At 40.6% G+C, this 144,179-nt stretch overlaps 3 protein-coding genes across 4 annotated transcripts in view; 2 read left to right on the top strand and 1 right to left on the bottom strand.

Moving 5' to 3' along the window:
- Window positions 1–43,872: 43,872 nt before the first annotated feature.
- vegfc (vascular endothelial growth factor c) lies at window positions 43,873–94,718 on the bottom strand. The gene is made up of 7 exons (XM_083979830.1): window positions 94,425–94,718; window positions 70,179–70,419; window positions 69,666–69,856; window positions 60,412–60,551; window positions 53,656–53,798; window positions 46,362–46,686; window positions 43,873–44,487 (listed from the first exon to the last, which is right to left on the bottom strand). Exons 1-7 carry the CDS (start codon window positions 94,539–94,541, stop codon window positions 44,379–44,381), a joined length of 1,266 nt encoding a protein of 421 aa, XP_083835956.1. The 5' UTR covers window positions 94,542–94,718; the 3' UTR covers window positions 43,873–44,378.
- Window positions 94,719–108,079: 13,361 nt separating this feature from the next.
- On the top strand, window positions 108,080–112,846 carry LOC310991910 (uncharacterized protein). The gene is made up of 9 exons (XM_083979839.1): window positions 108,080–108,152; window positions 108,712–108,956; window positions 109,102–109,246; window positions 109,704–109,797; window positions 109,881–109,963; window positions 110,056–110,216; window positions 110,302–110,353; window positions 110,806–110,893; window positions 111,039–112,846. Exons 2-9 carry the CDS (start codon window positions 108,712–108,714, stop codon window positions 111,413–111,415), a joined length of 1,245 nt encoding a protein of 414 aa, XP_083835965.1. The 5' UTR covers window positions 108,080–108,152; the 3' UTR covers window positions 111,416–112,846.
- A 9,585-nt stretch (window positions 112,847–122,431) lies between these two features.
- The window catches only part of LOC310991847 (uncharacterized protein), a 25,715-nt gene continuing 3,967 nt past the window's right edge, over window positions 122,432–144,179 (top strand). The window contains exons 1-14 of one of the 2 annotated variants that reach the window (XM_083979777.1): window positions 122,432–122,699; window positions 136,015–137,764; window positions 139,405–139,466; window positions 139,930–139,959; window positions 140,083–140,276; window positions 140,687–140,797; window positions 141,254–141,426; window positions 141,812–142,027; window positions 142,387–142,485; window positions 142,648–142,685; window positions 142,772–142,818; window positions 143,338–143,369; window positions 143,514–143,633; window positions 143,889–144,020. In XM_083979777.1, the coding sequence (XP_083835903.1) occupies window positions 122,632–122,699; window positions 136,015–137,764; window positions 139,405–139,466; window positions 139,930–139,959; window positions 140,083–140,276; window positions 140,687–140,797; window positions 141,254–141,426; window positions 141,812–142,027; window positions 142,387–142,485; window positions 142,648–142,685; window positions 142,772–142,818; window positions 143,338–143,369; window positions 143,514–143,633; window positions 143,889–144,020 (3,072 nt within the window). In that variant the 5' untranslated portion in view covers window positions 122,432–122,631. Of the gene's footprint in view, window positions 122,700–132,666; window positions 132,765–136,014; window positions 137,765–139,404; window positions 139,467–139,929; window positions 139,960–140,082; window positions 140,277–140,686; window positions 140,798–141,253; window positions 141,427–141,811; window positions 142,028–142,386; window positions 142,486–142,647; window positions 142,686–142,771; window positions 142,819–143,337; window positions 143,370–143,513; window positions 143,634–143,888; window positions 144,021–144,179 lie in introns of those variants that run through there. The other variant, XM_083979778.1, reaches the window with a different exon arrangement.

The raw sequence follows: 144,179 nt of genomic DNA, 5'->3' as shown, positions 1-144,179 counted from the left end.
AAAACCTCCCGAGTCACTCGTCAACCATTTTTCTCTCCCAATCGTGTCACTGACCAGTTGAAAGATTATTTGCACATTTTTGTGGGACAGCTGACGTTACGAACCTTCAAAACAACGTGCTTTGTTTTTTTCATTTGCAAAATGTATAACCTATTTACTTCGGGACTAATTTTGAACAATTGCCACTCACTTCCCACTGGAGACGCGAACCGCTCACACTCCTCACCCACCTCATCTAACTTTCAATGAAAAATAAATATTTGGGATGTGCATTATATTCTCTGTGGAGCTCCATGCTGTATATATAGACTGTCTAGGCACATGAAAGGAAGCCCAACATGTTTATGATTATTTAATGCAGAGGGGTGTCATTTTTTCACAACAATGGCACATGGGGAAAAAAAAGAAGTATTTACAAACTTTGCCTATTAGGTGCTCTACAGTGCAACAGCTCATGTTGAGTGAAAGTAAGTGAATATATTTTACTTTCATACATTTAATATTTCATAGCTTATATTTCTTACTTTACCAATTAAGATCGCCCTGGGGGAAGTAGGACTCTGGCTCCCCATCTCTCTCTCTTCCCCTCTCCCTCTTTGACTCCCTCTGCCCCTCTCATTCCCTCCTCCTATGGCAGAGTGTCAATTAAAATGACATCTGGTGTCACTGTCACTGTCGATGAAATGACAAGTTTCTCCTGAAAGCCCTAATAGGATCGCCTCTCCACCACTCAACCCAAATCTCTGCTATAATTGTTTCACATTCAGTCATCAGCCAGTGTTTGAAACTTTGCCCCTGTTTTTTTTTTTTACCCCACTCTCTACACTTCTCATTTTCTCCAAGGCTTCCTCACTTTCCCCCTATGTCATTGTATCCTGCTTTTCATGCCCTATAATCATTTTACTTTAATTTTATTTCATTTTAATTTCATCAGACTCTACAGAAAGCAGTTTCGCATCGCTGTCAGCGGCTACTAAAAATGAACAGATGCCCACAAAAGATAATGACAACACGACCTGCGGAGCCAGCAGATGCTTACTGGTGATGTGTGAGAACCAGTCATGGTTCATTAATGGTTGGGGGAAAAAAAAAAATCAATCAATCAGTCAACCCCACAAATCAAATAACACTTGAAAGCATATCACAAAATGTGTTTTAATAAGATGTGTATATTAGCAAATGACAAAATATTTTAAAAATACTACACTCACTGTTAGGGTTAGTCCCACTTTCACATTCACAGAATCACGAATGACAAGGAGGATTATCATGTTTTGAGACATGGCAGAACTCAGAACTGTTAACTCTGTTATCATCACACACACGCATACAGTGTCGGTGCGCATGCGATACACACACACACACGCTCACACAAGCACGCACAGGCTGATGACACACACGGACCGATATTCCACTGATGATGCCAAAGAGAAGTATTCAATTAAACAGGAACAAAAATACTGGAGGAGGATTGAGGACGTTGATAGCAACTGCGTGCTGTGAAATTACTTAAATTGTTTTAGTAATTGCTTTTAAAGGAGCAACAAGCAGATACTTTCTACTTTGTCACAGTCAATTTCTGGAATGGAGTGAAGAGGAACAGAGCCAGAACGGTCCCCTGTTGGGGCCCCAGTGCTGCTCATCACTGCCCCTGAGACACAGTTTCTCAGCCTGACATACTCTGGTCATGAGAAGCAGGGATCCACCCCCATTACTGTGAGTTTGTCTTTGATAATGGAGGGTGTTAAATTCACTTTAGAAATCAAAGAATGTAATTCTCTTGTTACCTGCTGGAGAGGCAACTGCTACAGATAGAGACTTCATGATCACCACCTTCAGGGTCACCAGTCTGTAGTTATTACACCTGGTCGTGCTACTTCAGCTAGGTAGAAGTTGCAGCTGCAGTTTCGGGTTGTAAAGGAGATTCCATCTGAGGCAGTGGGAGAAAGAACAGGTGAGGCTGTGAGCATGAATTCACAGAATCCAAATATATAGCGAAGCAGTATACACGTCTTTTCAATTGAACATTTTTAATACTTATTTTACATGTCTCATAAAGTGCCCAACCAAGGAGACACAAATCAATGCTAAATATAAAGATATTTTTCATAGAATCGGAAAGAATTGCCAAGTAGGAATAGGAGGAATACAAGGACTGCAATTTTGCATTGCTCTTTGTACTTAATATAAAAACACATACAGAACAAGGACAACAACAACAACTGAACAATAAATGAAAGAATACAAAAATAGTAAAAAAAAAAAAAAAAAAAAAAGTGGTCAATGGCTGGATTGTACTGTAAGTTGTACAAATAGGCAATGGGGCAGTGCCATGAAATAAATAATAAATACTGGATAAATACAGTATGTGTATGAATAAACTGTAAGTATGCAGTATAAATGATATGTGCATTGTATGGTTTGCATGTCTATATATATTGTTTACAGCAGCCTACTGTACATAGCCTGTACAGTAGTCTTCTCTTGTTCAATTGTGTGATTTATGTAAAGGAAGTTTAATAAAAGCCTGACCTTTTTATAGTGAAAACGTTAAGATAAAGTTTATGTAACTGTCTTTAAAGTTTACCTTGTGTGTTGTATTCATGGGATTTTGCTTATAAGACTACAGCACAGTTTTCAGTCCTCTGGGTCCTTCAGACAGCTGGCCTGGCAGGACTTACTTCCTTCCCCAACTTTTTTTCAAGCAACTGCCCAACACAACACCGCTGTCCACCGCTTGTTTGAACGTCTGCCCACAGCCTTTTACCTGGAGTGATGGCTACATTGTTGGACTAGTCAAAAACAATGTTTTAACAGGGTGTTTACAGCTCCCTTAGCATCTCAGTTTAAAAAAAATGCTTTTGAATATATGTTGTTTGAGCACTGCAATGATCGAAACTTGGGTTGTTGTTAAATTTATGGACTTTTCCTTCTTTCTGTAACATGTCAAACTGGAAATTTTGCACCATGGACAGACAATACAGAAAACTTGAATTACACCATGTGTGGAAATTGTCTCAAGGTGATTTAAAGATCTTGTTTAAACAGGCTCTGGCTCTTTCCAGCCGGAGGCACAAAACAAGGGAAAAAGAAAAGTTCTACTCAAATCTTAGGAAGGAATTCAGGTGATTTTTTTTATTGTATTGAATTATGTGACAACTGTTATTTCTAATGTTGATATAACAATCTGATGATTGGCAGTTGTACAGTCTAGTTCAACGTTGTGCAGAAATAAGAGAGCACATCACGATATGGACAAATTTGTTGGCAACATTAAAAAAAGACGGGGCTAAATATTTTCTTGAAGCAGGGTAAAGACAGAGACAATGACAAAAAAAGTTCCAAAGAAGAAAACACACACACACACACACACACACACACACACACACACACACACACACACACACACACACACACACACACACACACACACACACACACACACACACACACACACACACACACACACACACACACACACTGTCAGATCTACTGTCAGTGTTGACAGGTGGCTGTTGCAGTGGTGCAGCTTCTCCTGGAATAACAGTGGGGACGTCTAAGTATGATAAACATAAAGATGTGTATTTGTGAATTGTGTATTTGTCCAATGGGGGAAAATACATTAAAATAGCATCACTCTCACGTCTTTAAACAACCTAATACAAAATAGAGTTAGGAGATTTGCTCTGTCTGTGTTTACAAAAACACAAGAGGTGAGTGAACATTACAGTAAATCCCAAAGTCTCATCCAAAGATTTGAATAATGAATGAAGGAGTCTGAGCTGAGCCAGCAGAGAGTGAAGTGAGCTGGACTTTGGAGAGGTGTGAATGTGAGTTCTCTCTCTGAGGAAGAAAAACAAGCGAACATCATCCACTGACTGATGGAGGGAGTTTCTGTCTCCGCATCCATTACATTATTTAGCAAGTCTTTCGCCCTCACTGTCCAGCAGCAGCTCTGAGCCTGAATTCAATTATGGGTCATGTCAGGTCTGTCTTACAGTAATGAGACAAGTCTCGTCTGAATGCGGGTAACATAAGAGAATTTGTATATTCTGCGTATCTGTGCGGGGTGAGGACAGGGTACAAACTGGACACGTCAGGTACACACACTCACACTTACATTTAACTCCTACAGTATGAGAAGTTTCGAGTCACCAATCCACCAACTGCACATTATCCTGGACTGTTGGAGGAAGCTGGAGAGCATGAGCAGAACACACAGAAAGGGGGCAGGCCTGAGAAATTGATTTTGATTGATTTATTTTATGTAGCACAAGTTAAAAAAAAACAGTGCAAGGAGGGAACAAAGCCTGGAAGGCTTGTACAAAGTTCCACTCCCATCAGGGAGGCCTGAGAAATTGAACCCAGAACCTTCTTGCTGTGAAGCAACATAGTAAATGCTACAATTTATAATTAAGTAAAATGTATTTTGTACTCTTTTGTTTTCAGAATTTTGACACTGCATTTGGTAATTATTAAATCTATATAATATTTTTGTAATTATAAAATCCATCCAATTTTGAGTCTGTGGGTCTATGAGTAACAGACTGGTTCAGGTTAAGCGTTGCTGATCTAATGCAGGCACAGGTTTATAAACTGGACCTGTTTTGGATATTTAAAAAATAACCTTATTCCACAATGGATCGTTTTGTGGTATTACTGATGAATTTTATATGCCGATATACAGTAATCATAGTTTTCAGAAGAAAGGAAATATTTTGGCTCTGACCTTTGACCTCCAACAGATGGACAGACAGATAACCCAAAAACATTACTGTACGCCTCTGGCTCTGACTTTATGTGTGATTGTTGATTGATGAGGCCAGAAACATTTGACAGGACAGTTTGTTAAGATCATTCAAACATGTCAGGTCTGTTTTCTGTGTGCAACACATAGCAATGATAGATGTGAATATGCTAAAATGCTATTTATGGTAAGATATAATAAGAATTCAATGAATGCACTGCAAAACCAGTAAACAGAGTCCCCCTCCTTTTAAAATATAGCACATTTTGACTGATTAACTCTGAGAACATTTTTACACTGTGATTTTACTTACACTGTGGTAAAAATATATTTTCTGTTACAATGGTGATCAACTGCTCATGAACTGACATTGGTGTATTGCCTCATCTCTAGTCAGCTCTGTTACTGGTACAGTTTACTGCTGCTTTGTCTTATCACGATTAATGTTGCTGTTTTCTTCATCACAGTGACTAACTACGTTACCTGCTGTTTAAACTTCCACTAGTTCTGCTCCAGCAGATTGAGCAGTTGTTTAAATGCTGTTTGGATCTCCTAGTTACGTACTTTAGTACATCAGTTAGCGGTGGCTCCTCTCTCTCTCTCTCTCTCTCTCTCTCTCTCTGTGCGTGTGTGTGTGTGCGTGTGTGTATGTGAGGATGTGGATGTGATTGTGATGTTTATCACCATGATGCACAGCTTTGCTCACTCGCCAAAGATGCTCTATTATGGAGAGGGCAGAGAAATACCTGCAGCTGGTAATGGTACACTAAACCGTATGCTATGGTATCAAAAACAGCACTAACAAGACATCTTCTTAATCCTATTCAGTTAGAAGGTCATTTGTAACTTTCAGCAGAGTCATGATGCATCTAAATTGTGACTGGAATTCCTAAAATAAACTTTTGTTTAGTAGAAAGTCACATAACTGATGGATGTCTGCCTCCTTGAGGGTCTCAAAAAGAAAGGGAAGGTTAGATACAAAGCAAAAGAACCTGGATCAAGAGCAGGCTCTTTGAGAAGGGGTTTACTTTAATTACAGCTACTTTTACTGTGAGGTGTGTGGTACAGTACATGTGCTGTTACAGTAAGAGGATCAATCATATCAGTGTTCATTGAGGGTAAAAGGTCGGACAGAACAAGATGTTGATATTAGCTGGTGGCAGGCACGTAGGCAGGAGTGGGCCTGGCCGGGCCAGTGCTGCCCACACGAATCACTGGCTCGCCCGTCCACGTTTCATAAGAAGAAAATATTAATTGATTAAATTAAATTAACTGCAGTTAATCGATCGTTTTCAATGGGAGTTGTTCTGTGAAATATAAACAAACAAAGCCGACAGACATGTAGCGGATCTCTGTTTAAAACGTTGGTGCAGCCAGCAAGGGAGAGAGGAGGTGAAAAGAGACAACGTTACCTGTTGTAGCCTATACTGGACTCAGCCATGTAGCACGGTCGCTAAAACACAGAGACCAGTGAGTAATGAGTCAAAAAGCTGCAGACACTGGGGCGTCGCATGGCGTAGTGGTTAGAGCGGGCCATGTATAGAGGCACAGTCCTCGCTGCAGTCGGCCCTGGTTCGAGTCCCGCGTCGGGCGCCATTTGCTGCATGTCATTCCCCCTCTCTCTGCCTCCCCGTTTCCTGTCTGTCTCAACTGTACTATCTATAAAGGCATAAATGCCCAAAAATGGGGTGGCGTTTAGCTCACTGGGTGAGCCCATCCAATTTTGTACTGGCCCACCCAAAATTAAAATTCTGCCTACGCCACTGGCTGGTGGAGGTTGATTGGAGAGAAACTGTCTGATTATCAGGATCTACAACCATATTCATGGTTTCTTTGCCTGACAGTGAGGGTTGCGGGAAGGTGGTGGTGAACTTTGTCTCTAATAGAGTTGTATTATGAAGCCATTATGACCGAGAGCTGTAGGAACCGATACAACAATATTCCCACGACTCTGTCAGCCTGGCTAGGAAGCTGAAAGGAAACCTAGAGATGAGAGGCAAAGAGGACTTAATGAGAGTTTGTCCTCTGATTGGCTCGCCAACATGTTGTTATTAGAGACATGAGATGTAAAACTGCACTGAAAGGTTTTTTTGTTTCTTAAAACCACAAATATACTACAAATCAAAAACACAAATAAAACACAAAAACAGCAGTCCAATATGAGACTTTTATGGTAAAAAGAAGTTGCCTGTGTCACTGAAATGACAAATAAATTGATCAATAAAGAAAATCACAGTGTCTAATAATTTAATTTAATTTATCTGATAAATAATGAGTGCATGCATTTTAGTTAATTTGATCAGATGAACTTATACATTACATTTGCAGTCTGAATTACACATGATTACAGAAAAGGAGAGAGATAAATCTTACCATGTCTTATGTATTAGCTTGAGGCGCTTTTTGGTGGGAAACAAAATCATCTAAGTCGAAACACCAGTTACCTCCAGGATAAAAAACAGAAAGAAAACTGACCAGCAGTTTCATCTCAGCTTTGTGCTTTGCCAGCACAAAGTGTGGCACATCAAAGAAGAGAGAGAGGCAGAAAGACACAGGCTGGATGGAGGTGGATATAGAAGATGCAACTGGGCAACTATCAATATCCCACAGGCTGGCCAGCAGACTGCTGCTCCATTTACAGCAAAACTATCCTATCTGAGACACAGTAGAAGTTGTGTACGGTGTGTGTGTGTGTGTGTGTGTGTGTGTTTGTGTGTGTGTGTGTGTGTGTGTGTGTGTGTGTGTGTGTGTGTGTGTGTGTGTGTGTGTGTGTGTGTGTGTGTGTGTGTGTGTGTGTGTGTGTGTGTGTGTGTGTGTTTGTGTGTGGATTGTAGGGCCTTGATTGCTTTGTGCTGACTTGTTCAGACTGATTTCTGATGCTTGTGACTTTGTTTACTAAGCAGCTGCTTGTTTAATGACGTGGCAAAGCATGTGCAGACATCTCCACTTTGTTTTGTCTTTAAGATGCTAGATGTCATCTGCCAAAGTAGTTAAGTATTTCTGATGAACAGTAGATTCAAGGTTCTCAGCACATTCTGGAAATAAGCCACAGCAAAGGCCCAAGAGCTTACAAAATATTATCAAATTATAGATTTCATGAAGATTTCATATTTCATAAAGATTTCATAGTAAGTATCCTGGTGAGCACTGAGATTGAGTTTCATTCGGCTGTATTACAACCAGTAGCAATAACAGTATTATTAATAGGATCATAACCAGCTCTACTGGCAGGAGAAAAGTGGCACAAAGACATATCTATATTTTGTAAATGTGAGAGGTATCTTATCATCAATTTTGTAATTTAATAAAATCTACCTCATATTTTAGATTTTTACTGAGAAATTCAGATACTTAATTTGGTAATAATAAAAATAAAAATAAATAATAATGGATAATAATGGAATCCATATTTTGTATTTATAAGATAAGATGACTGAGTTTTGTAACTTGTAATTCTTGTGTTTATGCAGTTACAAAATTTCAATTTCTGTGATCTGTGTGCTGCACTTACAAAATCTATACTTTCTTACTTGATATCCATCCTTTGTAATTATTCTGATTTTTTAGTCAAATCAATCTAACGTTTGCATTGTGTAGTATAAGAGTGTTGTTTTTATGATAATAACAATGTTATTTACTTAATAGTTAAATAAAATAGTTTTAAACCTGCAGATATGTAATATAAAAAGTGAGACAAGGTCAGAAAGTTGGTTCAGTGTAGGCCATTCACACATTTGGCCAAAATTAAGTTAGTATAAGGTTCACACCATTTTTTCCCCCTTTTGGTTAAATTCACATCATTATGACCTTAACTGTCAATAATGCCTTGAGGAAATATGTCCATCACACTACACTCACACACACTCACACAGTCCAAACTGAGGTCTAGGTGTGACTTTTTTCTCTGCCCCTGAGGATTTCTGCCAATCATACAAGCACCAGACCAAAAGACAATAGACAATGTGTTATATTATTTTTATTTATTTTCAATTTCACCAAGAAATAACTGTCCACTGCCCCTAAGAATGTGTCAGAGGGATCAAGAAATGTCAAAACTGGCACTGTCTCACATTTAGACAACATTAAGATACACACACCTGAGTCTGCACACACATTACCACTCACTCATGGATACCATGGTCTTTGGCCAGAGAGAGTCTGACAGCTCCCTGGGAATTGACTTTAGGGATCTAGGTGTGTGTGTGGACCATTAAGGGCCCATGGGAGGAATGTCAGTCAGTGACAAGGGACTGGTCCATTCCCCAAAGGGGACAGCAGGAAAGGGGTAATAATGGTAGTGATTGGTGAGCCCCACTGTCTTTTTTTACTCTCTCTCTCTCTCTCTCTCTCTCTCTCTCTCTCTCTCTCTCTCTCTCTCTCTCTCTCTCTCTCTCTCTCTCTCTCTCTCTCTCTCTCTCTCTCTCTCTCTGTGTGTGTGTGTGTGTGTGCTCACATACCTTCTTGCCTACAGGCCTTGGCTTGCCCTTGTCGAAATATTAGGAATGATCTACAGTGGTGTTGATGTTAATACTAATGATGATCTTAATGTCAATGATACTGATGATGGGTGGATAGAACAGCAGAAGGAAACTTAGATGAATGGCATTGGTCTTGGTATTAATGTATCGATGAAAGAAAAATAAGAAGGGAGATATGAGGATGAACGTCGTGTGCCATATTTGGGAACAGCTTTTGGTGGCTGCAATTGTTTAAAAGCTCAAAACACAGTGAAACAGGTGTTGGGGTTATCCCAACTATAAGTAAGGTTTATTAAGAATTATTATTAAGAGGGTTATTGGCTATCAAATTAGTAAAACATCAATACCAAAATATTAATAATTACTATAAAAAATATTAATGGGATTTAATTTTATTAAATCCACCTCGGGGCACCAGACAGCCAATGTACCAAAGTCAGTCTCATAAGGGTGTGCTAACTATTACAGTAATATAGAACCTTGTTTAATGATTAAGTTAATAATTATAAACAAAATAACATTATCAATAGCTGCAAAGTTAAAGGATTTAGAAGTTAGAAGTAGAGGTTGGCATACTCACTATTGTACAACATTAACAGACGAGTAAAGTTTCAAGGAAGTTTTTTGGACACATCTAGAAAATGGGATAACAAAACATGAAACTACGACAAGCTACATACACTATGTACACGTGTGTGTGTGTGTGTGTGTGTGTGTGTGTGTGTGTGTGTGTGTGTGTGTGTGTGTGTGTGTGTGTGTGTGTGTGTGTGTGTGTGTGTTGGTGAGAGTGTATGGCTATGTGTCGGTGACCATGTGTCTGTGAGGTGTGAAGTGTGACCTCAGACAATGGAAAAGATGGAGGGTGGCCTTTTGTCCTGAGACTTCTAAGGCCAACCGCATGTGATGTGGGGGAGGTGAGCAAAGGTGTCCCTTTGTTCAACGCTCAAGTCACAAACTAAAGCCCCGTCCAGACGAATTCGTTTTTTTCGAATCCGGATAAATACTTTATCGGATTGGCCTCGCGTCCACATGGATCCGGCGTTTTCAGGGGGTGAAAACGGTATTTTTTGAAAACGGGTCCCAGAGTGGGAAAATTTGAAAACGCCGCCCCAGCGTATCCGTGTGGACGGCCAATACGGACTTTTTCAGAAACGATGATGTCATGCCCCCCGCCGCTCTACCTGTAACCTGAGACACACACACACACTGACACACACACCGCTGCAGCAGCTGCTGCACACTGACAGTCTATGCACGTAACAACAACGGCCGACTAACGTCGCGTCGCTCAGACGCTGCGGCTGAATCGCGCCTGTTTAATCATCACTGATCGTCATATTTACTCTGACACGACTCCCTGTCAACATTTAATCCCATCAGAGAATTTCTAATATTGACTATATAATAGTCTAATATATATAATATTGATAGACTGGCTCTGATCCCATGTTTGAGTTTGAATACAGCGGGGGACTTCTTCTATTGAATTACAGCGGGGACTTCCCGTCTTCTTCTCTGTCTTAAGTGTTTATGTGTGGCAGGCAGCGCTGCAGCGACACACACACGCCAGCAGTATGCAGGTACTACAGCGTTTTGGGTCGTTTTCACTGGATCAGTGTGGACGCAGATATTTCTGAAAACGATGCCGTGTTTACGGAGATTTTTTTCAAAACGATTAAGAAAAAGATCGGATTCAGTGAAGCCGCGTTTTCGTGTGGATGGGGCCTAAGGCTAGCCTGGCTCTCGCCAGACCCTTGTAGTTCCGCAAAGCTCCACCAGAGGCGCTACGCTCAGCTTCACACAAGGGTCTGGACTCGAGGCCAATGCAAACTTCTTCCCCGGAGCAAAAAATAATGAACCAATCAGGATCGCCGGGCGGGACTTTCTGAGGTGTGACGTAGCGCTGAAGCGACTGTTTGAGTCAAACAACAATGGCGGCTCGCAGTGAGGAGTCGTGCGTTGGCATTGATTCTGCTATTTCAACTGTTTTGTCGAATCTATCGAATATTAATTCTTTTAAAGATGAACAGAGAACGGTTTTGAAGGCATTTATTGGTGGCAAGGATGTTTTCAAGATAACGGACAAGTGGTTTATCCAATCACATACAAGATTTTTTTACAAGGCCCCGCCTTCTGAAATGAATCGCCTATGGAGCAGTCCCAGACCCTTGTGTGGAGCTCAGCGTAGCTTTGCGGAACTACAAGGGTCTGGCGAGAGTCAGGCTAGCCTAAGGCCCCGTCCAGACGAATACGCGGCTTCACCGAATCCGATCTTTTTCTTAATCGTTTTGAAAAAAATCTCCGTAAACACGGCATCGTTTTCAGAAATATCTGCGTCCACACGATCACCTGAAAACGACCCAAAACGCTGTAGTACCTACATACTGCAGGCGTGTGTGTGGAGCGTGTGTGGCGCTGCAGCGCTGCCACACATAAACACTTAAGACAGCTGAAGAAGACGGGAAGTCCCCGCTGTAATTCAATAGAAGAAGTCCCCGCTGTCTTCAAACTCAAACATGGGATTAAATGTTGACAGGGAGTCGTGTCAGAGTAAATATTACGATCAGTGATGATTAAATAGGCGCGATTCAGCCGCAGAGTCTGAGCGACGCGACGTAGTCGGCCGTTGTTGTTGTTACGTCCAGACTGTCAGTGTGCAGCAGCTGCTGCAGCGGTGTGTGTGTGTGTGTGTGTGTGTGTGTTTGTGTGCGTGTGTGTGTGTGTGTGTCTCAGGTTACAGGTAGAGCAGCGGGGGGCATGACATCATCGTTTCAGAAAAAATCCGTATTGGCCGTCCAGACGGATACGCTGGGGCGGCGTTTTCAAATTTTCCCACTCTGGGACCCGTTTTCAAAAAATACCGTTTTCACCCCCTGAAAACGCCGGATTCGTCTGGACGCAAGGCCAATCCGATAAAGTATTTATCCGGATTCGAAAAAAACGGATTCGTCTGGACGGGGCCTAAGGATACAGCTTACGTGAAGATCAGGCTCTAACTGACAACAACAACAACAACAACAAAGCTCAAGTATTTTAACTGATTTCAATCAATACATACATTGGCAAGGTTGAGGTATTCTATGCTTAGTCAAGGTGCAAGGTAGTCCTAACTAGGCCCAGTTATGTTACCAAGTCACGTGAGGGTGAGAAGTCCCGGTGCTGGCGGGGATTCCTGCGGTTGCAGGTTTTGCTGGTCCTGTTGTGGAAGTTAAGTCCAGTGATTGTGTCCTTGTCCGATGGACTACAGCCGTCCTGGCTGTGTAGTTTGAGTTCCGTTGAGGAGAGTCCTTGGTTGCTTGCTTTGTTTTGTGGCTCCGTAGCTCAACTAGCAGAGCTCGCGTCGTGCTAGCTGGTTCCTTTTCTTTAATCCGTTGGTAGGCACTCGCGGCGCTACCAGTGGAGGCGTCTGCCTTGTGCAGGCCTCATGGAGATTGGAGAGCTGTAGCAGTAGCTCCAGGTGAGGAGCTGAGAGGAGCGGCAGCTCCTTCTGAGAATCACCAAGAAGAGAGAGAGAAGAGAGAGAGGAGAAGGGAACTTCTCCTTTTTATATGGCCTGTGACCTCACAGGTCCTGACCAATGGGGGGTCAGTAGTGGAGGTTTCACACCTAGGTGCGAAGAGGTGAAGGATTGAGTTCAATGGTTTTCCTTTGTCTGAGAGACAAAGAAGCCATGCGGCCTTGTCCTCCATTTTGACTGGGCTGAGTCCCAACACAGGTTTTTGCAAGATTGAAACAAAATTTTGAAGAATATTTTGAGAGTCAGATGTCTTTTTAAATATCTGCAAAATTCTAGGCAGGAGCATGTGCTCTTAACGTATTGTTAGAGCTCTGCTGATGCACAGTCCAATTATATGTCATATTTTGTGGCTTTGGCGGGATTGACAGACTTCTCCACCAATGACTGGCATGCACAGGATATGCGAACAGGAGTCTTTGCTGTTCATATGGATTGGTGGAAAATAAATTCTGCAGGTAATAAATATTGAATTTTGTAAACTAATTTATCTGTGTCCCTGGCATAAAGCAGAAGTAAACTTCCAATTCAGTGCTTTAGATTCAACAGTTCAAGAAAACATATGTTCCCTGCAGTTCCTATGGTTGCTGAGGGTGTCAGACATTTTAAAGTATATTTTTTGGCTTTTTTGCCTTTATTTGATACACATAGTGAGATAGACAGGAAAGGGGGGGGCAGAGAGAGGGGGAATGACACGCAGGAAAGGTCTGCCCGACGCGGGACCCGAACCGGGGCCGCCTTAACCACTGCGCCACGCACCGGCCCAGTATCAGACATTTTAGGTAAAGAATCAACGCTGTTTGAATCCCAGTGTTTGTGAAGCCTTTATTCTGATTGTGAGAATGCAAAAAGTAAAGATTTCACTGCATCTGCACCACAATGGTCCAGGTCCAGATAAAAAACCACTGTAGCTAGACTCGTCAAATCTTTTTGACCTTTGGCCTTATCCTTCCTTCACCCACCTTTGAAGTCTGTGAACTTGTGCCAGAATGTTTTCTGTTTTTTTTTTGTTTCTCAGTATCCAATTTCTAATAATTAATCAATTAATTTATCTTTTCTTATTCTTATTGTTTGAAAAAAAAAAAGACCGCCAAGTATGAAGACTGGCCACACACACACATCAAACAACCAGTACGTTCCTGACCTGAGGCCCTGCAAGACGCAGTAAAACCCACTGATGATACTCAAAAAGAAGAGACCTAACACTGGTGACCAGGAAATCACTCTCATCACCTCAGTTGTGGGTTTGGACCAATAACCTCCAACTCACCAACATGCTTCCATAAGTTCCAGGCTAACAGCATCTGCTTAAAGCTGGAAAGGGAGTGAATATCATCAGGGGACTCACAAATATCCTGTAACAATACCAAGTCTGCATGTGAGCTTGTCTGTCTTTGTGTGTGCATGTGTATGTGTTTGTGTGTGTGTGTGTCTGTTGTCCCAAACCAGTGATTGATCATTAATATTTTATTTCTTCGGGCCTGCTGGAGCCCCTTAGGAGAAAAATACATTGTTATTATTCACGCACATTCACCTGTCTCTCTCCCACACACACACACACACACACACACACACACACACACACACACACACACAAATACACACACACACACACACACACACACACACACACACACACACACACACACACACACACACACACACACACACACACACACACACACACACACACACACGCACAGTCCCATTTATCTTTTGGATGGTTGAGTTGTTTTGGACAAGGAGTCTTGAGGAATGTATCCATGCATGTGTTTGGTTTTGTGGTCGATATATTTTTGTGTGTGTTTGCATCACTGATGACCAAAAACAAGACCAAAAGACAATGAATAGAGAGAATGTTACAACCTTTGTGTGAATGAGTGAATCTCTTTGTATACGTAGTGAATTCAAATTCTCTTTTTTGAAATTGTTTAATTTTGATCTCAGAGTAACACAATAAAAACACACATCCAGCACCATCAGTTATTCTGGAATTGCACATATTCTTATTTACTAGTCATTTGCTTGCATATAAAGAAATGAAATGCTGAGAAGAATACATTTCTGGACCTCCTCTCCATACTTTCCAGGCACATTTTTGCTGCAGTGACTGTAGGGAATAGGGAGCATTCGCCAGGAACAGCATCATGTTCATGCTAATCCTGTTCCATAATATCACAAGTCACAGCTCCCTTATTCTCTTCTCTCTTTTATTCTTTTTACTTATTTTGCAGCAAATCTCGAGCATGCGCAGATGAAATCACTTTTTTCCAAACAACTTTTTCATGTTGCGGCTTCAGGACACTTGGGTCAGTACGGACGAGCAGTATGGACGTATTCCGATGTTTCATAGTGTGTGTTTTGGACGATTCAAAAGTGAGCACTATCTAAAATGCTGCTTCGATTAATGCGCAATCGCATTTTAATCATACATCTTTTACTATCATACGTCTTTTACTGACTTATTCTCTCTCTTTTTCGGCCATGTAGACGCTTTTTTATTAATGCTGGGTTTTAAAAATGCCGCTTATTTCGGGGCTTTCTCTTGCATCACATAAGCCAAGCATTATACAGCAGACACAAAAAGTTCACAATTCCTAACTAGTGGACCACTTTACAGCTAAAGAACTAAATATTTTAGCTCTGAAACAGAGCTCCTGCCACAGAAGAGAAATGTGCTACTGCTGTTTTGTGTCTGGTATATGTGTAAAAAGACACATTGTAAACATGTTAGCCAAAATGAGGTGATAATGTGTTTGTGTTGTGTGTTCAGCCTGTTTACACTGCCCCCAGAGGCCAGCAAAACATTTACTTCTGATTAATGGCAACTCCCAGAGTAAGGACTGATGTTTTATCTTGTGTTTTACCCTCAGGGTCACTGGGAACATAAGACCACAACCTCTAAGAGTCTATTGAGACCTGCACTTAACGCTGGTGTCCACTGCATGAGGCTGTGTTATAATCTGGTTACACTGTTGCCTCAGGACTTGAAAACAGTCAGTGCTCAGTGTTGACCTGTGTCAAGCACCTGGTCTGTTTGCAAACAGGCCTCATCTGGAGGGAGTCTATAAAAATGCCTGTATTTATTCACTACTGACATACAATTAACTACAGTTTTAAGTAAATGCAATAGAAATACGTGAAATTAAAATGTTATCTCATTACAGTTTTACAAAATCAAAATTAAGCAAACATCATCTTGATTGTGCGCACAGACTGCCTCCATGTGGTGTTCCTCGTCCTGTGTCTGCATCCAAATGACTGGATTTTATCACACCTGCAGATTTAACGGCCAGGGAGGTCTTTTCCAGTTCCACAATTCAGCAGTCGCAATCAGACTTTCTGTGGACAACAACAGTAATAAAATGATAATAATATGTAGCTAGCAGGTTTAAGAATTTTTATTTTTACATACTTCACTACCTTTAATGTTCTAACTGCATGCTTCTAATATACTGATCTGTCTGTCTGATGTACTGATCTGTCTGATGTACTGATCTGTCTGTCTCTATTGTACTGACCTGTTTTAACATATATTAGTACTATATCAGTACATGTGTTGTAATATTGTATGTGCCTATGTTATTTTCTATTTAAAATGTATTTAACTTTTTTGTATTGTATTGTAACACCACCTGCTTAGAGGACTCCAGATGGAAATTAGCCCACGGGCTACAATCTGGCACATTTGCACGTACTACGGTACATGTTTTTATTAATGTGCACTGTCCTGACTTCTAAATAAAAAAAATAAAATAAAAAAAACATACATTGCATAAGTTAGTACGGTTTCATTCTGCTCATATAGAATTTCCAATATACAGTTGGATTTTTTATCTATTATGTGAATATCCTGAATTTAGGGCTTATTTTATAATACTATGGCAGCTTAAAGGAATAATCGTACTGTGCATTCTGACCAGATCTGCCATAGCTACAATGTAAAGCAACAGCTGCTCATATTTTACGCAAGTTTCAGCAATCGACACAAACATATACCATTCAGGGTCAGTAATTTTTATTCATCTCCACAGAAACACAGGATATCTGTAAGTCACATCATGATGACCATAAAGATATTGCACTGTGCATTTGACAGGTGTTCATGAGGGCAAATAAAAAATGCTGCATATATCATTGTTACAGTGAGTAGTGTATGTGTGTGGTGACAGTATGACAGGGGTTAATGTGGTCTTTGTGTGTATTATGCGACTAGATTGTGCTGACACCACTGGATCCACAGTCAATTATTGGGGATCATTTTATTGTACAGTATATGGCAGAGCACATAATTCCACAGATTTCAGAACTGTCCTCACACTTCTGCTGCTGCAGATGATATCCTGGTGTAAGTTTTTGACACAGCTCAGAGATCACGGTCAGTATACCTCTTTAACATCTTTAAATGTGACTTTAATTATCTGATCTATAAAATATCATCATGTAAATGTCTTTAAATGCCACTTGCCAGCCTGTGTCTCACATTAAACTGTGAATCACACAGAAGGAAATTAAAAGACCACTAAGTCCACCACAAAAGGTTATGCATTCCCAATACAGTGAGTACACACTGTTGAAAAGTGGGACTTTTTGCGTTGATGGCTTATTCATGTTGGCATTTATAAATAACATTTAACACCTATAACCTGAGAGAATTCATGTGTTCGGCTCATTTTCTCACCCAGGATGATGATGACGTGCACGAAAAAACACGAAAAAACAAGCACATTGCACCGAATTTCCCTCTTTAAATTAAATTTAATATAGACCGATCGGTTCATTGCAAAACATTAATTTATTGATCTATAGCTGGTGATTTCTTTACATACAGAGCCCCAAGGCAGCGGTGCTCTTACATGAAGCTTCACTTTTCATTCAAACAAAGTAATCAACAACTAAACAAATATACAACAACTAATCCATGAGACCAGCATTTATCTCCTAAAAAAATTAAACCAGCCAGCGGTAAACCTCTAAAAACCTGCGGGTAAATTAATCAGCTCATTTTCTCCCTCAGGATGACGACGCAGGTTGACCGGTGGATCACCTCAGGAGATGGGACGACCGGCTGCTCCCAGTGGCTACTCCCACAGGTGGAGCTTCACTTCTCCCAGGTGTCAAGTGGATAAACTGACCACATATTGGGATCTAAACGGTTACTTTCTCACATTAAAAATATTAAAACTTAAAGCAGAACTATGCAAGTCGGCCGAAAAAAAAAAAAAAAAAAACTCGCCAGTGGGGCGGGGGGGGGGGGGGGGGGGGGGGGGGGGGCCTAGACCCCATTCACCTCATAATAGGTCACTCAACCATCACAGTGTCTCTGAGCCACAATAATTACAGCCGAAATCCTGCATAGTTCTGCTTTAATAAAGTGACGTATTAACAGCTCTCCCCAGCCGCCATCAGAAGTAAACAAAATGACATTAACTGCGTTAATTCTTTTTAACGTGTTCAATGTTCAATGAATCGCCAATTAACGCATTAACTTTGACAGCACTAATTGCAACACAATAAATAATAGTGTTATTAATTTCCAAAATTACTTTGTATGAGTGTTAATTTTACACAGTCATGGTATAGGCATATATATTTAATTTAATGCACTGCAACATGAATGTTTACTTTTGGCACACGACCCTCCACCCCGATTCATTTTTGGCCCTTCACCAAGAAGAATTTGGGCACCCCTGCTCTATACTGTAGATTGGCTACAGAAAACAAGCAAAAGAAACAGAAAAAAAACATGTCTTTAGGAAATGCAAAACAAGCTGCTTCTCTCCCCAGCTGTGAAACGAAGGAAAGAGACGCACTAGAACCGGTCCAGAGAGTTACTAAACAGTACTACAATAAAAGCTGAAATTGTGAACGTCATGATGACAGAAACTAGTGAAATAGGTTTCTTACTAAGAAATGCAGATCCTTCTGAGTACTCAGCTGTATGTTGCTGAAATGAATGTGCCATCTTCTCCTGATCTATTATTATGAAATGAAGGCACTTGTATTGTGATGTATTGTATTGTGTAATTGCCATCTGTTTGACAATGTATCTCTCCTATGGCATGTTTCTCTTTGTCAAAACATCTGGGTTCTAATTGATTCCTACTTAGACTGTGCGTGTGTGCTCATGTCATCAAAGGTAAAGTCATACAATTTATGCACATTGAGCATTTTTCCATTAATTGCTAATTGTACTGGTTCGACTGTGAGCCCCATCCTATTGTTCCGCATCCTGCCTCTGAGGGGCGCTGCTCATTGTTTAAACATCTGGCTTCCTATTGCCTCTGAGTGTTCAACAACTTGGCAGCATCTCTCTCTCTGTGCGTGCTATATGTGTGTGTGTGTGTGTGTGTGTGTGTGTGTGTGTGTGTGTGTGTGTGTGTGTGTGTGTGTGTGTGTGTGTGTGTGTGTGTGTGTCTGTGTGTCTGTGTGTGTGTATGTGTGTGTGTGAGAGAGAGAGAGAGAGAGAGAGAGAGAGAGAGAGAGAGAGAGAGAGAGTAAAGTTGGCTAAATGAAAAGAGTGCTGACTGTGTGTTGTTTAATGAGTCTGGGGATGTGCATGTGATTGTTTCAATTCAGGAGCAAAGTAATGTGTTATTTAATATTTGAACCATATCCTATTTAATATTGTGTATACTGTCCAGTTTTCATACATTTGAATGTCCTGTACATATAGTAGAATTGACAATAAAGCTGACTTTGACTCTGTTGTGTATTGCGTTTTATTGAATTTCTACTCTGTGCTTTTTAAAATGCCCCCGCGGGACAAATAAGGTTTATTAAATTGACTAGAATTGGGTTTTCTGTCTGTTTGCTCTTTCAAGGAGCCATTACATTAAGATATCCACTGCTTTCCCTTAGAGAGGGAGAAAAGAGTTTGCCACAGGAATCAGTGGGATATGCCACTGACTATAGGCTACAAGTTATTAGAGGGTCATGATATCAACCACCATTGTTGAGAACTGTTGTGGAAAATAATTTTCCCAAGCTGCAAATCTTTGCCGCTAGAACATGATCTTCAATAATTAAAGATGACACATTCAACTTTATATTTGATACGAAAGTTAATGAATTTCAATATCTTGTGCTTGTGAACTGTTTGTGGGGTTTGGCTGCAGGAAGGGAGGTCAGTCAGTCCAAACCTCTCTTGAGTCTCGTCAGGATAAAACAACTCATGCTGCTAAAACACAGATGGAGGAGGTGAGAGACAACCAGCATGAACCACCAAGAATCTGCCTGTGCCTGATTGGACACTGGGAAACCATGCCAACCAGAAATGATACCACACTTGATAAAGGAACCCTATCCTGTCAGTGACTATAGCTCTACTCCAGATTGTTTAGTATCTTGGTAGAGACTTTGTCAGGCTGTGTAGTGGAGTAATGCTTCTATACATGTAGGTACAACCAACAATGATTGATTAACAATAATAAATTATTTAACAGAAAATAAGGTTTTATCTCACCTATTAACTCTTCTGGTGTGCAGAGACATCTGAAGTTTTCTAGCATCTTCTAAAATAAAACCACTCCGTGCCTGAACATAGAAAAGAACGCCCCCTACAGAAACACAAATATCATCCAACAGACACCAAAAAGATAATTTGGTATGTATGCATTTAAGAGTGTGTGTGTGTGTGTGTATGTGCGTGTGTGCGTGTGTGCGTGTGTGTGTGTGTGTGTGTGTGTGTGTGTGTGTGTGTGTGTGTGTGTGTGTGTGTGAGAGTGTATGCATTTATGTGTGAGAAGCCCTGCATGCATTGTGTGTGTGAGTCCCTGTGTGTGGCCTACTTCTTATTCAAAGTGACATTTTAAGCCGTTTAGCTGTCACTCAGCAGCGCAGCGGCACAGTGTTGATGACCACCACCACCCCCACCCATGAGGGTTTTGGTACGACCCACTGGAGCTTTGCCTGTTAATAAGGGTCCTGCCATGTCCAGTGGATAGGGGGGGTTGACAGGATAAGTGGCTATCCTAGCAGGAGCGACACAGCTGAATAAGTACGGAGTCACTGATGTGATGTCTAATAAGATTTTAAAGGAGTGAAAAAAGGAGCAGTGTGGAAGCAGAGGGCCAGTTAACGGCAAGTCATTTGAAGCTCTTTTTGAAGTTTCCAGCAGTGACAGAGAATCAATCACTCTTCTGAACTCGAAACACATGAAAACATACCGACACTACTGTTGTCTGCTGTGCAGAGACCCAGCAGAGCAGATGCCATCCAGGATCTCAGCTGAAGGTTCAACATGAAAAGCGATTTCAAGCCTGAGGACACTAACTGGCTAAATTCACTTTTATTGTGCATTTGTTTTCCATATCATTGCTCAGCTGTAGCAGACTGGTTGCACCTTACTGTCCGGTTTCCCTAAAATGTGTTTTCCATCTCTGTGTCACAGATATGACAGAAAAATACAACCAAACAAATCTTAAGCATCATAAAGCAGGAAGGTAATCCATAATGTGTGGTCATTTATATATCAATTATCGGGGGACTCATGGTGCACCTGCATGAAATTGGCTGCAGTTTACCTCCTGATATCTTTGGTTAGATGACTTAAATAGGGTCGGCCGTTAAAAGGGTGACCAGATCCCCAAAAAACAAATGTGGGACAAAGACAATTTTTATGTTGGACAATGTGGGACCACCAAAGAGAGGTAGCCTAGTCTAAAGTGCTCATAAATTCTAAGTTTAAAAAACAACAATGACTCAGTAGTCTCACATCGGACAGACAGAGCTAATCAGACAGACACGTCATCATCTCTCTCTCTGAACACTGACATGAAGGAGCTGTCAACCTGTCTATGGGAATTTCAGGGCCTGTATATTGCCTGGGTCAACAAGATCTACAAAAGAAGAGCTTGCTTTCTTATAATGAGTACAGTAGATGTGAAAAGTATATGCTGTAATCAGTAGCAGAACATTTCACTTTTATGACTGGCCTGTTCTGTATTACAGATTTGAAGCAAGGCAAAGTGACCCGAACAGACAAAACACGATTGTAAAAGAAAAGGCTACAGAGGGACAGGGACTGGCCATTCAGTACAGTAAAAGTTTAATGTAAGATAATAATATGGATGGAGGGTGCAATACATGCAGCTGGATAGGTCAGTGACCCCGGGTTCTCCCCATTACCAGTCTAAAGAGACAGCGACCAAGCGGGCAGATGGGAAGCTTGCCGCAATCTCCTGTCTCTGAAGGAGATAATGGCGAAGGGCTCAACACATCCAGCTGGATAGCTCAGTGGTTAATGCCAGTGACTTTGGATTGGTAGGTAGGGGGTATAATTCCCAATCAACTATGTTCTGAATGTGAACCAAGAAGAAGAAATGATTATTCCCTCCCTCAGAGAGCTGGAGACAATGTGGCCTTGGACTCGGCCACAGGCCAAGTTAAATGTGGAAATGGGGAGAGAGAATGGGACAACAGACACACGATAGCCTAAATGATCGTCCTGTCTTTGACAGTAAATGTGTTACAAATAAGGTTGAAGCTAGAAGATTGTTTAATGCTTTAGACCAGTGAGATTGACTGGCATAAATAAACAATAAATTAAACATCAGTATTTAATAAAGAACAAAATAATACATGCACAATACTTTAACTGAAATGGTGCTTTTCAGTATGTGAAATGACAGATTCACACTTCCCAGGTTGAACTGCAAATATTTTGATGGTGTAAAACAACAAAGATTGTTGCATGTGTGTGTTTACTGACATTATCACACAAATCATATACCCTTTGTGGCCGTGGCCTCGGCCCACGTAGAACAAATCAGTTTGTAAAGCACTCAAGGTTTTACTGACTGGAAAGCATCCATGTATTCATGTGGGTATATCATATCTAAAATTGTGGTAGTGGACAGCAGAGCAGTTCATTACTTCTGCTCCATGGGAATATGTGTGTCTTGTAAGGACTAACACTTCCATCTATGTGTTGACAGGACTGTGTATGTGGCTGGACGGACAGTTGGTTTCATGCCTGACGAGCTGTTTGGATGTCTGTCTGTGTGCATGGCTGGATGGCTCAGTTGCCTGCTGGACCACGCTGAAAAATCAGTCTGTGACTTTAATCCTCTGCAAACTTCAAATGTGCCCTGTATCAGGAGTCAGGACAGTTTAGACTCTGCACAGACATTTGCATGACTTAGAGGGTGACAAGGCTGAAATGTGTAAAGACGCAAAGTGACAGTCAGTGTTTTTTGGTCAAGTAAAACACTTAATGCCACACTATGGTGATCCAGATAGATAGAAAAAAGTTGATCTTTAAAAAGTAGATTTAAAGCAGATATCAGCTTCACGGCCGTTTCGGCTAATGCTGCGTTCAAGGCAGGCTTTTGAAACCGTAAGTTACAGCTTCAAGTCACAACTACGACTTGGTAGCGTTCCAGGTAACCCGTAGCTCGTGTTTTTACCATCCTGTTGTCTGTGAAAGTTCCCTATAACGGCCACTCGTAACTTCCGACCCGTGAACTCGTACCAGATCGAACTGGTATGACTTCACAGGAAGGAAAAACACAAAGTACGAGTTTCTTTGAACGCACCATGAGTTAGCAGCCCCCGCCCTTGTCAGGCATCAATTGGTCCTCGTGCTACGTCACCACATTCACGCGCATCCCTTGGCTGCACACACAGCCCTTCATGCCGTTCTCTCTCCTCATTGGATAACACTTGTATCCCACAAGGAAAATTTTCTCCTCGGGTTACAGCAGAGCAGAGTGACGGAGAGACTCGTGTTTAGGCTGAAATACTTCATGTAAGTGATTGCTGACGGAAAATAGGACTATTTAGGACTTATATTAACAAAAACATTCCACTGATATCTGCTTTAAGTGCTTTAATATGAAAAAGAAACCAAAGAGTGTCTCTTTGCAGCTGTTTGCTTTGCTTTTGTCTAGAGAATGAGAGACAATCGGACTCACACAGACACACACATTCAGCGTTAATGTCTCTTTACTCTAAGCCGCTGTTTTAGCTGCCATTTGTTTGGCTGCTCTTGGGATTCTTCCATGCCTTCACAAGAGCATTCACTAATTAGCACTCAGTCAATTAGTGACTTAACTGGCACACAGCCAATTAGCAAATTGAACTATAAAAAGAAGAAAGGAAGTGGAGGTGTGGCAGAGCATATTTGGTGATGTCACAAGAGTGATTTCAGTTTGGGTCTGAGCCTTCGAATCTTTTTCCAGAAAATTCATATTAAAAACCGACGGATTGAAGGAACGGTCTATGAAAGGTGCCATTGTTAGTTATTGCATTATGGGAACTTAGGGATCCAGCATTTTTGCAGCTGTTAGTGCTAACACATAATCATTCACATTTACCTATCTACTCTGAACTGTCTTTGTTTGGTTATTTGCACTTAGTTGTGCTATTGTTGTCTCTTTTTAGACAGTCTATATGGTTTTGGGTTGAATGTCTTTTTCTGTTTTTGGTAATAACAGTTTAATTACCTTATATACATCTAAAAGCCCATAGTGACAGGAATAATAAGCAGAAGTTGAAAGTTTTTGACTTGCTTTAATACAAATAATAGCCCATAGCTGGTTGTGCACATATTTGATAAAAATATGAGTGTCTGTGCACAAGATAAGGGAATAAAATATGTGTATGTGCTCTGCTTGTCCTGATACCTTTGCCAGATGAAAATACTAATATTCATGGTGTAATTTTATGTGTTTTATGTCAATTATAGAGAGAAAGAGAAAAAGAAAAAGGCAGCCTCAGGCAGACTGAGGATGTGTAGCCGAAACTTTTCTGTTCAATTGTTTTTTGTTTCTTTTGTTTTTTCACACTACACTATGGTAGCACTTGGTATATTTTTGTATATATTTTTGATGGACCATTAAATATGGAACATTTACATCCATCAACCTTTGTAGTGGAGATTCCATTTGTAGCTTATCAGTGTGCAAGCTTTACCTGCTTTCTCTTTATGTCATTTACTGTATAGGAAATAATTTTGAAATAATGATGGCTAAAAAGATTAAATAAAACTTGTTTATTAAGCTGCCTCTATGGACAGGATTTAAAATGCCTGTCAGATGTGTCTCCTTTCTTATGTAAGTTTCAAATATGGTCCGAGCTTTTCCACTGCTGCTTGGTGAGCTGGAGACGTCTTACATCAACACGCCGTCATGTTTTCAAAGCGTAATCAGGAGGACCGTGATGAAACCAAAAAAAAAAGAAAGAAAGAAAACTGCTTGTGTTTCTGTCAAAACCCACAAACATTTATCACATGAGAGAAGACAGATACAAAGACGACTGAACGATTGTCTGTGTGTGCGAATCTCTTTGTGTGTCTGTGGGTGGTTGGTAATGTGGGGGAACTAAATATTCTTGTGGTTATTCTCCCGTAGGGAAAAGGCAAGTCTATGAAGTGTGTAAGCTGCTCAGAGTATGCGTGCATGTATGTGTCTGTGTGTGTGTGTCTGTGGTGGCTGTGATTGACAGGCCGTGACGAGGTGCCTCTCATTCCCATCTGCACGCTGAGCTTCCGATCCGACAGTGCTCCGGATCAATCAAAAACTTCCGGGATGGGAATGTTGAGGAAGCAGGAAAACACGACTCGCTTCCCTGGTTTTACACAAACTCAGACAGACAGCGAGATCGATCCACGGCCTCGTCTCCACTACTGCTCTAAAACCACAGCAGACAACTACTCAATGCTGAATCTTAAACAGTCTCCAAATTAACTGGAACTTTGCAATAACTTCAGTTTGTTGCATTAACAGTAGTTTAAACATCAATTTTGAAACTGTTTGTCTGCAAAAAAGATGTTACAATAAAATTTGGAAATGTGAATTCAGAACAGTGTTTGTTATAGTACATGTGAACAATGTTGGGAATAAATATTTTTGCATCTCTGCCAAGAGTAGACAAGAAGAATTATTTACACCACTCCCATGTGCTATCAGCAAATTTTCTTAGTATTAAAATGGAAATGGAAACAGCTGACTCACTGTCATTGTAGATGAAAACTTCATGTTGTTTTGTTGCCTTGCAATCAATGTAACTCTCAGCCAAGAACTTTATTAGGAGCACCACACGAACACTGGGGGATTCCTCCTTTGCTCTCAGACAGCCTCAGTTGTTCATGTCATGGACGTAGACACATTTCTCTTTGACTGCTTCATGTTGACATGACTGCATCACATCATTTCTGCTGATCTGCCAGCTGCACATCCAACCTGCCAATCTGTTCAGTTCCACACCCTACACACTGAATCTTACATTCAACATTCATCCAGAATTCATATACAACATACATGCTTTAACTGATAGGGTTGGTGAGCTTACATCAACTGCACCCTTGGGTTTCTGTTCCTGGCTGAGAGGTGTGGAACCTGATAGGGTCAATGACAAGTATCCAGACATTTAACTCAGTCCTTCGCTGCCTAAATAAATTAATTGTCTCCATCTACAAAGGCAAGGTGTGAGGGCATCGGTCTGATCAGTGTAAACACGGAAATTCCATATAGACAACCATGCGTAATTCTGCACAATGATGCTCTGTTGAAACTTTTAGGAAATGACATTTAAATGCATCAGCATTTATGAGGTGTTTTCCATTGACAACTCCAGGTTGAAAATGAATGTGAATTGAAAGTGAATAAAGGGTGGGATATATTTATAAATCAGTTTTCTTATTTGAATACGCTTTTTTCAGCTTCTGTGCGCATAGTACAGTTGCACACACTTTTTCAAATGAGGCACCAGATCCATGGAAAGTGGCTGTGATGGCAGTGAAAGTTTCTTTATCTGAACAAATGATCTCTGGAGCTCAGTCACAGTAATAGAGAAACAGAAGAACCTAAACTGAAGTGTCACACTAAAGTGTCTGAATGCCGTCAATTCAGTTTTTACTTTATTTAATTATTATTTAAATGTATTTAATTTATGGGCACAGATGAAAGGCATAAGGCACCAACATAACAAAAAAGATTTTGTAAATGCTTTGTAGTGGAGTTTGCGTCTTAAGCAGCGGTCAGGTTCTTGGGTTTAAAGGATTATCCTCCACAGTCACTGCATGAGTTCATGAGAGCAAGTCAAGCAATGAGACACCACAGTGAGAGGAGGAGTGAGAAGGAGGGAGTGGATATGGATGAGATTGGATATTCTTAATGATTCTGATGATATTCCAGTTTTTCTGGTGATCTTTTTTCCTCAGTGGAATGTGAGGCATCTTACCAATGAGCATGTTAAATCAGACGTTTAACGTGACTGGAAACATGGTTAAAATCTAACGACACTTTTTATTCTCAGATGCGCATGTCTACGCAAAGATCAACCTGATAGGCCAGGTGATGGCGCATCCATCAAAACAGAAATTAGGCCTCATGTGAGAGTGAGCTATCTTTTAAATGCTTATATGCTTTAAGTATGGAGTCGTCAGGGTAAACAATACTTTCTCTTTCGGGTTGGAGTTAGGGCTAAATAGGAATATGTACTGTATGTTCAATAAGTCCATGAGAGAATCATCTGAACTAAATTTCACTCAAATGGACTTGATCTGCAATTTAAAACAGTTTTCCTTCATATGATTTATTCTATATTGTGCAATATCATACTGTCTGTCACAGTCCCACGCATGCCACTCTTTCCCTCCTATAGTGTTTGTGTCCTTGTTTCCCCCCCTCTCCCTGTGTATAACCTGTGAACCTCAGTCTGTCTTTCTTTCAAAGCCATCCCTGTGATCTCCAGTCAGCTGTTCGGGCCGTCCCCACCTGCCCTATTCCATCTTATCTTTAGTCCCTTCACAATAAAATCACTTACCCACCCCTGCTTGTGGAGTCTGCTTTCAGGTCCCAGATCAACCTTCCCATAACACACTTTGTTTAATTTCCATTTAAGTCAAATGCATATTACAGTCACTCCATTCTACTTTTATGTGCTTAGTTTTCATCATAAGATTCAACAATGAAAATATCACAAGTGAAATGAGCCACAAACTGTTTGGTCTTGCATACCCATGGTCTGATCAGATGCAGTCAAGATTAAAATCTGTTCAGTTTTAGTTAAAGGTTGAGTTGGTGAGTTTCAATAAAACTGAAACGCACAGTAGTGATTCCAGTTTTAAACCAGTTCATTGTCTTTTGAAGGTGTAGTGTTGACATCTTGCTGTCCGAGGCAAAATAATGGTAACAGACTGGTGAATTCCACTGAGGTAATGATATTTTGTTAATTATCAAAATTATTTAAGAGTTGGAAGACATACTAAAGACTCTCTGAAAGTTTTAAACCCCTTAAACGCCCCTGAAAGTCTGCTGACCCTAACCCTAACCCTTTTTGGCTCTACAGAATGTGTGAGCTTGTGTTGGAATCGAAAATAAATGTTCAACAATAAAGAGCTACCACGCAAGTTTCAAAATAGATTCAGGTTTTGAATTTCTTGTTGCCATACAATATGTTTTGAATTTGGAGAGATTTGTAATTGTCCCACGTCCTCCCACACAACAGATGTCCTTATTAATTTAAAAAAGTGCTTTATGTAATCTTGATGCCAAAATAATAAAGTTCCTAAAACTAGATTCTGACACAGCTCATTATCAACTGAAAAGAGCTTATTACCCAGACATCCTGTTTTTATGGCACATTAAAAAGTGCTTTGTCAGAGAAATGCAGGAGTTGGTTTCTGGGGATCTGGGCTAAACATATAATGATGTTTGCATTTATAGTCTGCAGTGTTTGGAACTTTAGTTCTTGTCACAAACTCAAATGGGTGTGACAAGCAACCACAGGTGCTGATGTAAACCTAGTGCAACCAGGGACAGTAACAATATTCAATATGGAAGAATTCATGAAAAGGGAGAGAATGAATCTGTGCTTCAGTAATGACCAATTACATTAGCTCCTCTTGATGGCAGTAGAGGGAGAGAGGCTGAAAGAGATTAAAAAAAACAGCACCTCAAGTTCTGATAAAAAGTACACACACAAAAGAACTGAAAATTGCCTGAACTATTTTTTGTGGTTTTATGATGAATAGACGTGTTAATGCTGCTACACAGAAAAGAGCCAGCATTTTTCAAGTTGTTGTGAGCAGCTCACTCATCACAAACAACATAACCATCAGATTGCACTTGTGGTAATTGTTAAAAATCTCTCTCGGTCTCATTAAAAGTCTTTGGTGCTTATATCAATCTGCAGTAGCAAATGAAAGAAGGCAATATGAGACATCATTAAAAGGTGTTTCATGCCAAGTTTAGTCGTAAAAATTGTCCCATATTTGTGCCACAGTGAACATTAACGCCACACTGCACCAGCTTGTAAGCATACACTGATGTAAACATGCCCCATTTGGCATCAGGGATCAGACTGAAACCTCGGGAAAATTGCAAAAAATGTTGTTTCCCCTGGTACTGGAATTTCACCTGCAGAAAAAAAAACAAGCTCAATATGAGTGGTGTCACTTAAAGCGACAAACTCATTGTCACCAGATGCTGCATTTCTCCTCAGCCCTATGCAGTGTTTTCCTTTTTAATTTCAGACATTAGAGACATTTAAAGTTAAAAGCTGGGGGTCCAGCAAATATTTTTAATTACTGAGTTACCTGGTGACGTGCTTTTCATTCCACCCTTTAAGCTTTGATTTTGCACCAAGGATCACAAGACTCTACCCAAAATCAGTAGAACAGCACAAAGCATGCTCTGATTTAGCTTGCATTTCTTCTTTGTGGATGCTGTGCAGTTGTAATGAAGGACAAGTATGAAAAAAGATTTTAAGGTTGCAAAGGTTCAATTTCTTGTTTCCACTACTGGAAGAAACATCTGAGGCTTTTTTGCTGTTCAGATTTTTTTTTTCTTCAGTGCTGAGGTGGTGATGTAAGATCAGCATACTATGACCTGACCATCCATTTCAGTAACACCCACCATTACTGTAAACCGTCCCTCAGCAAAACACTCAGTCACCTTCAAAACAGTGAAGCATTTTGAGTGACCCTGTTGTCAAGGCTCTGATCTTTCTGCTTCATGTAACATATGGGGGGAACAGGCTTTTCAGACCATTCCAGAAAAGTGTTTGACACTTACTTCAGTGCTTCTGTGTGACAGCCAGTGTGGCCAACATGATCTGAATTTAGCTGCTCCAGTAAACCCCTCTCATGTGGCACTTACTCCCCGTGGCTAAAAACAAACACTGAAAAATTATTTGCAGCTGCTAATTAACCCGGTAGGTCAAATGAAAAAAATGTTTGCTAAAGAAGTGAATGCCTGGATACCACCTGCTGCTTAACAGCAAACACGGTCCCAGGAGGCCAGGCCCTCCCACAGCGTATTAACTTTCATCAATCTACCATAGAAGAGGTTAATAATGAGGGTTAGACATCCCGCACAATGGTCTGAATAAAAAAGCTGTTAGTCAGATCAGTCGGTTTTACAGAGCTGATATGGGTGGCAGGTCTTTGTGTCAGTGTGTCAGAAAATTGTATTTGGAGCAACAGAATTTTATGAATGTAGCAAGACAAGCAGTGTGTTGCCAACCAGGCAAAGCAGGTACCTGACATTTAGTTTGTCTCCATGGCTACTTATTTTGGAGGAATTTGATTAATTTTATTTAGTGGTGGGTCACCAGGTTTGTGGGCAACGCCACAAATGGAGCTTAGGTATGAAACATGGAATGTTATATTACCTTCTTTCACGATCCATTCAAAGAATGTGATAATGAATTGCTTTTTTTCCCCTTCATCTAAGCCTTTTGTGGTTGAAATCAGATGTTATCAAATAAATGAACGAATGAATAATATTAAAACATATCAAAGAGAAGCAATTGAGTAAAGTAGTAAGTTGAAGTGAACCAAACATAACTATTAAACAAATAAAAACAATTCATAAAATGCAAACAAATACGATCCAAATAACAACAACAACAAAAGAAAAATGCTGAGGTGTACAAACCATGTTTAAAAAAAAAGGCACAAGAAAAAGAAAATATTAAAAACTAAGATAATCATCTTGTGATGCTACTACCTCCTTTACACAAAATGAAACAAGGGCCGCCTCACGTCGCCTCACTGCTTACTAGAGTTGAGACAACAGAAAGAAAAAAGAGCTAAATACAGTATATTTACGTCCATTCCTAATGGGGGTGCACACTCAACTGAACTAAAAACAAAAGCACCACCCAATGTCATCACCTTGCATGACAACACCGCATTAAAGGGACATTACCCATTTCGACTGTTACACCATCGGTCCTATTGGAATAAAGGCGAAATAATATATTTTCTTCAATCACGACACTACAGTAATTAGTCAAAGGACAGAACAAGAGAGGAAACCAACATAGCCTATAAGAGTATGAACAAAAGTAAAAGATTCAGATTATCAGAGTAATGAGTTGTTTATCTGGTGAGAAACTTTGCAGCTCCCTATGACATAATGGTGTCATGTGGTGAAAGGTAACAGTAGGACCACTGCGTGCTTGCAGGTTGTCTCCAACAGCCCAGACAGGGGTCCATCATGTGGGTCAGGTGGCAGCATGAAAGACCAGTGGGGTTTAGTAGACTGCAGACAGCAGACTGTCCAGGCAGGTGAAGCAGATTGTTTGGTAAACACAAGTGTCCTCTGAGGTAACATGACAGGTTACAGTATGTCCATCTTGCATCTCAAGTTCTAGTGGTGTGGGCTGAGGTGAAGAGGAGCAAAAGTCTAACAGAGGCCTGAGAGCACAAAAGCAAGAGAGTGGAAGAAGAGCACCTGAACCACTGGGTTACTACAAAGAAAAGCTGACCTTGTCTTGGCGTGAACAATGAAGTTACACTTCTATTAAGAAAAGTTCCTACAGTCAGATTCCAACATACAATTAACACCAAACCTTGATGATATCAACATGTGCACGACTGCACCGCACAAGCTTGTGATATTTATCTTGGACATAATTGGTTTTCAGTTGTCAGTGTCAGTGTTTGGGGAGATTTTATTGGGTAACAGTCAGATTGAGTCTGAAGCCTTAGAATGCTTTGAAGCAAAGAATTATTAAAGAAAGGGATAATCCAAGAAGAGGTTGGTGTGTGTTATTTGATGCTGCCCTTTCTTCGCACACAGCACCTTCCTTTGGCTCACTCTCAGTGCCCAGCTTGGCAAAGATGAAGAGGTTAAAGGCCAGTTTTTTGGGGGGGGAGATCGGAGAAGCAAGCCATATGCTTACAAAGGTCAAAGTCTAGTGTCAATGCCTTTAGTATTTCAGGTTGATATTGTGCTGCATTCTTAAACATTTCACAAACAAGCTGATACACAGCGAACCTGGTAATTTTGCAAAACAGAAATTGAAATATTTAAATGTGTTGGGGCTTCAACGTGAGCTCACAGCCCCTTGGCACATTATTGCAATATTGGTTGCTTCACAATGTTAATCAAATCATCATGGACCTTCACATCAGGTGTGCAAAACTTAAATACATGATTGTAGACGAGTTATGATCATAAGAATTAACAGTAGCAATGTCTGAAAACTTTTTTTTAAGGATGGATAAATCAATAAAAAAATATCATCATTCATAATTTTCCATCCTGAATTGATTTTCAATCATTTTACAGTAAATTCCACAATCATTATTATATTCGGTCATGTAGTTAATGCTAAACATTGCCACTAGATAGCAGCATTTAGCTGCTTTGAACAGAGAGATGTTTTTCTGCATTTGTTGGCAGTAGTACAGCAACAGGCTGCTGGATCTGTCTCTCTCTTTTTTTTTCTTTTTCTTTTTAACTTTGATTCAATATCATTGTTTTTGTACCCACATTTAAATAGGGACCATTACCTCCTAGTGTAGATGTTAAATATCTGATATTACTTATTCAAACCAACATGTGGCAATGTTCAGTCACATTTGGCAGAATGTCAAACATCAAGGGTCATTGACAGCTGCTCTTTTCTATAGAACAACATCCATGGCACACAGAAGAAAAAAGTTTACTTCAACTTTTGACTCATTACCTTCTCACTGGGTCCATGAAGGCTCACATTCTTTGGAAGAACCAGTCAAATTCTGTTGGCCACAGTTTTGTATGAGTAAGAGTTGTGACATTGAGGTGTCTGGAAGCACTTTAGGCTTTGAGTAGTTCAGTCTTTTGTTTCCTGGAGCTGATGTCTTGTTGCTATGTGCTGTAAGCTACAATTCAGCTTGCTGGCTGGTACAGTACGTGTCGATCTGGAACCGTGAACTGATGGAGCAACCCCTCGGGAGACACAGTGGCCTCGGGCTATTCACATAACACAGACAAACTGGACACTGGTCAACAAGAACATATTATTTTGGGATATGACAGCAGTTGTCGTGACACTTTTTCCCTTTTTCCCCAAGAAGAAAAACAATGGTGAATAATGACAGTCGAACAGAATTACAACCAATGAGGAATTTGCATCTTGGATACTTGAGAGGGTTACCATTCACAGTGTGCTGTTATTTCAACAGATCCTGTTGTGAGTGAGTTTGAGTGGTAGACAAAAATATTTCAGCCACCCTTAGCCTCTTCAATGAGCTCATGCAGTAGAACTGAAAAAATATGGTTAAGGGTCTTTTACATATCTTGAAAGGTCTTTGGGCAAACTGGCCCCAAGAAAAGCAGTGGAATCAAAGCTGAAGTAGGTCCCATGTTCAGATTCCCATGTGTTGGCCAGATCAAATGACAGCCTGGGTTTTATATGTACAGTTTTGGACTTAATTGATAATATTTTAACACTGCTCTCACATATTGAGGCTTACACACGACCTAAATAACAAATTCAAATATCATTCTAAAAGACAAAATTGAAACAGCAGACAAGACTATAATAGACTATGATGCAATGCAAAGCAATTCATAGGAAATTATTATCAAACTCACCCATTTATAACTCACTCAATTCATAAAAAACAGTGATAAACATTACAGTAATGTTTTCATTCTTTAAAGGTGTACAGAAATGGCCGTTTGTCCTGTTTGTCGCGCCGAGTTGTCACGAGCTGCAACACGAGTTTACCCGAGTGAGGAAAACAAATTTGATTGGTCGTTATCGAGCGGGCGGGATATTCAAAGCTTGGGGCGAGCCCGAGCTCCGTGTGTGTGTGCGTGTCTCAGACGTTTGAATGACGGATGACGGATCCAATATCAGTGGCTGGTGAATCGTGTACAGGCTGACGTATAATCCGTGCGCCTGCATTATCCAATGCGAAAAAAAAAATACACACTTTCATCCCGGATTTACTCAAAAATAGAATTTTGCACAAAGTTTGGCCTACATCGTCTGATAGATGAGTTATTACACTAATGTTAGGACCCACAGTGGGCTCAAATTCAATTTTCTTTTCTGTACACCTTTAAAAGAATTTAAAAGAATAGAGATTTCCCTTGTGTCATCAGTCCATGCTGCTGATTGATTTCTTGATTCACTTTGGGCCAATGGTCTGATTGTCTCAGTCTATTTATGTTGTTTACCAAGTTTATGCCTTAAGCCACTTTGGGCATGACAATGCTCCATGTCACAAAGCTAAGTCGTCTCAGAAAAAAAAGAAGTGATAAAGTCATGTCAATGTGGAGCACTTGTTTCTAACATGAAGAACTGAGGCTGTTTGAGTGCAAAGGAGTAGGGGAGACCGGGGATGGTTGTAACAAAGGGATGGTTGTAACAGCATCACTTTTACCAACAAGGGATAACATTAGAGTGATTTGATCAATATCATGTGTTATCACTCCCTCACTGATATTGCATATGAATTTGAATGGCTCTATGAAGAAGGGTGTAGGTTTTACAAGTTCAAGTTCCAAGTTCTGACTATCGATACCGTTGGCGTTTGAATTAGGTAACTTGTATAAGATGAAAGAGCAGGTTCTTAGGTAAAATTTGAGTCATTTCAGCAATGTTTATTTCAAACCACCATGCTGGTACAGCTGGTCAAACAATGACTGACAGGGGTGGAGATGGTTGTAACACCTTTTATCTTTGTTGTTGTATTAAGTGTCACCATCTTTCCTGGAATTTTACCCAGATTATTAGCTGCTTCTGACCTCCTGCTGAAGGTTTCCATTCATACATACACACCCTTCATTAGTATTATCAGAATATGTTCTTTAATACAGCTTTCTAATGTTAGGATCCACACCACTATCACTGCTTATTTAGCCGTCAGTGATGGGTTTTTTTTTGTTCATACTGAACCACAAGAAGGTGCTTTAGTGTTGGAACATGCACAATAAACTTACATAGATCCATATTTTTTGGTTTGGTCTCAGTTTTTAGTTTTTAATCTCATTGTTACAACCTACCCCAGGTATTTCTTTTCTTTTGTACAAATTCAAATTCATTTGTAAGGCATAGTGTTGCCAGGGGGTGTTACACAAAACCATCAAAGAGCTTTAGAAAATGATAGAGCAAAAGACACATGAAAGGGGCTAAAATGAGTGTTCTCCATATGGCATTTGGGCTCAACCTAAAAGATGGGCTGAAGACTTTTGTCATCCTGAGGGAGCCCAGGTTCAGAGTCGCTGCACCTTTATGTCAAAATGAGCCAGTAATAGTGGTTCAGTCATCTGGTTTGAATGCCCCCTGGGCAACTTCCACTGGCAATTTTCCAGACATGTCCAACTGGGAGAAGACCCTGGAGTAGACCAAGAACACACTGAAGAGATTATATGATTATATATCTCATCTAGACAGGGAATGCCTCTGAATCCCCCAGGAAGAGCTGGAAAATGATGCTGAGGAGAGGGACGTCAAGTCTACTTTGGTTGACCTGCTGCCGCCTCGACCTGATCTCAGATCAGTGGAAGAAAATTGATGGATGAATACAGCGTCGGACATTTCGTCATTGTCTTGTTCGACGTGTTTGCTTAGGTACATTTTCCCGACTTGTTGAAAGCTAAAAAGCCACACTAAACGCACCACATAATAATTCATTGAATCAAGATGTCATGGATTTGATATGACAACCTCCCTGAACCTGAACATCCCCCTGGAGTCCAGCAGACAGAACCCACTGAAAACATTTCCCTTACAAAGTGAGAGGTGATCTGACATAAATAAAGGTTCGTGTTCATTCATTTCTTTATGTCCCATGTGATTGAGTATTTCATTCCTGTGTTTCCAAGTCAGAATAAATGACCTTATATAGAATAATGTGTGTTTTTCAGAGATTTAATATTAGCTAGACCAAGTGTCTGCCAGTGCTGGCAGTCACTGTGTTTTCATAACCAGAGGAGAGGAGTACTAACTCTGCCTCTCTGTTTCTGTCTCCCTCTCTCACGCGCACGCACACACGCACACACACACACACACACACACACACACACACACACACACACACACACACACACACACACACACACACACACACACACACACACACACACACACACACACACACACACACACACACACACACACACACACCACTGCAGCCAATGAGTGCTTCAAATATGTCACATAAAAAACATAATCTGGTTGATAGACATCCCATTTGACAGGCATGTTCAGGGTTAGCAGGAGGTCAGACAGTGGAGACTTTGCAGGGGTTCATGTTGTAACAAGGTTAGATTCATCACATACTGTCCTTTACTCAAACTCATGTTAACTAAACATGCTCATTCAGCCCTCTTTAATTTTGTCCACAATCTATGTTGTTGCAGCTGGAAGATCGTATTCTTTGCTATAAGATTTGTTTTGTTTTGTCCTGCAGAGAAGATTGTTAATCCATCTTTACATTCAAGCTTTTGTTGTTGTTGTTTTTTCAAACTCTTCTTGGATTTTTAATTGATAAACAACTGTGTGCCAGCCCTTGCATTTATTTGCATGAACAAACACCAGAGCATCCAATCCTAGCTGATCCACCCAGCTGCCAACATCTAGGGACTGACAACTTCAGACAAAAACATTCACACAGACAGACAACATAGAGTCATCAATCAACCCAGCATGCATGTCTTTGGACAGTGGCAGAAAGCCAGAGAACCTAGAGAAGTCCACGTGAGGACAGGGAGAACATGCAAACTCCACCCAGAAAGACCCAAGGGATTGAACCCAGAACCTTCTTGCTGAGAAGCTATGTTTCTTCCACCTCTGCTTATGCATTATGTGCAGTTTCTTATGCTCTTTATTAGAAGGGAACTTCAATGTTTTCTAAGGACACTTGATGTCTTTTATTGGTTGTGGAGGTTCTTAACGCACCTTCACATTTTTTTCGACTGAATGGGTGCACTTAAAAAATCCATTCCATATGGTCATAAATGGTTTCCTGTTCTCATTCCCAACAGGCATCAAGCACAACTTATATTTGCAGTTACATCTTTTAAATGTTAAAATTTCCCACAATTAATTAGGTGACTATGTGTAGCATTGTGACCCATGTACAACCATTACAGTAAGCAACAGTGGATCCAGACAGTCCTTGAATGCACTTGCCCCTGTGTGTTGAGATTATTACAACAGAGCCCATGGAGACAATTAAAGATTTATCTAACTAAGACCGAAATTTTGTAGGTTTTCTCCATTGTGCAGGCACCATAGAGGGCAATTTATTACCACATATAATTTCATAAGCTTTCTATTTTCTTTAAAACATCTGCAATATTTTCAGAACCTTGAATGTTTACTACTTTTTGGCTCAAAACTGTTCTCAGTTAAAGACATTCAGCATGAAAAACAAAAACTGTTTTCAAGACCCGGGTTTACAAACTTGTGATTGTGACTCAATACAGTATGTGGCTCTTTGTTTCAGCATTGCCCATCATGAGTTATTCTTGTATCTAAAGTAGGAGTCACAGTCTCTGCTCAGGCCGGGTCCAAACAGGATCTCCCTGCATCGCCATAGAGGCCCTTTTCATATGAGCCCCTATACAATATGGGCTCCAGTACAGTTGCGCTGTCTGCATTTGTCTATACCTACATTAGTGCAAACAACTCAGAATTGTAGGTATCTCTTACCTCAAGTCATGTCTGCCTCTTTAGGACAGCTCATTACATGTTTGTCACGATTCGGGCTGAGATACAATGTTGTCACAGGTCACTTTTGGGGACATTACACAGACTTGCATTTATTTCCCTGGAGACTTATCCTGATCCTGTCTGGAGACAGAGCTTTTGTCCCCTGTTGGACAAGCTATTGCCAATTAACTGGTCTTTGCCCACACACACATCTTTGCCTGTACATACAAACACACACACACACACACACACACACACACACACACACACACACACACACACACACACACACACACACACACACACACACACACAAAGATTCCAAGCAGGTGTTTTTAATTCCTGCTGCTTTTGTTCACAATTATTCACAGCTAGTAGACCGTTTGAATATTACTGACCCACGGGAGACACACACTAATATAAGTCAAATAAAAACCTCATGTGTGTTAGTGTGCACACAGGCTCAACCTGCCCTTTTAAATTTGACTTGAATGCAAAATGTGACAGTAAACCAGAGGGAATCACAGCCATGGTGAGTTTGACCAGCAGCTCGCTCCACTGCAGCTGTTCTGAGACAAAATCTCTGCTCAGGCATTTTTACATTACAATGAGAATAAGACCAATAACATTTTCAACTTGTTTTTACATGAGCTCAGGTTACACCATGTAAAAATCATTAACTGATTCCTGAGCAGAAGTAGCTCTCTGTGTTTGTCACTGTGTGAGCAACAACTTTAGCATTATAATAGTCAGTTAATCAATACATAAGTCAACAACACAACGCAATACAACAACAAAAACAAAAAAATAGATGGGAAACAAAAAAACAAACTGTAATGTGCTTTTACCAGGATCCTGTGTCTGTGCTGTGTCAGATCAGATTAAATAATGAACTGACTGCTGATGGGGTCCCATGAAGGCAGGGCCCCAGGTGGGACTCCTCCACAGACACTCGGCCGTCTCTCCACAAGAATACCAAATTTTCTCGACTGTACATATTTGGCTCTGGACCAAAGCGTTAGACAGACAGAACAACCAGCAGATGTCGTCATCCCTGCTGCTATCCGGACGAAACCACAATCACTCACCCTAAGTGGCTGTCTGTTTTGATTTCAAAGCCAGTGTCTGACTCATGGTAGTTATTAAAAGTCTTCAGTCTGCCAGAGAGAAATGTAAGCACGTCTGTCACCTGCATTTTGTATTGTATTTGGTACAAAATACTACTTTCAGTGCCACACATTTTTGTTTTAGTTTACTGTGTCACAGTGTCATCTCAGATTGAATTTGGTTGTGATTTTATATTAAAGTTATCATATAGAAAGAAATAGAATGGTTGAATTGTTTTCACACATCCCATATTTGATTCTTATATCCCACATGGGGTGTAGTAGTAAATAACTATTTTGCAAAAATTGAGTGCAGATTGTGACATGACTGCTGCCAGCATGAAATTCACATACTGTCCACAAAAACAAAAGCCCTGAGATTGTCCATTGGTTTCTAATTGACATCTAGTAATTCTGACAGGAGCAAAGGCAAAAGTGCAGGGGTGTAATACAAAGACATCACGTTGTGGTGGATAGATGAAAATAGAAAGAACGAATGATACACGGATTCCGGACCACTAAGTCACTTCTCAATTTAAAACAAATTTTATAACTAACTTTGTGCCTGTGTTTTTCCAATTACATCTAATAATATAAAAAAATGTATAATTATATCTGTCTGTATCTTGTATTATTAGATCAACTGCACCATCTACTGGATGAAAATAGAACCCCCCCCCCCGAAACCACCTCGTGAGGCGTTCATGCACGTGTACTGGTGTGCGTGATGCACATAAACTTATTCGCGTAGTATCAGAAAATGTGAGGTGTGTGTGAACGCTTAACAACATTTGTCAAACAGCGATGGAGGGACGTGCACACGCTGTTGTAAGTACAGTACGCAGCTTCTTGTTACGTGTGACGTAGTTTGCGGACGTCATTTTTGCATGTGCGTGACAAAAATGTTCAATTATCTTCATGTGTGTGTTTATGCTTGCGTTCGCAAAAAATACGCATAAATGTCACTCTGTCAAATGTCACACCATGCACTGCTACACTTTGATAGTTGCGCACAAATTTAGAGACGTATTGACCATCATACACACACACACTCACACAAAAAACCCTTCTTTATATCTGTGTCATATGAAGCTGATACCCCCCCCACCCACTTTTTACCTAATTGTAATGTTGTGCTCTCTCTCTCTCTCTCTCTCTCTCTCTCTCTCTCTCTCTCTCTCTCTCTTCCACACAATTCCACACACATGGACACACATACACAGGTCATAAGTCAAATAGGATTTGAATGGCAGGAAGGGAGTAGGTTTGTTAATACTGGACTTTACTGTAATATATGGTGTGAACTGCTCCCTGTGAACTGAGCTCTATCTTCACATCTATCCCTCTCTCTCTCTCTTTCCCCCTCTCTCTCTCTTTCTCGCTCTCCCTCTCTCTCTTGGTCAAGATAATTATTTCTTACATTTGTTTTTGGTATTTAATTACATACAGAAGTGTGTCATAAGTTTGGTGAATGCCTAACTCCTGCTGCTTCATTGTCATTAATCTCTGTGTAGTTTGACATACCAAATCTAATTTCTGTATCATGGGGGCTTACTGCATTTAACTGTTCTCAGATTACTGCTTAAACAGCCTATAAGGCTGAGCTTTAGGGTGCTGGGGAGGGAGTGGTCCCTGCTCCTCTGTGACTGCCTCCACTCTGGCTGAGGGCCGCATGTAGCCTAAGACTGGAGGGGCAGCGTTGTCCTGTCCTGCTGGGATGGGGCTGTGTCCATATGTGCTTGAGGATCCTGTCTTGTTGCCACCACCCTGAGGAGCTTCTCCTCCAGATGAACCAGTGGAGCTCAGTCTAAGACCCATGTTATGGCAATTTTTTGTTGAGTAGCCTATCTATATGTAGCTGTGGATGTATTTGTTGCCAGTCATTTTAAGGTCATTATATTGCTCCTCTTGAGCAGAGGGCACGGCGTCTTTCACCTGGCCTTTTAAAGCTTGCACTGAGTGTCTGGGTGGTCTCTCAGCAGCTCACTTCTGTAGGTCTTCCTTCCTGCCTCACTGGTCATGTCCTCTGGGTGGTGGATTACTAGACGATCCAGACTCCATCTAACGGAAAGAAAGCACTTTTCTGTTCTCCACTACAGCTACTGTACATATGTACAAGTTTAATTTTCAAATGAAAATTGTTTTAATGAGAATGTTCTGTAGGCTTCATACTCATGTCTCTGACCTTAGACTTGTTCACTTTCCCCCATATTCGTTAAGGGTATTTTATTTCATAACTTGATTTTGTTGCTGCTCACTCACTCACTCACTTGCTCGCTCACTCACTCCCTCACTCACTCACTTGTAACACACAGTTAAACACATGTGTGCCAACATTTTATCTTCTCATCGGTAGACTTGGGTAGCTCCATTTACTTCCTTCCCTTTTTTATGGAGGAACTTAAGGTGTGTTTATACGTGTGTGTGGCTGTGTGTGTTATGCTTGTTTGGTGGAGCTTCTACAGTTGTCCCACCTTTACTTCCTGGAGACAGAAACAAAAACAAACCAAGTTAGACAGGCATTTAGAAAGCACAGGCCTCTTCTGTGGCCAATGTCAAAGGCACAACAGACTTCAGGAAAAAAAATTGATTAATGATCTTGAATTGATCCAAATTTACTTTTGGTGCATTTACGTTTGGTGCAAATCAAGGGCGCAACCTACTTTTTGCATAACCCTGATGACAAACAAGCTGACACACACATTTTACAGTAACACTGCAGCACCAGTTCATACATGGCTTATTGAACTGGACTGGGAGAGGGAGAGAGAGAGAGAGAGAGAGAGAGAGAGAGAGAGAGAGAGAGAGAGAGAGAGAGAGAGAGAGAGAGAGAGAGAGAGAGAGAGAGAGAGAGAGAGAGAGAGAGAGAAACACATTGACCACTTTATCAGCAACACCACAAGCTCTCCTTTGCTCTCACACAGCCTCAGTTCTTCTTGTCATGGATCCACCAGATGTTGGAAATTTTCCTCTGTGATTTCATGTTGACATGAATCCATCACATCATGTCTGCTGGTCTGTCAGCTGTACATTCACGCTGCCAATCTCCTGTTCTACCACATCCTGAAGGTGATCTAGAGATTTCTGTTCTTGGTTACATGTGGAACCTGATAGTGACCATAGCCTTTCTGTCAGCTCTGACCAGTCTCGTTTCCCTGCAGCTCACACACATAACAATTGTCTCCTTAATTCTTGTCTTTATTTCAAGATAATACACCTATCTCTTTGTAAACGAACATAGTTGTTGATTGTCTCCCAAAAGGGAGACAAACAACAAAGTACTGATGCTGATATTAACACATGATCAGAGTTATGACATGTAGCTTACTGTCCATTGGGGACTCACAACATTAAACCCAGACTCTACCTGACAGAATTTAGATCCAGTCTCTGTCAGGTCCCATTTGCAGCTGTGACAGATGGTTCTTGGAGACAGTTATGTTTCTTAAATCAACTGATCTTCCACTGGCTTTGTGTATTTCGGCTGATGCAGATGATGCATTGGCCAAAGAATAAAACATATCTTCAGGTGAGATGCATAATTTATAACCTAATTTCTCAAAGACACAATTTGTAAATCTTGCCATTGCTACATAGCTCGGCGGCTGCTCAGGAGGTGAGCGGGCCGTCCACCAACCGGAAGGTCGGTGTGTCGATTCCTGGCTCCCCCAGTCCGCATGTTGAAGTGTCCTTGGACCTTTTTGCAAGTCCAAATAAAAATTTGTTCTTAATTACTTGCCTGGGTAAATAAAGGTTAAATAAAATAAATAAATAAATAAAATAATGTCTCATGAACACAATGATGGCTGAAGAGCTTGACAGGGCAGGTACAGCTGTACATGCTACTTCTCACTATGTAACAAAAACTTACAAGTTCCCCATTTAACAGACACAAAATTAATTTAAAACTAAAGTTAAGAAAAAATATGGATATAGAAAAGTGTCTCGTTTCTGCTGATGTCTCTGCGTGACCTACAACAGCAAATGAGGCCATCGGTGTGCAGATTGGCTATTTCTATTAGCTATTAAAGCAGAAGTAAGCGGAATATTTGTGTTAATATGAGTCTTAAATAGTTATCTTCTGACAGCAATCACTTATATAGAGTGTTTGGTCTGAAACACAGGTCTGTCAGTCACTCTGCTCTGCTGTAAGCCGAGGAGAAAACCTTCCTTGTATCCTACAACCTTTATCCAATGAGGAGAGAGAACGGCATAAAGGGGCGGTCCTCTCTGTGTGTGCAGCCAAGGGATGCGCGTGAATGTGGTGACGTAGGGACGAGGACCAATAGATCCATGACGAGGGCGGGGGCCGCTAACTCCATCGGCTGACAAGAAGTTAGCCAAAACGACCGGATCGCTTACTTCTACTTGAACTGTGAAACCAGGAGGCAGTGGCCGGGTCGGTCTACGGACGAAACGATTTTCGGCACTCAGACCTGGAGATAGCACGCGCAGCAGGGCTCAAGATTGTCCTGTTCTCCCGGGGACGTAAAAGTATGTATTTAGGATGATAATTAATAACTCCCGGGGCAGAGTCGGGACGAAAGACAGATTTTCAGAAAAATGCGCATACACAAACGGCCGCAACTTCTTGCAGCAGGAGACTCCTGCAGACTACCGTGTCGTGCCACAGCTACAGCCACGGAGTGAGAAGCTCCTCCACCGGAGACAGCCGAGGCAGGCGGGGCAGCTCAGCAGTCCTGGTGTGCCACAGACCAAGACACTCAGTCTATATGGCTGATCGGTGTGGCCGATTATCTGTTCTCCTCCTTGGCCCCAAGTTGTGAAAGCCAGGCGGCTGGTTTATGCCCCGGCCGGCCGAGTCTCTTCACTCCTCTCACCCACACCAAAGCAATGTGCCTAGAAAAGTTAGTCTGAAGCCCTGAGGAGCTTATAGGAAATGTAGTCAAATGCAGTCTTCATTCTGGCAAAAATACTACCGCTTTGGACCACAGGGGGCGCCAAAATCAACAAAAAAAGAAGAAAGTTCCTTGTAGGGGCTTTAAGGTCCAGACCTGGTTATTCAGCTGAGTTTTTATTTCTGACGATTGAAGAACACAAAAACCTCAGTACAACAAGCACCAGAACAGATTTGATAACAAACTAAGTTAACAATATTCAACATCCAGTATAGTTTATTTTACACGTATACTTTACATGATACAAAAATACTGATCACAGTGTAGTTTCTTGGAAAAGATTGAAATTGCAATAAACAGAGGTTGAAAAATAACATTTAATAAATTATATAATTAATATAAAGAATACAGAGACATAATTAATACAAAACCCCCCAAATATTTTAAAACAAATTATTTTGACAATATTTTAAAACAAGTGTCGAGTGTTGACTCTCTCTCTCTCAGTCCTTTCTTTCATTCCTGGGCTCCAATCAGTCGTGCTCTTATTAAAATGTCCTCATAGCCAAGTCAGTGCATTTCCCACCTTCAAATCACCACAGTTTCCCATATCTGCACTCAAATCACTAAGGTTCCCACATTCATCAGGGTCCGCACACTTAGCTGCCTTCAGAGCTGATGGGGATACTCGTGACCCGCAAGTCTACAGGGGATGGGTGATGAATTCTACCTTATAAGTTTATTATCTGCTCGTTAGCGTTTCATTAGCATCTCATCAGGTAGAGGTTAGTCCACCCGCCTCCAGTGCGAGGGTACGCAACGGCACACCTCCTCGCTGAAGGAAAAACCTGGTTCACACCTTCGTCTCCTGACCTCACAGGGAGGCCTGAGACAACTGCAATGAAGAAGGAAACAATAATTAGCTCCAAGACTGAAAGGGAGAAGTATTGTGAAGGATTGTGGTTGCCATGATTTGTGACCTGTTTTTGCACAAAGAAATGCCAGAAATTTGGTCACTTCTAGTTTAACTCTGAGACTTTATGATGTGGTCTGCAGGTTTTCAGGAATGATTGAGAACCTCATACAATGATTGAGAACCTCTACTTCCTCATGAACATACTTGGGTTCCCAAGGTTAAAGGTAAGAACTATGGTTTAGATTTCATAGCAGTAAAAACTACAGCCTTCAGAACTACTTTGTGATTTACAGCCCATGTCTGAACCACCAAAGTTTTCATCAGAGCAGTTTATCAAACCCGAAGAAATACGTATATACTTCACTTCTTTTTGTATCCTGAGACAGTGTGGTCTAAATCCTGTTTCAGGGATTTTTTTAAACAGTGAAAATAATTTCCTAGACAGTAGTATCGACTTTTGAAAGCTCACACCACAGTCAAGGCTCCACTCTTCAACATGGACCAGATCCATGAAATTCCCAAGAAAACATGAAGCGTTGGGGGGTGTGAGCCCCGTTTTATGAAGCACTTAGGCACCTCGTCAACAAAGAATGCGCAACTTGGATGTAATTGCCACTGCTAGGGGTTACATGGTGGATGACAGTTGAATATCTATGAACCCATGACGAAATGCACATAGCCAGAGTCAAACAGACACGTGGTCTCTTTTAAATGTACACACTAACACGAGTGCCAGATCCCAGACACTAGATTCCTACTGCTATGTTAAACTCATAAATCACCCTCAAACAGGGTCACAAAGGGTCAAGACTGGATAGGATGGATGGATGTGTGTGTATGTGTGTGTGTGTTTCCTCTTGTGCAGGGGAAAGGAAATAGTTAAGTGACAGCTGGGAGAAGTCATTAGCACACTAAGGTCTTGTATTACACACCAGGTTCACTTGAACAACCACTTACTACTGATGGACCAGTGCTTTTCACTGACTACACACCACCACTAACATTACAAGTGAGTATGCATGCGTGTGAGCCGAGTGTGTTAGTGGGGGATGACTACCACAGGATGATGCAACCAGTGAACCACTGAAATACAAGTTGAATGTAAGCTGCCAAATTCCTCCACATAACAGTGACACAGAAATCATTTTTTATTTGATCATTTCATTATACTAACTGGTGCATAAATAAAACAATAACTCAATGTCTCACTTGGCCTCACATAATCCTTGACATGTGATAGTAAACTACAACAATAAGACTACAACAATAAGAAAGCATCTGTGTGTGTGGTGAAATTGTTTGATTTTCATGAGATGTTGATATTGTTTGAATTGTTGTCAAACATTATAAATCTACCAAGTGTGTTTCTGTCACAGTGTTGAGGGTATTACAGTTCAAGCTATTGTTACAAATTGAAATACTAATTTATTTAGGCCAGGTTTAATTAAAACAATTATGTTTCTATTAAATATTCAAAATTAGAACGCATTTGCATCTCTGCTGTTTTTAACTGAATTACAATCTGAATTGCTCTATTTTATGATTTTTAAACTGTAAAGTGTCTTTGAGCATTTGTAAAAGCGCTTATAAATAAAATGTATTATTATATTATTATTTCCCATTACTCCAGAATTGGATGCTGTGTTAAAAAATGGATAGATTGGATGGATGGATGGATGGGTGGATGGATGGATGGATGGATGGATGGATGGATGGATGGATGGATGGATGGATGGATGGATGGATGGATGGATGGATGGATGGATGGATGGATGGATGTCTTTAGGTGCTTGAAGTTTTGTTACAGCCACCAAACATTGCATAGTATCAAAATGCTCTACATCCCTCCTTACCTGCATGAAGCTTGATGGAACCTCCGTCCTTTTAGAAAACACTTATTGGGCGACTCGTTGCATTCACAGGAACACTTTGTTTTGTTGAGGGGCTGGTGCCTCGGACATGTCTTAACACATGTGCACTGACAGGTCTCTTTGCTGAAGACATGGTTGAGCGGACAGGAAGGAGCAGGCGGGATGTTGCAAACACACTGGCAGGTATTACGGTCGAAATGTCGGTTTTGGCCACAGTCTTGTGTTTGAGTCCTCCGTCGACAGACACACTGACAGGTTTCCACATCCAGTTCCTTATCTGGACCACACACATCTGCTGAAAATATGCCTATAGAGATGAAAAGAGATAGACACACATAGATGCCATTTGTTATTTAAAGGAGACTGGACTGGAGGCCTTGGCTGGAGATGGAGAGAGAAAAAATTGCACATGCTATTGATTGATGCTGCACTCTCCTCATTCTTTTCTGGCACTTCTGGAGTCAGAGTTCCCCAGTATGAGTCAGTTTCTTATAAATCAAGTTTACTATGACAATGACATGATAAATCCTAGGTTTCTACATCACCTCTACAGGTCTCTCCATCACCTCTACAGCTCTGTTTCAAAAAGGATATTATCCTATTTGATAAATATGGATAAATTACCGGTATATGTGGTTATATAAAAACAAACAGACACATATTTACAGCACATTTACACGTAAGTACAGTATGTCATAGGAAGAGCAGATAAATGAGTGAAATATGAGACTTTCTGCTGCAAAAAACAAACTGATATCCTATGCGAAACACAGTTGTAAATGTTGGCTATCACTGAAAATGTTACACAACAACATATAAAAACAGTGTGCGTGCCAGTTGTTTGAGATCACTGATAAACTAGGAAACTGAGACATTCCTGGAATGGAGCAGCGTTCTCTGTTTCCTCAGGGATAGCACAGATGGTTCTCTTTCAATACTGGCAAATGATCTGCTAGCTAAAACACAAAGGGCGAGAGATGGAGAGAGCAACAGAATGTCCAGCAAATAGATGTTCAGACTGTTGTGTTTGTGTTTCTACAGATGAATAAACACAGATAACAAATACAAAATTCTGGTGTCTTCTCCACTGTAGCAGCATGTGCTTACACAGACTTTACAACCTACATCAGTCTAGTGGAACTTTATTTTCCCTGACAAATGAGACAAGTCTCAGAGGTGCACATTTGATAAATGTCTCCCTCAACAATTGGCCATGAATGAAACATAATTCACTGCCTGAAATTATTTGATATTTTAAATTGTTTATTTCTGTGCTGGGTTATATCTGCAACACTAGTGGTTTAGGGAATGACACACATAACAACATTGTTTGATTTGACTGCTTGAAGTAGATCCACATGTCCAAAACCAGATGAATACAACAGTGGATCCAAACAAGAGACAAGGATGAGTGTAAAAGAGAGTGACCATTAATGTATGTTATTTCTGCATCCAGTGTTAACCCAGTGTTGTTATTCAATATGAAAGCCAGTAACTTGTGGACCTGCTAATTGCATTAGACTTACTGCACTACATATTGCTAAAATGACAAACATCACTACACTTACAACAAACTGAGCCCACTATCCACAGTTTATATCAATATCAATTAAAAAGAAGTATATAAATGAGACAACAAATGAAATACTTTGAAGTTACTGTCCAGACATTTTTTAAGCTCTCGGCATAGTTAGCATTTTGTTTATGTTGTTTGTGAGCTTGTAACTTGGCTGATACAGTGTTTGTGGTGCTCTCTGTAGTGACTGACACGGTTTCAGATGTATTACAGTAAACCCCGTCCTCTGTCCCTCAAGTTGAATTAAGGGTATTATTATGCAGATGGATTGTGGATTGCTTATATTCAAGAACTTGAATGCCACCTAACCCTGTCATGTTTTATACAACCATGTTCTAAATAAAAACAAGGTCCATAATTATGTAGGGTCACAAAGTGCTGATGCATTGTGGGTTAGCTGACACTTATGTTTGTGATTCAGTTTGACAGTCACTGGCAGAGGTCACAGCTTTACAGACATACACACGCGCACGCACGCACACACGCAAAGTCACACAAATGTAAGTTTACTACTGAGGTGAGAAATATTCCCTCAGTGGAACCAAGCAACAGATCTGTGGTTACTCCTCTCTGAGTTACTCCATACCAGGGTATTATATGGAAGCCATGTTTAGAAAAATTGGTGTTGTTTTTGGGAAGCACCCATTCATTGTTTTTGATTGTTTGCAGAAAAATTGTTAGTTAATGTCTGAAGGTTATTGAGCAAAACATATAATAAAAACCGCAAAATAATTCTCTCTCATTGTTTCTCTGGATGCACAGACTCAATGGCTTCCAGTAAAGAGCTAACACATATACATTGATTTACACCGAGGTCATTCTTTTATTAGCCTATTGTTTTCATCACCATAACAATAACCAAAAACATTTTTGAGTTTTGTGGTGTCTTTGAATTTGTTCAAAATGAAATGTCACAAGAGAATTCAAACTGTCTACATTGACGCCTGTATTATTTCCTGGATTATGGGGATATTTATTCTGGAAACGCATGCTGCCGATGAGTTCCTAAGAGTCAGTCACTACCTGTACACTGTAATATGATATAGTAGTATTTTTGGGTCTCCTGGTAAATGTCACCAGTGGGCATAGTAATGCAGTAACCCGACATAAGGTGGTTTTGGTTTAGCTTTACCATGGACAGTGCCAAATAGTGCACTGCTTCTCAAGAAATCCCTGACTAGATGAGACCTATTAGGGGAAAAAATGGTAACAGTCAAAAAAAGGTAAAACCCACAAACAAAGTGACATGACATGCAGGTGAAATCCTCCAATCTTTAGTTCTCACCATCATTAGCAAAGCCCTCTCTCTGGACCCAAGCTATGTAGCTACCAATCTGTCTTTATCACTGTCTTATCCTCCTCTTCCCCTGCTTGTCATCTCTTTTTAACACTTCGTCCACTTTAATCAAAATAGTCCATGTCTCAGCACAGTTTGGGACATCTCTCTTTCCTAACAACACTCCCCCCCAACCTTATACACTCACATTTACACCTACAGGCAATTCAGACTTTCCAGTTGACCCTGTGTGAATGTCTTTGAACTGTGGGATGACTTGTAGCACAGTGAGTACATGCAAACGCCACACAAAAAGGAGATTGAACCCAGAAGCCTCTTGCTGTGAGGCGACAGAGATAACCACTGGACCATCCTGTTGCTCTGCTCCTGGATATGTTTTCTTTATATAAGTGCACTCGACCTAATGCACTCAGCTAAATTGTCACACTACCAGCTGTGCAACACTGTGAAAATGTTTCTGTAATTTGGAGATAACTCTGGTTCCTTAAAGCACTGTAGAGCAACGGGCTTGGTGCAATCTGTGGACAGACAGTCGGGGGGCAAAGATCTTTGTTTCTGACTGGACCTCCCACAGCCTTGATTTACCTTCTGGCTTGGCTTGTTGAGCTTGTTCTGTAAAGTTTCATGTGTGTAACACATGACCTTACATCCATTCATCTTCATTTCTACCTCCCTATTGCTTAGTCAAATATCACCATGTCATGCTCCCTTTTTGTGACAGGGTAATTTATAGCATTTTGGGGAATATCAGCACATGTTTTGGGGAAGCTCTGCCACACATAATTATTTGTGTAATATTTCCTAATATTAAGGTATTTTATACTGGCCTGCTGCCATGGGCTGTCAAACTTTCTTGCCAAATTTCTATTTAATGCCCTAATGTTTGAAGGTTGACTCCAGGGTCTCTCTCTGCCACAAGAAGTATGTGCTGTTGCAATTACAGCACAATGTAATCAGACTACAGGTCATTCACGTAACACATTGAATAAGATATCCTTGCACAGCACCATCCAACCTACAACATAACTGCCAGTGTGCAAGATTTCTGTCAATGTCAATTATTTGCTTTTCAAAATAAAATGAGTGCGAGAGTGAATTTTTCCCACAGTGAATGAAGTAGAAAAGACTGTAGAACTTGGAGGGACACATATATTTTTACAGAGCAGAGAGTTAAAAAATCATGTTTATGAGTCTTGGAACTTGGAAACATAATATTTTGTCCATTTAGATTAGGTGATGTGTCAGCATATTGCTGATTTTCCCTTTACTTTTAAAATGACAATAGCCTCAACCTTACCTTGGCTCATCACTTTGTTGTTCTCCCTGGAAACAGTGGACATGGGTATTCACAGTGTGTGTTGTCAAATTAATGAAGATACTTTTTTATTTTTTATCCCAAGTCCACTATTAGAAATGGAAAAGTACATCATAAAATGCTGTGATGTAATCTAAAGTTGGGTGACATAATATTAGAGTAGCCATCATGTAGGCTACTGTACAGGAAGAGTTGGTGGCTACTAGCTTGTGTATCCAATAAGGAAGTGGTTAATCCTGAACATAAATGTAAAACCTGACCATTAGAGTTTGTATAGCTGGAGATTAAAGCCTACAGTAACAGTGACATTGAAAGAAAGGTTAGAAGGCCACCAAACTATTAGGAACCATCTTTCTCTGATGTATGCAAACACAACCATTACCTATACAACATTTCAATTTCCTCATGGCCAGTTCAATTTTACTTGACCGCTATTACCTTAGCTTGTAAATATAGATAAAATCCACTGGTAAAAACTTACCCCCATTATCTTTTGCTAATAATATTTTTTCAAGCTGTTCATTCATACTGTGTATGAGTGTTTTGTGTGCGTGGGCATCAGTGAAATCTGCTACTCAAGGGTCTCCACATTCTTCTGCTTCTCGTTTGTTTACACTGAGTCCAGAGTGTTATCATTGCCAAACACACACACACACACACACACACACACACACACACACACACACACACACACACACACACACACACACACACACACACACACACACACACACACACACACACACACACACACATACTGACTCTCAACAAACACACTGCAGTCGTAAATACTCGTCTCAGAGCACATGAACCTTCTTCTGTCACAAACATCAACACAGAGAGAGATGGGCTCCACTAACAGTGTGTGCTTTTTTCTGTGTTTTGGTATGCGTGTGCTCACTGCAGGCCTCGGGAACACGTCATCATTCAGCACTGATCAGCTGTATTTCCAGGCAGATATTTGTTTGTGCAGGTTGATCTGCAGTATTGGCTTTCATGGTGTTAGAGGAGCCACACTTAAGTGTGACAGTTGGGACCAGAGACGACAGGTGGCTAGCTGTTCCTCTCAGGTGTACTCCAGGTATGCAGAGCAGGGTTACTTTAGCTTCTCCATATATAATTCAAATTTGTTGATATGCACACATGTTGTAGGATTCTCTCCATTTTGGTCAGATTGGTCTGATTCTCAATTTATAGGAATAGTTTGGGTTATATGACATGGGATTGAGTTAAGTACTTACTGTAACTTTACTGAGTGTGTTACCGCCAGCGGATTCAGATCAGTGCTCTGCCAAAAGCAGTAGCGACATCAGGACGGAAGCTGAGTCATGAGCTGCTGTGGGTGATGCCATCCCCAAAAATCCATTTTAGCCACAGAAGAATGTGTTTTCGAACAGTAAGTTTCTTAGGAACTACTCTGTTTATCTACCATTGAACCACTGCATTCTTATGTATACTGTACAGTGCGTGCACAGACGCTTTGCCATAAACAACACATCTGTGGTGTAATATGGTGCTCTGCATGGTTGCTTTTGTGCATAAATAGGATTAAAGAAAAGGAATGTTTGAGATAGATAAAGTAGTGAAAATAAGTGACACTCAACTGATATCAGCTTTTTTTGTGGAAGTTTTTTTTTTCTTTTTTTTTTTCTAAAACACATTTTCATTATTCAGACCCTAGGTGCTCCTGCAGCCACTTTAAACTGGGACCTCATCCAAATTTACTGCAGGTAATCACACATTCCCACCTCAAATAACCCAAACTATTACCATAAGATGAAATCAAAGACCTCTTAAAACCCCTTTTGAACACAGGAAATAACCAGGGTTTAACCAAGGTTTAACCAGGGTGTAACCAAACACCGTGGAGTTTTACTCTATGGTGAATAGTGTAAACAGGCATCATGCAGTTACCATTGTCGGAGCTGAAATTGCGCTTTTGATACACTCATCAAACTCTCTAAAACTCACTTAATTCCCCAACTTGCTGTAATTTGTTCACAACAATGAATTCCATCAATTCTTAAAGAAGTGTATATGTCAGATCTGATTACAGTATTAGCATAATCAACACTTTTACTACATATGAGGTTATCATTTAGATGCCTGTCAATGATACATTGAAAACCTTTATTTTGCACACGGTACTAAAAGACAATCGTGCATTTGTTTTTTCCATGTGTGTTACACGTACCATATTTTAAATTGTCCTGGGTTTTATGATGTGTTGATCCAATGGGTTTTAAGTATAAGCGTAGTTTTCATCTCCTTTCTCAGGCTTCTCCAGTTGCAAGACATCACAAAGACTTTTCTGAGAGAGCCAATAAAAGTTTGGCAGATTTCAGGTAAACACTCAAAGAAAACAAATCCTGCAGGAATTGGATGGTGGGTCCAAGTGGGCAGGGCTTGGGATCATTGCTGAGGGTGGTGACTGTTTTGGTGTGATATCACAAAGTTACAGAAGTCCTGATGGTCTGTATTAAGTCTTGTTTTCTGTACACGGGCTGTGTGAATTTCTCTGTGGACTGAGGCTTTGATACTTTCACAGTAGAAATATAGAATCTAGACTTGCTTTATAATCAACTACACATGGACATCTACCATCATACTGCATAGGACCTTTCATTTCTCACATGTACTATATGCATTACTTCAGCAGAGAAGGCTGGTTGAAGATTACAGCCAATATTTAACCAGCAGGTTGGTTTTAAAGAATGCAGCCGGTTCCATACAAAGAGCAGCTTTGCATAGTTTCCACATCAACGGTTGTTTTCCCCTGTCCCTCATGAAATACATCTATTTAGGTTTCACATTAGGTATTAAGAGCACGACCACACACAGCATCCAACAGCTTTGCTATTTAAACTGCTCATTACCGCAGTCTTGACATTGTTGGCAGTGAAGGGTAATTTCCCTGCTATGTTTGCCTATCAGCAACTGTAATTGTTTCTTCCTATTTTTTTTCTGGGCTGCTGCAGGAAAAATAAGCAAGCACAGTTTCCTCTGCAGTGTTTTCTAAAAAAAAAAAAAAAAAAAAAGAACCATAGATAGAAGATAAAACTGTGTGTGCAAATGTGTAAACACTCACCAAGGTGCTGTTGGGAGGACCGTGGAGGGGGCAGCGGTGATGGAGGGGTGTTGTGGTGCGTGATGCTCGCCATGCTGACACACCAACATAGTCTGTTGCTCCACGTCTGACCAGGAGGGCATGTCCTGTTGGCTATTGGACACCTTCAAGAGAGAAAGATTTAAACAGTTAAACATCATATACCCACAGCTGGGTTCAAGACTAGATGCAATGAAATGACACAGACAGTGTTTGTTTTAAAAAAAATCAGATACAGATATTATAGTAGCCTACTATTATCTTGACACTTACCAATGACATAACTAATTGAATTGAATTGAACAGTAGAATGGCAGATGTGACATTCATCAACAAAGTTATATGTAAAACATTACTCAGAAAAAGAAGACCTCAGTGTCACAGTGTGGATATGTTGTGACAGACTTGAAAATACATTTTCAGTATTGGAGGAATCCAGTGGTAGTTGTCTGTGCATCGGTGGGTAAACCAAAAACCAGACCTGAAAATTAGCATCAGCATTTATGGTCCTAATAATGATATGCAAAATATTGACCCAGCAGTTAACCTTTTTTTTTTGCATATTGCCATTAGACCACAAAATTCAGTCATTGTGGCATTGTTTCACTCTCATACAGTTTGGCCAATTCAGTTTAGAGTTTCCCCTTGAAAATCAGCCTTCTGACCTGTAGTTGTTGCAACTCTCTATCCAAACACCAGATGTCCTCAGACTTTCCTCCCCGTTTGACTCTTCTTTATCCCACATCTACCTCACCTGGGTGCCATTCTCCCAGTCACTTACTAGCTCCCAGCTTGTATATACTGGTTCATTTCCACTTATTGTGCTGCACCAGCTGTAGCAGTTGAGTCTTTGGTCTAGTTGATTTTGACCTCTGCCTTTAACTTTTTCCACCTGCTGTGTTTGTGCCTGCCAATCTGGTTGCTTATAGACCTTTGCTCTTATTTCTATTTCATTATTTAACTGCATCACTGAACTTGCATCCATACATCACTTGAGACATTCTGTTATACAGTAGTACTTTTAAGTGAAATATACTCCAAGACATCTGAATGTGGATGCAAAGAGGTAGGACAGTTGTGGAGCTGAGACTTTGGTGCATGCCAGTTTGTGGCAAGCATACACTCAGCATGCCCTCAATCGTACAGAACTTTAAGCCTCAACTTAATTGTTTCTTTACCAGGTATCAGGTTTCTCAATCAAATCCATCTCATCTGAAAAATTCACTGTTCACTCACTGATTGTTGTGGACAAAACCAGGCCACTTAATTGGTTTAAAGCAGAAGTGAGTGGTCCGGTCGTTTTCGCTAATGCTGCGTTCCAGGCAGGCTTTTGAAATCGTAAATTACAGCTTCAAGTGACAACTTACGACTTTGTAGCGTTTCAGGCAACCCACTCGTGTTTCTCCGACCTGTTTTACCGGTGAAAGTCACTATAACGGCCACTCGTAACTTCCGACCGGTGAACTCGTACCAGATTGAACTGGTACCACTTCACGGTCGGAAAAATAGGAGTTTCCTTGAACGCACCATAACAGTCACTCGTCCCTACGTCGCCACATTCACGGCGTTCCTTGGCTGCACACACAGCCCTGCATGCCGTTCTCTCTCCTCATTGGATAAAAACTGTAGGATACGATAAATGTTTTCTCTTCGGCTCAGAGCAGAGCAGAGGGACTGAGAGACCCGTGTTTCAGTCCAAACACTCTATGTAAGTGATTGCTGTCGGAAGATATAACTATTTAAGACTTATATTAACACAAATATATCACTCACTTCTGCTTTAAGTAATGGGATTCCTCTGCGGTTTGAACGTGTTCAAGTGCAGCTCACCCACTCCTAACCCGCTTCCCATGATAGGCCAACTGAAGGGCTGTAGACAAATAAACAACCCGATCAAAGGAGGATTTCTTGGGCCTGCTTCAATCAGACAGTCAGGAGGGAGAGGAAGGTATCAGAGGATTATCTGTGATGATGAGATGTCTCTGCGATGTCACTGAAGAAATGCAGGCAGGCTGTCCAAGATTTCTCCAATTAGCTCAACATTGGAAATATAAAAGGTTTTTTGTTTCACTGTTCAATGTTGTGTTGCAGAACCAAAGGTTATGATTGTCCTCCAACATCTAAAACAAATGTATATCATTTTCTAAAACTCTCCTCTTAAGGCATCAACATTGCAGCATTTTTTCCAGCAATGCTGCTTCTCAGTATATATACTTTGTCACATTTTGCTGTTCTTATTATAAAGGTCCAACAATATTAAGGTGGTTAGCATCATGTAGGTTGCCACGATACAGATGCATTATGTGTTGTGAACTTTTCCAGATTTTATTGCAGCTGCTCAGGTCCAGTGCAAATCCTGCAGAGAAACTGAGCAAAGGCTAAAAATGGCAGATGATGACAAACAGGCCACGCCCACTTTCAGTTTCAATCAATGGCAGATACAACCTTGGTTAATACTTGTCCCCATAACATGTGTAAGTGAACATTATTGGTCCTGTTTTTAGTATTTGTTGTGTTTTACATATATTCACTATGAACCCCCTTCAAAGTTAGAACCTAAATTTGGTTTAGAACACTTTGGCAAATGAGGAGAAGTAAGGGAAGCAGATTGCAGGCAAACAAACATCTCCATCAAAGACAGGTCTCCCGCGGGTCGACTTCAGATAAGTGGAAGAGAGACACTGATATGTGTCTGTGGCTGCAGCAGATTTGCTGTTTGCTGTGTTAAGACCACATGACCTTGGTATTTGTTTTCTCTAGTTAAATTGTTCCTGTTCTCTGTTCCCAATGCCTTTTTTAATAAGTTTTCAACCTTTCATGTGTTATTTCAGTCTTTCAATTCGTTTCTTGGTTTCTTCTCCCCATGCATGCCATTCGCACCATTTCTTATCAACCCTTAAATTTGGCATCTTTGGAAGAGTGGCTTTTTATAAGACTGATGGTGCCTTTCTGCTCAATGATAAATCCTGCCATAATTCCTCAATGAAACTTTTGTAAAGGTACAGTAGATTCCCATATGATGTTTGATTAAGTCTAGGTTCTGTAAAAGAATCAAAGCATCAATCCACAGTGAAATGCACACCCTGAGGTCGGGAACACACTGGATCCCCAAATCTGCTGTAGGCTATATGTATGCAGTCACTCAGAAAACCATCACCCAGACATCAGAACAGAGGGTCAGACCTATCAGTAGCCAAAAATAAATTTAAAAAACACACACACATTATAGACAAAAACTGTGACAGATTATGATCATCCCCAAATCTGCTACATGTCTCTGGTCACTCTGGAAAGGAAATGAGTGGGCTGACACTTATCAGCTGGTATATCATGAATATGAGTTGCTCTCTACTGAATCATGATGATTCAGAGATCTTTCAGACAGACTGTTCATGTTCTCCGGAGACAGATTCTCAAAGAAATATGTCAGAAATATGTTAGACGCCATCTCTGTCACTTATGATGGAGCTTTTACTCACGATGTACCCGTGATTGTATCCAAAGCCGGAGGCTATGTGGAGGTCAGCGTCATGTGGTGACTTACGTACAGAGCAAACAGAGCAGAACAACAATTAACTCAACTACCCCACTGCCTCCTCCACAAACCACCATCTCTACACCACCAAGAAGGTGGGTGGGTTAGGAAAGAAATAGGAGCAACTGTTTTGAAGACGGACAAGGACAAATACTAAAAATACGAAAACTTAGTCAGATCTTACATTCGTAAATCTTTGTACATTTTCCTGTCCGACTGACTGATGGGAGATGTACTCTGGTGGACATGCTTTAAGTGACCAGGTTTAAGGTCTACTTCATGATTTTTCTGTGATTCAGAAAAGGATCTAACATTCATCAGAGCAGGTTTTGTAAAACCAGACACAAGACACAGAAGTACCGATAGATTGTTGTGTCTTACAGCAGCAGCAAGCTGAGATAAATGTCTGAAGCAGCACTTTCTAGGCACCTTTCTACACACAACCCCCTGTAAACACAGTCATTTTGAAAGCCTTTTGTCTTTTAAATCTTTATCTCCAAAGCCACTAAGTCAAAGACATCAAAAATGCACACATTTTTAATAATATAATATACAAATATTTTCAAAAACATCCAAGTTATTTAAAACAAACTCAAGGCTGATACTAATTTACATCAGAAACCAGATCCCTTGTTTGGGGTTCTACAAACTGCCAAGACAAATATACTTTCTCTGCATACACACACAGACACACACACAGCCAATTATATAAAGCAAAATAGTCTTGACTAAAACAAAGCAGTTTTAGGTCCTGTAGACCTGAACCCAGAGACAGACAGAAGGTGGTGTGTCTGCAGACACACAAATTGTTTGAAGCTGTGAAAGAGTTTGTCGATGAGACACAGTGTGGTTTTAATTAGAGCTGCAGTGGCACGGTCTCACACACACGTACGCACACACTCATACACACACACTGACGTGGGCTTCAGAGGAAGACAAGGAAAGTGAAAGAAAAGGATGGAGAGTAAGTCGGTGAGTGAGCGTTGTGCTCTTTCGCTTGACCTAATGTGAAACATACGTGTTGTTCACGCTGACGTGTGTCTATGATTTGTCGGTGTGGAAATCTCTACAATGCGTTTCCCTTTCCTGTTCTAATCTGTGTTTAACATCAATGCTCTATCTAGTCCTGCTCTTTCTTACACACACACACACACACACACACACACACACACACACACACACACACACACACACACACACACACACACACACACACACACACACACACACACACACACACACACACCTTCATCAAAGCCTCTGGGTCAATGAGGTGGATTTTGTGGGTCTTAAACAGTAAAACAGATCTGTTTAATTGGTGGAGTTTAATAGTTATTTAACAGATTGATTTCCATTTCGTTAAACGGACCATTGGTCAAACTATAGCAGATGATCACATTACATATCCCACCTACACACACACACACACACACACACACACACACACACACACACACACACACACACACACACACACACACACACACACACACACACACACACACACACACACACACACACACACACATACAGTACAGTCACATGGACAAACATACAATATAAGTATGCATCAGCTGACCCCTCTGAGTTTAGATTTATTGTGATGGTCTCTACAGCACATATACGTGCACATTCCATATTGAATAGGTCATTACTCTCCGGTAGTAGACTCCACCCACACACACACACACACACACACACACATATACAGGGACTTCTTCTAACAACATCTACTTGGATTTCATCTGCACCAGGATGTGATGTTTGTTCATCACTTCACACTCATTTGTCTCATTTTAAAAATGAGCTGCAAAAAGAGGAGCTTCCTCTCCTCATATATAATGCAGTGTGTTTGCCTCGTCCACATTATGAATTTCAGTGTAAACTTCATCACATGTAATGCTCACATTAAATTAAATCAGAATGAGGGGGGGTGATAAAAGACAAGAGAGAGAGAGAGAACAGCTTGGTCTGATGACACTCAGTTTCTGCTGAGGCAGTAGGTCGTAGGGTCAGAATTTGAATCCATGGACCAACCTTGTATTAACAGACCAGACTGGTGGTGGAAGTAATTACTCATTACTTCTCATCAATCATGGTCTCAGTCTTACAGCCTATTTGAGTTTTCTTGCTGACCCTGTTGTTCATCCCTTTATGGCTACACCTAACCATCATCTTGCAAGTGTTGTAAAATTGATAAAGATGTTTTCTGATGTAGTTTGTCTAATTACCTGTACTTACATTCCTCATTACTATTCAAACTAAGGTCAATTTTAACATGTCTCACACACATTCAGACAGGGGATCCATTCATTCTTTCCCTACACACCTTCATTACTAAACAGATGAGCAAATTGTTCTTCAGTTTTCCAGGAAAATGACACAGTCCTAGTGAAAACCTTTGATGTCTATAGCACTCGTCAGATGGGATTCCCATTACAGGGAGAGGCGGGGAATGAAAAATTCACTGTGATGCTCAGTCATTTACTATGACATATCATTTCAGAAAATATTTTAACCATCTGGAGATCAGACTATATTTGCTGTAAAATATATAGACATTCAGGAGGACAAAGCCAAACAAGCAGTACAAAAGCTTCCTCAGGGCTGGGCGGGGGAGTTGAAGTTGAAGATTCGGTATATGAATCAAAATGATTTTCCTTCTTGGAGTCATAACTGATGTCATACACAAATGCACATCCATAAGTCCACTGAGAGATGACGGGAAAAGGAGGCTTCAGAAGTTTGCTCAGTGTCAAAGTGTCAAAGTATCCAGTGCTAGATGTAGTAAGTACACTGTCAGTGGGAACTGACAGACAGAAAGAAAAAAAAGAAAGTAAGAAAGTAAGAAAGAAAGAAAGAAAGAAAGAAAGAAAGAAAGAAAGAAAGAAAGAAAGAAAGAAAGAAAGAAAGAAAGAAAGAAAGAAAGTGTTAAGGAGAGGTCATGAAGTGCAGCTTGATGTAAGTCTACTCAGAGGAACAAACTAACTGTGGAGTTAATCAAGACAGAATCTGAAGTGTTTCCTGAAGTAACACCCCTGTATACACACACAGCACAGGAAGCGACCTCTGTAACAATAGACTCAAACACTCATTGTGTGTGTGTGTGTGTGTGTTGCCATAAGAACACCTATGATGGAAAAAGGAAAAGGCAGTTCCTATCCTGAAGTACAGTGAGTGATGCAGTGAATGTGGGCGCTTACTCGGGCAGAGCTCTCCTGATGATGCTGTGGACTTGTTTGTAGACGTCCAGTTTGGACAGACAGCTGCACTGGGTGTGGTTGGCCACGCTGATGGTCACTGGCCTGGTGCCCTGGGTGATTGGCACCGTGATCTCAAACAGCTGCAGACAGAGGCAGAGAGGTGAATCAAGACAAGGTGTGAAGACCACAGCTATGAATAACACAGAATAATAGTTACGATAAGTCTAAACAATGATTGGAACTGTGAGGTCTTCTCTTTTAATATTTTTTAAAGGTCTTGACTCTGTTTGATGCTGAGAGGATGAATGGTCTGTCGTTATATATAAAACTGAGTTGAATAATGTTCTTATTGACGGACTGGGCTTGGCACTCCTCAGTAGGGTTGTTCCCAAATCCAAATGTGCATTTGGAAAGGCACAGATAATGAGTTCATCTGAATATTTTTCATATCCAAATATTTTCATCGTTATTTAGAGAATCCAGGAAGCCCATGTTAAACAGTTTCTCAATACAGCGACTGCTCCATGGAAAGGTCTTGTCTCCTTTATATCAATTTGATGGTTTGGCTCATATTTGAAAATAACAAAAGTTCAAAGTCATCACTTTTTCAACTTAACTGCTCTTGTAGCTCTTAAAGTCTACAGTGCACTGCAAATAATGGAAATTAAAACGTTAGTTTAGGGATTGAACTGAGGAACTCCCTCTAGTGTAAATACAAAGCTGCCACTGTATCAGCGTGGCAGGTACAAGTTTGCTTTGCAGCTTGGTGTTTTGTTGCTTTGGAGTGACTCTGTCAACCCTCAGCAGTCGCCCTCTTCTCCCCCAAAAATCTCCAGGGTCGAAGATGGAACAGAGGAACCACTCCAGGAGGGAAATGTGAGAAAACCACTTGCTGGATACTTGGCACAAATTTATGCAGCAGCTGTGGAGACATTTCTGTTCCCTGTAAAATTATTTTCACAGACATGATCCCAAATGAATCACATTTTGTGCCAATATAATGAAATGTTGCTAATTATGTCTGACAAGTCTCAAAATGTTGACATTGAAGGTATGAGCACAATGTTAACTGTCAATTTCTTATTTCATTCCAAGCCAAAAACTGTTTGGCACAATATTTGTCCCAGCAACTGTGGCATTTTAAAGGTCCACATGCCTTAAAGGCAGAAACATGCGTGTGTTGTGACACACAGCATTGTTCAAACAGTTTATTTACACGTCCATCAGACACCGAGCAGCACTGCCATGCCATTGTGTTTCTGTCCACCAGATTTGATTTCACTTCATCAAGTCCTGAGAAGATATTTGATTCTCCCCTCAAGGTCTTCTGGTCCCATGTCGCCACAAATCAATTATTGCAATTTTTAATTTGTTTATACATGCATGTGTTCAAATGAAATGTCTTTTGTCAAAGTGCCGAAGCTTGCATTGTCCAACTTAATCAACCTAGGCTTAATATTCAATCAATAACGTTAGTCCATTGCAAAACACCGCTATTATTATATTCTTTCTCTTCACAAGGACCCTTCATACAAAGACTTGACGTGAAGTTGAACTTGAAGCTCATTTCAAAAGAGCACCATGTACCCAGGATCCTCAAAACCACCAGGCACCAAAACACCCGGCTGAAAGCAATGAGAAAGAATGTGAAGGATTTCCACTCAAAGAACAACAAGAGTGATCAGGAGCTGAGCTTGTGTTTTTCACATGGCACTGATGAAGACCCTTACACAAGACTGTCGCACAGACTAGAACAGAGACCATGAGAGCCACTTCAGTCTGTCAGTCTCAGAGTTGAACAGGCTGAATAGAAAGTAATTAGTCTCAATGACTCCTATTCAAGACCCTTAACAGCTTAAACTGTCTCTCTCCCTCTCTCATCCTAATGAGGATATCATTAAAGCTGACCTCAGTGTTCGTGACCTGCTAGAGTGTTCACCATGGTTGCAGACACACACGCACACGCGCACACACACACACACACACACGCACACGCACACGCACACGCACACGCACACGCACACACACACACACACACACACACACACACACACACACACACACACACACAAACACAGGGACCTCTCTCTCTGAGATCATTTGTTAGCACCACAGGGTTTAAAACTTTAATTGCAAACATTTATTTTTGTTTTGGCTTCATGCAAAATTCACTCTCAGTATAGTTTTACCAGAAAATCAAATCTCTGCACAAACTGCAGAACAGTGGTGTGCTTAGAAGAGTACCGTAAGTTTAACTACAGAAATAAAGTCAGAAACCTTCTAACAGGTGGACACCGGTGTACAAATCCCATTAACATGTTTAATTTACAGTATGTGAGACAATATAATTGTGACCTTTCCATGGGACACAGATGCTAAAGCAGAATAATGTTAATACACTTGATTTATAGCAGGTAAAATAGTAAGTAGGCATATAGGCATGGAATATAGTAAAATGATTACCCTGAATGTTGTTGTTGGAGTTAAACAGGACATGCTTTAAACCCCATGATGGTAGGACAAGGCAGGAGATTTAATTTGGTGTAGATCAGAAAGATACAGAGGTGCTAATTTATGGAGTTGAAAATTAGCAGCAGAATCTTTGCTTGATAGAAAAAAAAACAGCCCTGCTGATAGTTTTTGATAAGGGCAATGTGCTGTCAAGTAAAGCACCCAAACACATTAAGACAGAAACTAGAGAGTTTGAGGAGGACCACATTTTCTACACTGAGTTCGATCTTCAGAAATCTTGGCCTGAAAATGATGCTAAAATGTTCATTTTCTAGAGGCCATGAATACACATCGAATGTCTTATTCAAAATTAGCAGTCAAGAAATCTGACATTGGAAGAAAGGACAGATCAACTGAAATCACTATTGTTACGCTCCGTTGCTTGTGAAAAACAGCTCTACTATAGCACATGTGCAGTATTAAAGGCTACACTGCCAACAATGCAACACTGAAGAATGAAATAGGCAATAAACCTGGGTGTTAAATAAAGCGCCTCATAAACATCTGCAGCCTGAAAACCTGTGACAGCAGGTATTGAACTCAAACAGACAAACTGCAGACAGACTTAAATGGTTGAAGTTACTTACAATCACTTAAATAGTAAATTGTACAATTTAGCACTTCTATTACCTGCTAAGTGTTGAAATCTCTCGATGTTTGCACGCCAGCTGCTTTCAGGCACTGCCAAAGCAAATCAGTACAATGAAACTTCAGGGATGACGAAATGAACCTCAGACCACTTTGAAAATAATCTGACTCCTCATCTTTCCATGCGCCCATTTTCAGAGAAATTATTTTTAATAACTTTCAAAGAGTCACATGAATTTAGCTTGAGTGTAAATTGTCTTGTTTGTCATAATTTGAATGACGTACTTACTATGCCTATGTACAGTAAATCTCTGCACTCGGGCCAGAGTCTGAAACTGCAGCCAAAGACAGCAGTTAAGAAAAACTACTGGAGAGAAAGAATGTCTTGTGAAACCTCAAAAAGGCCATGGCTCAGCACCCACAGCCTCTTCAATGGTGCCAGGCGAGAATCTCGCAGCTTCAACCTTGGCCTTGTTTTCTCTTACTTCAACTCAAGTTGGTTTTTGTTTTATTTTGTCACACAAGAACCAAACAGCACTGTCCAATTCTGAAAATACACGACAAAGCTGCCTCTTTAGTTTATGCTTTTAAACGACTTTTTAAAGATGTTTAGTTCCCGAACAACAATGGGATGTTCTATCTTCAGAGGGCAAAAGAGCAACACCATTTTCAACTGGCAGTCAAACATCCTGACCATCATCTGATGCTACTTTCAGTCATGAAGTCTCATGTTATGGCTAAAACATGCTTTGTAAGTTCTCTATAGGCTACTGTATGTGAACATAAATGTGCCTTGCCTTGGTTACATTTGCATCATTGTGTGTACTCACTCATACGCAAACACATAGACACTGACACGTTGTGGCTACAGCAAACTTCCTGTCCTGATTGAATCAGATTTAACAGTTCATCTAACAAAAGAGCTATTAACCCAGACTACCGCTGCCAGTTCATTAAATTAACATTCACAGGAAATGAATATAGCAGCTGAGCTAAAACAATGCCCCGTTACTGCTGGAGCCAGTCCATTAACAGCAGCTACCTGGAAATGAATTAACCAGCTGACAGTATTTACCTACTGCTTCAACACAGCTGAGAGCTGATTACAATGTACATAAATACATTATGAGTGCATTGTATTATACGGATCTCACACATATGCTGTGTGTTGTTTAAAGCCAAGAAAGGCAGTCACCGTGCCTATTTCAGTAGGTGCAAGTCAAAACAAACACACTCCAGTGAATTCAGTAAAACTTTGATTCTCAATTCTTTATATTATGTTACACCGGTATGAGTGTGAATATACTTTGTTCTTTAACATCTAAAACATAATTATGTTCTTAAGATTAAGAATAACATGGATGATGATGATTATTAATTGAATTGAAGTTTTCATGCTGCTGTGTAACATGTCATGATTAAGCTATCTTTTTTATGTTTTGGTTTTTTCTGGTCTGGCTCTGGTTTGCCTTGAATAATCCCCTTGTTATGCGGCTACATAGACTGTAAATGAAGATGGATGTAGCCTCTGTTAGGTTTTGAAACTCTTTGTCTATTTAAAAAATGCGGTGACAGCATCTTGACCATGGATTTAGATCCGTCAGCCAGTCAATGTGGCATCAATTACACACAACTTAAAACTTGATTAAATTTGAACGAGTGGGTTAAATAACAGTTTGCTGGAGTAAATAAAGCTGTTTTGTACAGCTGGAGAGTCTATGGACTCACTGAAGCGCTGAAGCTTTTGCTACTTCCAAGTTGGCTTAGTGGTTTAACGCCTGAGGTTGCTGCTTGTGCTGCAACACTGTTGGGGGTCTTACCATAATGCACTGAGCTCCTCCCTCCCCCTCTTCATCTCCATCTGTACATGTTCATATCTCACTAATGTGTTTCTAACTTGACTTCCTCGTTCCCCTCCTGTTGCTCTCTGTAGGTACAGTATTTCTGCCTCTGCAGCTGTGCAAAAATGCTTCAGCTCAAGATGGCTTCTCATGGAGGAATGTAGGGTTTCTGTAAATAATGTTATAAAGAGTGCACTCTAGACAGGCTCCCTATGAAAAATGCTCTGATATTACTTCTGTTATGATTTGTCACTACATAAATAAAACTGACTTGATGTAACTGAACTGTGCTGATGTTTTGCAGCGAGCTTCAGCTCATCCAGCTGCAGGTAGACGTCATCTTATCATCTTCATCAAAGGGTGTTTACAGAAAACATTTGCTCTGATATCTACAATATCAACTCTGTGAAGTGCTGCTCAGGGTCAACAGCATGCAACAGGAGTAAACATTAGAGTATCATCCAACACATTAGCACCAAAATACTGCTTGCATGCTTCAGCTGTTTTGGAGCAAGACATCATCAGAGCTTCTGCTGCAGTTAAGCTGCAGTTTGCAAGTATCCTCAGCATCATATTGAGTTATTTTATGAGTGAGATAATTGAAATTATGTATAAACATAAATTTTGTAGCTTGTTTATATCCCCAGGCATGTACTATGTTTTTATGGCTTTTATACTGAATGCAAATCCTTCTCTGTGTTTGCATACGAGTAATATGAACTGGCTCAGACAACCTTCACTTCTTTTTTTTTCTTTTTTTTTTTACTGGGAATCAACCCAACAACACTTTCACTGAAAAGTCTTTCGTAGCAACACTGTTTGTCAGTGCTTGTTATGGGCTGAGCACCAAAGATGCCAGGAACCTATTGTTTTTGGAGAGATCATATTATTCTACTGGAAAATTGATTTTTGAGGCCCTCAGCATGTTCTAAAACTCACAAAAAATTGAGTTGTCCTCCTTTGAGGTTCATAAAATTCTTCATAGATGATTGGTCTCATCATAAAAGAAATGATCAATATCTTTCAAATGTTCTTCGTCTCAGGAAGTCAGCCATTTTGCCAATTTTCATTTTACAAAGACATTTTTAAAAATCTGATCTATATACAAGGGGAAACACATGTTTTCCTCTTTGACCATTCCTTGGGTTTTCTCTAACTCTAACATTTTTTACCCAGGGACCTATATAAAAGGGGCAGAGACCAGGGCCAATACAGTTGGATAGGCCAGTAGGTAATGCCATTGACTACGATTTAGGAGGTTGAGTATTTGAATCCCAGTCACTTGTGGCCATTTGGCCGTCATGTTGCCTGGATCAACAGAAGAAGAGTTTACTATTGCTATGCCAATGGCTGGCTTCCCTGGCTTTGGTTTGGTTTGTGTCCCATTCAACATGACTCTGCATGATAAGCACCTGTCTAAAGAGACAGCAACCAAACAGGTGGATGGGGAGCCTGCCACCATCTCCTGTCTCTGAAGGAGACAATGGCGGAGGGCTCAACACATTCAACTGGATAGGTGCAATTGACTTTAGATTAGGCTTTTGTGGGTTTAAATCCCAGAGAGTTTGATTTATTATAACTAAATGTGAAAAGTATTTGCTGTAATCGCTAGCAGAACCTATTGATTTGGGATTGGGAGGATAGATGTCCAAATCCCACTCATGTTGTGAGAGCGAGAAGAAGAAATTTCTATTTATTGCGGCCATCCAATCCACGCGCCTGGCCAAGCCCAAGGCCACTGTGAGATTATCCATCCTCTGGTTTCACCCATCTGAAACTACCTTCCCATTCTTCAATGTACTCAGAGCATCTATTTCACTGTGTCCTAACCCCCTACCTACAGTTACATGCTGTTATACGCTGCTTCATGTACAGGCAGAACAGCTCAAACTCACTGTGGTACCTCCAAAGCTTTCCCGTGGCATCCAGCATCAAGCTGCAGATCCTTTAACTCCTGTAAGCTGTGATTTGGAGCCACTGCAGATCAGCTCATCCCCCAACATCATGTCAGTCAGTCATGGTTTGTCCCTTCCCAGACCACTGATTGACCAAACATTGATCACACATTGTGATATTATTGATCTAATGGCAGTATTACATGACAGGTCAAGGGTAATCAAAAACATGAATTCAATACCAAACTGAATTTGGTTTTGCCTTAAAAAACAGTGTTATCCATTTTAGTTCAACTAAGGACACTAACGTTGTCTGAAGCAGCAGAAAGCACAGTGCAGACTATTTTTTTCATTTAATTCAGTTGATGAAATCTCCTCAGGAGTGGTCTCCTTGTTTCACTGGAAGTTCTTCAAAATCATCTTGTTACTAATTTACTATGTCACAATGACACATAAAGCAGCACACATGGCCAGTTACAGTAAAGTAAATCATTTTTCTGCAGTGATTTATAGTCGCACACTGAACAGAGCAGTCTCATGAAGAGAGAACACATGCTGTACTCTACTCAGACCTCATAACAAGGCAATTAAAAATCAAACCACATGCAAGTAAATCTTTCTCTTTAAGCACAGACGTACTCTGCAGACATACACACACACACACACAAACACACAGTGCATTAGCTGACTAAATGGTTATGTTGCTATACCCTCACTAATCAGTTATTAATTCTAAATATTTTAATGTACAAGTCAGATTAACTGTTTGCTGCTACTATGACGCAGACACCTCCTCTCCCCACACTAATACCCAGATGTCATAAAAAAAAAAGAAAAAAAGGTGAACATTGAGCCAGTTAACAACTTGTAAAACCTGTGCGGTTTGGCAGAAGTTTGATGTGGCTACAAAAAGAAAATGAATTTGTGACATATAACCACTCAACTTGAGCAACGTGTAAACACTTTCAGTACCGGCTCATGGGCATAAACAATGTGTAAAAAATCGCTAATGTATGGATGGATGGATATTTCCAATAGACTAATATAGTATGTCATGCCACAGTTTCATAATTAATTGATTAAAGTTTCACTTTATCATAATACATGAACAATCTCTTATACATACAATATCTAACATTATGGTTTGTATTGTGGATCATCATAGATCTGTGATTCATTCCTCCTTTCCCCTCACTCTCACTCTCTAAGACAGACTAACATCAGGCCACGTTTCATAGTCAACAATAATGATTTTTTTGGGTTATCCCCTTGGATTTCCCTTAAACCCTTGCTCTTTCTCTGTAATAGCCCTGCTGGAGCACAAATGTACTTGCTCCTGCTCAAAACTGTTGATGCACATTCAGATAAACTGTTGCTATAGGCCTACACATGTCCCGAGTGATGATTTGAGCCCTCTTGCTCTCCTCTGAATTTTGACGGGACCTCTGCTCTCAACCTGAAGTGACCCCGTCCAGTTTCCCCCCAACAGAGCGCCAGCCAGGTATGTCGTTGAAAAGGAAATCACTTTGTCATGGCAGATGCTTTAACTTTACCACATTGCTCAAGTGGTAATCAAACTTGTTAGAAGGTTGCTAGGCAATAAATGAAAAATGGACACTTGTGCATTGCTTTGTTATCAACATTTCACTGTTTCACCGTTTCTACCTGACAGCTAACAGCACAGTTGTACAGTTCTCATAAGGCCTTCACTATGTTTACAAGAAACTTTATGTAACTCTACCCTGCCAATGACAGTATCAGTCAGGATGAATTCACAAGAACAGATAATGTGAAAATGGCTGACCACATGTGTCAACTTGTTTTTTATTCTTGGTCATATTGTGCAATGTTGAGCATTAAACTCAGCTGAAAACAGCTCAGAACTTTGATGAGTTAGAACTTGTTAAATTCTGTCATGTTAGATTTAATTACATCTGTATGACTCAATCAATTTTCAGTTTACCAGAACATTTAACACATTAGCATTTTTTAATCATCACATTTTGTTGACAAAATGTTGTTGGTATTTTTTTCTGTTTTATAGAAGGCCAAGTCATCCTGGCTGAAACCACCAACCACAATAAGTTTAGTCACCAGGGGCCAGATTCACAAAACGTTCTTAAGAAGCACTTAAGAACTTTCTTATGAACTTCTTAATTTTCTTCTTAAGACATTTCTTAAGATCTTTCTTAAGAACATATTGGTGAATCTGGCCCCAGGTCTTGATGACATAATAGTTAATGGAGAAAGTCAACAGTAAGACGTATGCGCGTGCACACACACAAACACACAGGCAGAAGTGTGTGGATTTATATGATGTTTCCCCCAGCAGCACCCACATGTGTATTGCTTCACTGTTGTGAACTCTTTCATATCACATCTTCATATATTTATGAGTATTGATAGAGAGTGTGCTTACCGTTTTGCTGAGATAACCAGTGGAGATATTCCTGCACTGTTTGTCCTCAGAGTGGCAGCATCCTCCACATCTGTAGACGGACACACAGGGTGGTTTATAGAAGACGTTGGTGGGAGCTCCAAACTCCCTCCCCACGTCGACACACACTTCCCTGGGAATGCACTGAGTCTTCCTCCACTCTGACTCTATACCTGCACACACACACACAATCACACACACAAACACATTTTAAGGCAGCACGAAAAAGCATCTTAAATCATAACAGAATCATAGGTGTGTCAAAGTAGAACAGCAGCCTAGACTCTGAGCAAAAACAATTTAATGAAAGTGAATAAAAATCATTCTAACCCCCAAATGAACACAAACACAAAATGAACACAAACAAAAATGAAAAACGATTTTCATGAACCAGTTCACTCAGGTCAAGCATTCAGAACGCTGCCAGGGTGATCCAATATTATAGTTATTTATATAGGAGGAAAATCAATTAAAAAAAGCAAAATGGAAACATACTTTTCAAGACATCCAAGTTGAGGTAGGCAGCAGCGAATGTTGGCTCTTCTGTATCTGCCAGTGGCCTTAGGCGGCGAGGCTGTGGCCGCTGAGAGAGCCTGGAGGCTGAGGAGGCAGCGGCAGAGAGTTTGGACTTGCACTTTAGAGCGGCCCAGTATGAGGGATAAATGATACTCATCAGTTCGTCCACACTGGAGGCTGAACGCAGCTTCTGCTCCACGTCTGGTTTTGGTGGAGAGTCCTGGAGAAAATGAGAGACAAGATCAATATAGGGACACTGCTGAGTTGACAGTGCACAAGTGGAGTGCAAGTGTGCAACAGTGTCAGAAAAGATGTAGCCTATTGTACATACTGATAAAATTAGCTGTTCTTATTAAACTATTTAAACCCATTAATTTTACACCAGAAATAATGTTTCATGTGAATCATTCTGCTGTTGGAATTTAATGCTTTATTCTTGAAATGGTAAAAATGCTGTTGTAACATTAAGGTTTGCAATGTGAGATATAGTCAAATTCAAATTGAGATAGCATCTGATAACAGCTCAGACCATCACCATCTGCCCGCGGTTGCATGTCAGTGGTGCTGTTTGTTCATATTGTGCTGCTGCAACGACATGAACCAGAAAAGCAGGTGTGACTGAAGATGCCCACACAGTCCATTAACCCAAGGCCTACGGTTTGGTGCATGGCAACCAAGGGTCCTCTGTTGATTGTGATGTGCATTGTCAGTCCACAAGTCTGTTTTGACTTGGGACTGTACGGTCAAAACACCTGTATCAGCAAGTGTGCCACTGGGTCCTAAGTTCAAAAAAAGTTATTGTGCGTTACTGTGTGATGTAGTTATGGGTCTTCCTGTTGACATCCTCGTTCGTGTATGAATGTGAAACTAACTGGTGTGTGCCCACACACACCTGAGGTAAGAAATAAAATTATCAGTTCAAATAAATCATCAAAATATCTGATGACTTCAATCAGTGAGGCTTCCTCTTTGTTTTATTATGTTCAGTGTAAGGTTATATGACTTTACTTCAGTAAACTGTTAGTCTACCATGAGAAAGTTTCAGAGCATCAGTGAGACAGAGCATCGTTGTAACCATAGCAACTCATCACACACCTGCCTGTGTGTGCACAGTGTGAGGTGGAGCAGCATGGGAATTATTAATTTTTATTGATTGAATTTATTTATTATTTTATATTTCTCACTTTCTCCAAGAGGGCCTGACAGTTTCAGCCCAGGAAACAGAAACACCCAGTCAGTGGACGAATAAGTGCAAACATTAGGCTATGTGTATTTTTTAACACTTGAAATAGATTTAGACATTCGTCTCATGGGGGAGCAGGGAATCTGAAAACAGGAACCGTGTGAAAGGACTGCTGATACAACTGTGGTACATGGTCCCACACAGGAGTTATGGGTTATTTCCCCACACTCATCTGTGAGTTATTCTAGTCTTCAGTTGTTTAGCCAACAAGCATTAACAATAATGACATGATCAGCTCTAATCAAAGTTTTTGTGGGTAACACCAAAATCAGCAATTACGTCTCAGTATTTTCTCCAAAGTGGGCTAGTTGCTCAGTTGTGAGTCGGCTCCACATGTAAGATAAAACACTTTTATCAAATAAACTGTTGAAAACAAACTCAAAGACAGGGTTTCCTTTCCTGTTAAAATATACAGCTGCAGTATATGTACATGAAAAATTATATCAAATAAATAACCTATGTTAAATGAAAAATAGGCTGATCCAGTGGGAGCAATAATTATAGGATTTCCTCTCCTGCTAAACAAAAAAACACAGCTGTGCAAATAACAATAAAAAACTGCTCATCAGATCTTTTGAAATCCAACCATCTCCAAATAACTGAACCTGGTTCATCTTCACTGTTTTCCCACAGGCTGAGAATTTACTTAGGGGAAAGTGAGATGCAATGTTATTATCTTATACAACATAGGACCTTGGAGTGTTCAGATTATTAGTTATAAAAAATGATTGAGACAATTAAGATGCAGAGAAAAAGAGGAAAACAGTTAAGTCAGGCTTTTTGGGCCTATTCTTTTTTTCATATTTGGAAAACTCAACACTCATAAGTTCCTCCTTGTGCTTGAAATGAGAAAAGAGCATGTTCGTTATGTTATTATTATTTTTTGAGAAGTTATCTTTAATCCCAAAACCAGTATTCCAGACTTTGGCTTCCAGAGATTTTGCCTGTTTTTTAAATTCTAATTGAATAACCTTGTTATACTACATTTTCAGACATTGAACCCACAAAACCAAACCTGCTCGATATGCAGCAAAAAAAAAAACTTTCCTTACTGTCTGCTGCCAACAAATTTACTCATCAAGATATTTTACTTGATCTGGACCAGACTGCGTTGGACAGGCAACAGACTTAAACTACATTTACCTTCAGAGATCCATGCATATGACTGTGTCAGCTCTGTTATTGTCCAGTGTTTCCAGCTCACAATTCACCTAATTCTTCTTCTCTGACAAATGTATAGACTGTGTATGTGAATGTTATCTCACTTCCTGTCCTTCAGTACAATTAGATATATGCCATTGTACTATTTATAATAAACAAGCAGTTTAACGTCTACACAATTTGTCTGCTAGGAACAATGTGACAGCAAGGCCGTCTCGCTCTTGCTCACAAGCGCACACACACACACACACACACACACACACACACACACACACACACACACACACACACACACACACTGCCTGGCCTTTGTATTAGAGGCTGCTCAAACAGACAGAGTGAAGCAGTCCATTGTATTTTACGGCCTCTGTAACTGTTTACAGTTACTGAAAAGATAACACATACACCACTCCTGGAAACATTTTATTTATGTTTGTGTGTGTGTGTGTGTGTGTGTGTGTGTGTGTGTGTGTGTGTGTGTGTGTGTGTGTGTGTGTGTGTGTGTGTGTGTGTGTGTGTGTGTGTGTGTGTATTAATGCTTGTGTTTTTTCACCAATAGACACACACACACACTGTCCCTTTTACGTGGGAAAAAGCCTTTTCTCTGGCGTCACATCAGCTGAGAGACGGTAAAAAGAAACAATTGAGAATACAACCCTTCTAAATCAGACACCTGACAGAGGAACTACAGCTTCCTGCAGATGATGGACTCAGGAGGCATGAATGAATGAATGAATGAATGAATGAATGAATGAATGAATGAATAACAGCTCTTTACCAACTGCATGACCACATTTGCCAAATTTGGCAGTTTCCTGTTTGAGGATATGACATGATCTGGAGCAACAACAGAACTGAAAGCAGCAGACAAATCAAAAATATTTAGACATGGTTGGCAGCATTTTAAAGCTGGTTTTACTTTTCATTTCAAATAGTGAAGGTGCCAAATTGCTGCAAGATGTTACATTAATGTACAAACTTTCAGACTCCAAATGCCACTGCTGTTGTTGTTACTTTACAAGAATCAGGATCTACATTCTGACACTGAGGCCACTGACATCAACAAATCAACACGTCTTTGTTCCTCTATCTTTCTTCTGAAGTTTCTTATTTTCAAATTGTTCAACACATTTAGAAAGCAGATTCTCAGTGACTGAGGCTGTCAAACTGCAGCAGATCCTATCAGATAATGGTATTAAATGAATAACCTAATGACAGATGTGAACATTATCACTTTTGTGTGCTCCAAATCCATTCATTCATCATTAATTCAGTCACTCAAAACTTAATTTAAACGGGGAAAATCCTGTGGAAAATACATGAAAACAATAACAACATACCAAGTGAGTGAGTGAGTGAGTGAGTGAGTGAGTGAGTGACATAAACTACCGGCAGAGGCAAATTAAGATAAATGAGTGCTGCTGTCACATCGAGCACACAACAGGGACAAATAATCTTGATTTAGATATGCAGTCAACTACAGTTTGGACAGTTGTCGAAATAAAATGTATAGATACAGCCCAAACATTGTGATATACAATATTATTACAGCAGGCCAAGGGTGGGTTTATAGTTTTTTCATTGCATTTTATATTTCAAGAAGCAATGTTGCCTTTAAAGAGCAGTTCAAAGTTTTATTACTGCCACCATCAAGCAGCCATGTTGCAGGAAATACAGTGCTAGATAATGGATTGTATTGTCGAAGAAAATTATGATCACAGTGAAGCTGATGTCATAACTTTATTTTACGCCTATCAGATTGTGGGCATAATTTGTGTATACATTTGTGAGATATGGCCAAGAACTAATCAGGTAACCCCTGAGTCCAAGTTCCCTCAAGGCATTGCTGAGATATTGTGCTCACAGGAGTGAGGCGAAGAGACAACCAGAAAACATAAAGTAATGCCTCTGGCCAATCATGAAACATGTTACACAAAGGCATGAAAATATCACGATATTTGATACTAACAAGTATCAGTCTTTGTCCCAAGGTCTATTTCAAACCTTTCAAAAATGAATTGATGTGTAAATCCCCTTAAGATAAATGTGTAGTGTGTTTCCGAAAGTATTTTAATTTGCTTGACATAAGTAATAGAAACTGCAAATCTCTACAGTATTTTATTGTTCTGACATCATTTTTGACGGTAGAAAGCTGCACCCACACACATTTGTAACATTACATTCTCTCACAGTAATACAACAGAGATTTAATGTTTATCCATAAAAATCCAACAATGATTGAGCAACATTAAATACGTAATCATGAGTACTGTGGTCAATCCTAAATTGAATATTTTTGGTCAACCTGCGTCATCACTGGAACTCATGCATCAAGCATGCACAAAAACAAGGTACTGTGACAGCAAATACTGACACATATCATTGGTTACCATGATTGTAAATGTTGTTGAAAATAGATACAGATTTCTCTTTTAAACGATAAGCAGATGTATTTAATACTAGTTTAGAAGTTGAATGTGAAACCCCACTGCACCATACTGAGAGCTGTTGTCCACACCAACGTTTGACAGTTTGACAGTTCACCCATTAGTCACAAAGTGTAAATCAATCAGAGTTTAATTAACTTAAACCACACACATCGGGCTTAATTGATCATGAGGTGCAGGTGATTAGCTGTAAAAGGGAGCAGGCAGCAACAGATTTGTAACAAATGTAAACACAGAAGTGTCAGATAGAAAGCCAGACAGCAGCTGCACACATGTCAGACAGCCCAGAAACCAGAGAAAAACCTTCTACTACTCAATGTCAGCAGCTGACACTCATCCAGCTCGTCTGGGAGCTCCATGTCTTCACTGCGCCAGAGACCTTTATCCACACAGGATCCAGAATCCAGGATTTACTGTACATCCAGAGTCCTATTCTCCATCTGCTATGTTTTAAAGATTTAAGGGCCCTAGTTTGCTGGCGCAGCGCAGGTGGCGCAAGGTAGCGCAGCTGGTCTAATGCAAGTTTCGACCAGCGCAGCCTAGCGCAAAGTCTCGCAAAGATTCAGCTTGGTGCAGTGGAAGTTTTGTGCGAAAATGTCTCGCCGAGGTTGCGCTGAAAGCTCGCCACCTCCAACCAGGTCTACTCTCAGTGCAGGGCGAAGCGCAGCAGGTGCAGTGGAAGTTTGACTGACTGACCTGCAGTGCACACACGTCACCAAGACCTCACAGGCAGATCTCCACAGTTCCAGACACATTTCAATGCAATAAATATCCACAATAACCACTATTTAATGCAACTAATCGAATCAACAGTGAATTTATATCTATATAGATTGTCCCGTCACATCTGACGTCAGATCAAAGCAGAGATCAAAGGCTGTCGGCGCGTAAAGGAAACTCCACCTGAATTAACACAGCAGGGACGAACTGGCACTGAAAAGCAGCTGTGGATGTCCCAAAAGCAGGACTGAGGGTGGATGACTGCATGTCTCTGCCGTGTTGAGATACCACTCTGCCCTTGTGATGATGGCTTTATTTATTTATTTACTTATTAATTCATTAGAGCGAGCGACCGCATCACGCAGCCGTAATGAAAAACAAAACACAAATCATCATCTCTCTTAGTCCACCACAGCCTCGGTATCAGATAGTCAGTATATAGCCTACTACAGTACTCTCTATCACAGAAAAAAAGAGAAAAAAAGAGACGGACAGAGAGAGAGAGAGAGAGAGAGAGAGAGAGAGAGAGCGCGTCCTTTACGCTGATTTCATTCCGCATGGTGTTTGTTTATGTTGTGATTAGTGTAGGCTACACCTTCATCTTGCTTACACAGGGTTTGAATAACTGTGAGTTTCTTTATTAGTTTATTAGTTGTTGTTTCTTACACTGAGCACCGGTTCTCAGTGTATCAGATCAATCCTGGTTAAGTATATTAGTAAACTCATTATTGGTCACTCTGAGCTCGGACCTCCGGACCAAAACAGCTGTTTCCTCCTGGGAGAGGTTCGGCCTCTGGCGTCGCTGTCTCCTCCGTCCATGTCCAAGTATAAAATGACAAACTTGCAGCGCGCATCACCCGCCGCGCAGTTAAAGGTGAGGAGAGGAGCTCATTTGATTGGTGAAGATCTGACTCGGCTGTGTCAAACCCACTCCACGCCTTTCTCTCCTCCTCCTGTCTCCCTCCCGCCCTCTCTCCTCCCTCTTTGCCGTTTGCGCCGGTGGGAGGGACGAGGGGAGGGTTTACGCTGGTCTAAGTCTGACTGCGCGGCCCACCAATCTTGCGAAAAGGACCTGGTCCACGCCCCGTTGGCGTGGCGAAGCTGCGCTGCACTTAGACTTCGCTCGGTCTACGAGACTAGGGCCCTTGATGGTAAATGGACTTGCACTTATATAGCGCCTTTCTAGTGACTCGGACCACTGAAAGCGCTTTACACACACACATTCATACAGCACTGTTCGCAGACAGGAGCTAATCATTCACACATTCACGCAGGGCAAGTGTGGGTTCAGTGGCACTTGCAGACATGCGGGGAAGCCGGGAATCAAACCGCTGACCTTCCGGTTGGTGAACGACCCGCTCTGCCTATCCACTCAAATTGCTCACAAATCCAAACCCTGTTTTAAATACACTTAGTACATCGGTATATATATCTTTTTAGTTTACTGAATAAGTCCTGAAGAGTCCTCGTTTGGCTAATTGCAATTGCAATCAATCAATCAGTACTACTGCCAACATCAACCTCAAATGTATCAAGGTAAAATATTAAACAAAAACCTTCACTCAAAATCCAACAGCTTTTCTCAGAATATCAACTACATATCATGCTCAGATGATGGAAGCTGCTAAGTTGCCATGGAGATGGTTCAATTATGATGATGTGACCTACAGTATATCACGTATTTGACCTGAGCGCTGCCTTCAAAGAACATGAGTTTAGCTGTGGGGTACCACAAGGCTCAATTTTAAGACCACCACTAATGTTGTCCCCAGACAGTGTCATCAAGAGGCTTGGCAGCTCCATCCACTGCAACACCAGTGACACTCAACTAGCTGAGACAAAAGGCTTGAAATTGCAGATTTATTTTACAACTCATCCAATATAAAACAGAAGTACCGATGACTGGTTCAAAAACCCAAAGACAGAGAAACTGGCGAGTGGAGTGGGTTGTGAATCCTTTTATATATTTCAAGGCTAATGGAAGCACAAAAACAGCAATTAATCATCTGAGGAACATCTCCACAGTAAAGCCTTTTCTCTGTCTGAGCACCACAGAGACTGATGCTTGCTTTCAATTAGACTGCTGGCCAAGAACACAACTATATATAGCAGCTAAAATTATAGATAAGTTCTGCGACTCAGGTTCTGAATGAGACCAAAGGGAGAACACACATTAAAGCAGAAGTAAGCGATCCGGTCGTTTTGGCTAACTTCTTGTCAGCCGATGGAGTTGGCAGTCCCGCCCTCGTCCCTATGTCACCACATTCACGCACATCCCTTGGCTGCACACACAGAGAGGACTGCCCCTTTATGCCGTTCTCTGTCCTCATTGGATAAACGTTGTAGGATACAAGGAAAGTTTTCTCCTCGGCTTACAGCAGAGCAGAGTGACTGACAGACCCATGTTTCGGACCAAACACTCTATATAAGTGATTGCTGTCGGAAGATATAACTATTTAAGACTTATATTAACACAAACATTCCGCTTACTTCTGCTTTAAGCCTACTTTTTGGTCTTTACACTGGTTTCCTATTACAAGTCACAACATCTAGAGAGTATCAAAGATACTTTTGGTGTAGGAACCAGGAAGGTCGTTCAGACCTCCAGTTTCTCTCTTTTGACTGAAACCAGAATAGAGAATCTGAGAGAAGCTCAGAGTAATTATGTTTCTAGGTTGTTTTTGTGGTGAATACCGTTCATTTATCTTGTAAATGACTTTGATCGATGAGAGAGTTGGTCAAACAGAACTGATCAATTTTTTCATCTTCAGTTTTCTACATTTTGATGAAGCGAGAGTATGCTGAAATCCCTTTTTGTCAAAATGATTATTTCCAATGTTAGATTGGACTTTGTGCTCAAATTTTCCTCCTTGGTTGCACTATTCTTAATCTCAAGACAAGCATTGAAAAGTCCGACTTACACTGTTGCAATCGCATCAAGAAAATTATGCGAATTTCTGAAAGACTTCAGATTTCTTCTCTAGTTTCGAGAAAAACAAAATTCAGGATCCAAACACAGATCAAATGACTACTGGATTTACATGAAATAAAATTAAAAAAACTGATGACACATCTGGGAACTGTTTGCTCATGGTGACAACACCTCAATTGGCAACTTGTGCTGTGTTTAAGAAATTCATTTTCTCAGCTGGAACCAGTGAAAGATATCTAGAGAAGAAGTGACGACTGAGAACAGATGGTGGAATACAGACAGAGAAATGACCTGTCAGAAACTCAAAATACACATCAGAGAGGAAACCCACCCTGTCCTTTAATGTGTTATAAAACCATTAAGGACACTGTCATGAAATAGAAGCTCACACAACATGATTTTGCATTGGTGTTCATTCTCTATATACTTTGAGATATTATGTTTTATATATTATATTATAGCTTGTCAAAAGTAGACATCAAGTAACTCATACATGACTGATAACATCATCAAAAATATAGTTATTACTGTGTCCATTTTAACTTTATTGTATTGTTGCCTTGATCATTAAATCTACTTCTGTGGAATATTCATCGTAGTTAGCTTGTTTCCTTTTCTCTGTTAATGTCTGGGGTTTGTTTTTTTGTTTTTTTCTACAATCATATTTTAAAATGACACTAACCGAGGTCCTTTAACAACCGTTTTGGTAAAGCAACACATAATTATTGAATTGTTGCCTTAACATCAATATTCTAAAAAGAAATAAAAAATAAGATGCTGAACTGTTGAAGTGAAACATGAACACTGACAAATGTGATTGTTTTTCCAGCCATATACAGTTTCCAAGGCAAAGCCAAAGATTTCCAATAAATGTCTGAGGTTTACGCTCTCAGATGTTTTTTGTTTTATGTTTCTCTCAACTTCAGAGTGTGATCAACAAAGGTTTCCAGAAAAACCTCATGAGGCAGGTTTAAAACAGAGATGGGGTTTTGAGAAAACAAAAGGAAAAATTCCAAGACATATAAAATGCCTTTATTAAATTATGGCATGGTCAACATGACAATTAAAAACTCCGACGCGTTTCGGCGTCTAGCCTTCATCAGGGAGTCAAATGGAGTAGGACAGGAACAATGGTTCTTTTATACAAGTGTTTGTCCAATGACAAGTGTCCACCTGGTTGCCACAACCCAGAGTGGGTGTGGTCATCAGCCCGTTAAAGGGACATATGGTAAGAGGTATGGTAAGGTAAGGAGATGGGGTTTTAGAGGACGGGTCAGGTCTACATAGGCTGAGTTATAGCTACATCTAGTTAAATTTTGAAGGGCTACAGTACATTGATGTGATTGTACTTAACCTGGTAATAGCCAATAGCTATCAGCAATGTGCTGATTTGTTTGCTGATTTTTTTGGCTTATTTTTATTCCCAGAAATAAGCACAAAGTGGAAACAGATGTTGTTCAGTGGCAGAGAGACAAACGTAATGATCCATACCCTTGTAGACACAGATGATGTTCTTAGCCTTCAGGTTTTAACACTCATGGGTATAGGCTGCTAACATGTGTTGTATACTGAGAAGTGTGTGTTTAGTAAGTAACCACAACTTGTCTTTGCCATACAAACCTCCAGCTTGGTGGTCTCACGACAAGTCAGTAGTTTGTGTTTTGCTTCTCTCTCTGTGTGTGTACTAGAGTTAAAAATTCATCATGGCTGTATTTGTTTAACAGTCAAGTGTTTGATCTTGCATTTGTACACACACACACTCACAGTTTATTCTGCCAGTGTGTTACCACACCGAACAACAACCACTGATGTCATTCACAACTGGATGAAATGGTTGCAGCACCAAATATTTTTAGACTTTCGATGTCTCACAACAGACCCAGAGGAGCCAGTTAAGATACATTGTCAAGCACTTGAAGATCCAGTCATCGCGAAAGTATCTGTCATGGAGGAGAGCTAACAATCACCGTAGTTTTCATTTACTTCATTAAGTGACATTCAAGGTGTATTGACCGATTTACAAATGGCAATTATACATTGCATGAAATGCAAGAAAACATTCCACCTTAAAAATGTACAGTAGCTGCACAGGGAATGTTTAATTAGTACAGATCAAAAGAAAGAAACATGCTTGTATTCATCCATCACTTCTTTCACAGTGTCTGTATCTGTGTTTACACAGAAACATGACAGTCAGTCTGTTAAACCAGGCGTGTGCACTTAAGCAGACATGTCATAGCTGGGAACTAAAAGCTAATGGGTAGAACATGGTAGAAAATGGCCATTGTTAAGCACAGCACAAGTTTCATTGATGTCAGAAATAGAGATATGAACAGTAGTTCATACAGATATGTTCTCATGAAAACTGATCCACCCACTTCTGTTGGTTGCATCTATATACTTCTAACATCACATGTTCATAGTGATACCTAATTAATGTAAAAAAAAAAAAAAAAAAAACTCCCATTAGCTTTTTGTGAATGGGACCATTAAGATAATCTTCATTAATTGTTTCTTTAGGCACAGATGTTTGCAGGTGTGGGGCAGGTATAATTTAATTAATTAAACACAGATTACATCTTCCGTTCAAATATATTCAGTTAAAGACATATACATTCACATGTGTTCACAAATGTGCATGCACACATATGCAGGTTTAAGTATGGAGGTTGGGCCTCTCATACACACATATGCCATGGCAACAATGTCAGGTTAAATCACATTTCAATTTGAGCAGCTCATTGATTTTTCTTTTCTGTGATTGTTAAACCAGCTGTTCACCCAGACACGCGCACACGTGCATACACACACGCACACACACACAGGGCAAGAAAAAGAGAGGGAGAGACAAAACATCTGCAACTCTTTACAAAAGGAGAAAAATGTTCTGTTCTTAATATGCAGGAAAGCAAGGTGCAGAGAAACACCAGGAGACACCAGGAGAGACAAGAAAGTGTAGCGAAGATGTGAGACAAATGATTAGATTATATTATATTAGATTATATTAGATTAGATTATATTAGTGCTTTATTCATTGCTATACAAATAAAAGGAATTTGAAGAGTTCTGGTATGTAGGCTACTCTGATAAGATGGACCAATATAAATAAAGGCCCAGGTGCCATATACAAATGGTAATGAAGACCAATTAACTTACAGTGAGGAACAAAAAGCAATTGAAATACACCGGATAAGAAATTGGTGGGGGGGGGGGGGGGGGGGGGGGGTCCTTCTCCTCTTAAAATGTCAAGCAATAGGCAGAACATACACATACATGTAATGTATGTAGTGAAAAAAAAATAGCACCACAAATACAACAGTACACACAGAGTGTAGACGTAAGAGTCAAAGCAGGTGACCCTAAGATTACTGCAAATAAACTGTTAAAGGGACAACGAGGAGTTTCTATTTGGTTATAAAAAAGTCTCACGTTAATGTGGATGAATCTCCGCTACCCACACAACTCATGAGTCCCCCACATGGGGGACTTGAAGACATAAATAACAATAACAGAGCCCCCAGTGCACTGATTATGAAAGAATATGGTCATATTATATGTCAAATTAAACAGCAGAAGCCTGGCTACAACGTGTAAAAAACCATGTTTATATGACCCAAACACAGCCCAAACACTACTCAAACAAACAACTAGACATCAAACTTCATAAAGCACCTCTGTGTGGACCCAGTCGCCACATTTCTGGCTCTTATACTACTGTACATTATGCAAAACACATCAGCGACCGCTCATGAGGAACGAGCCTGCTACAAACATTGGGGCGTTACGTAGCAACCGCGGCTAACACAGAAGCTAACAGCAGCAGGCAGAGGGAGAAGACAACAACGAACAAAGTCGAGCAAAACCAGACGCTGCGTGGCCAAAACATGGTCGTACATTTGCTCTTACCTTTGCTGTTTTGCCGTGAAAAGGTTGTGTTATGGGTAAATCCACAATATTTCCAGTTGAACTCTGCCTACTGTGCCTAGTGTTTACATCTGAATCAGCCGGACTGCTACTCCGCCGGCTGGTGAAGCCTGGTGCGCGCGCATCCACGTTGCGCAACCCCACGTTGGCCTGCACGTGGATCTGCTGATCTGATTGGTTCATGGCTGTCACATGGCCAGTGCGGCCAATCACATCGACCTGGGTCTATAGCGTCATTCCTCTCTCTCTATTGGTTCGAATGAGCCGCCACTCACTCGAATCGACCACTCCGCTGCAGAGATAGAGGCTGATAACCAAACCCACCCAAATAAGCTGCTCTGAGCAGCAGGGCGCAGAGAGACTGAATCCACTGTGTTAGTCATTTACAATCGGTTCCAGTAGATTTATTTTCAGTTAGTTTATCCAAATTGTGTGAAAATAAAGATTAAACAATAGTTTATAGTAGCAGGTGGTTCCAAGCTGTGCCAAAAATGGACATTTTGGAAAGTTCGCCTGGATATTTTGTAGTAAAATCTCAATAATTTTGTCCTGCTTCAATTAATCAGAATCAACCACTGCAGAGACAATGTTCACATGTTGTACAATGATTTTATAGAGAGTTTGAGCTTCATCAGCATTATTCTAAAGGGCACTCATCAAAAATATGATTTTTTTTTAGGCGAATATTAATTTTATTAATTTTTTTTCTGTGTGTCATCTTCATTTACTCTTCACCAGTAACAGATATACTGAAATTTACACATCTCAGCAATTCCTCATTTTTTTCCCATTACTATGACACCAAAAGTATTCAAATAGACCTTGTGGTTGCAGAGATATACTCATTTTATTATGGATATGCAATTTTCGAGAAAAGGCCTAAAAAATAGGCTCGTTTTTTTAATGGGCCCATTTTCGATAAATATATCGTTCTGTCTCTATCGTTATTTTGTTATTATTAGTGGTGGCGGAGATGCTGGTCGAGCCGACCAGCGTTTTTTACTTTCGGTTTCGCAACGAATCATGAGAATAACGCAGCTGAATCGCCGTTTATGGTCGGAACTACGACGCTATGTGAACCTCTTTGAACCTCTGACTTTAATTCTTGATGAATGAAAACATGAGTCCGTCTTGCGCCGGACAAAAGAATTTTACGGTGCGCGCGGAGGCTCATAAATGTAGTGTGAAAACGCTTCGCTTTTCCAAAACTCCTCGTTGTCCCTTTAAATGGTAATTATTAGTTTGAGTTTATGAGTTTATAATTGCTATATTTTAGAAAGGAAAGTGGTTCAATACACCTGTATTACCATAAGTCCTATTATGCAATGTCACCGTTCTGACTGACGTATTTACATAAGTATCAGATAATCAGATGAGTCTAGTATATTTGCCTCACTGTCAGCAGTCAGGAACAGCTCCAAGTGAAACATCAAATCCAGACTAGCAAACTCTGACTGCAGAGCTTCTGGACTCGAGTCAAGAGGACTACAATATATACAATATATTGAACTTAATCAGGCATAACAACACTGCTGTTGGTGGTGGCTGGGAGAATTTAGTCTACATAGTTTGTCAATGACAAACACACACACAACAGACCTGATAACTGGTAATGTTGCTTCTGCCTTAAATACACATGGACCACTTCCAGGAAAAATATCTGTCCCATCCATTGATGTGTGATGAAAATGTGAGTTTTGCATAATATGTCCCCTTTAAATTAAATCACTGGTTGTAAAAAATAAAAATAAAAATAAAAAACTGTAGATATAACCTGTGATATAATCAGGGATATTTGAGATTAAAAAATAGTTTTAAACATGTTGTGTTTTCAGTTGAACAGAGAGATGCTCTGACAAACCTTCCTGCATTGTGCATTTGATCCTCACTGACCCTGTTTCACCATCTATTCATTCACATTCAGCGTGCCCCCCACCCACCTCCTATTCAGACCCACAAAGTCTGAAATACAGCATGTCAACGGGCAACTGGTGAGGTCTGCAGGTCATTTGGAGGGGGTCCTGGTTAAACACAGAGGACTAAACCAGACTATCGATATGAAGTGTTATTTTAAAATGAAATAAAGACTTTCAGCACTTAGTGTAGCATCTTCGAGGAGCATGCGTATATCAACTATTTCCATTCACTACTGGTCAAATGCATGATGTCTTACTTTTTAATTGAACTTGACTGCAGCTGCACACACTTGAGGTTTTCTATTTATGAAACATTCTCTTGGTACATAAACTTTTTCAGCATGAGACAGATTGAGCGGGCTCAGGATGGGGGGTGAGGAGAGGATGGATGAGGGGAATAAGGGAAATAATAAGGAGTAGAAAAATAAGAGAAAGGGAGTATGACTATCCAGTTACATTAGCTCGGATTAAGTTTGGTCAGCGTTTCAGTCCTAAAGTGACAAGAGATTATTTTGTAATACATAGTATCTACAAATGTGGCCTGATCACACCAGCATGAAAAGTGTGGGGGTAAAGTGAATCTGCACAATTTTTTCAACTTCAACTTTGATGAAAACTCAACACAAAGGTTTGCATGATGTGAAAATCTGGAGTAGAGATTCTAACCTCTCTTAGACTTAGAGATACATTATTGATCCCTAAGGAAATTCAATTATGTTTAACAGGTCCAGCATATAAAACAGCTTGGAAAACCTGCACAAACTTTTTTTTTTTTTGCACTTTTGAAAGAGAGTGACCGCTGATACAACAATGAGATGCATTTATACAGAATCAAATACAGAACAACTGAGTCACATGATGTACTGACAACTCTCTCTCTGACAACTGCTAAGTGTGCAGGGAGTGACGGGAGCATACCTATGTTCCCCGGTTTTCCCAAAAAGGGTCCTATGTTCCCCGGTCGCAATACATACTGGGGAACATAGGACCCTTATTTGAAAAAAGGTCCCCACTGTTGCTGTTCGATGGACTCTCTCTACTTATCTGGACTCTCTATCTGGCCTGTCTAGCCTCTACCTGGTCTTTTTACTAAACTTTAACCAACTCCTTTCTTCATTGCCTAAACCCAACCAATGAAACAATTCCACTTCTCACTCAAAGTCACAACTCAACTCTCATTCAGAAATAGGCAAAAATCTGCAAAGTCACAACTCCACTTCCAGGTATGGGACCAAAAATTGCATGTTCCCCGGGTCCTTTGGTGGAAAAGCGGGGAACATAGGATCCTTTTTCTAAAAAACGGTTCTATGTTCCCCGGTCACATACACAGCGGGGAACATAGGACCCTTTTGGGGAAAAGCGGGGAACATAGGACCCGCGGAACATAGGGATGATCCCGGAGTAATGTCAGTCAAAGCTAAATATCAGACTGAGACAATACTGAAGTACAGATCATCAGACATGAAAATAGAATAAAGGGGATGACTGAGAGCTAAGTGTGTAGATGTAACACATGTGAGCGATCTCCCCCACCTGGTTTCCATCTAAGTGATTTGAGATGATCACACACTTGAAGGGGTCAGTGCAGCAGATCAGGTTACTCCTATAGTAGCTAATTATTTTGAAAAGGTCAGATCATTTTTTAATGAGCGTGATACTCTGGCCCGAATGACACAATTCTGTCACTCTTTATTTTACCAGCAGAGTTAGACCCTTAATTTCACACTTAATCATAGTACCGGGACTCACCCCAAAATTAGTCCATCTAACACTGAATTCTCCATGGCAAGATGCAAGCAAGCGAAACAGCAAATTTTGTGAGTTTAATAGTGTATATAGGGTTATTGAGGCATTAGTCTCATCATCCAGGAGGGATTTGAAATGAAAAGTGGATGGAGTTGCAGAGGAGCACCACAGCTGCTCCAGAACTGCAGGGAAGGGGAGGAGCACTTCCAATACACGAGACAGAAGAATAACTAAACATAAAACATATTGAGCAGAGAGAGGGAGGGAGACAGATAAGGTTTCAGTAACAAGGGTGTGAGCTTTGTGAGGCACAAAATAAGAAATATTGTCTTTGTAGAGCATGCCCTGGTATTTTTGCCCTGGTGGTCAAGGTTTGAGTCTGGCCTGTGGCTCGTTGCCGCAATGTCTATGTCTTTTAACTTTCTCTCAGTGATTCATGTGTTATTTGTTGGACCACAGTTTGTCTTTTGTTTCCCACAGACCCACCAGGGTGAATTCATATTGTATTCCTTATGGCGCTTTTTCCACTACACAGTCACGGCTCGGCACGGCACGGCACGGCCAAGTGCCGGTGCCGTGCCGAGCCGAACCGCACTAGTGGAAAAGGGCGTTTACTTTGTTTTGTTCACTTTGTCCTTGCCTGTCTAATGTATATTTCATTGTCCTGTTTTTGTGTCAAAACATGTTTTCACTTGGGGCAGTGTTTAGCTCAGTTGGTAGAGCACCCGCCCCATGTGTTGAGGCTACAGTCCTCACTGCAGGCGACCCCGGTTTGAATCCCGCGCCAAGCAACCCTATCCTGCGTGTCATTCCCCCTCTCTGCCTCCCATTTCCTGTCTCTCTCTCGACTATCCTGTACATTAAAGGCAAAAAAGCCCCCAAAAATATACAAAAAAAAATAATAATAATAATGTTTCCACTGTTACAAAAAGAAAAAAGGAAGAAAGAAAAGAAATACCAAATCTAAATGTAATTGAATGTGAAGCTGCCCAACATGTCTAAATAAATTTAATGAAAAACCTGCAAATATTTACTTTTGAACCTCAAAAGCTGTAAGGATGTCAAATAGACTCCCCATCTCCTCTTGCATGAATCTGCAGGATCATTTGACATTTTTGAGTCATATTTATAGATCACAGTTGGAGGGGACACAAATCTCCACACCCGGGCTATGTAATCAGACTGAGCTGGAATGTCCAGTAAGAAATCACTGAAAATTCCTTCAAAATGATTGATAATTACACAGCGCATTCCTCTGCAGACTCCAGGGGGTTGTGAAATATGGGCAAGAGATACAGGCAGACAAGAGAGGGGGTGGGGGTGGGGGGTTGAGGACAAGGCAGCTGGGTATAAAATAAATAGAAAGTGAGAGATGAAAGACAAACTCTGTGGTGACAGGGTCATGATAAAGGCTTCAGAAAGGGAGAAAGAGCTATTCTATTTTTAGTCATCTTCACCATGAAGCTGCCAGTGATGGAGCAATATAAGCCCACAGGAAGCAGCGGAGAGATGTTGAGACAGACTCGGGGAGACAGAGAGTGATGCTGTCACATGTCAGGTATTTCACCACATCCATCCCTCTGCTTAGGGGTTCAGGGTTGTCTACAGATTACAGATTGTAGCCTTTTCATCATTACATCAAACGATTATTGAATTTTACAGATTTTGAAAGAAAGTTGTTGTTTTTTTTTTTATCTTAGCTTGCCCTGAGTTTCTGTAAGGGTTTTCTTGGGGGCAAAACAGAAGTAAAAAATCCATCCCTGAAACAGAACATAGACTGATTCTGTGCTCAGGTTAAAATGAACAGGTGTCTAGAAATGTAGAAACAAGATCAAGAAATATGTCCTGAATCAGAAATTGGTGTTTGTAGGACAAATAATTATAATTCAGCCTATAAGGTACATCTTCATGGCAGACTGGAGACTGTGTTGGAGAGATGTGTTGCTGAGTTACAAAGCGGGCTAGAGGTAGTTAACATAGCATCAGTAATAGAAAAGATGAGATAGAGACAGGACAGCCACATACAAGGTAAGATGCGTCTGTTTTATACTACTACATAGAATCCTATAATTTCTATGTTGTGTAGATTGTATCAAAAATGCCCAGAACAGTTTTTGAGAGTCCATTACCCAGCTCACTTTAGGTAGTCAGGAATAACCAATGAAAACAAATGAAAAAAATGGTGATTACATGGACTTACTTTGGATGATTTTACGTTTCACAAAAAATGTATTAGCGACTGGAAATAATTTCGAGACCTACACTGCTTTTAGTTTCCATAATTGTGTCATTGTGGCAGGTATATTGAGATAAGTTGCATAACTCAGCTACGTATGATGCAAAATGGATCGATTCCTGGTAACTTCAGAGAGACATAGTATGATCTAGGTCTCTACAGCGTATTCCCATATCTACCATCCATGCTCATCAAACATGGAGGGTTCTAGCCGACACCTGGTGCAAGGAAAAACACAAATGTCTTCATGGGTTTTAGACAGGTGTAGTTGTCATTTTCCATCCAGTGTCCACATGGACAGAGATAGAAAATGCACCTGCACTCTGGTCTGAAGTTTGTGACATAGGATTTTGCTAGTTTTTCAAGGACACATTATCAAGAGAGGTTAATATGAATTTGCATACAAAACAGAGGAATGTGATCTGAAAATCAGTGAGCTGAAAACAAGCTTCAGCTGTTGGGACAGGGTGGAACATCAGCCTCAAAAGACCCCCAACTATGAAACTCCTGTTTGAACTGGAAACAACACAGTCAGTAATCATGTTGACTGTGTTAACTTCTTTGTTGATGAATGACTTGTTTATTTCCGCTACCATCAGTGACCAGTGGACTTCCCCCTTCTTTTAAAATATGCTCTACCACAGAATCCAAGAACATATTTTAAGAAAGTGGTAGACAAGCGGGGGTGGCATCGTGGTGCAGTGGTTACCACTGTTGGTGAGAGGCAACAGTGCCTGCATGGGTTCTCTCTGGGTGTTCTGGCCTTCTCTCTCTGCACATGAGGTTGAATGTTCACTTGGTTGCCTGCAAGGGGGCAGTTGTCGGTCTGAGAAGTGAAGCTCACTTCCGCATTCAAAAAACTTCAATCCTCTCGGCTGCCTCTGGGGGCTGGTGTCAGAAAGCAGCATTCTCCATAGACACCCATGTTAAAATCGCTGATTTTACATCCTCAATAAACATGTTAAAAGCCTGGTGTCATCACGTTTTTTGGTCTCAATCGATAGTTTCTACCCCCGCACACACTCTACCGTTTTACTATTATAAGGTTAAAATTCTCGCCAATTAGGGCGCGGAAACATTGAGTGACAGGTCCGAGAAGTCCGTGGAAAGCTGCTTCGAGGCCAGTGGGCGGGTTCTCGGCCGGTAAATCCAACATGGCGCTGTTCAGGCCACAATATCTGAGTCACAAAAACGACTCCCCAAAACCAATGGGTGACGTCACGGATGCTACGTCCATACTGTTTACAGTCTATGGTTGCCTGTAGCTGTGAATGTGAGCGCGTATGCCTTGTCCGTCTCTACATGTCGGCCCTGTGATAGACTGGCGACCTGTCCATGGTGTAGCTGAAATTGGCTCCAACATTTTTTCAATGCACTTGTAATTTCAGATTCATCAAATCTCACATGTACACTGATGGCCAGTAGGTTGCCAATAACAACAAGTATGGCCAAATCAACCTTACTCGGTTGTGTTTGTCTCAGATATTTGGCATTTACTGTATTGCCATGTATGGTAAACGTACTCTCATCTGCTACTTCAGACAACCCTTTCACCTGGGCACCGGGCTCCCATTGTCAATGTTTCTGTTTAGGTTGTGTTTTGCCATTGCTGAATTAAAGGTAATTAGCTGAATCATGAGCTACACTTGACCATAGTGTGATAGTTTAGTTACATTGTTCGGCTTATTCTTCATGAAAATATTCCTTTTCTTTTGGTGCAAATTTGAGGCGAGCTGTGACAAATGATGCTCATCTGTTGTGACAAATTATTTTTACCCAGTAACACGCTATTTTGAATATAATTCCTATTTGTTGAAAGATTGGTAGGCCGATAAGGTTCACCCTCCAAAAACTCCCAAAGCAATGAAGCAAAAAAAAAAAGTTCAGATCTTGGAGGTCAGAAGGAAAAACTAGACATTGAAAGCCAATGAAAACATAGAGGAGGAAAAAAAGCAATGAGGAACTCCTGGGGAAGTTGTGGAGACAAATGGCACACAACAGGGTTCACTGGAGAAACTGACAGGGGATTTTTCCTTTGCCAAGAAGCCAAAAGTAGTAAGTCAAATGAGTCATAGAACATCTAGCTGGACCATATACAAGCTATGTGGTGGATTGATGTGTGACAGAGTACTGTCACCCCTTGTCAGAACGGAAACCTGGGTTCTTTCTTTGAAGTCAAGCGAATGTCATTTTGTACACCCACCATAGCTCTGCAAAGCCCCACAAGCAACTGATATATACTATACATTAAGTGTGAATGCTGAACCAGAATTCACACTTCTCTTGAATACTCTTTGAAGATGAATATACAGCAGCTTTTAACTATGACTAAGTTTGATTTACTTGTCACTTGTAGACAGAAAACATAAAAGTGTTCAGATACACAAGCACCAAGTATAACAGGTTCATTTACAAATAACATGTTGGCAAACAATTTTATGCATTCAGCAGAGAGAACAACATTCACTCTGAAGTAGTGTTTCTGAATACAGTCAATATACTGTAATTTCAATTTCCTGTTTTGGTATTCACCAGCTCTTGAAAAAAGAGTCTACCTATGTTTACCACCTAGTGTACCTACTGTGCCAGCCTGATGCCTGGTGCTTGGCAGAGGGTATATTTGCTTGAAATCAGTAAATTCAAGAGTTTACGGCAGCACTATAGTAAAATATTAATGAAAAAAATTATTTGATGGGTTTAATGGAAAGAATCTCTCTAGATTGCTCATCACCTGCATGGCTAATCATATCCTTGCCAGTTCTGCCAGACCTCATGGGGAGTCCTGGTCTAGTTTGAGAGGAAGGACAAAAACCTGTTGCAACAGTACAAATTATTGGTCGGATTACAGACATGTCACCGACACTGGAATCAGACCCAGACTCTTGGGGAAGGGCTGAGCTGTTGTTGTTGTTGTTCTTTTCCACAATTTCCCAAGATGTGAATCACGGTTTGGGAAAACCCAGTAGGATCCAGCTGAGTGCTGCTGCGTTGGAATTCTCTTAAAAGAGAGAGTTGCCACAAATCGCTGGGATGAATGCTCAGATTGTTTTTGTGATTGTATGGGTCAAACATCAGTTTGAAGTGTCCAGCCTTGTTAGGAATACTAGGCGGAGAACTGGAAAGGGCACTACCTGGAGACTTTAGAACATCTGCAGGACTGCGATGCTGATATTGGCAATCATGAAAAGGGTGAGTGGAAGGAACAGCCTGTCTGACATCAACATTTGTCAAGCTTGTCATCGATTGGCCATAACAGACTCCCTAATGGAGTTCAGAGAGGTCCATAAAGGTACTCGGAACCAGAACATTATAGGCATTCAATTGATGATTGACTTTGTGGTCATCATCATCATCATGGATCTCCAGACATAAGCCTTGGACATGTGAAGAGATGGCATAGCTGTCAACTGATCACCAGTTGAGAGAAGTGAGGGTGGCCTGGGGTTAGGTGTGGGTGGAGTTTGTGGAGGCTATGAAGTTCAGAGACTCAGAAGAAGATTTACTCTTGACCTATGTCTTCATTGTTTTTCTTTGAGTTGGCTCTCGATCAGGGGTGCCCAATTATTTTTGGCCTGCTGCCCATGCTCGAATCTTTTTAATTATTATATTCCCGCTATCTACTTTAAAAAGAGCCATATGGATGTTCAGTAATTTACTGCACTTAGAGCAACACTATGTAATTTTTCGACCTTAAAATACTGTTTCTCAACTCATTTAAGTGGTAGAAAAACGGTTAATAGGATGAACCGTGCTGCCGCTGCAGCCTGAATGGCTGCACTCTGTAACTTTCCTGATCAGGTAGGAACACAACGCCACCACCGCAGCTCTGCTGAGCTCCAGAGACCGAGTTCATGAGCCCAGTCTTCCTGCTCCTCTCACCCACAAACGAGCGTCTTGTGCTGGGCCACACAGCCGGCCAGCCTCCACTCCAGAGCTCCAAGCTCCAAAGAGCTTTAGTACCAGCAAGGTTGACCACAGCTCACAAGTTTTGGATAGAGACTGAGAGGGAGATTACGAGTAATAATGATGGAGAATAGGCTACAATTCAGGCAACTCATTCGTCACAGGATGGCTGGACTCAATTTTATAGATAGGCCTCTGCTCCACTTCATCAAATTGACCCAGTTTGCAAAATAATAACTCAAAACATGCTTTCTGTTAATTACCAAGTGTGGACTCGTGGTAAAAAGACCAATTTTATCCCTTTACTATTAAATCCACAATACAATTAAGTGGTCAAAAAAGTGACAGGATGTGAAGCCACTGAATGTCATTTAAAGCATGGAACAAGCAAATCAAGTGTGGATAAAAAATTAAATCTGTGTTTTAAATCCTTAGACACTTGACAGCAGAGAAGTGCAGTTGTTATTTAAATTCCACAGAATTACTGTTAGGGCTTTAATGGTTGAAAGCAGAAGCTGGAGAAGAAGCTCATCATCTACTATGATCAAATGGCTGCATGATACTACTTAGCACCTAACCCCCCCCCATACTCTAGCCCTGCCACACACACACTTGACCTATGTGACACTTGCCTTCATTGGCTCTTTTCTTCGGCTAATCCTCCCCCTTGGATGGAAAATGTTCACTGCTCTCGTGCTGTTTCCCTTCCTCTCTTATCTAGTTTCTCTGCTAATTCAGTTCAATTCAAATCTCCTGCGTTGGCATAACATTAAAGAAAAGTATGTTTCAATGGTATATTAATCCTATAACTATTATTACAGCACTTGACGGACAGATAATAGCCTTCAAACAAGAGGGTTTAGTTTTCTGGTGTAAAACAGCAAATGCCTCATTTTAAGTGTGACACATAAAAACCCTGTTTGACCTCTTATATCCAGAGGCTCAGTAGAAAAAGCTGAGGGTAAACCTTTAATGATATCCTGCGCACCAGTACTGATGATTACGATCAGTTAGGAAAATACACTGTGAGATCTGAGCTTTGGCTTCTCATTCTGAGCGCTGGCTGTTACTAATGCGTCTTTTGTTTTCACTTATCCAAAGCCACACACACATACCGTTTGAGTGGGAGAAAGTGAAAAAGTTTTATTCATTTGTTTATTTATTTGAGCCATGTGAGAACAATTTGGGTACAGTTTGGACAACTTTTTCTAGATGTTTTAGGGGATTTGTCTACATAAATCTGGACGAACAAGCGCATTTACAGGCTTGTGGTAAACCCAGTAAATTTGTGGCTACGGTTTTATCATTATGGTGTGTTTTTGCAGGATATAAATACACATTAAGCACATTTCCTCCCTGTGATTCAGTGTATGATTTTAAGTTCAACAATTTTAATAATTTATAATAAAGCACACTGATGTTACAACATCATTCATGTAATTCTTCTGTTAATGGCAGTTGCAGATTGTTTTGGAAAGGTCACATGTTTGTGTCTGTCTTTTGTTTTGTTTGATTAAATTGAATGAGTATTCCAGCAGAGGGGGAAAAAAAACACTGGCTATGTGATTGACCATATTTAAAATTTCAAATATTATTCTAATGAATGCTACACTTGACAGTGCAAACTTTTTGTTAAAATTTGTTTTAAAAAGATGTTAAAAAATGATGTCACCATGACATCATCAGAGGTACTTTTCTATTACCTAACGTGATGAATGTAAATCTGAATTCCTGGGTAAAATATTGAGTGCCTCTTTAATTAAATAGTGCTGCGTTTAACCTATGAAAGAAGGATTTTAAATGTTCTTGTTTGAAATAACCTTATCAAACCACATTATGGACCATAGTCCCTCACTGACAGGATCAGGTGAAACAGCATCGCACATGTCAGCCATGGAGACACAAGCACGCACGCACACACGCACACACGCACACTTATTTAAAGATATCTAAATTTACTTCATACAAGTTCTTTGCCATTTCTTTTCCAAACTTACCGGCTCGTCCATCCGCTCCTGCTCGTAGTAATCATCATAGCTGCTGTGGCTGAAGTCGCTGGCGAGGTTGGTGTAGAGAAGATAAGCCAGTAGAACAGATATTCCCAGTAGGTGCATGGTTATTATAAAGTCCTCAAGTGTTTATGATCCGAGAACCATAGGAATGGATATTTAAAAAGCTCTGCCCGGTCTGTGAGCTCCCCTCTTCTTCTGCCGCTGATAACACTGTTTCATGTACTCCCTCTCTCTCTCTCTCTCTCTCTCTCTCTCTCTCTCTCTCTCTCTCTCTCTCTCTCTCTCTCTCACTCACTCACTCACTCTCCCTCACTCTCTCTCTCTCCCTCTCTCTCTCTCTCTGTCTTCTTTGTCTCTCTGTCAAGGTCCAGTATTCCAGTGTGAACCCCGCTGTGAAAGTAAGCTCGGTCATATGGAAACAGATAAATCCGGTCAGAGTCGGCAGCGTCAATGAGATCCCTTAAACCGAAAAGGTACAGGAACTGGAATTGACCGCCTTCAAATTAAAAGCCCAGTGGGAAACTGGCCATTTATTTGGCTGGTCAACTAGGCTACACAAGGTGCATGGAGTTAATATTTTCTACTGACCTCTATCGCCAACTGATAGGAAATGCACAACACCTATCTTGCTTTTAATTAGGTTGTTGTCATGATATAAAGAGTACAATCATGGTGACTCAAGCTATTATGCTATAAATATCAAATCTAATTTTATTGTTTTTTTTTCTTCCTTTCTTGAAATACATTTGCTTCATGATTTCAGTATGCATAATCATTAGGGAGTAATTTAATCAAGAGACTTATGAGGCTATTTATTTATCTATTCTTGCATGCAATTTACTGTCCATTTTTGTGCAGAGAGGCAGTTTGAAGAAAATCTGCTAGAAATTGTGCAGACAGACACTGAAGTTGCAGGGATCCTTAGACTACCACTACTTTAGTGTGACCTGCTATGATTTATTGTTATGAAAAGTACCGTTTTATTGCGAAAGGTGTAAAGGAAGTTGTTTAGTTTTCGTCTTGTACAGCTTCACACCGACTCCTTAACATGTGAGTGTGAGGCAGAAGTTGAGAGGAGCAGCGGTCAGCCCAGCATCCACCGGACGTGTCTCCCCTCTTTACAAGGTCCCAGTGGACTAATGCTCTCGATCCATTAATCTGGTCACGTATGCACCCAGGTTCGCTCTGCTAACCCCTCAGACTTTAACTGGCTCGTTGCTTACACCAGTCTTACTAAGTAGATTCCACTAATACTGCCATTGTTTCACTTGCTGTTTGCGTGTTTGTTTTCAGGTCTTACATATGAGAGCTATTTTATTACAACAAAATGTTTTCATATCTCGCAGGTTTTGTTATTTATTATTAGGTATTGGACATGGAAGACGGGCAATATTACAGACAGAAGCACTTCCATATCCATCTGTGCTATGATTTATAATCAGCAGGTGTCAAAGGTGCTTTAAATAAGATACTTCTCCATAAATTACAATAACAACTCTTTAAGATCTGCCATCACAAGATGTCAAGGCCTATTGTCATGTCAGTCATCTGTCAACATTGCCTCATGTTGCAGGCAGCCCATGATGCACATCATTTGTGGAAGATTAAAACATCTCACTTCCTACAGGTCATGTGCACAGATGTCAACAGACCTGTGTGTGATTCGCATCCTGTCAATATCCAGACACAATGAATGTCCTATAAGCAACTGTGTGGTGTTGCGATTTCAGGGCAACTCATATAGATCTCATTGATTTAATGAAAATGTCAGGGATTATCAAATCATCCCTGGAGCTGATTATAGTTCCCTCACCATCAACCAATCAGAGGAGATTTTCATGCTGCGTTCACATTCCTGATGGGTACAAGTGCTGAGGTGAAGCCAGTCCACAGTGTGAGCAGGTTCAGCTGAAATAACTTGGCAGGAACCAAAGAAAGACAGAGTGACAGAGTTATTGAACAGGCCTTGGGCTGTAGGCCGAACATTCACACACACACACACACACACACAAAGAAATTCCCTGAATGGACTTTTCCTTGAGGTATATTCAGTTTGGATTAAACTGAGTGAGTTAGCAGAAACAACAGAGGTGGTGACAGACAATTTCTGTCTGAGACTGATGTAGAGAAGGCCAAACATCTGCATCTGAGATGCAGTTACTGTATCGGTACATCATAAAGGTGCACGGCTGTGAGTGTGTGTGTGTGTGTGTGTGTGTGTGTGTGTGTGTGTGTGTGTGTGTGTGTGTGTGTGTGTGTGTGTGTGTGTGTGTGTGTGTGTGTGTGTGTGTGTGTGTGTGTGTGTGTGTGTGTGTGTGTGTGTGTGTGTGTGGCCGATACAGCTCACTGGACCAAAAGGGCATTTATATTTGGCTCTCTCTTCTTTTGATTTGCCTTTGTATTCATACATATTTAGTTCATCCTTCCATGCACACATCCATCCATCCATACATAAATGCATTTTCTGTCGCCAGGTAGTCCAGACATCCCTTTTCCCCAGCAATGTTTTCTAGGATCTCCTGCGGGATCTCAGTCCAGAAGAAAAATATAATCTCTCCAGCATGTTTTGAGTTTACCCTCTGGTCCCCTACAATATGGACCTGCTCAAAAGCCTCCATTGAAAGATGTCCAGGAGACATCCTATGAATATGCCCAAATATATCTCCTTTTGATGCAATGGGACGGCAGCTTTACTCTGAGACTCCCTTGGGTGAACTTTTTAACCTAATGCTGAGCCCAAACAGTCAACATAGGAAACACATTTCAGTCACACGTATCTCTAACATCATTCTGTCAGTCGCAACCCAGAGCCCAAGGTTGGAAGGTAAATCAAAAGCTTTGCCTTCCAGATACTGCCCTGATGTTGCACTCTCCAGTTTATAATTGAACTCCTTTACTGGGGTCAACATCTCATTCCCAACCCAAGAGAAGCAATCCACTACTTTCCAGGAGATAACATAACCGCAGATGTGGAAGGGTTTTAAACCATTGATGGGCAGGGTGTTTAAATTCCCACTGGATTTTTTTTTTTTTTTTACAGCTTGAGTGATGCTCACGCATCTGAATCTGAACTGGTCTGATCAACCAATTAGGCTTTCTCAATTATAAGTAAAGTGATTAATATTGTGTAATAGTGTGTGTGTGTGTGTGTGTGTGTGTGTGTGTGTGTGTGTGTGTGTGTGTGTGTGTGTGTGTGTGTGTGTGTGTGTGTGTGTGTGTGTGTGTGTGTGTGTGTGTGTGTGTGTGTGTGTGGGTGTGTGTGTGTGGGTGTGCTTGTGTGTACTGAGCTACCCATTCCAACTGTGGGAATTTTTGGTCTACCGGAACTTAACAACAATGGGTAGGGTGGTAATAGGGTGTTTTGTTTGTGTGGGTGTGTGGGTGTGTATGTGTGTGTGTGTATGTGTGTGTGTGTGTGTGTGTGTGTCAGCTATGTGAAAAATTCTTGAAATGGAAAAAGACTCTTAGCTATAAATCATGAAGGTTTAAATGGGAATGACCCATTTTTTCTTTACAAGAAATGTATGCTTCATGTTAAAATTTAAGAAGCACTTTTAATTATCTTTGGTGTTAACCTTCATGGGGAAAGAGACAAGCAGGAGCCAGATTTTCTTTTGAAAATTCTGCTGGTTCTTTTGAAAAGCTATACAACCGAAGACAACACACTGCTAAACATACTGATAAGAGAAAGAAAGAAAGAAAAGAGGAGAGCCTCCTGAGGAAAAAGAGCTGACTCTGTGTTTTCAGGTAGATGGCATCTGTACTCAGGGTCCAGTTTGCTGCCCATGCAGGTAGACACCTAGGTAGGCGAGCACCACCTCAACATCCTTCCTTGAAAGTCAGTGAGCCACACCACAATATGTGTTTCATCCCAGCATCTCTAGATGTGTCATGACTCAGTGTTGTAAAGTCCACAATGGCTATAGGAACAGAGTCAGAAAAGTCCCCTGTTGAGTCTTAGTGCTGCTCATCACTTTCCTTGAGAAACAATATACAGCCTGACGTAGCCTACTGAGGTGGTCTGGTCAGGTGATCCACAATACATGCTGTTGTTAGGATCTTGATGCCTCAGTTCTTTTAGTGATGTGATTGGTTAGGCGTTTGAGTTTTCAGTCCTTTGTGTCTTTTGTCACCGGGGTATAACAGCCAGCATTAAACCTGAAGTTTCCTTGATGACTTAAAAACCTCCTGCTCGGTACAGAGCTCAGCTCAGTGGCCATTGCTCTCACTCTGAGAACTGCTGAAGTGAAAACCATAGCAGCCATAAATGTCATGTTTTATTTGAAAAATAAAGTATCAGATCAGTTACGGTTACATTGAGACAGTGAACTCAGGGTGTGAGGTCACTGAGATTAAACAATCTCAGATGACCTATCCTTTATTTGCTCCTCTTTAAATGCACAAGACAGAATTAGAAGAAAAAAGCATTGCCTGTCTGTCTGTCTGTCTGTCTGTCTGTCTCTCTCTCTCTCTCTCTCTCTCTCTCTCTCTCTCTCTCTCTCTCTCTCTCTCTCTCTCTCTCTCTCTCTCTCTCTCTCTCTCACACACACACACACAGCCTGGAGTGGAGGGAAAGTATGTTCATGGAGAGATAAGGCTCCTTTGTTAACTGGTTGACTCGACACTATTAATTACACTGCGCCCAGGGAAACAGGCCAATGACCTAATAGCGGTTGTGTGTGTGCGTGTGTGTGTAAGTACAATGCACTAAGATGTATTTTTTTACTCTAAAGACAATCACATTGAGTGACTCCAGCAGTTCTGTGATTTGATTTGTTATTATTATGCACTATATCAATCACTCTCATTGGGTTTGTCATGGATATATGAAGCTGCCAGTCTGTTTCTGACTGGACTCAGCTAATTGTTTCTTGTTGATTTTCACAGCCTTTGTTGAAAGGATTTAAGGCACAGTCATCTCATGAGTAGCCTACATGAGCCTGCCATGTGCTCATATAGTCTCATCATTGTTCCAGTTGTGGATGTGAAATTCTCCACCTTATTACCACTGCTGGGAAAATGTATTCAGATAAAAGTAAAATATAAACAATGCTTATTTTTGTTTGGTTGTTTTTCACATTACCATTAAATTATATTGTGCAATATATTTGGAATGTTTTTATTCCACTCGCCTGACCCCGGTGTGAGACAGTTCACACGGGGCCACACAAGGCTCAGTGTGCACATCTGTCGTCTCTGGCCTAAGCCCACCAAGCCTGTCAGTTTGGGTGCGGTTTTTTTTGTTCTGTTTTTGTTTGTTCTTTACATGGTCTGGTACTGAACTGATTGTCTGAACTGAACTGAACTGAGATGTAGACATGATATGTATGAGGAGAGATTGGGAGAGAGACAGAGATGCAAATTAACATTGGTCCCAAAAGTACATATTATATTCAGCACAAACTCAGCAGTAGTAATAATAAACAAACATGCATGCAAGAAACACATTATACACATTATGAACACTCAACACTCAAAAAGAATGTGATTAACATCCATCAAGTTCCATCTCATCTTTATCCTGCATTTTCAGTCATGACCAGGGCGTTATCTGGTTGAAGGCAAAGGTAGACATCACAGGCCTTACACTTTCAAGAGTTTTGTCTTGACTTTTTTCCTCCTGTGTCCTGCAAAATGCATAGATCCTGCAGCCAACACAGAGGGAGGGACATACAGTATCTTTAAGTTGTCGAAATCACATAGAAAGGCCTCAGCAGTCGGCAGATTCAAGTCTTTCCTTCTGAAAAACGACAGTGCTAACCACTACTCCGCTGTGACATGGGTCCATGCACACTGATAAAAGGATGGAAAGATGATGGTTTTCTGCCACTTTATGTTGTTTTGTCGTTTTTTTTGTTCAGCTTGATCATTCAAATCCAGCCATTTGTATTTTGTACCTCCTGACTGTGTTTCCAGCAGCTGCGTTTGTCAATGTTCCAGTGGAGAGTTTCCACAAAAAATATGCTTCATTAACCTCCAAAATATTAAACAGCAGGTTATATAAAGCTCATAAATTATGAACCCATGAGTAAGAGCTTTTACTGAACTTAGCGTGGTTGCCTCGTGTAATGTTATTTTTTCAGTAAATAAACAAAAACGCACCAAAAATGTAGGTACTATGTTGTAACTCAACCCAAAGATATGGGAATTTCTTCAGGTGAATTTAAGTGACTTGTTGCCTGAAGAAGAAATAAATGAATGACTGACAGAATGTGCTAATCTCTATTAGACCAATGTGAATGTGTTGCTGCTGGAGGCTCAGCTTGTGTTTCTATCTCTCCCTGCATCTCTGCAGCTCCGGGTTACATAAACAACAAATCCTTGGCTCAACATTGACCTCTTGGTTAGGCAATTAGTTGCAACAGACACACACACACAGTACATCCAAGCACTAATAGCTCGGACCCCCAACAAATGGAAGGTCAAGGTTGTACGCACTAGGAATCAAACTCTTTCCAAGTGTGTGTGTGTGTGTGTGTGTGTGTGTGTGTGTGTGTGTGTGTGTGTGTGTGTGTGTATGTGCGTGTTCATCCCTCTGTGTGTCAGCATTCGTGTGTGTTCCCTAATTGGAATGCTATGCTTTCGGTCATGCAATCACAGACGTCTGTGGAATTTGAGCTGATATGAAAATAATTGCTTCATTTTGGCTCGGTCGGACCTGGTAACGAGTGCTGTGTTTTCACGGAGTCAGAAATGTAACATAATATGTCCCACTGTTTACAAACCTGATATAACCTGCTCAGGGGATGTTTTTAATCAGCCCGTCACAATGCACTTCAACTTATAGCTTAACTTCTCATTCATGTGTGTGTGTGTGTGTGTGTGTGTGTGTGTGTGTGTGTGTGTGTGTGTGTGTGTGTGTGTGTGTGTGTGTGTGTGTGTGTGTGTGTGTGCGTGCGTGCGTGCGTCAGGGATAGAGCTGTGTGTGGCTTGTGTGTTTGGCTAACATGGAGACATGTAAATGCTTGATTAGATCTTTAATATAAACTTCCTACACTGACTGATCAACACAGGAATACCAGACAGTGTGTTGAGGCAGTTGAGCAGACTGTGCGTGCATGTATGCGCGTGTGCAAGATCCTGACACATACTTGGAGCTAGAGCACATTTAATTTGAACTGGAGGGTTATGTAAATGATCTCACGGTTCAGTTGAAATGCTTTTGGTCTGTATTCAGCTGAATGAGGATTTCACCATAAATGGGTGAATGTCACACTGATGTAGACTTGGGTGGCTTACACAAGAGACAGATCTCAGTTGTCATGGATTACTTACTGATTATCAGTGGTTCATGAATACTGTTACCTAACAATAATGCACAATCTAATGTCTCATCATGGCTAAGGTTAAGAGTGGACTGGCTATCTGACGTACTGGGAACCGTCCCAGCAGGCTGATGCATTAGTGGGTCGGTTGGCAGGTGGATTTTCTTCACCCTTGCAATCTTGTCTTGGTTTACTCACAACAGCATCATCATCATCATCATCACCATCATCATCAAAGAGCAGCAACAATGACAACAGCTGATGGAGACTGAAAGTGAGAGTGGAGTTAGGAGTAAGTCTACTAATGAGTATGGAGCTGGAATTGATTTTTATGACAGGTAGCAGCCAAGTTAGCTGAGATGGCCACAATTTTCAGACATGCCCAGGCAAAATCAAAACAAGTTTAGCATGCAGACGCAGTACAGATTATTGTCATGGATCAAATGGAACAAACATGACTACTTAAAGCAGAAGTAAGCGATCAGGTCGTTCTTGTCAGCCGATGGAGTTAGCAGTCCCCGCCCTCGTCATGGATCTATTGGTCCTCGTCCCTACGTCACCACATTCACGCGCATCCCTTGGCTGCACACACAGCCCTTCATGCCGTTCTCTCTCCTCATTGGATAAAGGTTGTAGGATACAAGGAAGTATACAAGACGTTTTCTCCTCGGCTTACAGCAGAGCAGAGTGACTGACAGACCCGTGTTTCAGACCAAACACTCTATGTAAGTGATTGCTGTCGGAAGATAGAACTATTTAAGACTTATATTAACACAAACATTCCGCTTACTTCTGGTTTAATGCAACACCATTGCTGATAGACTAAATGCTTCTAGCCTTAAGCTTAGGTCTGACTCTGCATCCACTATGGTTAACTTCATAGCTGTTATACTTCTCTCATGGTACACTATTATCTCCATCATCAGACTGAACAACAGCACAAAATATAGATAGTGATGTACAATAAATAAATTATTTTATAGCTACTGCAAAAAACTGTTAACTTTAAGGACTCGCTGCCTCTTGTAGCCAGCAAATGATTTACTGATCATTCAAATTGTGAGATATAGACATCTGTCAGGCATCATGACACAATATCTCAACTGAAAAACCTAACACAGATTAATCTTGATTAAAATGTTATTAATGGTATTTAGCACATGGACTGAGTGAAAACACATTTCTATTTTGTTTAATACATTTTCAGTTACACATATCATATATTGTTCTCCTCAGAATAACAAACTGCAGCCCACAACTCCCTTCACCCCTCCAGACTTCATGTGAGAAACAGCATCCTTTCAAAACAGCGATGTAGAAATAAAGACAGAGGGAGGTGAATTCCTTAAAGGCAAATAGGATTATTACACTGATAAGATCAGGAGATAACTGCTGCGATATGACTGAAACAATATGTGCTGGGACAGAAGTGATCAGGATGGATAACAGGCATCAGTGTGGTGAGTCACAAACTCGTGTTGATTTCCAGTCCATGATTCATTTGTCTGTTTTGTCTGTCATGTAAAATTGATTTGTAACTGACCGTTCATAATGGCAAATAAATAAATCCAAGAATTTAGATGAAAGTAGGAATCAGTTGTACGATGAGTCTAGTTCTAGTGATCTATTGATCTTAAGTCATCTTCTTCTTGCTTTCAATGAATCGTTATTGGTTATACTGCATTAGGCCGTTACTACAAATTCAACACCCACTCCAGCGTTTCAGGGGACAGTCTCGAACAATTCCTTAATTGGGCTTTTATTGTGAAATATCACACAGGTGTAAAACTCAATAACATGCAATGTTCAGTGTATAAGAACTATAAATAAAATAAAAAATAAAAATAAACCTTACAACTTACATTTGTTGAAATTTGTTATTTTCCTTCAAGAGAGGTGCAAAAGAATTTCAGGGGACCCAGTGCCCCGAAAAAGTTGAGAACCACTGGTATAGACCATGGATGGATTTTATCATAAACACAACAATGAATCAATTTCTGATAAACAAATGAATGTAGTTCTTGTCCCTCTGTGACGTTTTAGTAACTTCCTACACAGGAGGAAACATGGAAGTGACACACCAACAACAGGGGGAAAAAATTGAGGAATTCAAAGAATTCCCTCGGACAGATGGAGGTGTCACGGTGGAGATGCAGTAAATTTATTCTGTTTGGGTGATTGAGTGTGTGTTTGCACATGTATGGAATGCTGTTTACGGTGTTTTGTTGTACGTGACACAATGAGTGACATTGGGACCGTTAAAAAGACTATACTCACTGACAAACAACTCCTGCTCCTTTATTTGTGTGACTGAGTGTGAGACAATACCAGAAAAACACCTGCTGCCTTTATGACCAGCAAACACATCCTGTTGTCCCTCAGAGATACAAGTTCAATTCCCTGTGCAGGTTTCTGTCAGAACACAAATAGATTCAGCGCAACGCAAACCAAAAGGCTTTTTTTAAATCAAGAAAGGTGGAAAGAATTCAACATTATGAAGCTGACAGGACACATTCTGCTAATCCCACACAGGGCCACTTGGGAGCACAGGTGCGTGTCCACTAAACCAAATGGTGGTAAAGGTAAATCAACATCTGAGAGCAAAAACAATGTACACCACTGTTTCTGAATCACAGAGGTTTCCTGTTATTTATCGTTGTGCTTCACTGCCTCACATGGCTCCTTTTAATGTGAAGAAGCTGCAGTTTCCAATGTGCACTTGAACCCAACATTTCATTATTTTATGGTTCAATGTTGGAACACAGATTGGCAGGTAAACTCAGCTGAAGGCAGCGTCTCACTCCTACCCTTAAGGATCACGGCCATGGCCTCAGAATTAAGGTGCTGCTAACTATTTCACAGAAGTTAAAGTAATCTTAGATGCTCATGCACGTCTGTACTAAATGTCACAGCTATAGCCATCCAATACCTGTCAAGACGTTTCATTTGCAGCAATTCCAGAAGATTAAAAACTTGCACGTCATCATTTTTGAGAAAGAAAACTTAAGAGGGTTTGAAAGAAAAACTGGCATAAAAAGAGAAGCTAAGGATCCCAATTAAAGATGTGATGCTTATCTGTAGCTGCACAGTCACATTCAACTGAAAGCATATGCCTGTAACCAGTAGCCTACTGAAATGAGGAGAGGGTTAAAAAGGCCACTGATGCAGGTAAAATGGAAATGGTGAATTGTTATCAATAACCTATGACATTCTGTGCTGTATTATCAGATTATATGATCATAAAATGACAGTTGAGGTGGAAGAGGGGGGGGCTAAATTATGCATAGCCATAGGGTGGAAGCAGGTATGAGGATATGCTGGTATCCTGATAGATACCCAGTATTAACACAAATGTTTAATGTCAAGTATTGCTCTCTTGTAAATGAGTTCCCTAATCATCTTTTTTGTCTTGATATCTGCAAGCACCTGCACAGAGCTCTGAGTTCAGTGTGAATGACTGTATCTTACAGCATTTCTAATCAAAACAGCTGCATCAACCACTGGGACAAGAGCATACAGTGACCTTGGTGAGCTGTATTCATATTGTGTTTTTGTTAATTTTCTGCTTTGTTTTCCAGTGTGGACTGCTGGCACAGTCCAACACAACAGCTGGGATGATCTGAACAGCTGTCATGCAGCGGCCTTTTTGAGTTGGTGCACGAAAAATGTGCCCCGGTCTCCTGAGTCACCAGGATAAATTAGGCTGAATTGTTTTTATGCGGGAAAACAAAGGTTTTCAAGGTTTTTTTTGAGTGAGCACATTAGGAATTTCTCTGGTCTTGTTTTGTACTGTGAGACAATGGGAATTTGTATTAGAGGCCAAGCTCATACAATGTTATCATGGGAAATATCATAGGACACAGAAGTAGTACCTCAGTGAGACGTATTGGTGTTCCACTTCCCATCCACTTGGTTTTTAGACGCCACAACTAAAGCATTCTGCTGAGGTGACTCATCATCAGTCACAACAATGTTACATTTCTCAGCTCCTTTAGTGGATGAAGGCTGAGCTGAGATACTTGTCGTCAAATTACCTTCAGTGATGTAGAGCTGATGACTGGAGCCATTTATGTCATTATGCCTTCAAAAGCATCTCAGACTGGCACAAAGCAGTGCTGCACTAAGGAGCTGGAAAGGTGCTGTTTGAAGTCTGAGTTGGCTTTGAGAGTTGCCAGTTGATTAGCTCAGTAACAATATGGGCATTCAGCGGGCAGCATCAGCTGATTTTGTGTAATATTTATTTAACCAACTGGGATTCGTGTATTTTTCAAAAGACTGGACAGGAAACGTGGTTTGTATTCTTGACACGAGACAAGAGAATGGATTAGGGGGTTTAGATAAATATTTAAAAAAAAAAAAAAAAAGAAGAAGAAGAAGAAGGAAAGAATAAGAAAATACTATAATTAGAAATGTCACAGGAGTTTGAACATGTTGCACTAGAGGCTCGTACTGACATTCAGCCAAGGAGAGGTCATGAAAGGACATTTTGTAAGCTGAGCTGTTTTAAGACCAGTTGACCGCAGCCAGCATGAAACAGAGACCATGTGAAAACAATAGATTTTAGCACATTTCTTGGATCGTGATATTTGCAAAAGTACACACATGCACACACACGTCCCAAAATCCATCATAGTAAGGTGTTGATTTCCCCCACCACCACTGCTCTACTCCTGCTGTCAGCTTTGAGCAGATCCATCTAACCTGTGGAAGGATCTGTTTCAACGGTCTATTGGGAAAACAATTCTATTATTGGTGACCTACATTTAACGAGGAACCACATCATGTAGCCTATTCCCGGAAGATTATGTAAAATTTCATCATATTTATTAGTTCAATACAGGATTACATAAGATAAGAATTGGGCCTTTCAAGTTTTATGAGCCAAGCTACAAACTATTTCAAAATATCACATAATGCTCAATGGTCCAGATCATGAGGTTTTTATTTTATGAGGGAACCTTTTTCACTCCACATTGACCTGGAGGCTTTGTGATCATGACCTAACTGAATAGAGCCATGCTGCCATCTATTGGTTGTGTTTAATAAAAGGATATTTTAGCTGTATTCTGTAAAATACTCAAGTAAAGTTCAGTGAATCCTTTATAACACATCTGACACTGATTTTAGATCTCCATATGACTCCACTGGTCTAACTTAATAAAAACATCAAACATGTTGAAGCCCATTTTTAATTTCTTGTCAAGTTTTTCTCTGGTAAAAACTTTGATTATCCAGTTAAAAGAATAGGTTTCAATGACTCACTGTGATTAAATCAATCTGCTCTTACCTGTGCCCATATGGTAGGCTAGGCTACATGTTGATAAAACCTTTATTCAAATGGACCTGCAATATATGTTACATTAATTAGGGTTATAGTCTTTATTGAATCTGATTAGGTAATTTATTTGAATAGTCATTAATGAGACTCTAATTTATGGAGCTTGTCCTGGGTTTTACTGAGAGGTGATATTTTCCAAACATATAGGCCTGACCAGACCTTTTGGATTTAATTGATTTCAGATAGATTGTTGACATGTCATCTATTTATCTAATATTTTTCCTCTTCCTTTTGTATTATTACATCATCTTAGTTGTTGTTCTTGCTGTGTTTACTGATGATATACAGCAGTGACGTAGAAATTAGGCGAACCACTGCACGTGTGGAGTCGTTTTCGATTGCGCATCAGTCCTGCGCACACCCGGAAAAACAGAACCCCACATGTTGTACACGGTCTATGAGGACCACGACCACCCAGGTGGTGGAGGTAGCACCACTGGATGGGGGATTAGGTTGTGAACACCGGACACCAGCTACTACCTAACCCTACCTTTTGGTGGATTATTGTAAGGATGATAATTTGTGCCAGTGCCAGTTATTGGCAAAGTAGTTACCTAAAATGAACGCGTCCTAATGACTAGAAGTTCATCAGCATCAACTTCACGACTGCCACCGGAATAAAACCATTCTTCCTTCAAAATAAAATAAGGATTCGACTACGACGATGCACACACTTGTGATGTGGTTTCAATACATTTGAATAAGATAGTTTAAAAGAAATGCATATTACCGTAGTACATTTATAATGTGATTCCTTTATGTTTTTGTTTTTTATCATCTTGTCTTGGCCAATATTTGACTCGCTATAGGCTACCCTCTCTAGCGAGTATAGGCTACTATACCCGGTATAACGTTAGATACTGAGCGGGTTGTGAGGGCTACTGATGTGAAATGAGGAAAGTAAGTAATAATGTATGTAGCCTAGTATTTTGATGAAATTCTCTCCTGAAATAGTGTCCAATAGAGTAGCTCTTCGGTGAGGCATTCAATGAGGCTTTTATTTTGGAGGTTAGTAACGGAAGTAGTCTGAGTTGTCCTGGTGATCAACACACTCCGTCCGGTCCATGAGGTTGTACTCAGTCTGGGTTTGGTAGCTTCCCTAACACACAGGTAACTATATACTAACTTTACTGTTACTGACAGACAACCTTTGTGTTTTTACAGGCGGTTTATGTCTGTTTTAAGAGGAAATCCTCTCGGTGTTTCCAGGCCTGAGGCTGTTGCGGACGTCGTTGTTGTTAAGTTAATAAATGTAACGCTGTTAGCCTCAGCTCGCTCCGTAGCTAACTAGCCCATAGACGCTAGCAGGCATGGTTAAAAAACACACACACACAATTTGCATGTGTTATCTTAGTTTGCCGCAGGTTTATCTTACACGTGGGTCAACCTCTTCGGTATTTGAGATTGTTGTCAGCAGTTTCACAACCGTATTATTCAGCTTGTCGCCTTAATATTGGATTCCAGGTCAGAAATCATAAATTATTAACTAGTCTGAATGAATCGCAAATTTTCAGAGACCAAGTTTCTATGAGGCTTAAGTTATGATTGTAGTTACACATCGGTCCAGCATAATTTCATATACATACAGTGTTATATCCCAAAAGATGTTTTAACCTGTTTTGGATCTTTAGTTGTGTAAACTTGTGATTTAAAAAAATATATATTTCAGATGGATGAAAATCTAGTGAAGGAAAATGGAGAGGTGTTACCTAAACAGCAGGAGCAGGAAGAGATGGAGGTTACCGAGACAACACAAAGTCTCAGTGTAACCTCTGATGGTGCAGACCTGGCATCAAATACACAGTCCGAGGAGAAACACACTGTAAATACAGAGATGTCAGCAGCAATGCTTTCCATGACCACGGTGTGTAAGACTGAGGACTCTGACGACGATGACTCTGAGGATTCAGACAGGTATTTATACCCACCTGCACAACAGTTTGACAAAAGCATAATGACTGTCAAAAAAATGTTGCACCAACAATAGGCTTCAATTGAATTTGAAGACTGAAAAAGGAAACAAATAATTCAGACTCTTCTCTGAATTCTCTCTCCTCAGTGACAGCTCCTCCTCTTCCTCCTCCTCGTCCTCTTCGTCCTCGTCCTCTTCTTCTCCCTCTGCGCGAGTATGTGAGGATGAAGACGATGACGAGGGTTTCAGCCAACCAGCCCCCATCAAAGCCAGAGATGAAGTCCTATTAGAGGTGTGTATACTATGCATTGCGTGTGTGTCATACTGTATGAACAGCCAAAAAAGTGAGTGCATTCAAAAATGATGCACTCGTCAGTATCTTTTAAGACAAAGTTAGATGTTGTGTAGAATCAAGTATCATCATTAGCCTATTGCCATTCGTGATATAACAGAATGGCCCTTGTACAATAGTAGGGGAAACACCACCCAAAAGTTAAAGAACAATTATTGCTCAACTGAAAACCTTTGCCTCAATAATCTTACCTCCTGCTTCATAGCACAGGCCTCAGCTCTGTCTTGGATCTCTATCAATGTGTGAAGGCCGCTGTACAAACCTGCCTCACTGTCCGACTCCCAAAACAGTGTTTCAAGTTCTAAGTACATTTTTTGGTGGATATGTCTCAGTTGTATGATCTGTAAACGCCATCAAAGCACACGCTAAAACATGCAGTACCACTGTTTTTGTGCAGGAGCTGCCGGCAGTAGAGGAGGTGCTTGTCTCTTTACCAGCGGAAGCAGAGCTGCTGCCTGTAGGAACAGTCACCAGTGTCATCCAGCAGCTCGGTGAATATATGCTCACATCTCAACGTTTTCTGTCTGATACTTTTTGCTAGCCCCGTCTTTAACCGCTCTCTCTGTCTTCGCAGTGATCATCCAGTCTCTGAAAGACACGCCCCCTCTCACTGATGACAGCATCATCTTTACATCTGACAGGCAGGCGCTGGGCAAGGTGAGTGGATCTCTGCAGCTCTTTGTGTTATCTTTTTGCATCCTGTTTGTTTCCACTTGTTAATGTTGTTCTGTTGTCTGTGTGTGCGTCAGGTGTTCGAGGTGTTTGGTCCTGTCACCAGCCCGCTGTACATATTACGTTTTAACTCAGTGGAGCAGATGAACAGTAAAGGGTTGATTGAGGGACTTACTGTCTATTACACACCAACCATCAAAGAGTACACAAACTACGTACTTACACAAGAGCTTAAACAGTACGTAAACACACACACACACACTGTATATATTTCTGACCAAACAGTTTGCCAGTTTGCTGAAATGAAACTGCTTCTTCTTCAGGTTAAAGGGATCTGATGCGTCCTGGAAGAACGACCAGGAACCACCTGCGGAGGTAAGCACAGAGACAGAAATGCCTCAACATGATAAACATGTTGAGATGATGATGTATACAAATCAAACAAAGATGAACTGGTACCCTCTGCTGCATGTAATGGAAATAGCAGGTAGCATTTTAATTTTATTATATAGTATGTACAGACGCTCAGACATGGATGTACTGATGTTTCAACTTGTTCAAGTTGTTCCTTTCAACTTGACCATCATTCATTAACCACCATGACAAGGACGTAGTGTGTTTGGTGCCAATGAGCTTTTTGTCAAAACAAGTAAATACACATATGCAGATTTCCCCTTAAATGTTGTGTAGTGTCCAGGTCAGGTTGAATAACATTATTTTGACTTTAGTAGCTCTTGGCTGTGTTGAATGTGAATAGAAAACATTGATTGCTTTTGGGATTGTTTCCTTTTTTTAAATAAATAAATAAATAAAATCTCTCTCTCAAGGCTTTAGATTATAGTGATGACGAGAAAGAGCGGGAGGCGAAGAAGAAGGTGAAAGGCTCCAAAAAGAGACGTGACAATAACAACACAGGTATACACACACACACAACAGGTATACTCTATTTGCTTAATCTAGGATTTAATTCCTGTAAAGAGTCATGTTAGTAAAACCTCAAATTATCCATCCAATCTCTCCTTCTTTTCTTACATTGCTTCCTCTCTCTTTCTGCTTCCAGATAATCCTGCCCAGATCCACAACAACTCCTCACAGCAGCAGCAGCAGCAGCATCAGCAGCGTGACAGCAGGGGTTTCCCACCAAGACATGCAGGGCCTTCGTTCAGGCACAGGCAGCCGCCGTTCAGACACACGTACACCCACCCGCCATCCACACACAGAGACGTGCCTCCCATGAATCTACCGCCCATCTGCCCCTACCCTCCTCCCCCTCCTCACCATTTCCCCCCTCCCAGCTTCCCTCTCTACCCTCCTCCTCCTCCATCTTTCTTCAACCCGTCTTTCTCCTCTCCTATGTGGCCACCGAATTCGTTCCCCTTCTCTGACCTTCCCCCTCCTCCACCTCCACCCCTCCCCCCTCCCCCTCCACCCCAGTGATGCTCAGCACACACTCACACATACACACTCTAATATGTGAACACACACTTCCTGTCGGCCGGTTTGTTTAGGTTTCTTCTTGGCAGAGGAACGCTTCATCCGTCTGTGGACTGTCAGATGGGACAGCTGGACTAATCACTCACACGTATCAATCACATTTATCAGGCTGCGCCGTTGCTGATCGTAAAATACATGATAATCTTTATTTAGCACTGTTGTGTTTGTAAGTTTTAAACATTATTTAAATCTTTTTTTTAATGTGTCAACCTCCTGTGGGAACAAGGAATGTCGCCCCTGATCAAAATTAATTTTTGTTTTCCTTTTATTGCCTTCTGTTTACACCTTGTTCACACATATTTCTAGAGAGGCTTTGTGAAGTGAACCTGCAATAACAGTCTGCACCACACTAACACCAGTGATGTCTCACAGACCACTAATCATGAAACATTAGGTCTAAGCTGGTGCAACTTAACAAAGGTCCCGTGCGCAGAATCTAACGGGAAGTGAATTTGTTCCTCTTGCCCCATCATAGTGGGAAACAACTGCACAATAGCTTTTTGGTTTGTAAATAACATGCCAGTGGCGTAAGGAACAGGAAGCTGTCACTTACAGAACATGTGTGTGAGATTTACAGACGTTTGTCTTGACTTCACTTCGATGTCCAGTGGACAGCATGTGTTTGAACACAGTGTCACATGTCGTCATTGAGCGACAGCTGAGCAGAACAACAGGAAGGTGGAAAGTTTGGAAATTTGTTTGGCGAATTGTTTTATGTTTATAAAACTTCACCAGAAGCGGTAACTGTGTGCAGTTGGAAGCACATTTACGAGTGTAAGACAAGTGCTGCCATCAGTGTGTAGTAAGGAATGACAGTCACCTTTATTCTGCATCAGTTTCATTCACACGTTTCACACAGGATTGTATGAACACAAAGGACACACTGAGTTAGTGAAACTGTCCATTTGGAAAAATGACAGATTTTTATTTTGATATTTTATCATGGTTGTTCGACTAAATGTCATTTGAGATGAAGACATGCTGTTTGAGTTGCTGAATGACTGAAATAACTTTTACTTAGCAGAAAATTATTGTCTATACGGTTTAAATAACAGTTATTTTTTGTTGTTTTTTTTCTAATGTAACGGTGTGTTTAAGTCCTGTCTCCTCTGTAACATTTTGTTCCTACTTAGATTCAGAGAACACAAGAGCCATATATAATGTTTTGAATTCTGGAGATATTAAATTAGGACTCAGCTATAGCTACATATGGGCCGCTTGGCTGCCAACTAATACTATCCCTGTGTGGAGATTCAGATATGAACTTTGCGTGTTGAGATGTGAACACGAGCTAAGCTAACTATTAGTTTTGTCACTGGCTGGACATGAGCTCTGAAAGCCAAATGTATATATTTCTCTCTTTTTTTCTTTTGTACCAGACTCCTTTGTAAATGTCAATGTTTGCACCATTTCAAAAGCTGCATCAATGAGGAATAAATGTGTCTGTGTGAGATGTGCGTCAGTGTTTTTGAGTCACACTTCTGTTGTGTAAAATATACCATACTGTTGTGAAAAGCTGCTGTTGTTGCTTGACAGGAGATTACCACACTCCGAGTCAAACTGGAAACAAATATGATTTGTTGTCTGAATATTTTACCTGATGAGGTAAAAATTTAAGAAATCCCACCTGAGCTCATATCATGACAGATTGGCAGCCTACAATGATGTCATGATTTTATTTCATTTGATTTGATTGGCTGACACTGCTCAATTTTACATTCTTTTTCCTTTATTTGATGAAGCAAGATTAAGATAAGGGGATGACATAACAAAGCATACGACATAACATAACACAATGAGATGATGAAAAAGAAGTCATGACATAAAAAGACAATCTGAAAAAGTCAAATTATAGAGCATAAACTGTACAAAACTGAAAAGATTAAAAATATTTACCATATTCAAGAAAAGTAGAGTGGGTAACAGATCCTTAATTCTGGCCTTTTTCATATGACATTTAAAATTTTATTCATTAATGTTGCTATTTATTCAATATAGATTCTTCAGGAACACCACTGAACTACTGACTACTCAATTTTTTATCTTGATATCAATTAATTTTGTCTTTAAAGAATCAAACTAGAAATTGTTCTCACCATGATATCCCAACATACTACAATACAAGTTAGTAATAAATTAACAACAAAAAATGAAGAATAAAGTCCAACTCACGTGACACCTCCGATGTGAAAACACTTCCTCTGACACAAGGACAGGAGGACAAAGTGGGGTGGAGATGCTGCACACCATCAGACTGTAAACACCTTCTCCCTGCAGCAGTGTGAGCATGGCCGTCTTAAATCTGAGCGTGTCTAGCAGCACCTTTGAAGTCGGTGAATATCAGCAATTTCCCAAACCTGAGCCCCAGGTTGGAGCTCCAGAGACGAGTGAGAAACCAAGTGAGTGGTAAAGTGCTGCTGAGTTTTTGTTTCACGGCATCAACTTCAACTGTCATCAATATCTGTGTTACTTTAGTTGTTTGGTTTGTGATCCATCAACAGTTGAGCTATGATTGCTCTAAAGTCTTTGTGTGTGTTTTCGTGCAGAGACGTGCAAACATCTTAATGTGGTTCTGCTGAGCTTCGGGCTGCTGTGTGTTCTTCAAGCCACTCTCAACGTCTCTCTGAGACTTGCTCTGAGTGAACCGGCTGTTGGAGGTACAATCACTTGAGATCTGCTTCTGATTTAGCATCTTTGAGCTCTTTGTTTTGGTTTTACAGCCCATAACATAACCCAATCTGAACTACTGTCATTTTCATATTCCCTTTTTTTAGATAATGTTGGGTAAACCAGGCAAACAATAAAAACCAAAAGAATTTTTCTTTTTTTATTTCTAAATACACACCTTTAGACCGTTGTCTCAAGTGAAGAATCTTGTCCCTAATGTTAATCTAACCTATCACTGTTACGACACTGCCAAGTTGCAGCATGACTAAGTGGTGGTGTTTTCTCTCTGTGCAGCTTTGTACCATGCTATGAATTGCAGCATCTTGTTCTCACTGTTCCGCTCTGCACTGTTTTGTCCTGTACTTTGACATGTGACATCGGTGTGTGGAGGCGAGACACTGGAACAGACACTGGAACACAGCTGTCCACAGGGCTGGCTGATGTTTGACACCAGCTGTTACCACATCTCCTCACAGAGGAAGAACTGGGATGACAGCCGGCGGGACTGCTTGGAGAGAGACGCTGACCTGGTCATCATCAATAACAGACAGGAACAGGTACATTTTTGTCTCTCTTTTTTAGAATAAGAAACCATTTCTGAGTGTATCTGGAAACAGAAATTGATCATTTAGAGTGTGATAATGTGTATAATTGGTGGTGTGATCATTGGTTTTTAACAGAATTTCCTGTTTGGATTCACCATGGCGGCGTGGGTCGGTATGACTGACAGGGAGGAGGAGGGCGTGTGGGTCTGGGTGGATGGGACACTGGTGGACAGAGTCGGGTGAGGCAGCTCGATCCTCAGGGACACTGAGGACTGTTGTAACCTTTGTGTGTCTTGTTGAAATGAACAGCTAAAAGCTAAAACATTAGCAATTGTTCAAACAAATGGATTTTTTTTTTTTTACTTCAAAAATGTTATTTTTCCTTCTAAAATAGACCCGGTCTGGCACAGGAGACTTCTACTTAGTCACATTTGGAATAACTACAGGTGTAGAGTCAGTCAGTGATTTGCTCTGATGGGAGACATTTAGAATTACAACTGAGCATGTTGCTGCTAGTGGCATGCCTTTTGTGTATAAGAAAGCGTTTCACACTTGAATGAATGGTTTCTGGTGCAGACAGTCAGTTATGAGAAGTTATAAGTTGCTTCACCTCAAACAAACTATGTTCATGATGAAATCAGGTTAAACTGTGATTTTGAACCAACATGACATTGTGTATATGAAAAAAATCATACTCAGTGACCTGCTGTGCTCTGTGTGCAGACTGTGGTGGGCTCCAGGACAGCCTGACGGAGCATATGGAGGAGAAGACTGTGGTGAGCTTCGAACAATGAGTCAATTTATTGGCTTGAATGACCTCAACTGCAGCACGAGAATCCAGTGGATCTGTGAGAAGACGTTGTGGTAGTTTAACTCTTTACAGAATGTGTGTGCACTGCTTTGTCACGTTCCTCCTGCTGTAACTGCGCTGTTGTTCTGCCCATCCATGTTTGTACTTGTTGTGAAAATAAAACAGAGCATCCAAGGCACAGAGGAGTCAACACAAATTCTTTGTTGAGCAACAAGGTGGCACTTAAGTATGGAAGCCCATTTCCGCCACATGAGAAAAAAAATTATGAGCTACTAAGTCATAATTATGAGATAGCTAAGTCGAAATTATGAGATACTAAGTCATAATTATGAGATACTAAGTCGAAATTATGAGATACTAAGTCATAATTATGAGATACTAAGTCGAAATTATGAGATACTAAGTCATAATTATGAGATACTAAGTCGAAATTATGAGATACTAAGTCAAAATTATGAGATAGCTAAGTCATAATTATGAGATACTAAGTCATAATTATGAGATACTAAGTCAAAATTATGAGATACTAAGTCATAATTATGAGATACTAAGTCATAATTATGAGATACTAAGTCGAAATTATGAGATAGCTAAATCATAATTATGAGATACTAAGTCGAAATTATGAGATAGCTAAGTCATAATTATGAGATACTAAGTCGAAATTATGAGATACTAAGTCAAAATTATGAGATAGCTAAGTCATAATTATGAGATACTAAGTCATAATTATGAGATACTAAGTCGAAATTATGAGATAGCTAAGTCTTAATTATGAGATACTAAGTCGAAATTATGAGATACTAAGTCGAAATTATGAGATAGCTAAGTCATAATTATGAGATAAGTCACGGAGCACAGCTGTCCTCGGTGTTAAAGTCTGTTACTTCATCACAAGAAGCGCAGGCCTACACTATTCTTACTGTTTAACCCTGCTGGGTTACAAACTTTATTAAGCGTGTAACGCCCGGTTACATTCAGCTCGGTCCGGTCAGGTGGTGTCACTTCAAAACATGTCCGTGTGTCACACTGAACTAAACAAAGGTTCCTAACAATAATTCTGTTACACTCGGTAGCAGGATGTCTATGGAGTTTTCATCAGTTTCAAATTACGATTCAGTGTAATTTACTTGTTAAAACACAGAGGACAGATACCACGGACTGTAACTGGAGTTAGATACCTATTTATCTGAACGGATTAAAAAACATTAATGCTTAAGGAACAGTGCTGTCTTAGCCATGCTAGGCAGGACTAGCCGCATAGCTCCACAGCTGGATGAAGAACTTTCACAGTGAGGGAATACAGTGAAGAGGTGGGTAAAACTCCGTGGTGCTTTTGGGTCGGCAGTGGGAGGCTGTTATGATGCGACAGCGAGGCCACACAGTGTGTGAGAGGAGCACCGGAGGACCGCCGCCGTTAACCGGCGGCTCTCTCTTTTTAATCAAGATGCTCGGAGCGAACTTTTGGACCACGCTGTCGGTTCGTCTGCGGTGCATTCACAGCCCGTCCGAGAGCGTTTTATTCATGTTCATCCAGCTTCTGGGACACTGGACTGGACACTGTTATTCCTTAGTGACCCTAGGACGTACAGGACGTGTGATGCGGATCCATAGGTGGCTGCAGCGCACTGTTCAATATGTTTACATGTGTGACACTAGTCACTCAAACCATAATGCAGCAGGTAACATCAGGCGGTCCTCCGGTGTTCCTCTCACACACTGTGTGACCACACAGTCCAGTGTCACAGTCCAGTGTCCCAGAAGCTGGGTGATCTAATAAAACGCTCTCGGGCGGGCTGTGAATGCACCGCAGACAAACTGACAGCATAATCCAAAAGTTCGCTCCGAGCATCACTGATTAAAACGAGAGAGCCGTCTGACGTGCCGGTTAACGGTGGCGGTCCTCCAGTGCTCCGTGTGGCCTCGCTATCATAGCAGCCTCCCACAGCCGATCCACCACCACGGAGTTTTATCCACTCTTCATTGTATTTCCTCACTGTGAAAGTTCTTCATCCAGCTGTGGAGCTATGCTGCTAGTCCTGCCTGGCTAGATGACAGCACTGTTCCCGTGTTCTCCTTGAGCATTAATATGTTTTAATCCGTACAGATATAGGTCTCCATCTCCAGTTACAGTCCGTGTGGTATCTGTCCTCACTGTTTTAATTATACGTGAACCGGAATTTGAAAATCCATAGCCATCCTGCTAGGATGAGCTCCTCTGTGCCCCTTGTTTTGATTTAGGCTATCTCATAATTTTGACTTAGTATCTCATAATTATGACTTAGCTATCTCATAATTTTGACTTAGTATCTCATAATTATGACTTAGCTATCTCATAATTATGACTTAGTATCTCATAATTTCGACTTAGTATCTCATAATTTCGACTTAGTATCTCATAATTATGACTTAGCTATCTCATAATTTTGACTTAGTATCTCATAATTATGACTTAGCTATCTCATAATTATGACTTAGTATCTCATAATTTTGACTTAGTATCTCATAATTATGACTTAGCTATCTCATAATTTCGACTTAGCTATCTCATAATTATGACTTAGTAGCTCATAATTTTTTTTCTCAAGTGGCGGAAATGGGCTTCCATACTTAAGGGTCTAACTCATCTTGACAAAATAAAAACATGTTCTTAGACATTTTCACAAATTAAAGAACTGAATTTGTTCACAAAAGTTGCTCTATAGTCAACTACTCTCTACTCTCTCAGACACATGAGTTTATACCCCATAGTCCACTGCATGTTAGAACGCCAAAGACAAAAGCTGCACTAATCTTATCTGCCACAGGGTGGAGCTGTAGGTTAGTTGTACATGACAATTTCTGTCAAAAACATGGCTGCAAAAAAACTTTCTTTTTTTGAATTGCGCATGTTTGTTTTTCATGTGCTCATAGATAGTTTGTTTCCCATACTCCTGTGAGTAATACAAGGAGACTTAAACACTGTAGGACATTTTGAAGTGTTATTGTATAAATAACTGCGCCCCTTCTCCTCCTCCTCCAGGTAGTCATCTGTAATGCTGAGTCCTTACCACAGGAGCCAAAGTAAAAAACACTCTGTTTTGTTGGACTGAAAATTGACAGTATGTGCAAACAAGTTACAGACAACTTAACTGCTATACTGCTACTGAAAACATCAGAGTTCAAGTACCAGAAGTGCTTACATAAAATACATCCACTGTATTTCATATATGAGATTATTAGATTGTGTAGTATTTTGTTTTGTTGATGTACCTGATGCTCTAAATCTGACAAATTGTGAGATGATTCAGATTGAGAAGAAGAAGAAAAACAAAATTCTGTGCCTGCCCAACTGTGCATAGATTTTTGGTCGTTTCCTTAAAAACTAATGCATTACGTAAATGGGATGGGTTGACTAAGTCAGCTACTTCTTCTTCTTATTAATATTATAACAATTATTATTTGAATTGCCAAATAATTGTATCACCCAAGTTTTGTTGAACCTGTGTTTGCCTTTAATGAGAGACGGTCAGGAAAGTTGGAGGAGACAGACAGCTAAGGGTTTGTGCTGGAGTTGAACCTAGGTCAAGGCGGTCAGGATTCAACCACAGGTCGGTGTGCACTCTACCCTTAAACTCTTTGATGATCAGGTAAATGTATTGTGAGTTGTCATTTGATTATCAACAATATATGTATAGTTATAACTTGAATCCATATTCCTTTTTTTTTGTGATCAAATGTTTTTTATTTATATTTTATATTTTCTTTTTCATTTGCAGTAGTGACATCAACAGTTATGTCAAATAAGCATTACAACACATACTTACATATACCCCCCACCCACCCTTCGGACCTTAACCATTTAATGGACAGAAATCATAACGGAAAGAAAACAATAAGAATAACAGTAGTGATTAGAGATAAACAAATAACTCAATAAACAATCGTAAATAAACAAAAATTCAGGCAGGATTAATAAGAATAAGAACTGGACAGGGAAAGCTGCAATACATGGTGTTCGTTTTAAGTACTTCTTGCAAGTCTGGATTTGATTTGATCTGCTGCCATGTGCCAAGATGAGATATTTTGTTGCTTTGCATTATTGACTCGGGCTGTAGATATTTCCAAATAAATAATATCAAGAAAAGTCAAATACCAATGAGAGATGTTAAGCGTGTGCGGTGGTTTCCATCTCATTGCAATGATCTTTTTTGCTGCTGTTAAGCCAGCAAGTAATATTCTTTTTTGACACTGTGATAAATTAATTGTGGATAAGTTATTTAATAAAAGTGTTTGAGGGTTTGCTGTTATATTTTGAGCTGTCAAAGAAGACAATGCAGCTGCAACCTGCTGCCAAAATTCGATGACAGGTTTGCATTCCCAGACCATATGTATGAAAGTTCCTGGCTTATTCTGTGAGCATAAAGTACATAAAGAGCTGTCCAGGATCTTCATACGGTGGAGCTTGCAGGGTGTAAGATAAGTTCTATGCACAAATTGATAATGAATAGCTTGGTGATCTGGATTCCTGGAAGATGAGATAACGTTAGTCCATACATCATTCCAGTCAAAGTTTGGATCCCAATCTGATATGTCCCTACCCCATACTGCATCTAAACTTAGAGGCTTATATGATTTCTTTAAAATATATTGATATATAGCAGAGACTACACCCCTTGTTTTTAATTTATCTATTAGCTCAGTCAAGGGATGTTCAAATAACTTGGCATCACTTGGTAATCCTTGTGCCTTAAGTGTAGCTCTAATCTGTAAGTAAAAAAAGAAAGATGTGTTCTGTAAATTAAAACTAGATTTAATATGTTGAAATGTGCACAGGCCATTTCCATCATAGATATCACTAAGGAGATGAATCCCCCGATCTCCCCATTGTGGGAATTGGATGGGTTTACCCCCAATCCGTAGATTAAAATTATTAAAAATTGGGGTGTTTGAATGCCATTGTGTTGTAATGTTACATAGCTTTTCCACACAACGCCAGGTTGAAATCAAGTGAAATATAATCGGGCCAAATTTTGACTTGCACATTTTGGTTGGTAAGTTAGATAAAAGGACATCTCTGAGAGACCAAGGATGCACTATATTTTCTTCTAATGGGCGCCACGAGCTATTAGCTGTGGGATTAAACCAAACAGTAAGTGAACGAAGGGTAAAAGCCCAAGAGTAAAATTTAAAGTTGGGCAAAGACAACCCTCCGTCCCGTCTATTTCGCTGGATGGTTGGAGTTTTCAGACGAGGCCTCTTGCCCCTCTTGAATCCATATTCCTTAAAGGATTGTTCTACAATTGTAAATGATTGTGTAAATAAAGGAAATAGATAGATAGATAGATAGATAGATAGATAGATAGATAGATAGATAGATAGATAGATAGATAGATAGATAGATAGATAGATAGATAGATAGATAGATAGATAGGTAGAAAGAAAGAAAGAAAGAAAGAAAGAAAGAAAGAAAGAAAGAAAGAAAGAAAGAAAGAAAGAAAGTAAGAAAGAAAGATGACTCAGTGTCACATCGCACACACACACACATGCACGCACGCACGCACGCACGCACACGCACACACACACACACACACACACACAGATGGAATTTCATGGTGCTCAGGGTTTTGCATTTTTTGCCCGAGCAGAAATGGAGGCATCATCAGTCACATAAATCAACACCTGCCACTCTGTGGTTTACTCAAGGCACACACACACACGCACACACACGCACACATGCATGCAGCTCATTTACATACATTTCCAGAATATTATTTAACACAGAATAACAGAGCCACCGGATCCCCTCACTGCAGAGGTCAAGCATTCAGGTCTGTAGACCACACATGCTCTGAGCCACTTGAGGAGAACATGGCAAAGGACAAGTCATGCAAGCAGATCACTGTTTTCCACATCTCTGCAGACGTGAGCCACTGCTGTCTGAACTACTAAACTCTCAGATGTGGAATCATCTTTACAACGAGGGTTTATCGACTCAGTTTTATTAATCTAGCACCAAATCAAAGATGAGGTCTAGACGGTCTAGACATGGCTTCATCTAAGAGATGAAGTTCCCCTAAGAGAGGCACTAGAGGACGGGGGAGGAAGAAACCTCCATCCTAACCGAGTGCAGGGTGAAGGTGAGAGTAGGGAGGGAGCTGCCTTGACCGGTTGGGTGAGAGGTTCAGAGGAAAAACAGAGGGCTAGGGGAGGAAAGAGAGGGAGGAAGAGAGACCGTGATCAGCAGTGTATACTGATAATGTTGATTGTAACAGTATAACAATAATAATACGATAAGTCTCTGTTTCTGAGTGGTTGGGCATCTCCATGACTATGTCTGGTCATTTATTTTTTCTAATAATTATCTCACTCCCGTGATCTCAGGGTGTCCCGTGCTTCCCTTCTCACTCCCCAGAAATACTCATCATCACTCCTCTATCTCCTTACATCATTCCAACCTGTCCTCCGTCTCACTGTCCCCCTACACTTCAGCATCTGAATCAGCAGTCTGGTGTAACTGGAGACTCTGGAGCCGTGACTTGTGTCGTCTTGTAAAAGAGGGCTATCCCTAGATCCTGCCTGAGTGAAATAAAATATTACAAATGGCTAAATATAGTTTAAACTATAGAGCACTTCAAATGGAGTGAACCCAGTGTGTTATGTATATTAAACAGTGGTTTGGGGGCTAATCCACACACAGCCTGTTTGTTCTATATACTGCAACGGGATACTAGATTTGAACTGCTGTAATGTTGATGCTGTTCATTTGGGGGTGAACTATTTCTTTAGGTATGCATTTCTGACAGTTGGGCAGGGGTAATAAAAATTCTTCACTCTGGTCCAGTGTGTCTGTGTGATACAAGGAGAAGGGGGTTATGCTGTATGTGTGTGTATGTGAAATGTCAGAGAGGGAGGAGGGAAAAGAGAGGGAGCAAGGTCAGAGCGTTTCAAACTGTGTCAGCTGCACATGGGACAGTTTTCAGTGCACAAAAAAATTCACAGTTTATTTCCCATGCCGTGACTCTGTAGATGGTGGAAGCTGTCTCACACACTGGACTACACACCTTCAGTCTTTTTGCCTTTTTGCCTTCATTTTAAACTACACAATCGCTGGATCTTCAAGGGCTGAAGATCCAGGTTCCAACTGTGGTCTTGAGATGCTGCAGATGAACAAGAAGAAGCGAGTTCGGAGGACCAGCACCAACCACAGAAAGGCAGCTCTTCAGTGAGTAAGAGACTCAAACAAAAGAGCGAAGTCAGGGACAGGAATTTCAGTTTGAGGAATAGTTTGAGAAGCTTTTTTTCTGTTCATCCACATGTACGTTCATGATTCTTATTACTTTGTATGGACATAAAATGCCAATCAGAGATGTAATTGTAAGATTGATGTAATATTCTTGATAAACAGGTCGTAACTTACACATATGCATTTGGCTAAATCACCTCCATCTCAGTGACTTTTAGGAAGTTAATAAAGTGCTGAGTTGCAGAGGTGATGTTCATAGCACTGCTTATTCACCTTCAAACCACCTTTGCAGTCACCTTTACATGCATGCTGTTTCTCCTAACTGATAACCTTAACTCAAATGATACTGTTTTTAATGATGGCTGATTGATGTTTGGAGGTTGTGATTTAAAAAGCCTAGAGATTGATTGGTGGACATGATAAAACCTGATCCATCAACACATGTGAAATTCAAACTCATAATTATCTGCACTAATCAGACAGTTAAAAATATACTGGAGCCAAAATGAGCATAAATACTTTTCAGTCTGTGCACAGTATGTTTTCCTTTGATAAGGAAAAGTCCAGGAGTATGTACACTGGTTGCACATCAGCACTGGCTTTGAAGCTAATGGTCTTGGGTATAAGCAGGATCATGAACTTTGAGGCGTGGTAATGGTCTTGGTAATTGAAATGCCTCTCCACTTTGCATGTGTTGTTCTCAATTACTGCTTGCATATGCATTAGAGCGAACTTAAACAAGGTCTGTACCTCATGGTGACTCAAATCCAGTGTGATTATGATAAATGCTCATTTTAGAGTGTGAGTCTATTATAATATGTTATGTTTGTTGAGAGGATCAAATAGTAGCATTGTTTCAATTATGCATCTTTGTATTGTAATGTGAATTCAGCCAGATAAGAAACAGAGTTGCAGTGGTTTAAGAGCCCTTCTTCTTGCACATTTTATTGTGTTATTGATTTAAATTTTTTGCCTTTATGTGTACATTTAACCATGAGGACAGAGAGAGGAAATGTGTGTTTAGATTTTCTTAAATTGATTAAAAAGCAAAAAAAATTAGAGAATTCAGAATATTTGCTGTGGCTCCAGATTTGCTGTAATGTTAAAAGATACACACCTGTCTACATAAGGTCATGCACGTCAGGACTAAATTACAAGGTGCAGTGAACTCTGTAGACCTTCACAGTGTGGTGCACTTGACCTGGGGATGGGAGGGCACATCACCTTTCAGCAGATCAATGATTTAAAGCCAGGACAACACTGGGGTATCTTACGTAAAGATAGAAGGTTTAACTGTCCTTGAGCATTCCTGTCCGCAGAACATAAAGCTTCAGCTCACAGACATTTCTTTGATTGAAGATTGAGGTAAACAGCCCAAATGCATGTGTGCAAAGATTCACCTGGGATTGCTGGAAGCTGGAGGGAAGACGCAGGAAGACTTGAATTATGGCTCTGAAAAGATTTTTAGCTGGGAGGTTTCAGTTTTTGTCATCATGTACTATTGAGCATAGGTTTGGATCAGACACTGAAAGACAAAATATATTGATATGATGATTTTTCAGTTGCTATGACCAGTATTTCTGTGGTTATGCCAGTTTATGTTTGGGAGGCTGTGAAGTGTTAAAGGATGTGTATAGAATGACTCTGGCTGTTTGACACAGTTATTCTATTATTGTTTCTTTATTTTTTTTCCCACCGGATCATTTCCATGTTTTTTAAGAGGAATCATTTTTCATTTGGTGTGGACAGCTGTAATCTTTAAGGCTTACCCCATAAGCTTCTGCTTGTCAGCATGCTTTAACCTCTCACTCTGCCACACAATCACACTAACACACACACATACACACAAACACACAGTTGTGCCTTAATGACTCCCGAAGCCATTAACTAGCATTAATTTCCTGGAGACTTATTCTAACCTTTTCTATAATTATAACGTGCCTAACCCTAATCCTATAACCATAAAATTAATTGATTTACATGATAGGGATTTTATTTTTTGGTCCCTATAAGGAGGACATGTCCCCATAATGTGAGTCACTTGTCAACTCAGAAGCAGACAAGATTTATTACGGGTGAAGCTCATTTTCGGCCTACCTCGTAAAAGTGACTTTATTTTTACGCCAGCCCCCACACCCTCCATGAAGGCCACAGACACTGATCTCCGCCAGGTTTAATGCACTGTGACACTACATGAGAAGAAAATCGTGTCAGTCAACCTGCGATAAGTTGCTAATTCTGAACGAATTGGTTTTTAGAATTGAATGCGTTCTAACACATTTTTGGTCAATGAACGTAAACACAGAAGTACATATTTGACCATTTATTTTTTGACAATCTACAGTAGAGGAAGCAGAGATTCCCTTGCAGTCTTAGAGCAATAACCTCTGGTGAAGACATGCTTCAAAATGCATTGGAGAAGATTAGAGTCACCTAGAACCATACTGTGACTGGATCTCAATATGAAAATTCATTAGGTATTACTGGCCAACTTGACAATAGATATGGTTTATGCAGGTCAGAGAACAGACCAGATCTCTGGATCACGTTTGAAGAAGTTATGCTACTACTATGCAGTTTTTTGGGGGCTTATTTATGGGTATTGTAAGATTGTGCTACTTGCTCTACCCTTGCACCCCCTTCCAGTTAATTACATTGCTGTGAAGCCAAAACACTTTCACATATCAGTAAGATGTAAATGCTTGGGGTAAATGTGGAATCGGTCATTTGAAAATCAGTCTACTTAGGCTGTGTTAAGTTACTGCTAATGCAAACCAAACCTGCTGTTTCTGTTGCTTCACTTGCTCAAGGGTTGTGTGTGTTTCCTGTAGTGAAGGGGATTTTGAAAACAGACAGCAGAAGCAGAAAGTGAGACGTGGCACCTGGAGTAAGAACCCAATGGCAGATTTACACCCACAGCCTTAATCCTGTAAATCAAGCCAGCCTCCTAACACACCAACAATAACATGTTAGTTTTGAACCTCTGTAGGTAGCTCTGAACAGATTGCTGTTTAAAATATTTTAAAATAAAAAATCATATGTCACAATAGAGACACACGTACCATAAATTGAATTCTTCTCTAATGCTATTTCAGTGAGCTTATGTTGGTCACCTGTGATCTGTGTAAACTGATGTTGTCACATGCAACAAATGTTGCTGTTGCGCTTGCTGCATTCTCAGTTTTATTGTTTCCAACTATATGGATATTTCACAACTGTGTGTTGCTCTGTTGATTTTGTGAAGGTACTTGAGTCTGTTTTTACCCTGGCCAAAATATATTAATGGCTGCCAAGTGTTATTTTCCTCTTCATTAGTCATGCCTTTTGTATCTTTTAGAGAAAACAACATCTTGACTATCTAAGAGATCAAAGATAAAAAAAATATTTAGTGGCTCCTGCCACCCTACCCCCACCCCACCCTGCCCAGTATCAAGTGTATTTCAGACATGTGGGAAGCACTCTAACACCGATCTCTGGCTCTCTGTCATGGCACTGTCTAGTCTTTCATACTTCCTACTTCACTACTGCCATCATTTCTATTCTTGGATGTGCCATATGCGTTTGTGTGTGTCATCTTTTCACTGTTTCTGCTGGGACATGTGGAGCTGTAATGGTTAACAGTCAATACACACACACACCCCTACTATGTCTGCACAGAAAAAACACAGATACAATCATGGGACAAATTTCCGTCTGATGAGTTCATGAAAAGGTTTAAATTACTTTCTGCAACCAAATGAAATTCAAATTAATTTGGGCTTATTTATTCTGATTGAAGTGTCTTTATCCTTTACGTTTTAAACCTATTATTGCATATAAACCTTGTGATGTGATCGTCAACATGATCTCATCACTTGCCATGTTTGTATGAGTCACAAGCAGGCTGAACCCCCAGGCTGAAAAATGAAGTAGATATGGAAGTATCAAAAAATGTGGTTCCTCTGATGACCGTCAGAGTGTAGGTGAAACAGTGAGTCAGTCCCAATAGACTTTCATGTTGAAATGTCAAAATTTACAACAGAAATAAACAGGTTTATATTCTCACAAATGTATGGCGACAGATTTTTATATAACTTATGTGCAGGTGCTGACACAGTTTCCTTGACTTGTCATTTAGCCAGTAAATTAATTAGGGTAATTTGGGTATGTTCAATCAACTATCAACTGTGCAAGGGTTTGGGATAGGGTGCATGGGTGGGTGGATGCAAGTGTTTGCTTGTTTTTTCATGTCTGTGTCATTTTCAGATTGAGCCTAGACATTGAAACTATAGTGAATGACAGGAGATGTTGCTGGTATGAACAGATGTTTTCTTACTCTATTTTTGTGAGGAATTGTCATGTGAGACAATGAAACTTGTGATATGTCTCACATCTCATTTGAAAGTCAAGACATAACCACCACACACGTGTAAGTGCACTTTAGGGCACCGTGCAATACAACTTGGTACCCATGCACTCTTGCACTTTAGCACTTGTCACTTTGGCCCAGCACTTTTGCACTTTATCTTTTAGAAACTCTTATGATCCCCCTACCCATGTAAGTGTTGTCAAAATGTCAATGTTTTATTTCGTTATAGTCGTCTTGTTACCTTCTTGTTGTCTGCGTTATTATGTCGTCTATATTACTATGTTTATTGTCACTGTAGCCTACTGTTTTTATGTTATGGGACTCCGGATGGAAATTAGTATTGCTGCTATAATCCGGCACATTTACATGTTTTTATATGTGCCCTCTGTCCCATCCAAATAAACACATAAAGTAAAGTAAGTCAGGCAACATCTACCAGGCAAAGACGTGATGCTGCTCTTCCTCAAATTTTGTTACTAAATATGCCGTGTCAGATGAACCGAAGAAGATTGGTTACATTACTATTTCATGAGCGAAGAGGGCAGCCGGGTAAATTATGTCCACGATTGATTTATATATATATAATATTTCTAGTCCACAAGAAAAGATAGCCTCATACCTTTTGCTGTAAATCAGACAGATTTACGACGAGCAGCCACTCAGGCTTCAGACATTCTTGGATGTCGATCATGAGATGGAGAATATAGCAGACAAACCACATGACACTGAGAGAGAGAGGGGTCAGACACAAAGATTATGAACTGCATAAAGATTCTCACCGCAGATGACCCCGAAGAACAGACCATCACGTGGAAATTATACCATTTTGAGCACATGCACAAATGTGGATACGTTATTTAATAATATATTAATAACATAAACTGATAAATACAACAAGGATCAGTGGTAATAGTGTGGGATCGGTGTGTACTGCTAAATTTCTGTTAAGTCTGTGCTGTAATATGATAATATTAAAATGCTGACAAGGGAAAACAAACGATTTTGCTTATTTCAGATAGTGACATTTTTTTCTGCTTGCCTCCTAGCCCTGAATTAAGTGTGTGGGGAGTGCTCCACATGTTCAGCCTTTACTCAAAGACCACCACTGACAAACACTTTCTATAGAGATTTTAGACATATCACACTTCTTCATTATACACACACTACTCCTCTTGCACTGACCACTATGTACCCAAACGTATTTCTATATCGTTTTAGCCGATATAAAACTTACTTTAAAAGCTACAAATTTGTGTTAAATCTGTGTTAAGTCCAGAAAACAAGGCCATTAAACCTGGACTAGTGCTCACTGTGACAATCAACAAGGACAAACACACACATACTCCAACTTCCTGACCACTCCTCTCTCTGAAGTAGCTGTTTAGACAACCCCACGGCCTTGGCCCCCTCACAGAAGTGCCAGCAGTTAAATGGTCTATAAATTAGATAAATTTAGAAAGGTAATGAGGACCTAGGGGTTGTAGAAGGGGTGGGAGAGGTAGTGGATGGGAATAGATTGTGTCCCAGTCCATGATGCCATGTGAAAAACAAGAGGCGCATAGTCTTTACTCAACATCTGGATATGGTTCAGCTGGTTAAACACTTTTACTATCAACCTCATTTAGACTTCATATCTAACCTTAAAATCTCTTGTGCGCACCTGTAGATCCTTGGGAGGTGGTTGGTATATCTGAAGTGTACTTCCTGTCTGGACTGCCCTAAGGGAAAAGGGAAACAAAAAGTAGAAAGACAGAAAAAGCTTGAAAGCTGCATCATGTCTTTATGTCTTTATACAAGAGCTATCAGGATGTGGGAGGATGAACCTGTGGTGTCACCACTCCAGCAGCTCAGAAGTAGTATGGCAGGATAAATAAACCAACACTGGGGATGTACAACAGCTCATTTTCTGTCTGTACTCCTCTATGCCAAGAGCTGGACGTTGTCCTCTGACATGGAAAGTTCTTTAGATGCCTTCAGCTCCAGCTGTCTGCTATGCAAGGCCTCAGGTGGTGTCATGTATGGTACAAAATGTTCCAAATGGTATCAAGCAAGCTAGGGAGTGTAACTCTTGTCCATATAATAATTTAATTGGACTCAGCTGCCTGTAAGTATATATATAGTAAAACACATTTGCTTCATAAACCAGAATGGCACAGTAGGGGACACAACTCGACCAAAGACAAACATTGTGTTCCACCAGGTCATGATTATTTTTCCAGATTGTTGGATCAGTAAATTTGATGAACTCATACATCAACAACATACATGTGTCTTGTTTTTTACATTTAGATCCTAACTTTAACTCCTAACAAATAGTCAATGTCAGCAAAGTGCAGTGAAAATCTACCTCTTTCACAAGCTCAGCACCAGAATAATGTGTTCTTCCATGACCTGTGTCCAGTCCATCCTACAAATTTGGTATAAACAAGGTCAGTTCCTTTTGCATTATCTCCAGAAATGGGTCAAGACATGACCTCCTTGGCAAAGTTACGAGTGGTGTTCATCCATGTCTCCTTTCTCCTATAGGGAGATACCTAACTGTTGGCCTGTACCAGCAGGTCTTTCCTGGCTGTGTGCTGAACCACTATCCAAGCCAACACTCGATCTCGATCTAATTAAGTCATTCATATGACTCAACTCGGGAATGTTGTCTGGGTGTAGAAGTCAGTATCAAGTTGAGTGGGAACATGAGGACTAATCCACACCATGTGGTCCATCCTGAATATGTTTAAATACAGTATGTCCAAATGGTTTTAGTCTGGAGAGCTCAGAGGTACAACTCAGGGTAACTCCTGTGAGACATTATTTTGAACAAAAAATGAAAAAGGTTGAGAAGCTTGACTAGATTTAAAAATAAGTGCATAAAGTTTCAGCACTATATATAGCTCATGGTACCCAGTTTGAATGGCCAGGCCGGTGTGTGTGTGTGTGTGTGTGTGTGTGTGCGTGATAGATTACTAGGGCAAGGTCGGGGTTGGGCTAAGGTTAGGGAGAAGTTTTTACAGGAAATGGGTGCAGGTCTAAGTCCTCTGTATTAATGTCAGGGTTATTAAATATTTATTAAAACAAATGTTTATTAAAATGATACCGAAATGGAAGTGATATCTCTGAGGATCGGATGCCTGTTTGCATTCAACATGTAATTTACTGCCCTCATGTGGTGGTAGGAAGCCATAGTCACAGCGAGCTAGCTTGACGGCTTGACCCCAGTTGCCTCTTGACCAGAGGCAACAGGGGCCGCTGGAGTTAGCATGTTGGCGCTGAGTACTCTGACTTCCTCCTACAGTCTAAAGACTTGCACTGCAGGTGGATTGGAGACTCTCTAATACCCGTAGGTGTGTGCACGCATTTTTCATCCCGATATGTGATGGACAAGTTTCTAGGGTGTAGTACCCCACCCGCCCTCTGTCAGCTGGGAGTGGCTCGAGCCCCCTCACAACCCTGCACAAATATGAAGTATAACTAATTGATGGATGGATGGGTTTGTGTTGTGTTTTTGTGGGCGTGGCTATGTCCCTAACCCTAACTACCTACCTACTTATTGTTTAACCCTGAACTACCCTAACCTAATCGTCCATTCAATTTGTTGCCCCTAAATAGAATTGTGTCTCCACAATGAGTCATGTGCCCCTAACATGAGTAATTCAAAACACGCACACACACACACACGGTGCAATGGCTAACGGTAATAAAGTTCAACCTCTGACATTCAGGTTAAGAGGGGCCAGCAGGCATCAGACTCATTGCAGAAACAGATGACCACATCATTTGATTACATTCTGTTCTTTCCTTCTCCTCTTTCCTTCTTATATAACATACTACATATTAAATCATTTAGATTATTTTGACGTGTTTTGCTTTAGACTAATTGAAGCATCATTTTTCATACAGTATGATCAGTTTGGTAGCTAGCTTCAGCTCGAAGAGGACTATCAGGACTATCAGTAACACAGTGTATTAATACTATCAACTCCACCCTCCATATTTATGATAGTCTACATAGCAACAGCATGGAGGTGTAAGACACGACTGGGATACCATGGAAGTCATTGTTATATTTTATGCTAGTTAATAATACTAATTTGCTGGCACTTGTAATTATTATTTAATTATTTTTGCCAAGAAAATTGTGATTTGCCGTTCTTGAACCTGTTAGACATAGAGGTGACTGATCGATAAATAAAGCTGGATTAAGAAATGAATCCATAAAAACCTCAGACTTGGGAACAGATCATGGCATGCTGGGGGAGAGGTGTTATGTATTTCCCTCCACAGGCTATTTGAGCGTGTGTGTGTGTGATAATATTTTCAACAGTCTATAAGGAGGGGTTTAAAATGCTGCCATCCCTAAACAAGCTCTTGGCAGCATTCACATAGGACTTTTTGGCATCTGGCACTTTCAGAGAAGAGGGTGCTTAGGAAATACCGCTATGGTGAGTTGCTGTTAAGTTTTCTCATTTAAATATTTCAGGTCAGCTCCTCTACAGTCTATTAATTTCTTCTATTGAACAAGTTCTGTACTGTACGTTACAACAACCATCTGCAAACAATGTTCCTCTCGATTGGATAAATATCTAAAGAATAAAAATGTGTTTCATTAGTGGCCTTTTCCCTGGGTTTGATTTAAATAAAGAAAATGTCATCAGATTAAGTATTAATAAATAAATCTGAGTGCCATCTGAACAAGTGTCATCATACCATGATTAGTGTAGAAAAGTGAATCAAACGATTTAAACCCTGTTGGATTTGGCATGACATAACCTTGCAGCTGCCTTTTCAATGTGATCTAAATCAACTGAGGACCATACCTGAGATAACTAACCACAGTACATGTATCACTTACTGTTGCTTGGTCATCACATGCTCTCTCCTGTCCTTTATATTCTCTCGGCCCATTCTCCATTCCAGTCACTCAGCAGGTTTATCTCAGGTCAGTCCACCGGGGTGACAGATGCCCCCTTCTCTTGGCTCAACAAACAACCTTCATAATAACATAAGTTCTCCCAGATACGGATGCAGAGGTTATTAACATGGTTGTTAAGAAGAGCTGTTGGAGGTCAATTTATGGCTGACAAATGTGTCTCTCACCTCCTCCATCAACTCTTAGCTGAAAGAGGAGATGAATACTGCATCAGAGTGCTTTAACAGCTGTGCGTGTAGGCCTATGTAGCCTGTGTGTGAGTTTGTGTTTGTGTTTGTGTGTGTTGGGGGGGTTGTTTCCTACTCCACATTCTACTTTACAGTTTCAGCCTTATGTGACTGTCTATTTACATATTTACATTTCCTCTGGGACCAAAACCAGAAATAAATGTACCACCTTAACATGCAAATGCAGTATCCGAGTGAGCATATCCTGTGACATAGCCTACATTAAAACACAAAGGCTACACTCAGTGCATAAGAGACGCATACATGGTCCAAAAGAGACACTTACAGGGTCTAAAAAGACCCGTGGTGGTCTATTAAGTCAATGCATGAACAAGACTCACTGCGTTTTGGGGGATTTTAACTTGTCCTGTTTCGATGTTTGGTGCGTTTGTGGGGACCGTTGTTTTATTTTGAAAATCCCGAGGCGGAAGTTTACCTCGTAGCTGATGGCGGTCGGACACAGGCTCATCCTGAAAATGACTACAAGCCGAATCGGAACCGAGACTTTCCGGTAACAACAAAAGATCTACTTCGACTCGCCGGGAAAGGTATTTATTGAATGTGGTGCACTCGGAAATCCCACGAGTGTCTCCTCTGAGTGTAACGGAGCCGCTTACCCCCTCCTCTCCTGGTGGCTAAGTTAAGCTAGTTAGCTCGCTAGCTGTGAGGGCCTAGGCTAAGCTAGCTACTGAAAACACCCAAAATGGCTGGCGTGTGTAGGTCTATGTTGGGTGCCTTTCTGTTTTCTGCTACAATTTATGACGTGTTCGTGTAAATACAACTATCTATTCCAATGTAGTGTGCACTTGTACTTGCGGTTCGTGCTGTTGTAACTGAGATCCGCCCTGGTGATAAACACGACCGTCTGCAGCGGTGCAGACTTGAACAAACCGGCTGTTATGGAGGAGCTGTGATGCAGACAGAAAACGTAGCGGGTTAGCTACCACATGGAGATGTAGGATAATGGTAAAAACGACCTAGGTTGCACCTGAATCTCTTATTTCCCGAAATAAGAGATTCCTATATAGGAAATTTAGGGAAGAAGAGGAATGTATAGATAGGTAAACAGGCAGTAATGCAGTGGCAGTAAGACATTTCCAGAAAGATCAGTCTCCAAATCTAGCCTCTTCATTTCTGGTATTTAATTCACAATACTGCTCCATGGTCCTCAGAAACACTGGTTGATGGTCACTACGGTAAACTGGATTGTTGTGTCTATAATATAATGGAGATCTTGAGCCATGTATGGTGGCTCCTAAGGAGAAAGTAGCTACAAATAGTAGTGAATACAACTCCAAAATGCCGAAATTACAAATACCAAATAGGAAAACGCATGCAGAGAGAGCTTCTGTTCTGGAAATATTAATATATAGGATCATATCTCCTTCCAGACACAGTCTCTCAACCCTTATCAAATTGGAAAGGAAGCATCTGTGGAGGGTCATCCTCAGCTCTCTAAAGATGGTCATTGGGATTTAGGTTTGGGCTTTGGCTGGGCCGCTGAAGGACAGTTGGGGAATTGCCCATGTCATCGACTTGGCTATAGCTTTGCACAGTCTATTGGTCCCGAGAGCCCAAGTGGCACTGATTTTTAACAGTGGAGCAGCAAGCATGTGCAGCGCCCTCCTTCAACTTCCTGCCCCCAACTTGCAAAACACCTACATGGCTGAAAAAAACACTTAAATATGACAAATTGCAATATATGTTTGTCTAGCTCTTAATGATGATGTAGAAGTTCTACTTCACTGTTGGGATTTGATTAGCCAGTTGATGAGCATTGCCTTGGATTTCCTCACATAGTGCTTGAGATCAATTTGGGTCTGATTAGTGAAGAGCTGACACAATGGTTGTTCTTTCAGTAGTAACTCCATTTTTGTAGAGGACTGGGACTTCAGTGATGGTCACTTCCCTGACAGAGCTGCTTGTTTCACTGTTTCTTAGCTTGGCCGAGAGTCCTGATGTTTCATGTTGTGAACCTCAAGACTCCTTTTTAATTTATTTGTATTGGGAATATAGCATCAGATTGCATGTAACATTGTCTTTTGGGAGATGTTGAAAGTATTTGGCTTTAATTTTAAGCATATAATAACATATGTTGAGTTGATTATCAACAGCAATAGATTTGCACCAAGCTCAACTCTTTACTAACAATATAAAGTTAAACGTTGCTCTGCTTGGTTTGTTAAAAGAGAATATGCCTTCAAACACTAGTAGTAAGTAAACTTAAAGGGACAACGAGGAGTTTGTATTTGGTTATAAAAAAGTCTCACCTTAATGTGGATGAATCTACGTTACCTACACTTGTTAAATGGTCCATTTTCGATAAATATATCATTTTGTCTCCATCGTTATTTTGTTATTATTAGTGGTGGTGGAAATGCTGGTCGAGCCAACCAGCGTTTCCTACTTTCGGTTTCGCGGACGCTGCCCGGCGGGTCATGGGAATAACGCCGCCGAATCGGTGTTAATGGTCGGAACTACGGCGGTGGTTCAAATATAATTTCAAATGACATAAAACTAACATGAATACAAAATGTAGCCTACATTTTAACAAATCTGATGCATGCTTTCAAAACACATTTTTAAGGCATTTCTGAATTGCTCATCTTGCAAACCCTAATTTATCACTGACCAAAGTATTGACACCAGAAATGAGCTAAATGTTTAGATTATATGGACCTTCGTCATGTTTGATGACAACTAACCAGAAAGACAGTGTAAGCATTTACTATTTGTGTGTTTATTTTAATCCTGTTCATGGACATGTGTGATGTATACGTTGTAGACACTTGGGTGATCTAATATTACATGCAAGGTGAAGCCACACTGTGTGCTTGCAGAACAGTCCAGTTCAGTCGAATGTGCTGCATTGTTGAGCATGCATTAGGATTTTTTTTTTTTTGACGCATAACTATATATTTTTTCTATCAGTCACTGAGTTTTTGGCTTCTGTATAGAGTACCAATTGGTTAAATACACACTTACTGTTTGCAGTGTTTCCCACAGGATTAGATCTATTTGTGGTGGTAGCTGACGGGTTGCAATCGACCTGTAAATCCAGTCCTGGCTCGCACACAGAGAACACACTGGGCACCCTGAATTACAGGCACATAGAGAGGACCACAGAAGAGACAGAGTGAAAGTAAAAAACTTCATTGATATTTTCCCAGTTCACTGGCTCACTGCGGTGACAGGATATCTTCTAGTGCTTCTCAAGACCAGTTTAGCTAAAACTATTGTTATATTTATTAAATCCATAAGTACGCAACGTTCTTTGAAGACAGCCATTCCAGTACATTTTGTCGATATGGGCTGGGGCAGAAAAGTCTGCATGCATGGACACTGCATGTGTCCTCTAAATGAGAATAATTGAGGTGGTGGTGACAGAAAATGAATGCAGAGCAAGGAACAGCTGAGTGAGTGAGTCAATACGCTGCACACACCTTTACAATGAAATAAGATCCTGGCATAGTAAATTTGCGGTGCGACTGCCACCACAAATACATCAGTGTATGGGAAACACTGGATTGGGTTTATCAAGATTTTGACTGATTGTTGTTGCATAATGTTTAGATTTCTTACCCTGAAAAAGCATGGTGACACTTGGAGAGAGGTCTCAAAGCTGATCCCATTTCTTTTTGCTTTTTAAGTGAAGAAACCACAAACAAAATGAGGAGTAATCATCATATTATAGAAAAAAGAGCTTGGGGAGAACGACTTCACCTGAAAGCTACTTTTGAAATGAAAAATTAAAGCTTGTTCACCTGTAATAGTATATCTCTGCTTTCCACCTCACAGCCTCGCTGTGCACACAGACAGTAATTCGCACCTTGCTCCTATCCTTCGTTTGGATCCCAGCGCAACACACTCCGTTTCCAACGGCAACAGAGGGACCCATTTCAGATTTGGACCCGTGGCTGGTGCTGCTGCAGTGACAGCTCTTCATTTGGCTCAGATTGAGACTCAGGCCCGGATTGCTCTCCAGCAGCTTGCCTTTCTAGCGACTATAACTGTAACTGGCAACCAGTATCCCAACAACAACAACAACAGGTTTGCAGCAGTGTTGCCTTCTCACCTGGCCCTCCTCAGTCTTCTCAATAGACAAGAGGTGTCATCTGTCGGGATAAGCCGCAAAACCTACAGAACCACACAACAGTGTCTTCCTGCTGCAATGTACCACCACCACTCCCAGCAGCAGGGGCCACAGCCCTTCTCAAATGGGCCCAGGCCTCATCATCCACCACATCCTAATCAACATCAGAATCGCACTTCCTCTGATATGTTGATGAACTTCCAGTTTCCTCGTCCCACACAGCTCCCCGATGAGCTGGAGTCTGCCCTGGCTATCAGGGGTGGCAGGGACATGGACCATCGTCTCATTGACCACATGAACCCACCGAGCCAACACCAGAGCCAAGGCTCAGGTTCTGGCATCGGTCAGCATGGAACTTTTGGATCTAACCCAGTAACACTTTCATCGGATAGTCAGCCAGGCCACCAGCAAGGAATAGACTGGTCAAGCTACCAACCTCCATCAAAACTGTTTGCCAGTCCTCCACCTGGCACTGGCCATCAGGCACAAAGACACCAGGGGCCTCCACAGCAGCCTGAGAGCAGCCACAAGGCAACAAGCATCCCAACTTGGACTGCCCCTGTAAGTGACTCACCATCGCCCCAAGCTGGGCGTCCCCGCGGAGGGAATGCTGGCGGTGGGGATGGTCAGGGTTTGTACACACCAGAGAGTGCAGGAAGTATCTTGGCCAGTTTTGGACTTTCAAATGAGGACTTGGAAGTGCTGAGTCACTACCCTGACGACCAGCTAACCCCAGATACTTTACCTTTCATTCTGCGTGATATCCAGATCAACAAATCCACCAGTCAGAAACCTGTGGCTTCCACCTCCTCATCCTCGTTTTCACGCAGTGTCCATGATGTGTCACTGCCAAATTCCTGTTCCTCACCAATGCCACGTTCGCACACCCCAGAAGTGCCAAGTCTTCTTACTGTTACACAGACTGCAGGTAAAGTCATAGACTATGGGCATGCCAGCCGGGCAAAGGACAACGACAGTACCAGAGAAACTTTCAAAAGAGAACAACTCTCCAATGAAAGGACAGTTAAAATGTACCCATCCTCATCATCGGCCTCGTCAGCATTAAAAGCAGAAAAACCAGAAAGACGTCAGGTTCACTTGGAACACACTGAACAAAGCAAGCAACGAGACCGGGACTATCGCCTAGCCAGGAGCGACCAACGCAAGAGAAGTCGGTCACCTGTGAGAGAATTGCCACCATCATCCAAATCTCGTAATGTAGACCAAGACTACAGACAACCAAACCGGGAACCGAGACCCAAACCAAGACCCGCATCTGAAACCAGGAGTGACGATTCCTCGAGACGATCGATCTCTTCTTCATCGGGCTCTAAAACACTCAAGAGCAGCAGGAAGTTTCCTACACCTACCATGATAAGCGATTTCTCAGCGGCATCTCCAAAGGTGTATCCGCATACCTGCTCCTTGTGCCACACACAGTGTGATCAGGAAAAGGTGAGTGTCAACATGCCCTCTTACCCCAATGTCCAGCAGTTTGAAAGAAATGTGTTCACATGAGAATTAGTCTCCAGTCTTTTCGCCAGTCAGTTGATGAGACAAGTGATTATGGTGTTATTGAGTTCCTTTTTTATATGGTTTTACAAATGGCATTTTGTTGATTTTGATGGCAATAAGTGAATATTTGTAAATGTTATTGTGGTTTTACTCTTTATTTTATTAACTTTATGAACCTAATACCATTTGGCTTTTGTGGGCAATGGAAAAGGGTTTAATTGGCATTCACCACAGGGTCAATTAACTCTGCAGACATAGATATTTAAAGGCTCCACCTCAAATCACTATTGACAATTAGATATCAGTACTTAAAACATTATGTAAATGTCCCCCTCTTTTAGTCTTTCAGAGCATAAACGCTGTAAACGGACCTCTGACGTTCACAGGAAAAAATGGTTTTGGCTTGTTTTTCATCAAATGAAATATAAATTTATCCAGTATCCAGCAGTCATACAAATTTATCTTTTAAAGTTCTAATGAAATGTAAGATGACTACCGTAAATTCAGTTTTACATTGGGAATAAGGTGCATATTTAATGACCACGTGCAGGACCAGCAGGTGTACAGTCAGTGTTTCTTTCTAATTAATCTTCTATTTTCTTTGGTTAAGACAAGTCTCTGTTTACAGTTTAATCATGAAACACAACAAATTGGGAGAAAGAAGTTATTCCTACAGCATTTAAATCAGGAAATTAAAGGTTTTATCATGATGTCTAAATAAATGATGAGTTTATCTACGTGCCAAAAACTGACCAGCGGAATAACAGAGTATTTTTTTTCTGTAGCTCAGAATAAACCTGTTTTGTTTTTCTTAGGAAACACAGTGAATTTATCATTCTCTAAAATTCTGTTGTGATTGATACACACAATTGGCTAAGTCTTAAAGTGGTTTGTGCTCAACTTCAGTATCATAGTAGTAATCACTTAAAATTGGTTGTGATTGTACTATTCAAAGAGAAGATCTGGTAAATTCAGACAAAAGCTGAAACAGTCTTTTCTGTCATTGTACATTTTCTAATTTAAACTTTCATTTTTTGCCTCTATAAAGGTTTCCCAATATTACAAGGAAAATCAGCATTGAAGCATGATGAATTGAACAATTTATAAATTCAAGGTTGTACAATGTTTGTAGGTAGCCAACTCTAAAACTTTTGGTTTTACATGACAATTTAGTCTTGCATATGTTAAAACTAAAATTGATTGTGTTTGTTTTCTGCTATTTAGACATTGAATCACACTGAAGATGGTGGAAAGGAAAATGCATTTGGATCATAGATCAATAGACATTCATCCTCTTGGGGAAGTTACATTGTCCACCATCCTGCTCATTAGCACTCTACACACTTAAAACAAGACTGAGTTGTCATGTATTTCTACAAACAGCCGTGACATAATTTGAAAATAAGTATGGGATTAAAGAACCGAGTCCCACCTTTCACTGTTTTTCAGGCCACGTTAAAAGCAGCAGAGAACCAAGATCCACTTCACATTTTGTCTCAGAGCTGAAGTCTGTGACTGAAGTGACCACTGTTTCCGTCTCATTGTAACAGTGCCCTCTCTCATTTGTCATTTTTCTTCAGGACTGGGTTGACCATATTAACACCGTCAACCACACTGCTGCCTGCAGAGACCTGCGCAACAAGTGAGGACGTTTTAATGTGCTCCTGAAGCTATCGTGCTATAGATACAAGGAAAATAAATCTTTTTTTTTTACAGTTTTTGACTGAACAAACATTTAAACACACTCCCCAGAGATGCTTTTGTAAGGCAAATGTGTTGACAATGAGGTGTTACCACACCCAGAGGACAAACTTGAGTGTTTCACTGAAGTTGCATTACATTTGAATATTAACTCTTATTTATTACAAAAATTGGATATGGTTCTTAAATTTGTTCCTCTTCATGAGTCATATTTGGGAATTGGTGTGAATGGGATCTACAAATCATTTCACATTGCATTTTGTAACTTATTTATTAGGGAGTTTTGACAACACAGTTTTGTATTGATAAGTACTTGAATACAGCACAACATACATAACTGTATTTTGTAATCCTCTCTTGAGACATTTGATGACATGCTAACAGAGGTGTGTGTGTCTCTGAAGGTACCCACACTGGAAACCAAATCCACCAAGGTCAGTTGGAGTCTTGTTTCCAATTATCTGTTTCTATCTGTGAATATTAGCCAATGGGAATAATGCCACTCAGTCCCAGATGTAGGCCTCTAAGTTTTTGTTTTGCTTTTTCTCTTTTTCCAGCCGGGATGTACAATATGGCAGCCAGGCTGTGTGGGATCCCAAGGATCACTCCCCATCCCATTCCATGCCTCGATCCCTCTCTGGTTCTCCCTCGCCAGGTCCTCCTCACACCAAACATAGGCTGGGCCCACATCCCCATGGGCCACATGGCAAACTGTACTCTCCCCACCCTCGCTTCCACCACCACTACCCAGGTAGACCGCGTGTTAGAAAGTAGATGCAACACATACAAGGTCAGGGAATCCAGAGCTTTGTAAAATATTCATCTTGGAGACAATCAAATTATGTCCTGACCTGAAAATAGTATTGAACTATTATATTGAAAAAGTATTCATTCATCATTGTGTTTAGTACTTTTGTAGTTTATGAAGTAGTAGTTTATGAAATACTTTAATATACTGTAGTATGTTCTTCATGCTGGGGATGAAGAGAGGAGGCTCCTAGAGAACAATAATCCTCTCCTCAAATATTCAGCACTGTAGAAAATAGGATTTAATTGACTCTCTGGATCCATACTACAGATCTATTTACCTAGATTCTGGTGTTATAAAATGTTCACCAACAAATTCTCTTCCTAACTCACATATCATTGTTTGCTGTTAAGAGCACGGCCATCGGTTGGAGCATCGGCACTCTGGCTCTCGCAGTCCTTCTCACTCACGCCGAGCCCCCATGTCCTCCAGAGAGCATCGTCCTGAGAGGAGGGAAACATCTGGTTAGTCAGTGTGTCTGTTCTCTGCTGCATCTGTGAACATGAGGGTCTGTCACTGATGAGGTTGCACCATTTGTCAGCCAGCAGATTGTATTTTATCTCTTAAAAAAAATTTTTTAGGGGGGGTGTCATCAATGCAGAATTCCATTTACATGTTTGCACATATAGACCCTTTCAGAGAGTATAAACACAGACAGGTGTGGCTCATTAGAAAACGCTCTGGTACACTAAATTGAATGGAGCCTTAATTAGTATCCTTGGTAACACCTGTATTTGTTTATACTCTCTGAAACGGTCTATAAACAGCAATGATGTGTATATGAGCAGTGCTAGAAATGTCCATATGGTTGGCATTAAATTAACAAACATAATGTTTTTATCATCTGATAAATTAATTCGTTTCATTATTAGTATTTCTTCACCATGTCTCTGTTTTCCTGTCCTCACTCCGGTACACAGGAGTTGCCTTTCGCGGCAGCATGAAGCGTCCTCACGATGATTTGCTGAAGAGCTCCACTGACGCCAGAGGACATCCACCCCCTAAGTTTGGTCACAACAAACAAGGACTGTCACAGTCCAGCCTCAAGAGTTTGAAGTCTGGGCCAAAGACTGGAGCTAAGACATCTAAGATGGCAAGTGCCGAGGCTATTGACGTAGTTGGTGTTTTTTGATAAAGCGGTGTGCAGCTAGATGGATGATCCAATTGATGGATTGGAATTAATGCCTCTCGTCACCAATCTTTCTAAAACTGACCCTTGTTTTTGATACTTTGGTGTCATCATACTGAGTAGAAGCGTAGTCCTGTCTCCAACCTTGTTCAGTATGCTGGTGCATGAAACATCTATTTATTTATGTATGCATACAAATGATGTATCTGAAACAATTTTTACAGAAACTTGCAGCTGATTTTAGATTCAGCAAACAATAATTTCATATCTACTAAGTAGCTCACCACCCCCTCACAGGTCAGGTCACTGGTCAACTGAAACTAACCAAAAAACTTGTGTTGTGTTTTAGACTATGAAGCCTCCACCAGCCAAGAAGAAGAAGAAAATAGTAACTTCAGCCTCTCAGGACTTGTCTATTGCAGAACGTCTGGTTTATCTGACAGGCATCCCAAACGACGCCTCCGAGCAGGAAGTTACAGACTTGGTTGGGTTCTTCGGCAAGATCAACAACGTCATCCTCATGCCATGTTCCGAGGAAGAGAGCAAGAAGGGAGAAGGACAAAAGGTGCTACATCAGTATAACATGATGGTCATAGTTACATTAATATGTCGATCTTGTAATTCATGTGGTGAATGTGACAGGCAAAACAAATAATATTCAGTCCACCCCCTTCTTTTAAATGGAAGATGCTTATTTTTCCAGTTCTTTTAAAATGTGCTAAATCTTCATTTTCAATATAGATGTGTCTCATAAGAAAGACATGCAGATAATGAGGCGACCAGTTGATTGATTTATCTCCCGCTGTGGACTCACAAGTAGCTGTGTGTAATGTGATCATCAGCAGCTGTCATCATGGTTTCTGTCTGCCCCACCTCATCACTGTGTTGACACCCCGCCTCCCCACCCCCCCACCCCTTCTACAGGCCTCCGTATGCATGGTGAAGGCTGAGGATGCCCAGGCACTGGCGAACTCTACAAATCTGTTCATCAGAGAACAGCAAATCACCACTTCAATAGCCAAGGTACCGTGTTAAAAACGTTCATGTGTGGCAGTGTTTTCTTTCATGAAACCACCACAAAGAAACTGGGAAGTGTCTGTTGTTCATTCAGAAACACAAAATGTGTTTCACCTCCTGGATACAGCCTCATTTATACTGACAGCAAATATGTTTTGTTTATTTTAGAAACCTGAGGAAGGACAGTCTACTGATGCCAACAGCAGGTTTGCCATTGCCACTTTGTTTTTCAACCCCCACATTCTGCACATTCACCCTGCCAGTGTCAAATATTAACTATCTGAATTCACAGCAAACCTACTCCAGGAAAGGAGAAGGCTGCTGCTGCAGAAGACTCAGGTAAGACAATGAAAAAGTATGACAGGGAAGCTGCAATCCTTTGCTGGAGGCATATCAACTAGGGATGCCCCAATTTTCGTTATTAATACATGATGGGCAGATAGGATTGTATTCATCGATCAGCCTAAAACCAATCACCTGTGGTTAATACTCTGTGTCAGTGACTGAGAGAAGCTCTGTGCACCGTTGAGTGTAGTCCTGTCTTCTTTATTGTGTCAGTGTGCGACAGACCACCTAAACAAAAAAACATGTCCACCATGTGGGCACTCGACGATTCTCACTTAAAAACGATTGTTATCAGTATCTGTGGTAAAAAGAAGGTGATCGGGGCATCCCTGACATCAATGTCTGTCAATGAAGAAATAAAGTTTTTTGATCAGATACATATATTAAAAGCCACAATTTCTCTAGCTCAGACTGTAAAAGAGACATTGTGTTTTTACTGGGTTGTTTATGAAAACCTGCTGACTGTAGCTCTGCTCTCCACCCCCGCCTCCCCCCTTCTACTCTCCAACCCAGGAGGTGAGGCTGAACAAAAGACCTGTGATGAGGTACGTGATCCACACACATTTGGTGACAGGGTATTATTCATGCAACATGTCGGGGGAAAATGTCTGTTAAATTCAGCTTTAATCTTAAATCTCTTTGTTGGTATTCAAACTTCTCCTCACATCCCAAAACAATGTCTCCCACAGAAAGGCATGGTGTTGATCACAGGACTGCCTGAGGGTAACTGGTCGGAGAGTGACATCATCAAGCTGATCCAGCCGTTTGGCATGCCCTCTGACATCATCCTGGCATCACAAATTGGAAAGGTTGGTGTAAAAACACAGTTTCTAAGGCGCTACTCACTCCTGGGGAAGAATTAATAGAATTCTGAATGCTTATGCTTATAATAATAATAATAATAATAATAATAATAATAATAATAATAATAATAATAATAATAATAATAATAATAATGCTTATTTATTTTTTGTCTCTTTTTAGTAAATATTTATTTTTTGGTTATTGACGAAGTGGAAATGCCCTTGAATATTTTTTCAAATTTGGTCCTCTTTGTCTTTTAGGCGCTTGTTTCAGTGCCAGACATGGAGATGGCTGAAGAGATTGTGAAAGTTCACACGTTCATTCCGGCAAAGCTCAACGACTCTGAGCTGAAGATAACGCAGGTCAAACAGCGTGTCGGCCTCAACACACCGGTAGGGCTCTCGACAACCCAAACCCTTTACAGTATACTGATGATCACCTTTTCCCATGAATTATCTTAGTTTTGAGCGGTTGGTTCTTTGATTTTGTACTGAAGGTTTGACATTTCAGTCTCTAGTTCTGTAGAAAAAACATTTATTTTGTTTCCTTTT

This window comes from Trachurus trachurus, assembly GCF_905171665.1.
Source record: "Trachurus trachurus genome assembly, chromosome: 1".
NCBI classification, from domain to species: domain Eukaryota; kingdom Metazoa; phylum Chordata; class Actinopteri; order Carangiformes; family Carangidae; genus Trachurus; species Trachurus trachurus.
This window is presented reverse-complemented; position numbering and strand designations above follow the sequence as displayed.

Coding starts and splice junctions, on each gene's coding strand:
- vegfc (XM_083979830.1), bottom strand. CDS start 94,541: ATGCACCTACTGGGAATATCTGTTCTACTGGCTTATCTTCTCTACACC. Junction 69,857..70,178: donor CAACTTGGATGTCTTGAAAA/GTATGTTTCCAT, acceptor GTGTGTGTGCAG/GTATAGAGTCAGAGTGGAGG. Junction 44,488..46,361: donor TTCCATCAAGCTTCATGCAG/GTAAGGAGGGAT, acceptor TCTTCATTGCAG/TTGTCTCAGGCCTCCCTGTG.
- LOC310991910 (XM_083979839.1), top strand. CDS start 108,712: ATGGATGAAAATCTAGTGAAGGAAAATGGAGAGGTGTTACCTAAACAG. Junction 109,798..109,880: donor CAGTGTCATCCAGCAGCTCG/GTGAATATATGC, acceptor CTGTCTTCGCAG/TGATCATCCAGTCTCTGAAA. Junction 109,964..110,055: donor ACAGGCAGGCGCTGGGCAAG/GTGAGTGGATCT, acceptor TGTGTGCGTCAG/GTGTTCGAGGTGTTTGGTCC.